Genomic DNA, 144,179 nt, shown 5'->3' on the forward strand with positions numbered 1-144,179 from the left:
CTCCAAGACTGCTGTCTAGTCATATACACAGGGACTTGTTATCTCTCAGTTCAGAACAGCATTCACTCTTTGTTAAAGGTACAATACAGACCTTCAAATTCATTACACAGGCCAGGGTCAGACAGCACCTTCCAAATCCACGGCCACTTCCATCTCGAAGGACAAGGGGCAGCAGGTACATGGGAACAGCACCCCTTGCAAGTTCCCCTCTAAGCCATTCCCCATCCTGACTTAGAAATATCTCACCATTCCTTCAGTGTCACTAGGTCAGAATCCAGGAATTCCCTCCCTCAGGGCATTGTCAATCTATATACAGCACACGGACTGCAGCGATTCAAGGTGGCAGCTTACCCCCACCTTCTCAAGGTGGTATCTGGGGATGAGTAATATATACTGGCCACATCCCGAATACCTCACATCCTGAAAAATAATTGTTAAAAATGCTTCTGTAACCTGAGATTGAATTGTGGATGTGACCCTCTGCAGTGATTGTAATAAGGTCAGGTCAGGTGGAGAACTTACAATATGAGATCCCTGACTGGGTCTGTTAATCTGGTCCAATCAGGGAGCCCACGCTGATAGATATAAACAGAAGTGTCAGATGTTCTGTTCATTGTGGGAGTTGGCTCTGAGTAAGCTGGTCAGGACTCTATTGCTGTGTATGTGTGAATGAAGGGTGGCTCACTGATGGGATACTGGCCTCAATGGAGTTACTTCACCCTCTCGCTGACATTGAGGACTGTTTGATTTGGAACGAAATTCCATGGGAATTTTCACATGGGAAGAAAAGGCAGCCATAGAGTTACGGGTTTAGATGGAGAGGAATTTGTTAAGGATGGTCAAGACAATTTTCTGATTCAGTATGTGGATGTACCAACGAGAGAAGGAGCAAAACTTGACCTACTCTTGGGAAATAAGGCAGGGCAGGTGACTGAGGTGTCAGTGGGGGAGCACTTTGGGGCCAGTGACCATAATTCTATTAGATTTAAAATAATGATGGAAAAGGGCAGACCAGATCTAAAAGTTGAAGTTCTAAATTGGAGAAAGGCCAATTTTGACAGTATTAGGCAAGAACTTTCGAAAGCTGATTGGGGGCAGATATTCGCAGGTAAAGGGACGGCTGGAAAATGGGAAGCCTTCAGAAATGAGATAACCAGAGTCCAGAGAAAGTATATTCCTGTCAGGGTGGAAGGGAAGGCTGGTAGGTATAGGGAATGCTGGATGACTAAAGAAATTGAGGGTTTGGTTAAGAAAAAGAAGGAAGCATATGTCAGGTATAGACAGGATAGATCGAGTGAATCCTTAGAAGAGTATAAAGGCAGTAGGAGTATACTGAAGAGGGAAATCAGGAGGGCAACAAGGGGACATGAGATAGTTTTGGCAAATAGAGTTAAGGAGAATCCAAAGGGTTTTTACAAATATATTAAGGACAAAAGGGTAACGAGGGAGAGAATAGGGCCCCTCAAAGATCAGCAAGGCAGCCTTTGTGTGGAGCCACAGGAAATGAGGGAGATACTAAATGAGTATTTTGCATCAGTGTGTGGGGAAATAGATGGTGACATCTTGAAAAATGTCCAGATTACAGAGGAGGAAGTGCTGGATGTCTTGAAACACATAAAAGTGGATAAATCCTCAGGACCTGATCAGGTGTACCCTAGAACTCTGTGGGAAGCCAGAGAAGTGATTGCTGGGTCCCTGAGATATTTGAGATTGCTGAGATATTTGTATCATCGATAGTCACAGGTGAGATGCCGGAAGACTGGAGGTTGGCAAACGTGGTGCCACTGTTTAAGAAGGGTGTGAAAGACAAGCCAGGGAACTATAGACCGGTGAGCCTGACCTCGGTGGTGGGCAAGTTGTTGGAGGGAATCCTGAGGGACAGGATGTACATGTATTTGGAAAGGCATGGACTGATTAGGGATAGTCAACATGGCTTTGTGCGTGGGAAATCATGTCTCTCAAACTTGATTGAGTTTTTTGAAGAAGTAACAAAGAGGATTGATGAGGGCAGAGTGGTAGATGTGATCTATATGGACTTCAGTAAGGCATTCGACAAGGTTCCCCATGGGAGACTGATTAGCAAGGTTAGATCTCATAGAATACAGGGAGAACTAGCCATTTGGATACAGAACTGGCTCAAAGGTAGAAGACAGAGGGTGGTGGTGGAGGGTTGTTTTTCAGACTGGAGGCCTGTGACCAGTGGAGTGTCACAAGGATCGGTGCTGGGCCCTCTACTTTTTGTCATTTACATAAATGATTTGGACGCGAGCATAAGAGGTATAGTTAGTAAGTTTGCAGATGACACCAAAATTGGTGGTGTAGTGGACAGCGAAGAAGGTTACCTCAGATTACAACAGAATTTTGATCAGATGGGCCAATGGGCTGAGGAGTGGCAGATGGAGTTTAATTCAGATAAATGTGAGGTGCTGCATTTTGGGAAATCAAATCTTAGCAGGACTTATACACTTAATGGTAAGGTCCTAGGGAATGTTGCTGAACAAAGAGACCTTGGAGTGCAGGTTCATAGCTCCTTGAAAGTGGAGTCGCAGGTTGATAGGATAGTGAAGAAGGTGTTTGGTATGCTTTCCTTTATTGGTCAGAGTATTGAGTACAGGAGTTGGGAGGTCATGTTGCGGCTGTACAGGACATTGGTTAGGCCACTGTTGGAATATTTCATGCAATTCTGGTCTCCTTCCTATTGGAAAGATGTTGTGAAACTTGAAAGGGTTCAGAAAAGATTTACAAGGATGTTGCCAGGGTTGGAGGGTTTGAGCTACAGGGAGAGGCTGAACAGGCTGGGGCTGTTTTCCTTGGAGCGTCGGAGGCTGAGGGGTGACCTTATAGAGGTTCATAAAATCATGAGGGGCATGGATAGGGTAAATAGGCAAAGTCTTTTCCCTGGGGTCGGGGAGTCCAGAACTAGAGGGCATAGGTTTAGGGTGAGAGGGGAAAGATATAAAACAGACCTAAGGGGCAACTTTTTCACTCAGAGGGTGGTACGTGTATGGAATGAGCTGCCAGAGGAAGTGGTGGAGGCTGGCACAATTGCAACATTTAAGAGGCATTTGGATGGGTATGTTATTGGGAAGGGTTTGGAGGGATATGGGCCAGGTGCTGGCAGGTGGGACTAGATTGGGTTGGGATATCTGGTCGGCATGGATGGGTTGGACCGAAGGGTCTGTTTCTGTGCTGTACATCTCTATGACTCTGACCTTGATTCTAATATCCTCAGACAATGAATTAACTTCCATTGATGGCTGATCAATCGCTGCCGTGACCTCTGCCCTTGCCCTAACCCCACCGACCTCGCTAAAACCTCCACGAATGCTGCCTGCTATGTCACCTCTGCTCCCCCATGAATTGCTGCCATGAACATCACTTCCTCTAATGATGCCACCAATGATCACATGACCACACCTACTCTAGAGACGGTCTCCACCCCCACTCCCAACTCCAGCCCTGTCAGGTATTCACCACACCCCCAGACCTCCCCCTCAGTCAGGATGAGCGATCAGTCTTTAGTAACGTTCTTACCTTCATCCCAGTACCCCTCCCCCACCCCGGGTCAATGAACACCCTACGTGTTGTGACATTGAAGTTGTCTTCTGCTGCCTCCATCTCGTGCCTACTTTCCTGTCGTGACTCACACTCACCCTCCGAAGACCCGTTCTCCCGCCTCCAACATACACCTCTGCCCCTCCCTCGACCTCTTTATCGCCAATTGCTGCTGTGGCATTGACCGCCTGAACCTTCCCACCCCTCTCCCCTACTTCAACCTCTCAGTATGCACTCCTCCAGTCCCTCTGCTCCAACCCAACCTCACCATTAAACCAGCTGACGAGAGGGACGCAGTGATACTGTAGCACACTGATCTCTACCTTGGTGAAGCCAGACGCCAACTCGCACACACCTCCTCCTACCACCCCCCTGACCACAACGCCACCTCCCATCATCATCTCCTACACCATCCTCATCCTCATCACCTCAGAGGATCTCCCATCCACAGCCTCGAACCTCCTCATTCCCCAGCCCTGCACCGCCAGATTCTCCCTCTCACCCAAAATCCACAAACTGGATTGTGCAGGTTGACTGATTGTCTCCAGCTGCTCCTGTCTCACAAAACTCATCTCCTCATATTTCAACTCCGTCCTGTCCCCCCTTGGTCCAGGACCTGCCCACAGACATTTGGGACACCCACCACCTTCTCCATAACGTTCGATTCCCTGACCCCTTACACCTCACTGTCATCATGGACATCAAGTCCCTATACACCTCCATCCCCCATGACCAAAATCTACAAGTCCTCTGTTTCTTCCTCTCCTGCCAAAACAACTAGTCCCCCTCCACTGACACTCTCAATCAATTGGTGGAACTGGGCCTCACCCTCAAAAACCTGTCTTTTGAATTGTCCCACTTCCTCCAAACCAAAAGGGTAGCCATGGGCACCCACATGGGCCCCAGCTATGCCTGCCTCTTTGTCAGCTAGGTGGAACAGTCTAGCTTCCACAGTTACACCGGCACCACCCCCCACCTTTTCCTCCGCTACATCAATGGCGCCGCCTCATGCTCCCACAAGCAGGTTGAACAGTTCTGGATGTAGGTTTGCTCGCTGAGATGGAAGGTTCATTTCCAGACGCTTCATCATCCTACCAGGTAACATCTTCAGTGGGCCTCAGGTGAAGCACTGCTGAAAATGCATGCTTTCTATTTATATCTTTGGGTTGGTGATGTCATTTCCTGTGGTGATGTTATTTCCTGTGGTGAAGTCACATCCAGTTCCTTTTCTCAGGGGGTGGTAGATGGGGTCCAACTCAATGTGTTTGTTGATAGAGTTCGGGTTGGAATGCCAAGCTTCTAGGAATTCTTGTGCGTGTCTCTGTTTGGCTTGTCCTAGGATGGATGTGTTGTCCCAGTCAAAGTGGTGTCCTCCTCATCTGTACGTAAGGATACTAGTGAGAGAGAGTCATGTTGTTCTGTGGCTAGTTGGTGTTCATGTATCCTGGTGGCTAGTTTTCTGCCTGTTTGTCCAATGTAGTATTTATTACAGTCCTTGCACAGTATTTTGTAAATGACATTAGTTTTGCTTGTTGTCTGTATAGGGTCTTTCAAGTTGATTAGCTGCTGTTTCAGTGTGCTGGCGGGTTCGTGGGCTATCATGATGCCAAAGGGTTCATCAACTTCAGCAACACATTCCACCCGACTTTAAATTCACCCGGATCATCTCAGACACCTCCCTCTCCTTCCTGGAACTCTCCATCTCCACCAACAGTGACCGACTCAACACTTAGATCAACTTCAAACCCAACGACTCCCACAGCTACCTGGACTAGACCTCCTCCCACCCTCCCTCCTGTAAAAACGCCACTCCTTATTCCCAATGTCTCCACCTCTGCTGTATCTGCTCCCGGGAAGAGCAATTCCACCATAGAACATCCCAGATGGCCTCCTTGTTCAAGGACTGCAAATTCCCCTCCCACATGGTCGACGATGCCCTCCAGAACATCTCCTCCACTTCCTGCACCTCCGCCCTCGAACCTCACCCCTCCAATCGCAACAAGGTCAGATCACCCCTGGTCTTCACCTTCCACCCCACCAAACTCCGCATACATCACATCATTTCCACCACCTACAAACAGACCACACCACCAGAGATATATTTCCCTCCCCACCCCTATCCACATTCCGCAGAGACCATTCCCTGAGTGACTCCCTTGCTAGGTCCATAGCCCCCACCAGCCCACCCTCCATTCCTGACACCTTCCCCTGCCACCGCAAAACCTGCGCCCACACCTCCCCGCTCACCTCCGTCCAAGGCCCCAAGGATCCTTCCACAACTGAGAGATTTTCCTGTACTTCCACCCATCTCATCTACTGTGTCCGTTGCTCTTGATGTGGTCTCCTCTACATCGGGGAGACAGAATGCCAACTCGCGGAACGTTCAGGGAACGTCTCTGGAACACACGCGCTAACCAACCCTATCGCCCTGTGACTGCAAACTAACTCCCCCAAGTCCTGGGCCTCCTCCACCACCAAACTCTTGCCACCCGACGCCTGGAGGAAGAATTCCTCATCTTCCACCTTGGGATCTGCCAAGCACACAGGATTAATGTAGATTTCACGTTTCCTCACCCTCCCTCCAACCACCTTATCCAACATTCCAACTCGGCACTGCCCTCTTGAACTTTCCCATCTGTCCATCTGCCTTCACTCCTATCTGCTCCACCCTCTGCTCTGACCTGTCACCATCACACCCCCCCACCTCCACCCACCTACCTTCCCCCAAGCCCCCCTCATCCCCCTATTAATCTCTCAGTCCCTTACCAATAGAAGAGGGAAACCCTCTAATGACACAGTTAGTATCCATGGAGACTGACATCAATCACAGTCAATGTGCAAACAGCTTCAGTTAACCCTTTCACTACAATCCTCATAAGTCACAACAATACTTGGTCTGATTGGGATGTTGACATTGCTATTGGGCTAATAGCATCCTCTCCAATTGTAAAGTTAGAGGTGAGGCAGAGGGATGATGCTTTCTGTTCACGAGCTCGATGATCCTACAATGTTGTGGCAGGGTCAGAATTGCTGGGCTCCCAAGGCCGGCTGTGTCTGATAACCAGGCCTGCTGCATCCTTTCGCTTTATTTATTTATGTTTAACTTTGACATTTATCTTACCATCATTTAACGGCTTAGGTGGGGTTAGGCATTTTTGAGAGGCTCCTACAGTGTCATAAACAGTGTAGCTAGAGTCCATTCCTTGTGGTCCTTGTAGCTGCAGCCTGGTTCTGTGGAGTGACGGTCAAGCTGTCACAGAAGCAGGATTCTTCGTTTTACCTTTTCCCAGTTATTGCTGGGGTATCAGCGGGATTGGAAGGCTGTAAATCTCTCCCAGCTGCTACACTCTCTCTCTCAGATTTTTTCTCAGAATTGTCTTTTGATGTGCTTTCCTCCTGGATTGGAGAACTGCATGTGAGACAATCTGTTTCCTGAATTTGTTTTTTGACAACTGTGTGTTTATAGGATGTTACCTGATGAGGAGCTTATGCCCGAAACGTCGATTCTCCTGCTCCTCAGATGCTGCCTGGCCTGCTGCACTTTTCCAGCACCAACTCTTCAACTCTGATCTCCAGCATCTGCAGTCCTCACTTCCTCCTCAGATTAGGTTGAGACTCTGCCCTCTGTACAGGAATCAATGATGTGGCCTTTACGTGGTGGGAATGTTTCCAAGACAGGTTTGTTCATTGGAATAGACCCCTACTCCTGAAAACTTTACCCATACTGGCCTGTATCAAGCTTCATCTTGATCCCACCCCCTCACTAATAGCTTTATCTTCTATAAATGTCCTCTTTCCTTCCTTGTTTGTTTGTCTTATCAATGTTTTCTCTGCCTCAAAAGAATTATTTTGCCTTTTCAGTGAGCTGTGGGCATTGTTGGGTATGGCAGCATTTACTGCACGTTCCGTAATGGCCTGGAGAGGGTTAACGTGTTAAAGGTGCTCTCTCAGTCTCACGTGGATCAGAAAGCTCGAGTTGATGAACAAAGATCCAATAATTTAACTTCAAAGTAATATCAGATCAATACTTCAGGTGGGAGAAAATGGCAGGGCTTTGGAGAAAGGGCAGGGGGGAGTGTGACTATTCGGAGAGCTTTTCAAAGAAGCAACAATGGGTCAATTGGCCTCCCCCTGGGCTGAATGATTTTGTTACAGTTCAAATTCCAGGCCTGTAGCTTTAAGATACGAGAGAGGCATCTTAAGGGACATTAAGATAAGCGCAGGGATATGGATTAAGACCCGGCAGAAGGTATGTGTTTCATTTCAAGACATATTCAGCACAACATTGTGGGCTGAAGGGCCTGTTCCTGTGTTGTACTGTTCTGTGTTCTCTGTTCTAAGACAGTTACACGATTAGTACAATGTGATGTTTAACTTTGTTCCTTTAGTTTTCCAGTTGATATTAAGAAGGACTTTAATGTTAACTATTGCCTGATTTATTTGCTTTTCTACTCTTTCTATGAAGGTAATGCTTAACTTTTTTAACTTTGTCCCTAAGTTTTTTATAACATTAGATGGCGCCATGTGGTGACGTTAGACACTTTTCACTATACTCCTGTAATCATGACAATAAAATCTAAATCTGCAATCTATATAGAAATGTTCTGGTATAATGATCAGCACATTGCCTTCAGGCACTCTCTCTGTCTAATGGGGGATGTGTACAAACAGTTATTGGGCCAAACAAAATTGGAGTGATATTGAAAAAATGTCACGTTTTGGAGACAGGAAGGGAACGTACTGTAGCCAATTTGCAAACAACACGAAAATAGGTGGAAAGGCAAGTTACAACCAGGATATAAATTGCTAAAAATATTCACAGGCTAAATGTAAGGGGTGAACATATTGGCAAAAGGAGTATAGAATAATAGAATCACTACAGTGTGGCAGTAGGCCATTCGGCCCATCGAGTCCACACCACCCCTCCGAGCAGAATCCCATCCAGACCCACTTTCTTAACCTAACCCTTGCATTTCCCACAGCCAATCCACCCTGACCTGCACATCTTTGAACTGTAGGAGGAAACTAGAGCACCAGGAGGAAACCCACACAGACATGGGGAGAACGTGCAAACTCCACACACAGTTCCACCAGGGTTGAATTAGACTCAGGTCCCTGGTGCTGAGGGGCAGCAGTTTTAGACACTGTGAGACCCCCAAATAGACATATAACGTGGGAAACTATGGAGTTGTTCAGCTTGGAAGGGAATCAAAAGACCAGAGTATTATTTAAACAGAAAAAGACCACAGAAAGCCGCAGCACAGCAGGATTTGGAGTGACGTGTGCATGAAACACAGAAAGTTAGCACATGGCGGCAGCAGGGAATCAGCAAAGGGTCATGGAACGTTGACCCTTATTTCAGGAGGTTTGGAATATGAGTAGAGGCTGCAGAAGGAGCTGGGGAGACAATACCTGGAATACTGTAAGCAGTTGTGGTCCCCTTATTCAAGGAAAGATTTCATTGGAGGCAGATCAGAAAAATGTTCATTCAGATGATCCCTGGTATGGAGGGATTGTCTTAGGGGCAAAGTCACTGAGTCATGGAAATGTACAACACAGAAACAGACCCTTTGGTCCAACACGTCCATGCCAACCAGATACCCTAACCTAATCTAGTCCCATTTGCCAGCACTTGACCCATATCCCCCTAAACGGCACAGTGGTTCAGTGGTTAGCACTGCTGCCTCACAGCACCAGGTACCAGGTTTGATTCCAGCCTTGGACAACTATTTGTGTGGAGTTTGCACGTTCTCCCCCTGTCTGCGTGGGTTTCCTCCCACAGTCCAAAGATGTGCAGGTCAGGTGAATTGGCCATGCTAAATTGCCCCTAGTGTTAGGTGCATTAGTCAGAGGGAAATGGGTCTGGGTGGGTTACTCTTCAGAGGGTAGTTATTGACTTGCTAGGCAAAAGAGCTTGTTTCCACACTGTAGGGAATCCAATCTAATCTAAACCCTTCCTATTCACATACCCATCCAGATGCCTTTTAAATGTTATGACTGTATTAGTCTCCACCACTTCCTCTGGCAGCTCATTCCATACACGTCCCACCCTCTGTGTGAAATAATTGACCCTCAGATCTCTTTTATATCTTTCCCCCTCACCCTAAACCAATGGGACTAGATGAATTTAGGATATCTGGTCAGCATGGAAGAGTTGGACCGAAGGGTCTGTTTCTGTGCTGTACCTGTTTATGACTATAACATAGTACTGCTCCACCAACCTTCGAATCCAACGTGTCATTCTCCGACATTTCCGTCACCTACAATCAGACCCCACCACCCAAAAGATATTTCCTTCCCATTCCGTCAGCTTTCCGTGAGGAACGTTCACTCTGTGACTCCCTTGGCAGCTCTACACCCCCACCAACGTGTCCACTCCACCCAGTACCTTTCGCTGTGACCACAGGAGGTGCAGCACCTGCCCCCACACCTCAGCCCAAGACCCCAAACAATCCTTCCAGATCCAACAGAGAGTCACCTGCCCATCATCCAACCTCATCTATTATACCCGTTGCTCCCGATGTGGTCTCCTCTATATTGGGGAGACCAAATGCAGGCTCGGGGGGACTGGTTCATGGAGTATCTGTGCTCCACACTCATTAACCAACCCGACCTTACAGTTGCCATCCATTTTAATTCCCTTTGCCACTCCCCCAGTGACATGTCCATCCTTGGCCTCCTCCACTGTCAGACTGAGACCAAACTAGAGGAACACCACCTGATATTTCCCCCGGGAAGTGTACAGCCCAGTGGCCTCAACATCCACTTCACCAGCTTCAAAGTCCCTCCTCCCCCAGCCTTAACCCATGTGCAGCCCTCCCTGTCCCTCCTCACCTCCCTGACCTGCCCAGGTTCCTACTCACCTAGCTGCTCCACCCTTCCCACTGACCAATCACAAGAACCCCCTGTTTTCATCCACCAATCACCATCCCAACCAACCTTCCCAGCCACACCCCCTCCCCCTATATACCTCTGGGCTTCCCTGCCCCTCCCCAGTCCTGACGAAACATTGATGTTCCTGCTGTTTGGATGCTGTCTGACCTGCTGTGCTTTTCCAGCTTCACATCTATCGACTCTAACATAGAACCTCATGGCATTTTTAGTTTTCTATCAGCTAATTTTGTATTTAAGAATTGTTGTAGCCCACCCTTTAGCCCCAGAAAGGCTTCTGTCTTACCATATCCCATCCATTTCTAACGTTATACAGGCCTGTCACGTTACTCTGCCTTACTCTGATGAATGAAGAGGGATTTTAACCTTTTCCCAAATTCTTCTCCCAGGGAGTAATGTTACCTCCCCACCCTGTACCAAGCCTGTAACATGAACTGTGTCACATGTGAAAGGAGCAAACGTTCAGAGGCATTGCGAACTTGAGTTAAAAGTCTTTATTTTTGAAACAAGTACAGGACAGAGAACTGCGAAGCCAGATCTTTCAATCCTTCTGACCCCTCCACACTCTGTCTTTTGTTAAGATGCTCAATCAGCTCTCTCTCAAGGTGTTGACCCACCACAACAAGGAAAACAATTAATACAAGTTCCCGAAAACATCAGGATATCAAATAGCTTAAGGTGAGGCAGGAATATAAAACACCTAATTAAAAAGTGATCCTTGCAATTAGAAGGTAGTTTAAGATTAAATTCAGCCAAGTCATGCTGATGTGACACTGATTTTGAAACTACACGCCTATTGCACCAACCCTACCAGAGACAGGAGTGAAAACTGGCCCCAGAAATGACTAAGACTGCTCTGTGTGGACACAATACACCCCCAAATGTACTTGGTACAGGATAGTGTTTGAGCAGTGATTGGGAACATTTAGCTGTTCTCCACTCTCCTGACTGGAGTTGCTCCAGCACACACTGCTTTTATTTTGGACTAACAGCAGCTTATCTACTGCCTCTTGCTTTCAGACTTAAATGAACTCTCCTCGGATCATGTCTCTATTGATTACCGTGTGAGACAACAAAGCCAATTCAAGTTAAACAGCTCCATTTTGGAAATCCACCACAAATACTGCCGTCGCTGCTCGCTGTTCACAACCAACAGAGAGAGAAAACAGAACTTAACCAAGAGACTCAGGGATTGATCCTTAAACCTGGTGGATACACCCAAAAATAAAGGCTTCATGAAGAATGAGTGTTCAGGATTAATCCATTGGTTCATTCGGGTCACAGCGTGTCTCACAGACAATCAACATCCTCCTTAGTAAAACTCATCATAAGACCAACTCTCCCATATGGCGTCCATGACCTCTGACCTGGGGCATGACCCAAGATGAGCTGTGAATCTTGGTCAGGAATGGGTCAGTTAGATCCAGATTGGTCCCATTGGAGTGGTTGTTATATTAGCTCCCCTTGTGTCTCCCGTGAAGTGAAATTCCATTGCTGTTTTGGACTTTCAGATAAAGGGGAGGTCGCCAGTTCATGGTGTTCCCCTTGTGCACCAAGCATGACACGGGAGTGTGTCCAGCCCACCCAATCCAATCAAGGAGCAGAAATACACAAGGGAGCTGTGCTCCATACAACCCCAATGGGAGTCGGTAACTGGGAGGCTTCACATTAGGGTACCGACAGACTGACCCACTGCTCTTGTGAATTACAGAAGGTTAACTGCATTCGTTTTGTGTCTATCTTGTGTTCGGAGTACCGCCCCAGTCAGAAGGTTGGCTGTTAATGTCACTCAGTGGAACAATTGGAATATCAGCAGCTTCTCACCCCTCACCCAGGCACACCACCAGGAATGCCTACAGCCACTCTGACAGGAACGCCGCCAGGAACACCGACAGGCGCTCCGCCAGGAACACCGACAGGCGCTCCGACAGGAACACCGACAGGCGCTCCGACAGGAACACCGACAGGCGCTCCGACAGGAACACCGACAGGCGCTCCGACAGGAACACCGCCAGGAATGCTGCCAGGAACACCGACAGGCACTCTGATAGGCGCACTGACTGGTATGCCAACAGGCACTCCGACAGGAACACCTACAGGCACTCCGACAGGCACGCTGCTGGTTCTCCGGGCTCAGGATCAGAAATCTTGGCTCTAATCCTCTGGCACTGAGGCCTGTTGTCTTGCTCCCACCCCTTTGTTGAGGATTGCCAGTGTCTGAACTCCTCGCTTTTAACCCAAGTCGGAATCATTGCTTAAAACTGGTAACTTTGGACAGTACCGGCGAAAATCCTCAACGACAATTAATATTTAATTCTGCAATTTCCTTGGTCCTGATGTAGAATATTAAGGTAAAGTCCAACATGAGATTGTTCACAGAGGGAACCATCCCCTCAACGAGGATCACAGCACATTGCTCCTGTTGCAGATACAGACCATGAGGAAATCAGACAGTTCCAATTACTTCATCCTAACTTCGAGATTATTGCATTGTTAACATTATAGAGAATCATCTTAGATGGTTTTCTTGATCATATCCATCCCTTCCCTCCCATTCATTATCCCTTCACCTAACGACGTGTTTGATTGGTTCCAGGGCAGATCATTTACTTTATTGATTTGCATTGCACCCTCCCCCCCTCCTCCCTTGCTGAAATATCGAGATGTACACTATGTATGTACGTTCCTATTGCTATCACTTTTGATAACCTGACAGGTTTGTCCCTGTGCACTCCCGCAGTGCATGGAGTTATGGACAGACTCGGATGGTTAGGAGTACTGTTGGGTGAATTCCTGGTAGAATTTCTTCAGCTTGCTTAGAAGCACCTTCAGCTTCTCAGTCTTGGGTAGGATGGTCATCCTGTGAAGGAGCAGAAATACAGCAAAGGACAAAGAGAATTAAAACCAAAGGGAATACTCCAGCGAAACACCCAAACCCAACCATCTCCACCACAATCATAGCATTACAGTGTTCACCCTTCCACATCCTCAGCCCACTGCCCCTTTTCCCTATCTGCCTGTACAAACGCCAGAGTGCGGTTCCCTGATAATCCACTCGCATTGCTGCACGATCAGTGACAGTGCTTTCAACTGCCTGGCTCGGAGCTCTGCAAACTCTCTGACCCTCTTTCTTCCTCAACCATACTCCTCAAAGTCTACCTCAAGAAAGAAGGCCTTTGGCCATTGGTATAAATACATATATCGTTTTGCTTTCTCATGACTTACAGTCATTGTGTTACAGAGATGTACAGCATGGAAACAGACCCTTCGGTCCAACCCGTCCATGCCGACCAGATATCCCAACCCAATCTAGTCCCACCTGCCAGCACCCGGCCCATATCCCTCCAAACCCTTCCTATTCATATACTCATCCAAATGCCTTTTAAATGTTGCAATTGTACCAGCCTCCACCACATCCTCTGGCAGCTCATTCCATACATGTACCACCCTCTGGGTGCCCCTTAGGTCTCTTTTATACCTTTCCCCTCTCACCCTAAACCTATGCCCTCTAGTTCTGGACTCGCCCACCTCAGGGAAAAGACCTTGTCTATTTACCCTATCCATGGCCCTCATAATTATGTAAACCACTATAAAGGTCCCCCCTCAGCCTCCAACGCTCCAGGGAAAACAGCCCCAGCCTGTTTTGCCTCTCCCTATAGCTCAAATCCTCCAACCCTGGCAACATCCTTGTCAATCTTTTCTGAACCCTTTCAAGTTTCACAACATCCTTGGACATCTCATTATATTGCAGGTGTTGCAAAGGTTGTTGTTGAAATATTGTACTTGCTTTCAATTTTGCTATTTCTAAACTTGATCTAACTCTGGATTGCTGGTAATACTAATGTCCCAGCCACTCCCCATCCTGACTTGGGAAATATATCGCCACTCCTTCACTGTCGCTGGGTCAGAATCCAGGAATTCCCTCCCTCAGGGCATTGTGGGTCAACCCACAGCACATGGACTGCAGCGGTTCAGGAAGGCAGCTCACCCCCACCTTCTCATGGGGCAACTAGGGACAGGCAATAAATGCTGGGCCCAGCCAGTGATGTCATGGCCTGTGGATGAATGAATGAAAGAGGGTCGGTTGCTGTAACTCAGACAGAAGTCTGAGTGAAGCTAGCTCTCTCGTCAAGGAGATTGTTGGATTCACACAATGAAGTTACATTGTATTCTCCACATTGTCAGTCAAAGCCAAATCCTTGATTAAATAATAAACTAACTAGCTTCCAAAACAGCACCCAGTGAACCTCACCAGAGCTCCTGACATCATTGCAAAGCCTTCCTTACTCTCGCACTGTGTCCTTGAAGTAGACAGGAATATAACTGATCCTTCTGTACTGTTTGCTCAGCCTGTTTACTTCACCAACAAGGACACACCAGTTCCTCAAATAGGAACATTTACCCACTCCCTCACTGTTTCAAACAGATCCTGATTTTTTTTTAACTTTTATAAGAGGAGAACCTCACACATAAAATCATTGGACCATAAGAACCAGGAGGAGGCCATTCGGCCCCACCAACATGTTCCGCCATTTGACAGGCTCATGGCTGATCCCACAATCCTCACGTCCCCTTTCCTGCCCTTTCTTCTCGATTCCCCGACTGATCGCGAATCTCTCGGTCTCAGCCTGAAATATCCACATGGACTCTGCCCCCACTGCTCCCTGTGACGAGGAGTTCTGAGAGAAGGGATTCCCTCCCCACCTCAGCCTCCAGTTGGTGCCCCTTTATTCTGAGCTAGTGCCCTCTGGCCCTAGACTCTCCAATAAGGGGAGGCACCCTCTCAGTATTGACCCTGTCAAGCCCCTCAAGAATTGGACATGTTTCAATGAGATCACCTCTCATTCTTCTCCAGTGAGCAGAGTCCCAACCTGTTTAACCTTCACTGATAAGACACCCACCCACCCCCCCCTCCCCCACTCCACCCCACCATCCTAGGGACCACCCAAGTGAACCTCCTCCTCTGAAACAACATCTCTACTTTAATAAGGGGAACAAACTGCCCGGTGGGTGTGCTCTCCCCAGCTCCTTGTACAGCTGCAGTAAGACCGCCCTAGTTTTATACTCTGACCCCTTTGAAAAAAGGGCCAACATTTTGTTACCCTTCCTGATTACCTGCTGCCCATGTGCTAGCTTTCTGTGTTCCAAGTCTCCCCCCAAGTCTTTGTGCGTTGCAGCTTTCTGCAATTCTTCTCCATTTCAATAATGGAGAAGATAAGCCCTGAAGGGCTTTTGCCCGAAACGTCAATTTCGCTGCTCGCTGGATGCTGCCTGAACTGCTGTGCTCTTCCAGCACCACTAATCCAGTTACTGAGTCTTCACCCAAGTCATCAATATAGATTGCATACAGCCAAGGTTCCAGCACCAATCACTGCAGCACCCACTGGGGCACAGCCTCACAGTCTGAAAATAACCCATTTATTCCCAGCAACCCTCAAACTGGGCAAATCGTTTACCCTTATTCCCACCGGCCCTGAAACGAGTAAGTGGCGATCAAAGACGTTTTCACACTCTTGTCCAACAGGCTAAGGGTGAGGGGATTGGGTGTTAAACAGACAGATTTCAAGCAGCTGTGCAAGGAGTGCAGTGAGTGGGGGGGCCAAAGGAGGTCAGGTGTCACATCCAGACACTTGGCCCCAGTCAGTCAAACCCAGACGGGTCAAAGGTCAGACAGAAAGGACCTCATCACTCTGTTCTTGTAATGCAGAAGGAATTTAAATTTAACAGTGACAGGCATGTTCATGGGATTTGAATACAGGAAATCAACGGTCAAGTCAAACATTCATCCACGTGCCACTGACGAACAGCAGAAAACAGACCACGAGAAAGAGAGGAGAGCACAGCTCTCTGCTCAGATTCACAAATTTCTGGCTTCAATCCCAACTTCACAGCCACGTGCAGGTAATTCAGACTAACACCCCAGTGCACTGCCAAGGGAGTGGGCACTGTCAGAGGGTCAGTGCTGAGGGAGTGGGCACTGTCAGAGGGTCAGTGCTGAGGGAGTGCCGCACTGTCGGAGGGTCAGTGCTGAGGGAGTGGGCACTGTCGGAGGGTCAGTGCTGAGGGAGTGCCGCACTGTCGGAGGGTCAGTGCTGAGGGAGTGCCGCACTGTCGGAGGGTCAGTGCTGAGGGAGTGCCGCACTGTCGGAGGGTCAGTGCTGAGGGAGTGCCGCACTGTCGGAGGGTCAGTGCTGAGGGAGTGGGCACTGTCGGAGGGTCAGTGCTGAGGGAGTGGGCACTGTCGGAGGGTCAGTGCTGAGGGAGTGGGCACTGTCGGAGGGTCAGTGCTGAGGGAGTGGGCACTGTCGGAGGGTCAGTGCTGAGGGAGTGGGCACTGTCGGAGGGTCAGTGCTGAGGGAGTGGGCACTGTCGGAGGGTCAGTGCTGAGGGAGTGCTGCACTGTTGGACGTTTCAGCCTTAGGTGAGCTAAGCTATGATTTGAGCTCTCAGATCGATATGAAGCTTCCCATAGTTACTGTTTGGAAGAAAAGTATGGAGTATGTTCCCTTGTGCCCTGAGGCCTCTCCTTTAATAATCACCGAAACTGCCGATAGGTGCCGCCTGTGGGAGCTTGCTGTGCATAAATTACTTGCCCCAATTCCAGCCATGACTACATTACAGAGGTCTGTTACATTCCTAACTTATGATAGGTGCTATAGAAATGTAAATTCTCTCTCCATGTACCTGAAATGGTGAGTGCCTTCTTTCTGTCCAAAGCCACTCCCTGGAACCACACAGATGCCAGTCTCCTCCAGCAGTTTCATACAGAAGAACATGTCTGGGGTCTGCCCTGCAGCCTGGTGGGGAAGGACACTGGGGTTACTGTATGTTCATTACAGGGTTCGGGTACCTCATCCAGGGACCCCGCTCACTGGCTTACGGGATCCACTGAGGTCCGATTCCATCTGGACAGTTTGAGAATCTGAACTCTGTTAAAATAATCAGGATATAAAACACTAGTGTCATTCAACGTGATCTTTAGCTGACATAGAACTCCAAAATGATCTTTTGCTTAGAACGTTACCGGTCTTACCCAGTCTGACCTGGGTCAGACTGCGGACATGCAGAAAGGTGATCAGCTGTTTTGTGCCCTGTGAAATAAGCCAGCAATCCACTCAGTCAGCTCTGTCACAACTAATCGTTGTGATGGCTTTACCCTCATTGCTTTGTTTATGGCCTTGAATTTGAAGGGTTGTGGATTGTCTAGAAGGTGACCTGATTGAAGTCTTCAAGATATTAACAGGAAAGGACAGGGTAGAGATAGTTCATCTTTATCCTCTGGTTGGGGATTCTAGAACAGGATGTGAGAATTAGGGACAGTCTGTTCAGGAGAGATGTTGGGAAGCACTTGTACACACACAGGTTGGGACAGGTTTAGAACTCTCTTCATGGACTTCAATAAGGCGTTCAGCAAGGTTCCCCATGGGAGACTGGTTAGCAAGGTTAGATATCACGGAATACAGGGAGAACGAGTCATTTGGATACAGAACTGGCTCAAAGGTAAAAGACAGAGGGTGGTGGTGGAGGGTTGTTTTTCAGACTGGACGCCTGTGACCAGTGGAGTGCGACAAGGATCGGTGCTGGGTCCACTATTTTCCATCATTTATACAAATGATTTGGATGTGAACATAGGAGTTATAGTTAGTAAGTTTGCAGATGACACCAAAATTGGAGGTGTAGTGAACAGTGAAGAGGGTTACCTCAGATTACAACAGGATCTGGACCAGATGGGCCAATGGGCTGAGGGGTGGCAGATTGAGTTTAATTCAGATAAATGCGGGGTGCTGCATTTTGGGAAATCAAATCTTAGCAGGACTTATACACCTAATGGTAAGGTCCTAGGGAATGTTGCTGAACAAAGAGACCTTGGAGTGCAGGTTCATAGCTCCTTGAAAGTGGAGTCGCAGGTGGATAGGATAGTGAAAAAGGCGTTTGGTATGCTTTCCTTTATCGGTCAGAGTATTGAGTACAGGAGTTGGGAGGTCATGTTGCGGCTGTACAGGACATTGGTTAGGCCACTGTTGGAATATTGTGTGCAATTCTGGTCTCCTTCCTATCGGAAAGATGTTGTGAAACTTGAAAGGGTTCAGAAAAGATTTACAAGGATGTTGCCAGGGTTGGAGGATCGGAGCTACAGGGAGAGGCTGAACGGGCTGGGGCTGTTTTCCCTGGAGCGTCAGAGGCTGAGGGGTGACCTTATAGAGTTTTACAAAATTATGAGGGGCATGGACAGGATAAATAGGCAAAGTGAGTGATTAGTATTTGGAACACACGTCCTGAGAGTGTGTTGGAGACAGGTCCAACTGAATGGGACTGGTATCTGCACCGATATGGGGAGGAGGGAGGAACAGCATGAAATGAGGAGCTCCTTCAGAGAGCTTCCAGGCTGTACGTCCTCCTTCTGTCCTGTAACCTATCGCTGGTGCGTTCCAGTTCCAGGATGGACTATTCAGCAATGAGAGCAGCACTGTTCAGTGATAAGTTCAGGTTACAGTTCCTTAAAGAAAAGACAACAAATTTGGAACCAATCATTTCATACTGCCATGATTTAGAAACACATCTACTCAGATCGAATGCAGACATTTACAGCATGGTCATAGAGTCATAGAGATGTACAGCATGGAAACAGACCCTTTGGTCCAACCCGTCCATGCCGACCAGATATCCCAACCCAATCTAGTCCCACCTGCCAGCACCCAGCCCATATCCCTCCAAACCCTTCCTATTCATATACCCATCCAAATGCCTTTTAAATGTTGCAATTGTACCAGACTCCACCACATCCTCTGGCAGCTCATTCCATACACGTACCACCCTCTGTGTAAAACAGTTGACCCTTAGGTCTCTTTTATATCTTTCCCCTCTCACCCTAAACCTATGCCCCTCTAGTTCTGGACTCCCCCCACCCAAGGGAAAAGTCTTTGTCTATTTATCCTATCCATGCCCCTCATCAGCCTCTCCCTATAGCTCAAATCCTCCAACCCTGGCAACATCCCTGTAAATCTTTTCTGAACCCTTTCAAGTTTCACAACATCTTTCCAATAGGAAGGAGGCCAGAATTGCACGCAATATTCCAACAGTAGCCTAACCAATGTCCTGTACAGCCGCAACATGACCTCCCAACTCCTGTACTCAATACTCTGACCAATAAAGGAGAGCATACCAAACACCTTCTTCACTATCCTATCGACCTGTGACTCCACTTTCAAGGAGCTATGAACCTGCACTCCAAGGTCTCTTTGTTCAGCAACACTCCCCAGGACCTTACCATTAAGTGTATAAGTCCTGATAAGATTTGCCTTTCCAAAAAATGCAGCACCTCACATTTATCTGAATTAAACTCCCTCTGCCACTTCTCATAACATGGAATGCAATATTTCACACAATTCGAGGCTGCTATCAGGGTTGGGTTAGATTTCAGGAGTTTACCTCAGCTGCCTCAATGGCTTTGGGTGGGATAGCAATCCTGGGAAATGAGTACATTGCTCCTTGCACCGGGTTACACCGGATTCCTGGAGTCTCATTGAATATCTCCTCCGTCAGACGCGCCCTCTCTGCCAAACAGTTCAGCACATTTCGCTTCTCCTGCACACAGAGAAAGGAAGAAACGGAATATCCTCAACATTCCCGTCTCACTGACTGAGAACACATTGGGAATAATAGGACCAACGTTAGATACAGAGTAAAGCTCCCTCTACACTGTCACCCATCAAACACTCCCAGGACAGGGTCAGCACGGGGTTAGATACAGAGTAAAGCTCCCTCTACACTGTCCCCCATCAAATATTCCCAGGGCAGGGACAGCATGGGGTTAGATACAGAGTAAAGCTCCCTCTACACTGACCCCCAGTTGAACACTCCCAGTACAGGGACAGCACGGGGTTAGATACAGAGTAAAGCTGCCTCTACACTGTCCCCCCATCAAACACTCCCAGGACTGGGACAGCACGGGGTTAGATACAGAGTAAAGCTCCCTCTACACTGTCCCCATCAAACCCTCCCAGGACAGGGACAGTACAGGGTTAGATACAGAGTAAAGCTGCCTCTACACTGTCCCCATCAAACCCTCCCAGGACAGGGACAGCACGGGGTTAGATACAGAGTAAAGCTCCCTCTACACTGTCCCCATCAAACCCTCCCAGGACAGGGACAGTACAGGGTTAGATACAGAGTAAAGCTCCCTCTACACTGTCCCCATCAAACCCTCCCAGGACAGGGACAGCACGGGGTTAGATACAGAGTAAAGCTCCCTCTACACTGTCCCCATCAAACACTCCCAGGACAGGGACAGCACAGGGGTTAGATACAGTGTAAAGCTCTCTCTACACTGTCCCCATCAAACCCTCCGAGCTTTCGCATCGGTTATAAATTGAAGAAATAGCGGTGAGCCGCTGATGTTGATAATAATTTAGGAGAATGTTATTGTGATTCCACTTACATTATCATTTGGACTTTTAGACTAGATTTAGACTAGATTTCCCTACAGTGTGGAAACAGGCCCTTCGGCCCAACAAGTCCACACCGACCCTACGAAGAGTAACCCACCCAGACCCATTCCCCCCTGACTAATTCACCTAACACTACGGGCAATTTAGCATGGCCAATCCACCTGACCTGCACATCTTTGGACTGTGGGAGGAAACCCACGCAGACACGGGGAGAACGTGCAAACTCCACACAGACAGTCACCCGAGGCTGGAATCGAACCTGGGACCCTGGCGCTGTGAGGCAGCAGTGCTAACCACTGAGCCACTTAATTTGAAATTCTAATGGAAACAAAGATGGCAGGAGCTGGAGTAGGCCGTTTGGCTCCTCAAGCCTGCTCTACTATTTACTAATGATCATGGCCGATCATCCAACCCAGTATCTTATCCCTCCTGCACACAGACAGTTTGATCCCTTTAGTCTGGAGAACATTCGGGTTTGACGAGGCTCCTGATCCCAGCCCCAACACCCAGGAAGATAAGATGCTGTTGAAAAGTCACTCACTTTCATGAACCTCTCATATGAGGGTTCTTTGGGCCGAGGAGGGTCTGTGATCACTCCAAGCACTGCCTGCCCCGACACTGGGGGGCAGAGACGGACAGAGACCAGTTTGATCAACTGCATCCTGACCTCTGGATCCAGGTTGACGAGTTCCATGTAGCCCCCCCGGTAACCACACCTACAGAGAGAAAGGAAAACAAACACTAACATTAGGAACATAGGGATGGAGGCAGGCCATCCAGCCTGTCCAGTCTCTTCTACCATTCAATAAGATCAGGGCTGATCTGTGGCCTAACTCCAAACATCTGCCTTTGGCCCATAACCCTTAATACTTCTGCTTAACAAAAATGTGTCCCTCTCAGGATTAAAATTAACAACTGATCCAGTACCTATGACCATTTGTGGAAGAGAGTTCCAAACCTCTCCCACCCTTTGTGTGTGGAAGTGCTTCCTAACATCTCTGCTGAACGGTCTGGCCCCTAATTCTCGGATTCTGTGACCTAGTTCCAGAATCCGCAACCAGTCAAAATCGTTTATCTTTATCTACTCTGTCTTTTCCCATTAATACCTTGAAGATTTCGATAAAATCACACCTTGACCGTCTACATTCTAGAGACAACAGGGGCCTAAGTTGTATAATCTCTCCTCATAACTTAGCCCCTGAAAACCAGGTGTCATTCCTGTAAACTGACTCTGACCTCCCTTCCAAGACCATTCCAGGCTTCCGAAGGTGGTAGTGACCAGGTCTGCTGCAGAGGAAAGTGGGCTCGAACCAAGGGTTCGGTATATCAGCAGCATAACCGCTGTTTTCTTTGTACTCCAGTGATCTAGATAGAAAGGCCATCATTCCATTAACTCTCTGGATTATTTTCTACACCTGACTGTGACAGTTTAAAGATCGAAGCACCTAAACCCCCAAGTCTCTCTGGGCATCCACTATATTTAACTTCATACCATCTGGAAGTTTTTAAAAAATTCATTCACAGGATGAGGGAGTCACTAGCTTGGCATCATGGATTGCTTGTCCCTAATTACCCAGAGGGCACCCACATTGCTGTGGGTTTGGAGTCACATGTAGGCCAGACCGGGTAAGGATGGCAGATTCCTTCCCTCAAGGATGTCAGTGACCCAGATGGGGTTTCCGACAATCGACAATGGATCCATGGCCATCATTAGACTCTTTAATTCCAGATTTTTATTGAACTCGAATTCCACCATCTGCCATGGCAGCACTCAAACTGGGCTCTCTGGAACATTAGGAGATAGTGAGGACTGCAGATGGTGGAGATTAGAGTCAAGAGTGTGGTGCTGGAAAAGCACAGCAGGTCAGGCAGCATCCGAGAAGCAGGAGAATTGACATTTATCAGTCATTTCCTGATTCATTAAGTCTCGTTCATAAAGTCAGGAGGTATGGGATACAGGGAGATTTGGCTATGTGAATTCAGAATTGGCTGGCTGACAGAAGGCAGAGAGTGGTTGTAGATGGAAAGTATTCTGCCTGGAGGTCAGTGTTGAGTGGGGTCCCACAGGGCTCTGTTCTTGGGCCTCTGCTCTTTGTAGTTTTTATAAATGACTTGGATGAGGAGGTTGGGGGGTGGGTTAGTAAATTTGCCGATGACACAAAGGTTGGAGGTGCCATTGATAGTATCGAGGGCTACTGCAGGCTGCAGTGCGACATAGACAGGATGCAGAGCTGGGCTGAGAAATGGCAGATGGAGTTCAACCTGGATAAATGTGAAGTGATGCATTTTGGAAGGTCAAACACGAATGCTGAATATAGGATTAAAGACAGGATTCTTGGCAGTGTGGAGGAACAGAGGGATCTGGGTGTGCAAGCACATAGATCCCTCAAAGTTGCCATCCAAGTGGATAGGGTTGCATATGGTGTTTTGGCTTTCATTAACAGGGGGATCGAGTTTAAGAGCCACGAGGGTTTGCTGCAGCTCTACAAGTCCCTGGTGAGACCACACTTGGAATATTGTGTCCCGTTCTGGTTGCCCTACTATAGGAAAGATACAGAGTCCTTGGAGAGGGTGCAAAGAAGGTTTACCAGGATGTTGCCTGAACTGGAGGGCTTGCCTTATGAAGAAAGGTTGAATAAGCTCAGACTTTTCTGTCTGGAGAGAAGGAGGAAGAGAGGAGACCTGATAGAGGTATACAAGGTAATGAGAGGAATAGATAGAGTCAATAGTCAGAGACTTTTCCCCAGGGCAGGATGGATTGGTACGAGGGGTCATAGTTTGAAGATATTAGGAGGAAGGTATAAAGGAGATGACAGAGGTAGGTTCTTTACACAGAGAGTTGTGAATGCATGGAATGTGTTACCAGCGGTGGTGGTGGAAACAGAGTCATTGGGGACATTTAAGTGACTGCTGGACAGACAGGCACATGGATAACAGTGAGTTGAGGGGCGCGTAGGTTAGGTTATTATATTTTAGATTAGGATTAAACCTTGGTACAAAATTGTGGGCCGAAGGGCCTGTTCTGTGCTGTACGTTTCTATGTTCTGTGTTTGACTCTCACCTCCCTAGAACATTACCTGGGTCTCTGGATAAACCATTAAGCCATTATGTGACCTTTCTCAGTCCAATATGGATAAACTCACATTTGCTTCCATTGAACTCCATCTGCTGCAGTTTTGCCCATTCACTCAATCTCTCAATATCCCTTCGAAATTGTATGCTGTCATCTACATTGTCTTTAATGTTACCCAACTTTGTGTCATCAGCAACTTCAGATACATAACCTACTACTCTTCTGAAATAAAAAAAAAGCTTCCTCGACTTTCCGAACTGAAAATAAAATCCGTATTCCTCTGGGAAACAAAAATAAATAAACAAACAAAACATGGCTCTCCCTTGACTCTATTCCCAGGGGCAGGGGCCTTACTGTTAAATAAACCTTCCTTGACTCATTAAAACACAAGGGAAATGGAAAAATAAATCCCCTCTGCTCTGTCCCCATCCTGATGGTCCTGAGACAGGGTTAACAAGGGTTTCAAATCCAAAGATAAATTCCTCTAATCATTTCAACTAAAAATAGTATTCCCCTCACACTGACCCCATGAAGCACATCTGGGACAGGGACAGTCCAGGGGTGAGACAAGCCCCCCCCCGCTACTCCCCCCACCCCTGACCTTCCAAATGGTCCAAATCAATACCCAAGGCCCGCTTCTGGCCAGAAAACCGACAACAAACACAAAGTTAAAACATCAAACGGGAACTTCATTAAACTAGAATATCATTGTCCAAACTGATAATGCCCTCCAGCCCCCCACTGGTCACGAGAGGTCTCTTGGAGCACTGTGTTCTCCTTCTCTTGGGATATCCGAGCAGGGATGTAACCGGGAAAGAGGGGCATTCCGGGCTCCACGACTACCTGGTGAGAGATGCACTAAAGCTTGGACAGTGGGGAAACAGCAGCGCCTCAGGTCCTTCTGTCGAAGTTTAAGGGAAGTCTGTTCAGTTATCAGACCCTCGCATTGCCTTAATGTATAAAAACACTCTCCTCCGTGAATGAGAATTGCCTTGGGACATCTGTGGGGAACTTCAAATCCCAGTGTTTGTTTTCCTGTACAGACTGTACACAATTGTTACAATACCGGTGAGTGATGACAAAGATATTTTTAATTAAAGTTTATTTTTGCAATAGAATAAAGCTCTGGGTGAAGGGAAGGATGGATGGGTTACCAGAGAGCAGGCAATTGTCCCATTCACTGAAGGTGCCTCACCCTTACCCTTCCATTCCCCTCCCTGGCCCAGTGACCCAACTTTATTCCATACACCTCACCCAATCCACCCAACGTTCACACTCCTGCGTCACTCAGTGTACTCACTCTCCCATATAACCCTTGGAGATGGAGTGGAACGAAGCCAATTCAACGGTGTTGGAATACTCAGGACCCATCTCAAACAAAACCTTCTTAAAGGAATGGAACTGACAGCCCTCAGCGTAGACATTGTCCTGATAGACCTGTTGAAAGAAAAGGTAACAGGTTCGGAATCGGAATACGTCTGCTGCTCACTATACTAATACACACACACCAGCACACGGCAATTCTCTCATCATAAAAACCCATAAGACCATAAGACATAGGAGTGGAAGTAAGGCCATTCGGCCCATTGAGTCCACTCCGCCATTCAATCATGGCTGATGGGCATTTCAACTCCACTTACCCGCATTCTCCCCGTAGCCCTTAATTCCCCGAGCCAACAAGAATCTATCAATCTATCAACCCACTTTAATTCTTGCCCACATCCCTCATCCGTTTCTTTACAGAGTATCCCTCAGGAAGCCAACTACCACTCCAAAACCACCCACCCCCCAAAGCACTCTCCCCCTCCCCCCAAAGCACCGTCTCTCCAAAATCTTCCCCCTCCCCCCAAAATACCCCCTCCGCCTGAAGTCCTCCCCATCCCCCTTCCCCCCCAAACCACCCTCCCCACCCCCTCCCCCTTTGGTGAAGTTCTGCAGTGCATCTTTCTAAGTGTACAGAGGAGGCCCTTTGGCCCATCGAGTTGGCACTGAGAAATCGACTGAATTAAATCTCACTTCTCTGGGCTAGAACGATGAACAGTCCAGCACATGAACAGGCCCTTCAGCTCTCCTAGCCTGTCTCGACACAAGACACCTTCCTAAACGAAACCCTTTTGCCTCTACTCAGTCCATATCCCTCTATTCCCTGCCTTGTAATGTCTCTGTCGAGATGCCTCTTAAACATTGCTATTGTATCTGTCTCCAGCACACTCCAGGCACTTCCCACCCTCTGTGTGTGTAAAAGGCCCTGCCTCTCACATTGCCTTTAAACTTACCCCCTTTTACCTTAAACCTGTGTCCCCTCATCGTTGACATTTCTACCCTGGGAGATAGACTCCAACATTAACATACAGATGGATCTGGGTGTGCAGGTCAACAGGTCCCTACAAGTGACAACACAGGTGGCCAAGGTGATGAAGGCGGCACAGGGCATGCTTGTCTTCATCAGGTGGAGCAGGGACTACAAGACTTGGCAAACCATGCTACAGTGATATAAAACTCTTGTTAGGCTGCATTCGGACTATTGTGTGCAGTTATGGTCGCCACACTACCAGAAGGACATGGAAGCTTTGGAGAGAGTGCAGAGAAGGTTCACCAGGATGTTGCCTGGTCTTGAGGGCATTGGCTATGAAGAAAGGTTAAAAAGACTAGGATTGTTTTCACCGGAAAGACAGTGGCTGAGAGGAGACCTGATAGAGGTCTAACATTTATGAGAGGAGAAAGTGAGGACTGCAGATGCTGGAGATCAGAGCTGAAAATGTGTTGCTGGAAAAGCGCCGCAGGTCAGGCAGCATCCAAGGAGCAGGAGAATCGACGTTTCGGGCATGAGCCCTTCTTCAGGAATGAGGAAAGTGTGCCCAGCAGGCTAAGGTAAAAGGTAGGGAGGAGGGATTGGGGGAGGGGCGTTGGAAATGCAATAGGTGGAAGGAGGTCAAGGTGAGGGTGATAGGCCGGAGTGGGGTGGGGGCGGAGAGGTCAGGAAGAAGATTGCAGGTTAGGAAGGCGGTGCTGAGTTCGAGGGATTTGACTGGGACAAGGTGGGGGGGAGGGGAAATGAGGAAACTGCAGAAATCTGAGTTCATCCCTTGTGGTTGGAGGGTTCCCAGGCGGAAGATGAGGCGCTCTTCCTCCAACCGTCGTGATGCTATGGTCTGGCGATGGAGGAGTCCAAGGACCTGAACGTCCTTGGTAGAGTGGGAGGGGGAGTTAAAGTGTTCAGTCATGGGGCGGTTGGGTTGGTTGGTCCGGGTGTCCCAGAGGTGTTCTCTGAAACGTTCTGCAAGTAGGCGGCCTGTCTCCCTAATATAGAGGAGGCCACATCGGGTGCAACGGATGCAGTAAATGATGTGTATGGAGGTGCAGGTGAATTTGTGGCGGATATGGAAGGATCCATTGGGGCCTTGGACGAAAGTGACGAGGGAGGTGTGGGCGCAAATTTTGCATTTCTTGCGGTTGCAGGGGAAGGTGCCGGGAGTGGAGGTTGGGTTGGTGGGGGGGGGGGTGTGGACCTGACGAGGGAGTCACGGAGGGAGTGGTCTTTTCGGAACGATGATAGGGGAGTGGAGGGAAATATATCCCTGGTGGTGGGGTCCATTTGGAGGTGGCGGAAATGACGGCGGATGATACGCTGTACATGGAGGTTGGTGGGGTGGTAGGTGAGGACCAGTGGGGTTCTGTCCTGGTGGCGATTGGAGGGGCGGGGCTCAAGGGCGGAGGAGCGGGAAGTGGAGGAGATGGAGTGGAGGGCGTCATCGATCACGTCTGGGGGGAAATTGCGGTCCTTGAAGAAGGAGGCCATCTGGGTTGTTCGGTATTGGAATTGGTCCTCCTGGGAGCAGATGCGGCGGAGACGAAGGAATTGGGAATATGGGATGGCGTTTTTACAGGGGACAGGGTGGGAGGAGGTGTAGTCTAGGTAGCTGTGGGAGTCGGTCGGTTTATAATAAATGTCCGTGTTGATTCAGTTGCCTGAGATAGAAATGGAAAGCTGAAAATATGTTGCTGGAAAAGCGCAGCAGGTCAGGCAGCGTCCAAGGAGCAGGAGAATCGATGTTTTGGGCATAAGCCCTTCTTCAGGAATCCTGAAGAAGGGCTGATGCCCGAAATGTCGATTCTCCTGCTCCTTGGATGCTGCCTGATCTGCTGCGCTTTTCCAGCAACACATTTTCAGCTCTGATCTCCAGCATCTGCAGTCCTCACTTTCTCCTCTATAGAAATGGAGAGGTCTAGGAGGGGGAGGGAGGAGTCTGAGACGGTCCAGGTAAATTTGAGGTCGGGTGGAAGATGTTGGTAAAGTGGATGAACTGTTCAACCTCCTCGTGGGAGCACGAGGCAGCGCCGATACAGTCATCGATGTAGTGGAGGAAAAGGTGGGGGGTGGTGCCAGTGTAGCTGCGGAAGATGGACTGTTCCACATATCCTACGAAGAGGCAGGCATAACTGGGGCCCATGCGGGTGCCCATGGCTACTCCTTTGGTTTGGAGGAAGTGGGAGGATTGGAAAGAGAAGTTGTTCAGAGTGAGGACCAGTTCAGTCAGTCGAAGGAGGGTGTCAGTGGAAGGGTACGGGTTGGTACGGCGGGAAAGGAAGAGTCCTTCGTGATGGGGGATGGAGGTGTACAGGGACTGGATGTCCATGGTGAAGATAAGGCGTTGGGAACTGGGGAAACGAAAATCATGGAGGAGGTGGAGAGCGTGGGTGGTGTCCCGAACGTAGGTGGGGAGTTCTTGGACTAAGGGGGAAAGGATTGTGTCAAGGTATGTAGAGATGAGTTCGGTGGGGCAGGAGCAGGCTGAGACAATGGGTCAGCCGGGGCAGTCGGGTTTGTGGATTTTGGGCAGGAGGTAGAAACGGGCAGTGCGGGGTTGTGGGACTATGAGGCTTATGAGAGGGAGAGATAGGGCGGATAGTCAGATGCTTTTTCCCAGGGTTGACGTTTCAATTACACAGGGTCACAGGTCCAAGGTGTGTGGGGGGGGGTGGAGTTTAAGGGAGATGCACAAGGGAAGACTTTCATGCAGAGAGTGGGAGGAGGCTGGAACACACAGCCAGAAGAGGTGGTGGAAGCAGGCACGCTGGGGACATTGAAGAGGCATCTGGATGGTTACAGGAACAGGGAGGGAATAGAGGGATACGGACTGAATAAAGGCAGAAGGTTTGTTTTTCAGTTCAGTTCGAGCATGATAATCAGCACAGGCTTAGAGGGCCGAAGGGCCTGTTCCTGGGCTGTACTTCTGTTTGCTCTTTTCTCCATTCTATCCACGCCTCTCCCAATTTTGTAAACTTCTGTTAGGTCACCCCTCATCCTTCGACGTTCAAGTGAAAAAGAAACCACATTTGTCCAATCTCCCCTCATAACCAACACCCTCCAAATCAGGCAACACCCTGGTAAACCTTTTCTGTACCCTCTCCAAAGCCTCCACCTCCTTCAGGTAGTGTGGTGACCCAACACCGTACACAATATTCCAAATGCGGCCTAACTAAATGTGGCCAATACAGGTAGTCCCATATTTTGAGTGTTCTGCTACTTCAAGTGCTCACCCAGGTATTTTTTTAAAAAGATTGTGAAGTTTCTCACCTGACCGACCCTCCCAGGCAGTGCATTCGAGACCCTTACCCCTTTTGGGTACAAAAAACCATAATAAACATGGCAGTAAATGGTTGGTACACGCTGCTGCGACTGAGGGTGTGGAGGGAGTGGGTGTTTGTGGATCGGTGAGCTGTCTCCTCCTGGATGGTATTCAGCTTCTTGATTGTTGTAGGAGCTGTCCCCACAGGAGGACCGTTTTGCTGCTGTTGATGGCCCACAGTGCCTCATGGATGCCCAGTCTTGAGTTGCTAGATCTGTTCAATATCTGTCCCACTTAGCACGGTGATAGTGTCACACAACACGATGGAGGGTATTCTCAATGTAAAGGCAGCACTGTCCCTACAAGGACTGTGTGGTGGTCAAACTTACCATTTGCAGATGACACCAAAATTGATAGTGTAGTGGACAGCGAAGGTGGTTGCAATGGGACCTTGGTCAGATGGACAAATGGGCCGCAGAGTGTCAGATGGAGCTTTAATTTAGATAAATGTGAGGTGATGCATTTTGGAAAGGCAAATCTTAGCAGGACTTATACACTTAATGGTAAGGTCCTAGGGAGTGTTGCTGAACAAAGAGACCTTGGAGTGCAGGTTCATAGCTCCTTGAAAGTGGAGTCGTAGGTAGATAGGATAGTGAAGAAGGTGTTTGGTATGCTTTCCTTTATCGGTCAGAGTATTGAGTACAGGAGTTGGGAGGTCATGTTGCGGCTCTACAGGACATTGGTTAGGCCACTGTTGGAATATTGCATGTAATTCTGGTCTCCTTCCTATCGGAAAGATGTTGTGAAACTTGGGAGGGTTCAGAAAAGATTTACAAGGATGTTGCCAGGGTTGGAGGATTTGAGCTACAGGGAGAGGCTGAATAGGCTGGGGCTGTTTTCCCTGGAGCGTCGGAGGCTGAGGGGTGACCTTATAGAGGTTTATAAAATCATGAGGGTCATGGATGGGGTAAATAGACAAAGTCTTTTCCCTGGGGTCGGGGAGTCCAGAACTAGAGGGGCATAGGTTTAGGGTGAGAGGGGAAAGATATAAAAGAGACCTAAGGGGCAACCTTTTCACACAGAGGGTGGTACGTGTATGGAATGAGCTGCCAGAGGAAGTGGTGGAGACTGGTACAATTACAACATTTAAGAGGCATTTGAATGGGTTTATGAATAGGAAGGGTTTGGAGGGATATGGGCCGGGTGCTGGCAGGTGGGACTAGATTAGGTTAGGATATCTGGGTCAGCATGGAGGAGTTGGACCGAAGGGTCTGCTTCCGTGCTACTACATCCCTATGACTCTATGACAGACGTACCTGCAGCTGGCAGCCTGGTAAGGATGAGACTAAGTATGTTTTTGCCACTTGTTGGTTACCTCACCACTGCCACAGACAAGCAGCTATGTCTTTTAGGACCTGACCAACTCAATCAGTAGTGTTCCTGCTAATCCCCTCTTGGTAATAGTCATTAAAAATCCCCCAGCTTTAATTACAAGGTGAAGTTGGACAAGCTGGAGTTCCTGGCGTGGTCAACGTTACTAGACTCAGTGTTAGTCAGGGGTGGAGAAGCCTAACTCATCACTGAACCCTCTCCAGCAGGTTCTCAAGAACATACCCAGAATTCCCAAAGATCCAGGGGCTAGTATATTGCCATTCACTCCACCCAGAATTCCCAGAGCTCCAGGGGCTAGTATATGGCCATTCACTCCACCCAGAATTCCCAAAGATCCAGGGGCTAGTATATGGCCATTCACTCCACCCAGAATTCCCAGAACTCCAGGGGCTAGTATATGGCCATTCACTCCACCCAGAATTCCCAAAGATCCAGGGGCTAGTATATGGCCATTCACTCCACCCAGAATTCCCAGAGCTCCAGGGGCTAGTATATGGCCATTCTCTGAGCACAGTTACCCAATAGCAGCGACTTGCAGGAAATTACCTCGTCTGCCATCAGGAAAAGACCCTCTTCAGCAGCGAATCGAATCACATCTTCTATAACCTGCCGGCTCTGGACCTGGCCTATAGGAAAAGAACAAAGAATGGATGAGTTAACAGGAGGAGGAGGAGGTGGGGAGGAGGAATCCCCTCCCCCCCCGTTTCCCCCCCTGACCCCTTCACTGACCCAACACCCCTCCCTGTCCCTGAGGCCCCACCTTTAAACCTCTCCCCAACTTGAACCCCAAATCCCTCCTCCCCTTTCTCAACCCAAACCCACCCCATGAGATGAACCTCCTTGACCCTGAACTCCACCCCTAACCCCTGACCTGAATTTTCTGTCCCCATCCCAGATTGAAGTTGGGGGATTGTTTCCCACGGAGGGCTGTCAAGGCTGGGCCCTTCAGTTATGTTCCAGGCTGAGGCAGACGGAGTTTTCATCAGGAAGTGGACTGAGGGTTACGGGGGAAAACGCAGGGAACGTTGGGTCGAGGGCTAGCAGATCAGCCCTGAAGGGCAGAACAGACCTGATGTGCTGAATAACCTACCTCTGCTCCTTGTAGTCTTCAAGAGAGACCTTGATCCAGACTCCCAGCCGAATGAGGAGATCATGCCCTGACCAACCCACATCCCAATCACAGCAACAGGAATGACCACTTGCTGACTGCCCCTAACTCCCCACAACCCGTCCTGCCTGGCTGTGCCTTTATTTACCTGTGGGGTTTCCAGGGTTAATAGCACAAAGTACTTTTGGGGTGCAGTAGCTCCTGGCTTCATTGAGTGCCTTTCGGAGCTCCTCGATGTTCAGTGCCCAGCAGTTCTCCTCATCGAGGTAGTAATTGACCTGGACTCCATTCAGCTCTGCAATCGCTGCGGAATAGAGCGGGTATTGTGGGATGGGGATCATTACTCCAGTCCTTGACCTCCCCTCGCCAGATATCAGGAGTTTCAGAGTGGTCTGTGAAGAGAGAAATGTTACAAATGCTGGGCTTTCAAAAGTAGTTGATTCAAGTAGGAATGGAATACTCTGAAAGAGGGTTTGGGATCTGCCTGGAGACAAGCCCATGTAATGTTCCCGTACACGTACCACCCTCTGTGTGAAAATGTTGCCCCTTAGGTCTCTTGTATACCTTTCCCCTCTCACCCTAAACCTATGCCCTCTAGATCTGGACTCCCCCACTCCAGGGAAAAGACTTTGTCTATTTATCCTATCCATGCTCCTCATGATTTTATAAACCTCTATAAGGTCACCCCTCAGCCTCCAACGCTCCAGGGAAAACGTCCCCAGCCTGTTCAGCCTCTCCCTCTCAACATCTGTCCAATAGGAAGGAGACCAGAATTGCACGCAATATTCCAACAATGGCCTAACCAATGTCCTGTACAGCCACAACATGACCTCCCAACTCCTGTACTCAATACTCTGACCAATAAAGGAAAGCATACCAAATGCCGCCTTCACTATCCTATCTACCTGCGACTCCACTTTCAAGGAGCTATGATTACACTCAGGAGGTTAAATAAAAGGCAATTTGTTTAAGACGCTAAGATTCACTCTGACCAGGACAGTGATCATGTGATATCTGGGAGAAAATTTGTCAACCATGATCTCAGTGAACGATGGATGAATAGATTCACACAGGGGCCCTTTGACCCATCCAGTCTGCACCAACGTAACCTCCATTAAAAATGCACTAATCCCAATTTCCTGTAGTTGATCCACTTCCTTGAATGTTACGATATTTGAAGCTCATCCAAAATTTCTTTTCAAAGTTGTAAGACTTCCGGCTTCCACGACCTTCCCAGGCTGTGCATTTCATTAGGCTGGAGGGGCTGAATGGCCTACTGTTCCAATGTTCTTCCATCCTATTCAGAAGATGAGTGATCCGTGAAGAATGTGTGCAGTATATACAGGTGTGGTTTCCACGCTGTAAGCTTTAGGGGAAGCCGTGTTCCAGTGGCTTTGTGTTTGAGGTGCCCACAAAGTAATGCTTGGTCAATGTTGGAGTGTGTTTACTACAGTCACTCTTCAAACTGGATTAGCTTGTCTTCTTCGTTGTTTGTATTAAGCATGGAGGAATTCACCTCCTTTTACAACACATCAATCTCCAAAAGGACAATGACAAATTGGGAATTCCTGCAGGATATAAATCCAGTGACAGGGAACCAGTACAATGGAATTTGCCAAAATTGAAAAAGAAAATTCACAACTAATCAACCTCGAACAGATAGACAAACAGAGAGAGAGAGAGTGTGCACATCAGACAGGGAGACAGTGTAAGAGAGAGAGAGAGAGGGAGAGAGAGAGAGAGAGAGAGAGAGAGAGAGAGAGAGAGAGAGAGAGGGAGAGAGAGAGAGAGACAGACAGACAGAGACAGAGGGCGAGACAGGGAGACGGGGAGGGGCGAGACGGGGAGACAGTGAGAGAGACAGGGAGACAGTGAGAGAGAGAGAGACAGACAGACAGACAGACAGACAGAGAGACAGAGGGCGAGATAGGGAGATGGGGAGGGGCGAGACGGGGAGAAAGTGAGAGAAAGACAGACAGACAGAGTGAGATAGGGAGACAGTGAGAGAGAGATAGACAGAGAGCGAGATAGGGAGATGGGGAGGGGTGAGACAGGGAGACAGTGTGATAGAGAGAGAGAGCGCGAGAGAGAGAGAGAGAGAGAGCGAGCGCGAGAGAGAGCGCGAGAGAGTGAGAGAGAGCACGAGAGAGTGAGAGAGAGCACGAGAGAGAGCGCGAAATAGGGAGACGGAGAGAGGCGAGACGGGGAGACAATGAGAGAGAGAGAGACAGACAGACAGACAGAGAGAGACAGAGGGCGAGAAAGGGAGACAGTGAGAGAGAGAGAGAGAGAGAGAGAGAGAGAGAGAGAGAGAGAGAGAGAGAGAGAGACACACACACAGACAGACAGAGAGACAGAGGGCGAGATAGGGAGAAGGGGAGGGGCGAGACAGGGAGTGAGATGGGGAGACAGAGGGCGAGACGGGGAGCGAGACAGAGATAGAGAGGGCGAGACGTGGCGGGGGGGGGCACGATATGGGGAGACAGGGAGACAGGACGACAGGACCTGCGTGCAGATGTCTTGCAGTTGACTGGGATTAGATAGAAATGGGTAGCAGAGGAACTGGGAATAAAACCAAAAATAAAGCAGACAGCATTGGAGCAATCCCTCAATACCTAAAACACAAGGGAGACAAACCATGATGATGATAATAACACTCAAACTGAAATAACTGCAATTTAGCTGCAAACAAAACAGCTGGAAATGAAGAAACTATATTTTAAAAATGTAACAGAAAGAGAGAGTAAGAGGCGAAATTTGAACTTGTATTCTAAAGTGCAAGGGAAAGAAAATCTTCAAGCTGCAGGGGATTAGAGAGAAAAAAGCAGAAGATAGAACAAGGGAAAAATAGCAAAAACATTAATTTCAAAAAGAGAGAGAGACTGGAATGAAAAACTGAGAAAGGAAGTATAAAACTGGACTGTTGACGTAAACATTTGGCAGGAACAGTGGCTGATGATTCAGATTTAATTCCCAGTTTTGCTTTGTGATGAAATCTTCACCAACGTCTAAAAGAAGAGAGGAAGGGTGGAATTGCGAAACTATAATAAACCTGAAAACTATAATAAAGCTGCAATGGCCAGAGGAGAGCTACACTTCCTCCTGAGAAAAATCTTAGTCTCACACCAACCTTATTCCAAAGCAGCTCAATGCAGAAGGCCCTCAGAATTTTACTCAACTCTGTGGGAAGATGACACTGTGAACAAGATGATTAAAGGGTTAAAGCTGCTTGTCCCAATGCAGGTTTATGGAGCGGACAGCAGAGACTTAAGGAAGAGATAGATCCTTGTGCAATTTGCAAGGTAAAGGAAATGACATGTAAGTGGCACAGCTGGTTTTTCACAGATTATAAGAAACAGGTGCAGGAGTCAGTAACTCCAAAGCTGGTAGATACCGGAAATAGAGGAAATATAGAAATAAAGGCCCCACTTTGATTATCTGTAATACTGACCCCCCGACAGTGCGGCACTCCTCTCAGCACTGATTCTCCGACAGTGTGGCGTTCCCTCAGCACTGACCCTACGACAGTGTGGCGTTCCCTCAGCACTGACCCTCCGACAGTGTGCCCCCTCCCTTAGCACTGACCCTACGACAGTGTGGCATTCCCTCAGCACTGACCCTCCGACAGTGCCCACTCCCTCAGCACTGACCCTCCGACAGTGTGGCGCTCCCTCAGCACTGACCCTCCGACAGTGCCCACTCCCTCAGCACTGACCCTCCGACAGTGTGGCGCTCCCTCAGCACTGACCCTCCAACAGTGATCCCTCCCTCAGCACTGACCCTCCGACAGTGCAGCACTCCCTCAGCACTGACCCTCCGACAGTGCAGCACTCCCTCAGCACTGACTGACAGTTCTGAGGAAGGGTCACTGGACTGAAAACTTTAACTTTGATTTCTCTTAACAGATGCTGCCAGACTCGCTGAGCTTTTCCAGCAATTTCTCTTGCTGTTCCATATGGATGACTCTGGATGAAGATTGTTGAGAATACTTCACCCTTATCTTTTGCACTGATGTGCTGGCCTCTTCGATCATTAAGGATGGGGATATTTGTGCAGCCTCTCCCTCCAGTGAATTGTTTAATTGTCCATCACCATTCCCAGGACTGTAGAGGTTCAATGTGACCTTTGGATGTTTCACTGCAGATCGAGAGGGAGAGGGAGAGCAGACAGACAGTGCGATGTACAGAAAGAGAGAGTGCATTAAAAGAGAAGGGAGACAGAGAGAGAGGACAGTACTATCATTGTTTGAATGCATTCAAATCTCAGTTGATAGTCGTGGAGTCTTGCTGCCAACATATGAACAATGACTCCTGTGTTTTCATAACCTTGAGTAGCAATGGATTCTTGGCAGATTCTGACCAACTCCAGGAAGCTCGCAGGAACACCTGAGCTTTCCATGTATCTGCATCGTGGCCCAGATGGAGTTAACTCTTTCACAACACAGCATCACTAATTCATTGGGAGCTACACAATGTGTCTGGAGCACATCTGCACCAAATCTGATGTTTTCTCACAATGCAATTAATTTCAGTCAAATAGCAAACAGAGAACAAAGAAAATGAAGTATTCCCAATGTAACACTAAACAACAGGACTTGAACCACAGGAATGATTGGACTGGGAACTAACTGAAGGGTTCAGTGTGGTTTATATTCAGAATAACAGTTACCCGGGAGGGAGGTACAGACTGGAATCTACCCTGAACGTCTATCAGGGTAACAGAACAGAGTGCAGAATACATTGTTACAGCCACAGAGAACGTGCAGAGATAGATCAGAATTAATATTTGAGATGTCCAATCAAAAGTCTGATAACAGCACAGAAAATACTGTTCTTGAATCTATTCGTATGTGTATTCAAACTTTTGCATGTGCTGCCTGATGGAAGAGATTATAACCAGGATGGGAGGGTCTATGATGATGATGGCTGCTTTCCTGAGGCAGTGGGAAGGATAGGCTGAGGCAACGGATGGAAAGCTGGTTATCCTGATGGACTGGGCTGGGTTCACACCTCTCTGGTTTGTCGTGGTCTTGGGAAGTTGCCATACCATCCTGTGATTCATCTGGTATGGATCCTTTCTATGGTGCATCTGTTAAAAATGGGTCCGAGCCCCTGTGGATATGTCGAGTTCCCTCTGCCTCCTAAGGGAGTAGAGGTGTTGTGCTTTCTTGTGGGTGGGCCAGGACAGGCTGTTGGTGATGGTCACTCCCAGGAACTTGATGCTCATGACCATCTCCACCTCAGCCCCATTGATCCAGGCAGGGGGCGTGTCCTCCACTCCACTTCCTGAACTCAGTGACCAGCTCCTTCCTTTTGCTGACATTGATGGAGAGAGTTTTTATCTTTACACAATGCTGCTAATCACTCCACCTCCTTCCTGTACTCCATGTCATTGTTGTTTCCATGTCAGTAACATCGTTAGCAAACTTGTAAATGGAGTCGGTGTGGGATTTGACCACGTGGTTATGTGTGCATCAGGTGTACAGCAGGGGGCTGAGTACATACTCTCTTGGGCACCGCTGTTGAGGATTATCATGGAGGAGGTGTTGTCCCCTATCCTCACTGATGGCGGTCGATGGGTCAGGATCCATTTCCAGAAGGGGGGGGGGGAGCTGAGACCGAGGTCTCAGAGTTTGGGGGTGAGTTTGTTTGGAATGATGGTTTTGAAGGTGGAGCTGTAGTCAATAAACAGGAGCTTGATGTAGGTATCCTTGTTGTCCAGGTATGAGTATAGGGTCAGGGAGATGGCATCTGCTGTGGACCTGTTGCAACGATAAGTGAATTGCAAAGGATCAACGCAGGTTGGGAGGCTGGAGATGATGTGAGCCATGACCAAACTCTCAAAGCACTTCATAGTGACATAACGATAGAGGTCAGAACCACCAGGCACGTTGCACGTTTTTTGCCTTTGACACTGGGATGATGGTAGTTTCCTTGGAGCAGGTGGGAACGTCAGATCAGAGGAAGACGAGGTTAAAGATGTCAGTGAATACTCCCACTGGCTGGTCCATGCAGGACCTGAGTATACGGCCAGAGTCTCCATCTGGGCCTGTCCCTCTCTGTGGGTTCACCCTCAGGAAGGCCGATCTAACCCCTGCAGCAGTGACTGTGGATCCAGGGCACCTGGGGCTGTTGGGGCAGGTGACATCATTTCACCGAGCTTCTGTTCAAAGTGAGCACAGAATGGAATGGTCTCATTGGGGAGGGATGTACCATCGAGCTCATCAGGGGAGGAGGGAGATGTACCATTGAGCTCATTGGGGGAGGAGGGAGATGTACCATTGAGCTCATCAGGGGAGGAGGGAGATGTACCATTGAGCTCATCAGGGAGGAGGGAGGTGTACCATTGAGCTCATTGGGGAGGGATGTACCATCGAGCTCATCAGGGGAGGAGGGAATGTACCATTGAGCTCATCATGGAACACATCCATCCTGGGACAGGCTAAACAGAGACATGCACAGGAATTCCTCAAGAATTCAAACCCAAACTCCATCAATAAACACATCAATTTGGACCCCATTTACCATCCTCTGAGAAAAAGAACCGGAAGTGATGCCACCCACCGTAACAGACCAAGATACATAAACAGAAAGTGGTACAGAATACCAGCGCTTCACCAGAGGCTCACTGATGACGTTCCCTCGTACAGTGACAGAACATCAGAGAACAAATCTACCAGCTCAGCAAGCAAACCTACAACTTAAGGGGGATAAGATTGAATTGACATTGAAGCTTTATTGATGACTGGTTCACCACTGGTTTGAAGAATATGTTTGCTGTAAATACCTTGTTAGTTTAGAATCTATTGAGAAACCTGGTCACACTCCCATCTCTTCACCAGAGACTCTCTCTGATGATGTTACCTCGTCATGGTGATGAATTGTCTGAAAACAAACCTTCCAGCTCAGCGAGCTAACTTACATACTTATCACCCTGAGCTACAAATCTTCTCAAAAATTCCTGACACACTCTTCTATTCTACTGAACAGCAATAAGAGATAAACGTTGATCATTCTTGGTGAGTGAACAAGATTGTTGCATATTTGGTATGGCTCAACCGGTGATGGGATTGGATTCCCATTTGTCACCGTTCCTTCACTGTCACTGGGTCAGAATCCTGGAATTCCCTCCCTCAGGGCATTGCGGATCAACCCACAGCACACGGACTGCAGCGGTTCAGGAAGGCAGCTCACCCCCACCTTCTCAAGGGGACAATGAGGGAGGGTCAACAGATGTTGGCCAGCCAGTGATGTCCAAAACCCATCAGTGAATAAAACAAAATCCAGTGTCTCCAACCGTCTCTTAATATCGCGTGTAGTGAACAGAATTGGCTGGAGACTGGTATCTGTGACGCTGGGATCACTGGAGGAGGCCGAGATAGATCATCCACTCGACACTTCTGACTGAAGATTGCTGTGAAAACTTCAACTTTGTCCTTTAACCCTGATGTGTTGGGCTCTTCCATCATTGAGGGTGGGGAGTCTCCTTCTTCAGTGAGTTGGTTAATTGTCCATCACCATTCACGACTGGATGTGGAAGGACTTCAGAGATTAGATCTGATCCGTTGTTTGTGGGATTATTTAGCTCTGTCTATCTCTTGCTATGCTGTTTGACATGTAAGTAATCCTGTTTGGTATCTTCACCAGGCTGACACCTCATCTCCAGGTCTCCCTGGCACTGTTCCTGGCATGCCCACCAGCAGTTGATTGGCAATAATCACCACTGGGGTAGCTTTTGAATTTCGGGCTTTGTTCAAGTTTCACCATCTGCCACGAGAGGATCCAAACCCACATCCCCAGTATATTTCTGAACAAGAATTGAGAACTAACTTTATTTCTCTACCAACAGATGCTGCAGGCCTGCTGAGTTTCTCCAGCATTTTCTGCTTTAATACCCCAGAATTCTGGATTACACTGGCCCAGTGACCATACCAGTGCAGCACCTCTCCAAGTTTGTCAACTGTTAACTATACTCACTGCAGTAGCAGGGTCAGCAGTATTCACAGCACCAGCAGAACTCACCGCATGTCAGCAGTTGTCAAGGTGTGACACACTGCTGAGCGTCACCCACAGGAGCAGACGGTGCTTTGGTGCAGTTTACAGTCGTGGGATTTTAGACGATCAATTCCACGTTGAACCCTTACTGGCAAATTGCCCGGGAAGTACTGAAAACTTTCAAGGGAGGACTGTGTAACTTGCTCGAGGCAAGACGTGGACACAGTCATGAACACAATCAGCTCAGGCACAGCCCTTCATTCAATCTTGCAGCTTTCTCACTGCAACAGATTGTATGCAAAGTCCATCAGAGGAGGAAATGTTGAAAACATAAAACATTCTGGATGTCATACAATGACTCTGCAAACAGATACCATTCTCCCCAGTGACTTATTGTGTGTTAACCCTCTCCAACTCAACACTGCCCTCAAAAATAACCACTTCCCAACTTCCCATTGACAGCTTATTCCCCTCCTCCTTCCCCATTATACTCTGTGGGGACATGGTGTTACTCCCCCAGAGAGTCAGAGCTTCAATATTCAAAACAATGACCGAGAGCAACTCTCCCTCTGGGTCCTAAAGGTGAGGGGTGGGGGCTTTGGGGTGACACTGAGTGGGAGGGCTACCGGGCAATCTAAGGTGCCACCTGCTCAGAGAGTGGGTACACAGTATTGAAGGAGAGAGTGCCTGTAGATATAGACCATCTGGTCACGATTACATTCCCGACATTACAGGAGGAGCTACCTTCCCGAGGTATTTCTATGAGCCCGTGAAGATCATCAGGAGATGTTAATGACGCTGTACTCACCACGATGGCGTCGCTGGCTCCAGTCGAGAGGAAGATGTTGTTCGGATCAGCAGGGATTCCTCCATCTCGAGTCTCTATGTATTTAGCCACAGTCTGTCGAACACACTCCAGGCCCTGACTGGCCGTGTAGGCACCTGGGTGAAGACATTGAGAATGTTCAGTCGGGCTGTGATCAGCTCCCAGACTATAGCACGGTGATTACAGGATCCCGATCCCACTCCTGTATTGGTGTCTTGGAAGCTGAGGTACACTATTCTCTAACGATGTCTTGTTATTAGATCTCTGGTAGCACATTGGGTAGTGTCTGTGCCTCTGAGTAAGAGGCTCTAGATTCAAGTCCCATCTTGGGGCTCAGTGGCTGAGCAAGGGGTGTCAATAACACCAGCCGAAAAGGGTGACGCTGGAAAAGCAACTGGTCAGGCAACATCTGAGGAGCAGGAGAGTCGACATTCTGGGCATAAGCCCTTCATCAGGAATGTGGAGGGAGAAGAGGGATGAGAGATAAATAGGTGGGTGGGGTGGGGTTAGGGGGAAGGGAGTCGGGAAGGCAAGAGGTAGGTCGGGGTGGGGTTAATGGTGATAGGTCAGTGGGGAGATTGCAGTGGATAGGTGGGAAGGAAGATGGACAGACAGGACAGGTCATGAGGGCAGTGCCGAGTCAGAGGGTTGGATCTCGGATGAGGTGGGGAGAGGGGAGATTTGAAGTCAATGTTAATGCCGTGTGGTTGGAGGGTCTCAAAGCGGAAGATGAGGCGGTTTTCCTCCAGTTGACAGGTGGCTTGGATGTGGTAGTGGAGGCGGCTCAGGACTTGTCTGTCCTCGGGGGCATGGGAGGGGCAGTTGAAGTGGTGAGCCACAGGGCGGTGGGGTTGGTTGGTGTGTATTCCAAGAATGTTCCCTGCAATGCTCCAGGGAATGCCCTGTCTCCCCGGTGTTGAGGAGACCACATACAGAACAACAGACACAGGAGATGAGGTGGGTGTGCACCAATTCATCCCAACGGTGGGCGGTGGGACTTTTGCCTGGCCACGTGATGGAAGCAAAGCTTTACACATTCTCCCCGTGTCTGCGTGGGTTTCCTCCAGGTGCTCCGGTTCCCTCCCACAATCCAAAGAAAATGTGCAAGTTAGGTGAAATGGCCATGCTAAATTGCCCATAGTGTTAGGTGAAGGGGTAAATGGAGGGGAATGGGTGTGAGTGGGTTGCGCTTTGACGGGTCTGTGTGGACTTGTTGGGCCGAAGGGCCTGTTTCCACACTGTAAGTAATCTATAATAATCTAATCAAAGCTGGAATCTTATCCATCTCCATACTGATGATAACAGGTTTGGAGTGTACCCATTGCCAGAGCAACCCACTCTGCTTCGGGGCATGGGTTTAGTTGGCTGTAAAGCTGGCCTGGATCAGACTCGGATTCAGACAGGGTTCGATCCCCATTTTGGCCCCAGTTGGGTTTGGGGTGGGCCTGGTACAGGTTGTCGTGCTGTGGGTACAGGTTGTCGTGCTGTGGGTACAGGTTGTCATGCCGTGGGTACAGGTTGCCGTGCTGTGGGTACAGGTTAATGATGTCGAATAGTTTGACATCGTATCCCTACAAACCCCATCCTTCCTGAAGGTTTCTGAATTCTCAATGCTCCAGCTCAAGGTCCACTGTCCCTTGTGCCTTGCAGCCCATCGACCCTGCCACCATTTAATGACGTGTCGGTCAGAACAGAGCCGTTTGGTTCCTCAAGCCTGTGATGGCTCTTTGAAAGAATGTATTTTGTTTGCCCAATTCTCCTCTCAGAGTCATACAGCATGGAAACAGATCCTTCGCTCCAACTCTTCCATGCCGACCAGATATCCCAACCCAACCCAGATATCCCAACCCAACCCACCTGCCAGAACCTGGCCCATATCCCTCCAAACCCTTCCTATTCATATACCCATCCAAATGTCTCTTAAATGTTGCAATTGTACCAGCCTCCACCACTTCCTCTGGCAGCTCATTCCATACACGTACCATCCTCTGCATGAAAAAGTTGCCCTTTACGTTTCTCACTATAAACCTATACCCTCTAGTTCTGGACTCCCCCACCCCAGGGAAAAGACTTTGTCTATTTATCCTATCCATGCCCCTCATAATTTTGTAAACCTCTATAAGGTCACCCCTCAGCCTCCGAAGCTCCAGGGAAAACAGGCCCAGCCTGTTCAGCCTCTCCCTGTAGCTCAAATCCTCCAACCCTGGCAACATCCTTGTAAACCTTTGCTGAACCCTCTCAAATTTCACAACATCTTTCCAATAGGAAGGAGACCAGAAGTGCACGCAATATTCCAACAGTGGGCTAACCAATGTCCTGTACAGCCGCAACATGACCTCCCAACTCCTGTACTCAGTACTCTGACCAATAAAGGAAAGCATACCAAACACCTTCTTCACTATCCTATCTACCTACGACTCCACTTTCAAGGAGCTATGAACCTGCACTCCAAGGTCTCTTTGTTCAGCCACACTCCATAGGACCTTACCATTAAGTGTATAAGTCCTGCTAAGATTTGCTTTCCCAAAATTCAGCACCTCGCATTTATCTGAATTAAACTCCATCTGCCACTTCTCAGCCCATTGGCCCATCTGGTCCAGATCCTGTTGTAATCTGAGGCAACCCTCTTCGCTGTCCACTACACCTCCAATTTTGGTGTCATCTGCAAACTTACTAACTATACCTCTTATGCTCACATCCAAATCATTTATGTAAATGACAAAAAATATGGACCCATCACCAATCCTTGTGGCACTCCACTGTTCACAGGGCTCCAGTCTGAAAAACAACCCTCCACCACCACCCTCGGTCTTCTACCTTTGAGCCAGTTCTGTACCCAAATGGCTAGTTCTCCCTGTATTCCATGAGATCTAACCTTGCTAATCAGTCTCCCATGGGGAACCTTGTCGAATGTCTTACTGAACTCCATATAGTTGATATCTACTGCTCTGCCCTCATCAATCCTCTTTGTTACTTCTTCAAAATATTCAATCAAATTTGTGAGACATGATTTCCCGCGCACAAAGCCATGTTGACTATCCCTAATCAGTCCTTGCCTTTCCAAATACATGTACATCCTGTCCCTCAGGATTCCCTCCAACAACTTGCCCACCACCGAGGTCAGGCTCACCGGTCTATAGTTCCCTGACTGAAGGGAACTCTGAACTCTGAAGATGGACGAGGGAGATCCAGTGGATGTAGTGTACCTAGGCATTCAGAAAGCTTTTGATAAAGTCCCCCATAGGAGGTTAGTGAGCAAAATTAGGGTGCATGGTACTGGGGGCAAAGTACTAACTTGGATTGAACGTTGGTTGGCTGATAGGAAACAAAGAGTAGTGATAAACGGCTCCATTTCGGAATGGCAGGCAGTGACCAGTGGGGTACCGCAGGGATCAGTACTGGGACCGCAGCTTTTTACAATATATATTAATGATATAGAAGATGGTATTAGTAATAACATTAGCAAATTTGCTGATGATACTAAGCTGGGTGGCAGGGTGAAATGTGAGGAGGATGTTAGGAGATTACAGGGTGACCTGGACAGGTTAGGTGAGTGGTCAGATGCATGGCAGATGCAGTTTAATGTGGATAAATGTATGGTTATCCACTTTGGTGGCAAGAACAAGAAGGCAGATTACTACCTAAATGGAGTCAAGTTAGATAAAGGGGCAGTACAAAGAGATCTGGGTGTTCTTGTACACCAGTCAATGAAGGTAAGCATGCAGGTACAGCAGATAGTGAAGAAGGCTAATAGCATGCTGGCCTTCATAACAAGAGGGATTGAGTATAGAAGCAAAGAGGTTCTTCTGCAGCTGTACAGGGCCCTAGTGCAGTTCTGGTTCCAAATTTGAGGAAAGACATTCTGGCTATTGAGGGAGTGCAGCGTAGGTTCACGAGGTCAATTCCTGGAATGGCGGGACTACCTTACACTGAAAGACTGGAGCGACTGGGCTTGTATACCCTTGAGTTTAGAAGACTGAGAGGGAATCTGATTGAGACATATAAGATTATTAAAGGATTGGACACTCTGGAGGCAGGAAACATGTTTCCGTTGATGGGTGAGTGCCGAACCAGAGGACACAGCTTAAAAATACGGGGTAGACCATTTAGGACAGAGATGAGGAGAAACGTCTTCACCCAGAGAGTGGTGGCTGTGTGGAAGGTCTGCCCCAGAGGGCAGTGGAGGCCCAGTCTCTGGATTCATTTAAGAAAGAGTTGGATAGAGCTCTCAAGGATAGTGGAATCAAGGGTTATGGAGATAAGGAAGGAACAGGATACTGATTAAGGATGATCAGCCATGATCATGTTGAATGATGGTGCAGGCTCGAAGGGCAGAATGGCCTACTCCTTCAGCTATTGTCTATTGACTTGTCCTTACCGCCCTTCTTAAACAGTGGCACCACGTTAGCCAACCTTCAGTCTTCCGGCACCTCACCTGTGACTATCGATGATACAAATACCTCAGTAAGAGGCCCAGCATTCACTTCCCTAGCTTCCCATAGGGTAGAAGGGTACACCTGACTAGGTCCTGGGGACTTATTCATGTTTATGTGTTTCAAGACATCCAGCACTTCCTCCTCTGTAATATGGACATTTTTCAAGATGTCACCATCTATTTCCCCACATTATATATCTTCCATATCCTTTTATGCAGTAAATATTGACAAGAAAGTTTTCAATGCTGAGGTTGTACAAGACATTGGTTTAGTATCTCTCCCACCTCCTGTGGCTCCACACAAAGGCAGCCTTGCTGATCTTTGAGGGGCCCGATTCTCTCCCTCGTTACCATTTGTCCTTAAGGTATTTATAAAAACCCTTTGGAGTCAATGCTGAATATAATCCCAAACTAAACTGGTTCCAGCAGCCTGCTCCTGGCCCAAATCCCTCCAAATCGTTCCTATTCATGGACTCATCCAAATATCATTTTAACTCTAATTGTAACAACATCCACCACTTCCTCAGGAAGGTCATTCCACATGCAGACCACCCTCTGTGTAAAAGATTTGTCCCTCATGCATTTTTAAAATCTCTCTCCTCTCAGCTTAAAACTATACCCCCCAGTCTTGAAACTCCCCTAGGGAAAAGACAACTCCCATTAACTGACCCATACCCTTTGTGATTTTATAAACTTCTGTAAGGCCTCCTCTCAACCTCCTACATCCCAGCCCATCCGACCTCTCCTTATAACTCAAACCCTCCATTTCCAGCAAGGTCATGGGAAATCTATCCTGAACCCAATCCAGTTCAATAATGTCCTTACTCTAACAGGATGACCAAAATTGGACACAGTATTCCAGAACAGGTCTCACCAATGTCTTGTACAACCTCAGCATTGAAAACTTTCTTGTGAAACTACTCCTTCCAAAAAGTGTACCACCTCACACTTTTCAGGGTTAAATTCTATCTGCCACTTATCTGCCCCTTTGACCATTCCTTTTATAGCTTCTTGTGGCCCAAGATACCGAAACGCATTGTTAACCACCTGACCAAACTTTGGGTTATCCATAATCTTACTAATCCAATCCCTGACAGAGTCATCTATATCATTTATATAAGTGATGAATAACAGGGGACCCAGCACAGATCCCTATGTCACGCCACTGGACACCAGTTTCCAGTCACTAAAGCTGCCTTCTGTCAACACTCTCTCGGTCTCCTACAACTGAGCCAATTTTGAATCCACTTTATCTAATGACCCTGTATCCCGTGTGCATTGGCCTTCTTGATAAGTCTCATAGGGGGACCTCGCCAAAGACTTTTAACGACAAGACTGTCATCTATACACCTAGTCACCTCCTCAAAAACTTCAATCAGATTTGTTAGTCATGACCTCCCTCTGAACATCCCTGATCAAGCCTTGCCTCTCTAAGTGAAGGGAGATGTTCTCTTTCAGAATTTTCTCCAATAGTTTCCCTACCACTGATTGAGACTCACTGGTCTATAGTTCTCAGGCTTCTGGCTATAACCCCTCTTAAATATCAGAACCACATTAGCTGTTCTCTAGTCCTCTGGCACCTCCCCCATGATCAGCAAGGATTGGTGTCCCTGCAATCTCCTCCCTTGCCTCCCACAGCAGCCTGGGACACAATTCATCTAGACTTGGAAAGTTGCCCAATTTTAAGGCTGCCAACACCTCACCCTTCCCCGTATCAATTTACTGATGAACCTCACCGTCTCTCCCCTGGGCAACATACCGTCATCCTGATCCTGTTGGGTGAAGGCCAATGGGAAGAACTGGTTCAACACTCTACCAATGTCCTCTGGCTCCACCCATAGCTGTGCCCTTGGTCCCTAATGATCCCTGCTCTTTCCCTGGTTATCCAGTCCCCATTGATATACTTACAGAATATCTTGGAAGTTTTCCTACTTTTACCAGCCCAGAGTTTTCTCATATCCCCGCTTTGCTTTCTTATGCTTTTTAAAAAATCCTGTGACAGGATGAGGGCGTCACCAGTGAGGCAGCATTTATTGCCCAGAGGGCAGTTGGGAGTCAACCAATGAAGAGCTTATGCTCGAAACGTCGATTCTCCTGCTCCTCGGATGCTGTGCTTTTCCAGCACCACACTTTTCCACTCTGATCTCCACCCTTACTTTCTCCCACATTGCTCTGGGTCTGGAGTCACATGTAGGCCAGACCAGGTAAGGACGCTAGATTCCTTCCCTAAAGGACATTAGTGACCAGATTAGCAATGGATTTATAGTAGTAATTATAAATTCCAGATTTTTATTGAAGTTGAATTCCACCGTCAGGGGTGGGAATTCAAACCCGGGTCCCTGGAACATTACCTGGGTTTCTGGATTAACAGTCCAGTGGTAATACCACTAGGCCATCCATAAGACCATAAGACATGGGAGTGGAAGTAAGGCCATTCGGCCCATTGAGTCCACTCCGCCATTCAATCATGGCTGATGGGCATTTCAACTCCACTTACCCTCATTCTCCCCGTAGCCCTTAATTCCTTGTGACATCAAGAATCTATCAATCTCTGCCTTGAAGACATTTAGCGTCCCAGCCTCCACTGCACTCTGTGGCAATGAATTCCACAGGCCCACCACTCTCTGGCTGAAGAAATGTCTCCGCATTTTTGTTCTGAATTGACCCCCTCTCATTCTAAGGCTGTGCCCACGGGTCCTAGTCTCCCCGTCTAACGGAAACAATTTCCTAGCGTCCGCCCTCTCCATCATCTCTGCTATTCATTCTGTACTCCACTAATGCCTCTGCTATTTGCTCCTCTTGTACCTGCTAAAGTGTCTCTTTTCCTTCTCATTATATTCTGACTATCATTGGGCTCGTTACTCCTTCTGATCACCCGAAGAGGGAGAAAGCTGAGTTTGCTGATTCCCTCCCCATATCCTTTTTGAAAGCCTCCCACTGCCCTTCTGTCGACTTCCCCGCTAGCAGCTGTTCTCAGGCTGCCTTGTTTTACTAAAATCTGCTCTCCCCACTCCAAAACCTGGCTTTGCCCCGTCCATTTCTTTGTCCATAAGAAGTTTAAATTGTACCGTGTTGCCATCACTATCACTAAAATGCTCCCCCCCCTCCTCCTCAACTGTGCGGTTCAGTTTCATTCCCAGAGTGAGGTCCAAACCATCTCTGTCCCTTGTTGGACCCTGCACATATCGCCCTGAAATGTTCTCCTGTACACATTTCTGTGATATCCAGGCCCTAAACACTTTGACTATCTGCTTGCCCTGCCTCTCAGACTGCACATTCCAGATCACAACAATTTCAAATCTAAACAAACCTTTCCCCTCGTCATCGCTGGCTCTTTTCCTAATTATCAAGCCGCCTGCTACTGATGACAGCTTTTCCCATTATAATCTATCCAATCCCTTCGCCATTTCAAAGATTTCTGTTCAAGTTTCTCTTAACTTTCTCGGGTTCACGAGGAACTATCTTAGCTTCTCTCACCTCACTCAGCATTTTCAACAAAGGTTAATCCCTTTTTGGTACCTCCCCATGCTATGCCCGAACGACTCCTGCTCCAGGGTGTAGGAGTCACTGACGCTTACAAATCAGGGCTTATCTTTCTCTTCCTAGTTCGGGAATAATTGATACAGGTCGACTGATTGTTGATTTGTCTCAGAGTACAAGAGATGTAGGTAAGTGGAAGGATAACTCCAGCTTGAGAAAGCTTTCTCAACACTGCCACAAAGCTACCTCAGAATGACTACTTCTCTGTATAAGAGGGGTCGGGGCTGGTGGACATAGTAAAGAGGTAAACAGAGAACAGAAGAGAGAGAAAGGGAGCACGGAAGATAAGAATAGGCTGAAAGGAAGAAGGAGACGAGATGAGACAGGTTGGGAGAGGAAGTGGGTGCAAGGACGATGAGGGAGAGAGAGCAAGAGAAAAAAAAACACAGGTCAGAAGGAAGAGGAGGAATGGTAGTGGCAGGGAAATGGGGATAGTGTGTAAATGCAGATGGGAGAAGAAGAACTGAAACAGAGTGACAAAGTTGAAAAGCAGCAGGGGAGCTTACAGAAGAGAGCGAGAAGAGAGAGAGAGAGACAGAAGAGAAAGAGAGACAGAGAGAGAGACAGAGAGAGTGTGAGAGACATAGACAGAGAGAGAGACATAGACAGAGAGAGAGACATAGACAGAGAGAGAGACATAGACAGAGAGAGGGAGAGAGAGACAGAGTGAGAGAGACAGAGACAGAGTGAGAGAGACAGAGACAGAGTGAGAGAGACAGAGACACAGAGAGAGAGAGACAGAGACACAGAGAGAGTGAGAGAGAGACAAAGACAGAGGGAGACAGAGAGACAGAGACAGAGAGAGAGAGAGCGAGGCAGAGAGAGAGAGAGAGAGAGAGAGAGAGAGAGAGAGAGAGAGAGTGTTGAGAAGGGAATGAGGGACAGAGGTAGATTGTAAATGTGTTAACAACGGAACAGCATCACCTCATTTCATACTTTTTATACTCCCATTGATATTAGCAGCTCCATGTTTCAGGTAAAATATTTCCGAGCCCTCCTCTAGATTTGAACAAGCAAGAAGGGAAGGCAATGGCCTAGTGGTATTATCACAGGACTGTCAATCTATACCCAGATAATGTTCTGGGGGTGGGCTTGAAACCTGCCAGAGCAGATAATGGAATTTGAATTTAATTTTAAAAATCTGGAATGAAGAATCTAATGGTAAACCATGAATCTATTGTCAATTGTTGGAAACACCCATCAGGGTCCTTTAGGGAAGGAAACTTCCATCCTCACCTGGTCTGGCCTACACATGACTCTAGACCCACAGCAATGTGGGTGACTCTTAGCTGCCCTCTGGGCAATTAGGGACGGGCAATAAATACTGGCCTAGCCAGTGACACCCTCATCCTGTGAATGAATAGAAAGAAAAGGTGGCCTTTGTGCCAGCTTCAAAAGTATCTCTGATTCCATGCAGTTCCATTGTTGGCTTTTAGTGAAGAGGAGAATGTGAGAGAAAGTCATTGAAAAATCAAGCTTACCAATAGAGTTTCCTCCACATGCATCTAAAATTCTCTTTGCTCTGCTTTTGGCATCTTCAGGCACACTGTGGTCACAGAGAAGGCTTGGATTTGTACAGATAGTGAGAACCTGGGAGACAGGAGACCTGCTTAATGCATCAACCAGGACAACAATAACACGCATTTACCGAAAACAAAATGCTGCAGATGCTGGAAATCTGAAATAAAAACACAAAGCTCGCTATGTAGTGAGCAGGTCTGGCAGCATCTGCGGAGAGAGATACTGAGTAAGTGTTTCTGGACAATGACCTTACACCTGAACTCAAAAATTAGAAATAGGTTGATTTTGCTAAAATAACAGAAGCAGCTTTACCTCCTGAACCAATCGAGTCAAGAATGAGAGAATCAGATGTGGAGAATGGACCACTGGTTTACCCAGCATGGGAACAGCTTGCTGATTGGATGGGCCTTTATTAACATGGAGATGTAGCAGGGACAGTTAACTGACATCTGGAGTTCTCAGACCAGGCGGTTGCTATAGGAATGCAGCAGAGATCGATAGCTTTCATGATTGCTATTTTTGTGTCATGCTTGTGAAATTCCTTTACCCCCACGGCCCTGTGTTAATAAACTAGCCTCACACAGAGCCTGACAAAAACTTTAAACTGGTTTTGTCCTCGTAATTCTTAGCACTGTCTAGATTTCTGAATGAATGATTTCCAAAGTCAGAGACACAATTTACTTTCTTTGGAAGTAGAAACCAGGATGGAAGTCGGGCAACTGTTATGGTGCTAAAATACCAGAAGAGGATTGCAATTTGGAAAGATCAAGTGGCATACCCTTTTTTGAACTGGATAAGTGGGATGTTGCATGGTTGCTGGCTGGATCTGCATTTATTTCCCCATCTCTAATTGGCGTTAGCTGTAGACTCTTTCACTAATGAGTGTGCGGGGCAGCAGGTCAGTGAGATGCTGCCATACGACAGCCCTCAGATTGGTCATGCCACCATTTGTTACAGACTGGTGATAGGACTGGAGCCAGAGGGAGGTTGTGGCTGGGTGGTATTATCGCTGGACTGTTAACCCAGAGACTCAGGGAACCTCCTGGGGTCAGGGGTTTGAATCCCACCATGGCAGTTGCTGGAATTTGAATTCAATAAAAATCTGAAATTAAGAAACTAATGATGGCCATGTCAATTATGGAAAAACCCATCTGGGTCACTAATGTCCTTTAAAGGAAGGAAACTTCCCTGGTCTGGCCTACATGTGACTCCAGACCCACAGCAATGTGGGTAACTCTGAACTGCCCTCTGGGTAATTAGGGATGGGCAATAAATGCTGCCTAGCCAGCAACGTCCTCATCCCATGAATAAATTTTTAAAAATTCCAGAGCCAGCAAATAGTAAACATATTTCTCCCTTCTCTGGAGGGGAGTGAGAAGACCAAAAATTAGCAAAAGATTTAAAAAATGAATTCTAATTCCAGAAAATTGTAGTAGTGAAACTTGGGAGCCCTTTTCTTTTCTCAGCCAATGTTCACGTTAAGTGCATTCTAATAAATGGTTATTTTCTGTTCATGATGAAATGTGTTGTCCTGGATCATGGTCAGTGAGACAAATTGATCATCTCAGATAAAATAAAGAACAGTGGATGGTGGAACTCTGAAAACAGAAACAGAAATTGCTGGAGAAACTCAGCAGGTCTGGCAGCATCTGTGGAGAGAGAAACAGAGTTAACGTTTCAAGTCCAGCGACCCTTCTTCAGAACTGACAGCAATTAGAAAACAAAGGTATTTCCTCTGATAGCAGGGCAGGGGAGTGTGGGAGTGTGGGAAGGTGAGTGAGCAGATAGTTGGAGGTAGAGCCCAAACTGAGTGAGGTGAGTGAGAGAGACAGAGAGAGAGAGAGAGAGAGAGAGAGAGAGAGAGAGAGAGAGGGGGGGGGAGGGAAACACAGAGAGAGAGAGAGAGAGAGAGACATAGGGAGAGAGAGAGACAGAGAGAGAGAGACAGAGAGAGAGAGAGAGAGACAGAGAGAGAGAGAGAGAGAGAGAGAGACATAGGGGGAGAGAGAGACAGAGAGACAGAGAGAGAGAGAGAGAGAGAGAGACAGAGAGAGACACAGAGAGAGAGAGACACACACAGAGACACAGAGAGAGAGAGAGAGACAGAGAGAGAGAGACAGAGAGAGAGACACAAAGAGAGAGAGACACACAGAGACACAGAGAGAGAGAGAGACAGACACAAAGAGAGAGAGACACACAGAGAGAGAGAGAGAGACAGAGAGAGAGAGAGAGAGAGAGAGAGAGAGAGAGAGAGACACACACAGAGAGTGAGAGACAGAGAGAGAGAGAGACACAGAGAGTGAGAGAGAGAGAGAGAGACACAGAGAGAGAGAGAGAGACAGAGAGAGAGAGAGAGAGAGAGAGAGAGAGAGAGAGAGAGAGAGAGAGAGAGAGAGAGAGATTGTGACAGAGCAAGGAAAGAAGGCGGACAAAGGGATTATTGACTACAGACCAGGGGAAGGGGATAGCTGGGCTTTAACAGCAATGTTGGGTTGGCACCTGAGAGACCAATTGGTTACGTGGAAGTGAAAGGTCCCACCAACATCATCAGATTGAACAGAGTGAGAATTGGTTAGTGCTGGCTCAGAGATACCGTTGATTATACAGAATTGGACAGGAAAGTAAACCAACTGTGGAAACTGCAGAGCTTCTAAGTTCTGTGTGTTAACTTTTTTCTCCTGCTCTTAAATACCAGCCACTGTCTGCCCCTTAACCCAGCTTCCAGCCACCTATGAAAGATAACATACCTGTCGGATGAAGGTGATTGGCTTCTGTCCCATGGCATGTGCATCTCCGATATTCGCTTTGATAACCTCAGAGAAGGGTTTGCTCACACCCTGTGGGGGAGGACAGAGAAACAGTCTGAGTGAGTGAGTGAGTGAGTGAGTGAGAGAGAGAGAGATAGAGAATAGGAGAAAGAATGAGAGGTTGAGTGAGATTGCAATCAGAAAATCTTACTGTGCCTCCGATTCCCTTCCAATGTATTGTACATTCATGGTACCATCAACCAAGAGTTGGCTAGTCCTCTCATAGTGCAATAGTATGTTGCAGCCATTAACTCAGCTCCTGACTCCCCAGGGCCTGAGAAAGCAACACTTCAGGAAATGTACAATGGAGAATTCTACATCAATGTTTAAAATGGTGTTGTTGCACATGCAACACTGGAAACAAGAGGCAATGAAGGCGGCAAAGGATTACACAATTTGCTTGTGAATTTTCCATTTTTATTTTCATTACAAATTGTTTTGCGATTTAAAAGAGACTAAGTGAAGAGGGATGTCCCCGTCATTACTTTCTGCTGCGATGTGAATCCCAGGGTTTGTGCATGCCAGCAGCTTTTGGAAGCAGAAACCATTCATTGGATAGCAATCACTGTAGGTGCAGCTTCCCAGTGGCTCTGCAGCTCAGGGGGAAACACTGGTCTTCCTGAACCACTCCACTCCATCTGCTGTGGGTTGACATCCCTGAGGGATTCCAGGATTCTGACCTAGCTACAGGGAAGGAACTGGGTGGTGTGTGGTTCAGAGGGTGGTGTTCCCAAGTATCTGCTGCCCTTGTCCTTCTAGATGGAAGGGGTCGTGGGTTTGGAAGATGCTGTCTGAGGATCTTTGGTGAGTTTCTGCAGTGCACCTTGTAGATGGTACACACTGCTGCTACTGAGCATCGGTGGGGGAGGGAGGGGATGCAGCTGCTTTGGCCTGGACGTTCATACAGTCAGAGATGTACAACACAGAAACAGACCCTTCGGTCCAACCTGTCCATGCCGACCAGATATCCCAACCCAATCTAGTCCCACCTGCCAGCACCCAGCCCATATCCCTCCAAACCCTTCCTATTCATATACCCATCCAAATGCCTTTTAAATGTTGCAATTGTACCAGCCTCCACCACTTCCTCTGGCAGCTCATTCCATACACGTATCACCCTCTGAGTGAAAATGTTGCCCTGTAGGTCTCTTTTATATCTTTCCCCTCTCACCCTAAACCTATGCCCTCTAGTTCTGGACTCCCCCCAACTTGGATATAACCTTAAGAGGTACAGTTAGCAAGTTTGCAAATGACACCAAAATTGGAGGTGTAGTGGACAACAAAGAGGGTTACCTCAGATTACAACAGATCTGGACCAGATGGGCCAATGGGCTGAGAAGTGTCAGATGGAGTTTAATTTAAATAAATGCGAGGTGCTGTATTTTGGGAAAGCAAATCTTAGCAGGACTTATACACTTAATGGTAAGGTCCTATGGAGTGTTGCTGAACAGAGAGACCTTGGAGTGCAAGTTCATAGCTCCTTGAAAGTGGAGTCACAGGTAGATAGGATAGTGAAGAAGGCGTTTGGTATGCTTTCCTTTATTGGTCATAGTATCGTGTACAGGAGTTGGGAGATCATGTTGCGGCTGTACAGGACATTGGTTAGGCCACTGTTGGAATATTGCATGCAATTCTGGTCTCCGTCCTATCGGAAAGATGTTGTGAAACTTGAAAGGGTTCAGAAAAGATTTACAAGGATGTTGCCAGGGTTGGAGGTTTTGAGCTACAGGGAGAGGCTGAACAGGCTGGGGCTGTTTTCCCTGGAGTGTCGGAGACTGAGGGGTGACCTTATAGAGGTCTATAAACTCATGAGGGGCATGGATAGGATAAATCATTTATATAAATGACAACAAGTAGAGGACCCAGCACCGATCATTGTGGCACTCCACTGGTCACAGGCCTCCAGACTGAAAAACAACCCTCCACCACCACCCTCTGTCTTCTACCTTTGAACCAGTTTTGTATCCAAATGACTAGTTGTGTCAAGCTTCTTGTGTTGTTGGAGCTGGCCCTATCCAGGCAACTGGGGAGTATTCCATCACACTCCTGACTTGTACCTTGTGTTACGAAGTCAAAAGTGTGTATATTCACTTTTAGAGAGTGTGTTCTGAATATTGAAGTAAACTTGACGTGCAGGCTCAGCTGCTGAAATGGAAAGGCTGTTCCAAAATAGGTACGTGTAACAATTGGCTGTTAAATAGATAGGTGAAAGTGCAGACTGCACATGCTGGAGATCAGAGTCAAGATTAGAGTGGTGCTGGAAAAGCACAGCAGGTCTGGTAGCATCAGGCAGGAATGAGCATTCCTGGTGAAGGACTTTTGCCTGGAACATCAATTTTTCTGCTCCTCGGATGCTGCCTGCCCTGCTGTGCTTTTCCAGCACCACTCTAATCTTGACTGTTAAATGGATACCTGAGGTTTGGTTGCTGTTTTGACAACAACTCCAATTTAACCAAATACCTTAGAGTATGCCCAGGATACTAAAACCCAATTGAGTTTGAAATTATTGTTTTGACAACATTGGACCAATGAGGTAAAAACAATGACTGCAAATGCTGGAAACCAGATTCTGGATTAGTAGTGCTGGAAGAGCACAGCAGTTCAGGCAGCATCCAAGTAGCTTCGAAATCGATGTTTCGGGCAAAAGCACAGCAGGTCTGGTAGCATCAGGCAGGAATGAGCATTCCTGATGAAGGGCTTTTGCCCGAAACGTTGATTTCGAAGCTACTGGGATGCTGCCTGAACTGTTGTGCTCTTCCAGCACCACTAATCCAGAACATTGGACCAATGACAGGAAACCATGTTGGGGGGTATAAAAAACAGGAGCATTTTGAAAATTGGATAGAACAACTGCCGTTGAACCAGAGAGCTAACTGCCCATCTAAAATCTTGCTCTCAAAGAAATTAGAAGGAACTGTATATTAAAATGAATCTTTTCCTGTGAAACATACTGGCAGGAAAAAGAAAGAAGGTGGCTCAGAGGGACCAACAGATTGATGACAGCGGAGAAGACAGAGACTGTGTGGACTTGAGATTAAGTTAATATAATGTTTAATAAGTGTGTTATTGGAACATCATGTTAATAGGATTATGTTCAGTTAGGGGAAAGAATGTTCAGTTTGTTAATAGTTTTGTTTCATGTTCCGATAGGGAAATAAATTGTGATTTATCTCTTTCATTCCCTCTCACTTCTATCAGATTACAAGGCAAGGCCAGCTTTTCTGGGTGTTTGGTTTTAATTAGCCGAGAGATTTGACCTCCGTCTCGTAACATTTGTAGATGGTGGACAGGCTCTGGGAAGTCAGGAGGTGAGTCAATTGCTGAACTATTCACAGTGTCTGACCCGCTCTTGTACTCACTTTACTCTCCTGGCTAGTCTAGTTTCTGAGACACCCTCCAGGGAATTCTCCTACTGTCTCCTACAAACCTACCCTCAGTGGTCAGTGAACACACGGGGATTCCTATGGTTCCACGTGCTGCAAGATTGGTCTGATCAGAATCTCTAAACTAAGGCCCAGGTCGTTTGTTCTCTCTGTGATTTGATGCTGAAAGCCACCCTTGGGATCATGGCTATTCCGATTGGAGTATTCCTCATGGACACTGCACAGACTCATGGAAGCCCCTAAGTGGTCACACCTCCTTTCTGAAAAGGACCCAATCTAGTTCAAAATAAGATAGTGCTGGAAATGTGAAACAAAACAAAATTCTGGAGAAACTCAGGAGATCTGGGGAGAAAACCAGGGTTTAAAGTTTTCAAGTCCAGTGACCCTTCTTGTGTTTGGAAGGTCACTGACCTTGAAATGTTAACTTTGTCTCTCCTGTCACAAATACTGCCAGCTCTGATAGTCTCCCCAGAACTTTGCTTTTCTCTTGTTCCAACCTATGTCAGCTTACCCTGGAGGTTATAGGCCCAAATAACATAACGAGATACAAAATGAAGCAGAACAAGATAGCGAACAAAAACACATCCCTCCCTGATGCGGTCAATGCTTTTTATGCTCGGGTTGAGCAGAATGCCAGCTGTCCTGTGTCACCCAACTCAACAGCCCCAGATGCCCCTGTTTCCTCCAACGCTGCTGCAGATGTCAGATTGGTCTCCCTGAGAGTCAACCCAAGGGAAGTGACAGAGTCCCCGGCCATGCACTGAGATCCTGTAAGGACCTGTTGGCGGAGGTACTCACTGACATCATCAACCGCTCCCTCCTCCAAGCTGAAATCCCCCACCTGCTTCAAGAAGGCCACCATCATCTCAGTCCCAGACAAAGAACATGCAACGTGCATTAATGACTGCCACCCGGTGGATCTGACCTCTGTAACCAGGAAGTGCTTCGAGAGGCTGGTCATGGCCCACATCAACTCAAGCCTCCCAGCCTGCCTCGATCCGCTGTAATTTGCCTACCTGCATAACAGGTCCAAAACAGATACCATTTCCTTGGCCCTGCACTCATTCCTGGATCATCAGACCCCTGCTCATTGACTACAGCTCCACCTTCAACACCATTACCCCCTCCAGACTGATCTCAAAACTCTGCGACCTTGGTCTCAGCTCCACCCTCTACAACTGGATCCTCAGCTTCCTGACCGACTGCAATTGGTGAAGATAGACAACAGGATCTCCCCCACAATGACCCTCAACACTACAGCCCCCCAAGGATGGATTCTGAGCCCCTTACTGTACTCCCTGTACACCCACAATGCGTGGCTAAATCCCAAACAAACACCACCTCCAAGTTCACTAATGATATCACCATGGTAGGATAGATATCTAACAATGACGACTCAGAATACAGAAAGGAGATCCAGGGCTTGGTGACGCGGTGCAACAGGAACTACCCGTCTCTCACCGTCGGCAAAACTAAAGAACTGATCATTGACTTCAGGATGAAATGAGGACATACCTCCATCTACATCAACGGAGCGGAGGTTGAGAGGGTGGAGAGGGTCAAGTCCCTCAGAGTGACGGTAACTGACAACCCGACCTGGTCTTCCCACGTAGATGTGACGGTCAAGAAGGTACAACAACACCTCTTCCTCCTCGGGCAGCTCAGGAAATTCAGCGTGTCCACAAGGACCCTCACCAACCTCTCCAGGTACACCATTGAGAGCAGACTGTCCAGGTGGATAACAGCCTGGTACGGTAACTGCTCTGCCCAGGACTGTAAGAAACTAGAGAAGGTGGTGTGCACAGCCCAGACCATCACAGAGGCCAACCTTCCATCCATGGACTTCATTTACACGGCTCACTGCCACGGAAAGGCTACCAACATCATCAAAGACCCATCCCACCCTGGTAATGATCTCCTACACCCTCTTCCATCAGGCAGAAGGTACAGAAACCTGAACACACGCACCAACAGGTTCAGGAACAGCTTCTTCCTGGACTCTCTAGTCACCAATACTGACCTAGATAACATGGTCTCGCCTAGTGCACACCCTGTGCATTGTAACAGTATACCTCTGTCTCAGTCTCTGATCCATCCAGCCTTGTTTACTATGATCTGCCTGTACTGCTCACAAACAAAGCTCTTCACTGTATCTCGGTACACGTGACAATAAATCAATCAATTGATCGTAAACCTTTCATAGAGTCATCGAGATGTTCAGCTCGGAAACAGACCCTTTGGTCCAACTTGTCCATGCCGACCAGATATCCTAACCCAATCTAGTCCCACCTACAGCACTTGGCCCATATCCCTCCAAACCCTTCCTATTCATATACCCATCCAGCTGCCTTTTAAATGTTGTAATTGTACCAGCCTCCACCACATCCTCTGGCAGCTCATTCCACACACATACCACCCTCTGTGTGAAAAAGTTGCCCCTTAGGTCCCTTTTATATCTTTCCCCTCTCCCCCTAAACCTATGCCCTCTAGTTCTGGTCTCCCCCACCCCAGGGAAAAGACTTTGCCTATTCACCCTATCCATGCCCCTCATAATTTTATAAACCTCTATAAGGTCACCCCTCAGCCTCCGACGGTCCAGGGAAAACAGCCCCAGAGTATTCAGCCTCTCCCTGTAGCTCAAATCCACCAATCCTGGCAACATCCTTGTAAATCATTCAGCAACAGGTATAGCTTCTTCCCTCCATCCTAACGTCCGAAGTGGGGATGTTCGCTGACGATTGTACAACGTTCAGCACCATTCATGACTCCTCAGGTACAATATTCAAATGCACTGTGATCTGGATAATTTCCAGGCTTGGGCTGACAAGTGGCAAGAAACATTCCCACCACACAAATGCCAGATAATGACCACCTTCAAAAAGAGACAATCTAACCAACACCCCTTGGCATTCAATGATGTTACTATTAACATCCTGGGGATTACCATTGGCCAGAAATTTCAACATAAACGCAGTGGCTACAAGAGCAGGCCAAAGGCTAGGGATCCTGCGGTGAGTAACCCACCTCCTGACTCCCCAAAGCCTGTCCACCATCTAAAAGGCACAAGTCAGTTGCCTGGACGGGGGCAACTCCAACAACACTCAAGAAGCTCAACACCATCCAGAACAAAGCAGCCGCTTGATTGGCACCACATCCACAAGCAACCCCTCCCTCTCCCGCCGATGCTCGGTAGCAGCAGTGTGTACTACCCACAAGATGCACTGCAGAAATCCTCAGACAGCATCTTCTAAACCCACCGCCACTTCCATTTAGAAGGACAAGGGCAGCAGATACATGGGAACACCACCCCCTGCAAATTCCCTTCTGAGCCACTCCCCATCCTGACTTGGAAATATATTCCCATTCCTTCAGTGTCACTGGGTCAGAATCCTGGAATTCCCTCCCTCAGGGCATTGTGGGTCAACCCACAGCACATGGACTGCAGTGGTTCAGGAAGGCAGCTCACCCCCACCTTCTCAAGGGGGCAACTAGGGACGGGCAACAAAAACTGGGCCCAGCTAGTGACACCCAGCTCCCACAATTTAATAAGAAAACCTGCTAATCATCATTAATTGGTGCTTTCTCTATAGCCATGAGTTTGATTGGAAGTGATGTTGCCGATCAGTACTCTCCTTTCATGCAGAATAAAAGTGGATTTTCCCATGGAATTAATGTGCTTGCAAATATGTACTCTTTACGAGTCAAGATAAAAAAAAAACTGCAAAAAAATGTATCTCTTTTCATCAAAGTAAATTTGTTCTGACTCTGATCTAATTGTTAGTTTTTACTGGGCAGTAGTTCAGGGAGCTATGAGAGACTGACCAGGAAGACGAACCATGTCTAAGAGTCTTTTGGCAAGACCAAGGCCACAATCAACAAGCATTTCATCATTCTGTTCCAACTCAAGGATTGGTCAGTTTCGACTCCTCGTCCATTTAGTGCAAACGACAGGATTACTGAATTCCTGTAGCACTGAGCGAAATAGTAACTGGTGGACACGTATGTTAAAACACAACAACACACAAGGAACAGTGAGGGGTCACATAGAGGAGGCTGTCTATCTAACCCTGTGCTGTCCCTGTCCTGGGAGTGTTTGATGGGGGGACAGTGTAGAGGGAGCTTTACTCTGTATCTAACCCCATGCTGTCCCTGTCCTGGGAGTGTTTGATGGGGGACAGTGTAGAGAGAACTTTACTCTGTATTTAACCCAGTGCTGTCCCTGTCCTGGGAGTGTTTGATGGGGGGACAGTGTAGAGAGAACTTTACTCTGTATTTAACCCAGTGCTGTCCCTGTCCTGGGAGTGTTTGATGGGCGACAGTGTAGAGAGAACTTTACTCTGTATCTAACCCTCTGGCGTACTGGTTTGAGAGTTTTACTGTGCCTTAATTGTCTGTTATTAAAGTAGGGAGTGCTGAAGCTGAGCTGACAGTGAGGCCACATTGAAAATCCTACTCAAACATCCCCTGTCTTGCTCTCAATAATTTCAAGCATTGAAACGGACATTAATCCAGTGTTTCAGTCAGCGTGTGTGGTAACTGCATTTACTGATGGATAGTCCACTCTTACAGAAACTGTATATACCTGTCCACCTCGTTACCACAGAGACATTAAAATTCAGTCGTGTCAGTCAGCCAGCACAGGATAGGCAGCACATGCTGGCTTCAGTCAGCCACGGTCTAGGTTCAGTTCCTGGTTAGAGGCAGCTCACTCACATATGCCCTCAATAAGCAGTAATTCATGACGCTTTATTGGCAATGTCTGCAACATTCCTCAACCCCAGCACGGGGAACTATGACTGCACTATCTACTGCGTACAGGAACATGTCCTGAGTTATAGACAACACCTTTGGAAGTCGAAAGCTAACAGAGAGGCTGCAGGATACTGAACGCTCATTAGCACGGAGAACGAGGCACCTACACAAGAGGTGAGCTAACAGCCACTACCTGACTCAGTGTTACACTGACATCACAGCGAGTTGTACATTAACATTATCCTGGAACATTCCCCCCCTCTCTCTCTCTCTCACACACACACTCTCAGTACAGGAATCCTGCCAAGTCATTAACACATTGACAACCTGGTTTTGAGTGAGCTCTGATTGCAATAAACAAAGCATTGCCACAACAACTGATGGCATTTAGAGTCAACCAGACCAACAACAAACCAGAGATCAGCCTGCAGGGAAACAGTGGGGCTAATTCACACAGCACAGAGAAAGCCCTTTAGCCCATCAAATCCGCACTGACATAATTATCACATAAGGCTCACTAATCCTGATTCCATGCACTTGTCCCATATCCTTGGATGTTATGATATTTCAATCGCTAATGAAAATATTTGTTAAAGGCTGTACTGTTTCCAGCCTCCAATACCTTCCCAGGCAGTCGATTGGGATATCACTTTATCACAGTCCGTATGGAATAACAGGGCTGAATAGTCTCCTTTAGTAATGTATAATTCTAAGACAGAGAAAACCTAGAGGACAGGCTGAGAGGAAACAATAACTCATCTTTAAATGATTTTTGACTTTATTTGTGAGCTAACACATGGTGACCATGCAGCACCGTGTTCAGACAGGCCCAGGAGACTGGGACTGAATGCAACAAGATTCAATCCAGAATGTGTGTAAGGGGACAGGAGCTGAGCGGGCTGGGGGAGGGGGGGTTCAGAAGCATGGTGATTACTGAGGATCTGTAGATATGACCATACACGCACACACACAGACACACACACACGCACACACGAGTCCTGGAACCTGTAGCTATTTAACTGCAGTAATGATGTGGTTCCTTTGTCCTGGATGATATTTCTCCCCCGTCCAACATCACCACAGTGGATTAGCTGTTCAGTGTTGTGGGATCTTGCTGTGTGCAAATTAGCTGTCCTATTCCCTACATTCCAATAGTGAATAAACTTCAAGGGGCAACACTTAAAAGGCATTTGGACAAATACTGGATAGGAAAGGGTTAGAAGGATATGGGCCAAGAGCAGGGAAATGGGGTTAGTGCGGACGGACATTTTGGTCAACATGGACCAGTTTGGGCCTAAGGGCCTGTCTCTGTGCTGAAGGGCTCTATGACTCTATGACTTCAAACAGTATCTTATTGGCTGCAGAATGGTTTCCAATGTCCTGAGGAGCTGAAAGATCTCAATAAAGTTCTTTGATTCTGAAAGATTTACACTTTCATTACAGCCGTGATTAGGGATTTGTTCATCCAGAGTTTCTGTGGCTGTAGATGTGACTGCAGGATGGTAAGTTGCCTCTCTGGTGACAGGGTCAGGGCCGGCTGCAGGACACTCTCCTGTGGGAGACAAGGTCATTTGGAGGTCATGGTCCACATCAGTACCAACGTCGATAAGAGGAGTTGGGAGCTAGGTAGAAAGTTAGCAAGCAAGCCCACAAATGTAGTAATTGCCAGATTACACCCAGTGACGCAAGTGAGTACAGAAAGAGCAGCATAAGGCAGAGGAACAGTAGAGCTGTAAGGAGGGCTTTAAAACCTCAGGACCCTGAGACTGGCACCTTACAAGCCAGACAGGTTACACCTGAACAGAACTGGGACTGGGGTCAATAGACAATAGACAATAGGTGCAGGAGTAGGCCATTCTGCCCTTCGAGCCTGCACCACCATTCAATATGATCATGGCTGATCATCCTCAATCAGTATCCTGTTCCTGCCTTATCTCCATAACCCTTGATTCCACTATCCTTGAGAGCTCTATCCAACTCTTTCTTAAATGAATCCAGAGACTGGGCCTCCACTGCCCTCTGGGGCAAAGCATTCCACACAGTCACCACTCTCTGGGTGAAGATGTTTCTCCTCATCTCGGTCCTAAATGGTCTACCCCGTATTTTTAAGCTGTGTCCTCTGGTTCGGCACTCACCCATCAGCGGAAACATGTTTCCTGCCTCCAGAGTGTCCAATCCTTTAATAATCTGATACATCTCAATCAGATTCCCTCTCAATCTTCTAAACTCAAGGGTATACAAGCCCAGTCGCTCCAGTCTTTCAGTGTAAGGTAATCCCGCCATTCCAGGAATTGACCTCGTGAACCTACGCTGCACTCCCTCAATAGCCAGAATGTCTTTCCTCAAATTTGGGGACCAGAACTACACACAGTACTCCAGGTGTGGTCTCACCAGGGCCCTGAACAGCTGCAGAAGAACCTCTTTGCTTCTATACTCAATCCCTCTTGTTATGAAGGCCAGCATGCTATTAGCTTTCTTCACTACCTGCTGTACCTGCATGCTTACCTTCATTGACTGGTGTACAAGAACACCCAGATCTCTCTGTACTGCCCCTTTACCTAAATTGATTCCATTTAGGTAGTAATCTGCCTTCCTGTTCTTGCCACCAAAGTGGATAACCATACATTTATCCACATTAAACTGCATTTGCCATGCATCTGACCACTCACCTAACCTGTCCAGGTCACCCTGTAATCTCCTAACATCCTCCTCACATTTCACCCTGCCACCCAGCTTAGTATCATCAGCAAATTTGCTAATGTTATTACTAATACCATCGTCTATATCATTAACATATATTGTAAAAAACTGCAGTCCCAGCACTGATCCCTGCAGTACCCCACTGGTCACTGCCTGCCATTCCGAAAGGGAGCCGTTTATCACTAGTCTTTGTTTCGTGTCAGAGTCTCTTGGGGTATTTGTCTCATACTATTGCAGAGAGTTTAAAATAACTGAGCAAGGTCTTAAGAATCAGGGCAAGATATTAAACAGGGTGCACAAAATACAGGGAGATGCAGGCAGCTGAAGGATAGAGAACTAATTAATAAGTGGAGTTAGAGAAAGGGAGAGGGTAATAAAGTGTCAATCCAGGTTCTACTGCCTGTGTGTAAATATACAGAATGCAGTAAATAAAGTTGGGGAGTTACAGGCACAGATTTCCTTGGGGAAACATGATGTTGTGGTGATAACACACTTGGCAGAAGGAACAGCAAGTCTGGGTATGAAACATTCCTGATTACAAGGCTTTCAGGAAAGGAAGATGGACAGCAGTAAGTTGAGGGGTGTGTAAGTTAGGGTGATCTTAGATCAAGATAAACGCTTGGCACAACATTGTGGGCCGAAGGGCCAGTACTGTGCTGTACTGTTCTACGTTCTATGGTCTTGGTTAACAGAGAAACAGGATATTTCAGAATGTCCAAGGACGGAATCCTTTTGACTTGAGCTAAGGAACAAAAAGGTGCAATGACATTGCTCATTGTCGTCTCTAGATTAGTGGAAAAGATGTAAGAAACTAATCTGCAAGGAAACTTCAGAGAGGTGCAAGCATTATAGGATAATTATAAAGGGCTTCAATTTCCCAAAAATATATATTGGGATAGTGGTAGGGATAGTGGGATTATGAATTATGTCTCCTAAGTCCCCTTGTGCTTCAGATTGCCAAAACCTTTTCCCATCCAGAAAATTAGGAGAAAGTGAGGACTGCAGATGCTGGAGATCAGAGCTGAAAAATGTGTTGCTGGAAAAGCGCAGCAGGTCAGGCAGCATCCAAGGAGCAGGAGAATCGACGTTTCGGGCAAAAGGGCTTATGCCCGAAGCGTTGATTCTCCTGCTCCTTTGATGCTGCCTGACCTGCTGCGCTTTTCCAGCAACACATTTTTAACCACCCAAAAAATTGTCTTCACCTCTATTCTTCCAACCAAAGTGCATAACCTCACATTTTGCCACTTCTTTGTCCAGTTTCTGAGCATGTCCAAGAACCAGATTTACAGTGGTGTGCTAAAGAAGCAAGGATGATGTGAGAGGAACCTTTTTCATGGAGTAGTCAGGGTCAGGGTCTGGTAACCTGATGGATACAGCTTCAGATGAGGCATTCGGGAGGGGCATTGGATGGTTATTTGGATAGAAATGGTGTGTGGGGGTAAAGTTAGGAGATTTGCGCCAAATTAAAATGTTCAGAAAGCTGGTACACATGCTGGGTGGAATGAGCTGTTTCTGTGCTGTAACAATTCTGTGATTCACTGATGAAACCAGCCACAGCTGAACAACGAGCTAAAGCAGAGCATCGGGGCAGAGGCACTGTCACACTCCTCACCCCTGAACCCTGTCCCACTGACAACAGGACACAGCGTTGGGGATTAGAAAAAACAATATTGACAACAAATACTTAGTGCACCTGCTCAAAGTTTGTCAGCACAAGCAGGAAGCAATGTCAGCGCAATCGCAGATTGAGGAAGCGAACTTTGCAAAGCAGTAGAATGCTGAGGCAGAGTCAAGCTGTTGATTCCACGGCAACCACCATCGACAAGGAGCCGCAAGGCTTGGCACTGAATGGCAGGGGTCAGTGCCTGAGCCAGGGGTGACATGACACTGTGCGGGGAAGCTCCCTTGCCCACTGTGCTAGCTGGTCACCCTGAGATGGGGCCTATTGTTTGTAAGGAGCGTGAGGAAAGGGACTTTGATTACTTTTTCTCGTTCACGCTTTGAGGGGAATGAACATTCCCTTTTTACAAACAGCTCTAACCTGCATGTCTGCGTGGAGACTCAACCCAACCCTTGTAACCCTTGCCCAGACGAGATGGTAAAGAGTAGCAGCAGAAACTTTTGTGACTGATCTAACAGCCAGGGGACGTCAGTCCACATCCCACTCCCGAAGAGCATGTTGTTGGAAAAGCACAGCCGGTCGAGCAGCATCTGAGGAGCAGGAGAGCTGATGTTTCAAGCATAAGAAGCACGGTGGCTCAGTGGTTAGCACTGCTGCCTCACAGCGCCAGGGACCCAGGTTCAATTCCAGCCTCGGGCCACTGTCTGTGTGGAGTTTGCACATCCTCCCCATGTCTGTGTGGGTTTGCCCCAGTTTCCTCCCACAGTCCAAAGATATGCAGGTCAGGTGAATTGGCCATGCTAAATTGCCCATAGAGTTAGATGCATTAGTCAGGGGTAAATGGGTCTGGGTGGGTTACTCTTCAGAGGGTCGGTGTGGACTAGGTGGGCTGAAGGGCCTGTTTCCACACTGTAGGGAATCTAATCTAATTAGGAATGAGGCTTGTGGTCCAAGAGAGCTGCGAGATAAAATGGGAGGAGGGTGTGGCTGGGGGGAAGGTAGCTGGGAAGGCGATAGGTAGATTGAGGGTGGAGCAGATAGGTGGGAAGGAAGATGGACAGGTAAGAGAGGTCATGAGGGTGGTGCCGCGTTGGAAGGTTGGATCTGGGATAAGGTGGGGGTGGAAAATGAAGCAACTGGTGAAATCCACATTGATGCTGTGTGGTTGGAGGGTCCCAGAGCAGAAGATGAGGCATTCTCCCTCCAGGCATCGGGTGGCGAGAGTTTTGTCTTTGACTCTGACCTTCTGCATCTGCAGTCCTCCCTTTCTCCACACATCCCACTCTGCCAATCTCAGATCAGCTGGAAATGAGAGACTGAAGTCAGCAATGGGATTACCAAAAAAACCCAACTGTGCCTTCGATGAGCTGGGAGGCAGGATGAGGAATGAATCCAAGTCCCTGAGATGGTGCTGGAGCTGGAGGGGGGAGGGAAGGTAGCACCAGTCAAGGTAGGGAAGAATTAGAAGGCGAGTCACAATTTTTTGTGGGTGGGGAAATTGGCCAGGGTGGCGTTAATAGTGAGTTTATTCACCATGAGTGTATCGCAGAATGACTGACAGAACCCTCCCAGCACAGGAAGCAGATGTTCAACTCAGTGAGTCGGTCTTGATTTTCTAAGAAGCTGTATTAAAACATTCTTTACCCATGCGCACTACTTCATGTCATCCAAGGTTATAATTTATCTAGTGTTATGTAATGTTCCAATTTGCAGATGACTAATCTCCTCAAAAAGAACATGCAAACATGGGAAACAGGAGCAGGAATATGCCGATCTGCCCGAGTCTATCCCACAAGTCTATGTGATCATTGCTGATCTGCCCTCGTCCTCAATGCCTCATTCATGACAACCTCTCGTAGCCTACAACTCCTCAATATTTATGTAGTCTGTTTACCTCCTCTTCCAATACTTGCAATGATCTAGCCTCCACAACTCTCGGGGTGAGATCTAGGAACACAAGGAGGCCATTCTGTCACTCCACCATTGGTCGATATCCCTTAATATCTTTGCTTCTCAAAAACGTATCTACCTCAGATTTAAAATTAACAAATGATCCAGCATTCACTTCCTTCTGTGGAAGAGAGCTGTGAACCTCGCCCACCCAGTGAGTATCAAAGTGCTTCCTAACATCTCTCCTGAACAGATACTGGATTAGTGGTGCTGGAAGAGCACAGCAGTTTCGCTGCTCGTTGAATGCTGCCTGAACTGCTGTGCTCTTCCAGCACCACTAATCCAGTATTTGCTTTCCAGCATCTGCAGTCATTGTTTTTACCTCATCTCTCCTGAACGGTCTGTTCCTCTTTCTGAAATACTGCCCCGAGTTTTAGAACCTCCAATCCGCGGCAATTGTTTATCTTGACCTACTCTGTTTTTTTCCCTGTTAATATTTTGAAACTTTTGATCAGACCAACCCCCTCAAACCTTCTCAATGCTAGAGCACACAGGCCTAATTTGTATAATCTCTCATCATATCTCCATCCCCGAAGGCTGAGTTTCATTATTGTAAATGTGTTCCTTCTAAAGTCGTTCTATCCTTCCTAAAGTGAGATGCCTCAATCTGTTCACAGTACTCCAAGTGAGGTCTAACCAGGGTTTTATATAACTGCAGCATAACCTCTGCATCCTTGTACTCTCGTCCTCACGATTTTAAGGTCAGCATTCCATCTGCCACCTGGATTATTTTCTGCACTTATTTCTAACCTTTTAAATATCTGTCCACCTGAATTCCTAAGGTTCTTTGGACATCCACTGAATTTAACGTCACACCATCTAGAAGGTACCCTGGTCAATCCTGTTTCAGTACAAAATGGATAACCTCAGAATTGATTATACTGAACTTCATCTGCCGTGCTTTTTGCCCATTCGCATAGCCTATCAAAATCACTTTGTAATTTTATGTTATCATCCACATTGTCAACAGTGCCATCTTATTTTGTGTCATCTGCAAATTTAGATATCTGATTTTCCATGCCATTATCAAAGTTGTTAGTAAAGAATGTGAATAATTGAGGCTCTAACACTGATTCTTGTGGGATATTGTAGGATCCTTGTGGAACATACCAGTTGGAATATTCTGCCGATTTGAGAACCTACCCATTGTTCCTCCTTTCTGGAACCCCCGACTGAGTCAATTTCCCACCCATGTCAGTAATATGCCAGAATTCCAGACATTCAGCACCCTGTGGGAGAAAGAAATCCTCTTATGTCGCAGTATTAAATATGCGATCCCTTATTCTGTCCTAGTGTGAGACAGCCCCAACAATGAAAACCCCACCTCCTCAACATCTAATACATCAAGCCACCACAGAATCTTGTATGATCCTTCAATTAAAAGATTTCGAGAATTACAAACATAAATAAACAGGAATTATACCTCATGGACAACCTACAAGTCACAGACCAGTCACTTTAACTTCAGTGGTGGGGATACTTTCCGAAACAATTATTTAGGACAGAATTAACAGCTACATGGAAAAATGGTGGGTTAATTTGGAAGAGTCAGCATCGCTTTCATAGTCAAGGGCTTGAGTCAACTCAATTCACTCCACGTTATATCAAGAAACAACTAAAGGCACTGGATACTGCAAAGGCTACAGGCCCCAACAACATTCCGGCAATAACACTGAAGGCTTGAGCTCTCGAACTTGCCTCTCCCCTAGCCAAGCTGTTCCAATCCAGTTACTACACTGACATTTACCCGACAATGTGGAAAACTATCCAGGTATGCTGCATGGATAAAAAGCAGGACAAATCCAACTCAGCCAATTCCTGCCCATCAGTCTAATCTCGGTCAGGGATGGGAGGCATCATCAACGGTGCTCAGCAATAACCGGCCCCAGGATATCTCTGCAGGAGTTCCTTAGGATACTGCCCTACGCCCAATCATCTTCAACTGCTTCATCACTGACCTTGCCTCCATCATAAGGTCAGAAGTGATGATTGCACAACGTTTAGCACCATTCCTGACTCCACAGATACTGAAGCAGTCCATGTTCAAATGTGAGAGTGGTGCTGGAAAAGCACAGCAGGTCAGGCAACATCCGAGGAGCGGGAGAATCAATGTTTCGGGCATAAACCCTTCATCAGGAATGAGGCTTGTGGGTCGGGGTCTGAGAGATAAATGGGAGGGGGGTGGGGCCAAGGGAAAGGTAGCTGGGAATGTGATAGTTAGGTGAAGGTGGGGGTGGGGGGAGGGGGAGGTGATAGGTCAGAGAGGAGGGTGGAGCGGATAGATTGGAAAGACAATGGACAGGTCAAGAGGGTGGTGCTGAGTTGGAGAGTTGGGACTGGGATAGGTTGGGGGGGTGGGGGGGGGTGGAGGGGAAATGGGAAATTGGTGAAATCCACATTGATCCCGTGTGGATGCAGGGTCCCAAGACTGAAGATGAGCCATTCTTCCTCCACGCATCGGGTGGTAAGGGTTTGCCTTTGTGGAGTGGGAGTGGGAGTTGCCCTCCAGCGCATCACCTCCGCCTCTGCCCTTGAATCCCACCCTTCAAATCGCAACAAGGACAGAACTCCCCTGGTCGTCACCTTCCACCCCATCAACCTCCAGACACATCACATCACCTTCCACCATTTCTGCCACCTACAAACAGACCCCACCACTAGGGAAACGTTTCCCTCCCCACCCCTGTCTGCATTTCAGACGGACCATTCCCTCTGCGATTCCTTTGTCAGATCCACACTGCCCACCAGCCCACACCTGGCACCTTACCAACGCAAGAAGTGCAAAACCTGTGCCCGCAGATATGTGGGAACACCACCCCCTACAAGTTCCCCTCTGAGCTACTCACCATCCTGAGTTGGATATCTCACCGTTCCTTCAGTGTCACTGGGTCAAATCCTGGAATTCCCTCCCTAAGGGCATTGTGGGTCAACCCACAGCACATGGACTGCAGTGGTTCAAGAAGGCAGCTTACCCCCACCTTCTCAAGGGGGCAACTAGGGACGGGCAATAAATGCTGCCTAACCAGTGACATTCACATCTCACGAGTGAATTTTTAAAAATTAGTATGTATATGGAGTGGCAAGGTCACTCAGTGGTTAGCACTGCTACCTCACAGCGCCAGGGACCCGGTTCGATTCCCGCCTCAGGCGACTGACTGTGTGGAGTTTGCACATTCTCCCCGTGTCTGCGTGGGTTTCCTCCGGGTGCTCCGGTTTCCTCCCACAGTCCAAAGATGTGCAGGTTAGGTGGGTTGGCCATGCTAATTTGCCCGTAGTGTCTAGTGATGTGCAGGCGAGGAGGATTAGCCATGGGAATTGAAGGATTGTTGGGGTAGGGTTGGGGTCTGGGTGGGATGCTCTTCGGAGGGACAGTTTGGACTCAATGGGATGAATGTCCTGCTTCCACACTGTTGGGATTCTATGATTGCCCAGTAAACCACTGCAAGGACATTGGCACATTGCTGGGCATTGCCCAAGGAACACATTTTTTCACTTCATTCCCAGAATAAGGGCCAGCATTTATTGCCCCATCCCTAATTACCGAGAGGGCAGTTAGGAGTCACCCACATTGCTGTGGGTCTGGAGTCACATGTAGGCCAGACCAGGGAAGGACGCTAGTTTCCTTCCCTAAAGGTCATTAGTTTTTCCCCGACAATCGATAATGGATTCAAGATTATCATTCGATTCTTAATTCCAGATTTTTATTGAATTCAAACTCCACCATCTGCCATGGCAGGATTGGAACCCAGGTCCCCAGGACATTCCCTGGGTCTCTGGATTAACAGCCCAGCGATAATACCACTAGGTCATCACCCACCCCTGAGAGGCAAGATATTCATGGTGGTTGGTTGAGCCACTTTAGCTCACACTGTGATGGGTCCCACTGCTGTCACTGTACACCTGCTGTGGGAGGGAACGAATCATTACGCTGCTTTGATTTCGTCGTAGACAAATGTTTTGCCTTATTGTACGGAAAGGAACAGACATCACCGCCTTTACCAATACAGTTAAACCACAAACTCCATTGAATGTCAGACGTGTGCACTCCTCTTTCCAATCCAAACAGACTCTGGAATTGATCACTGCAACTCAAAGTGTTTTACAATTTCACTGTGCTCGACCCAGAACTAACTGAATGTTCAACCTGATCTCACCTCCCCCACTCATGATTGAACAAGGCGAAGGGGGTCATGTTCCCTCTTTATGGTCCTGACCCAGGTCAGAATGATAAACCAATATGCTTTGGAGGGGGTGAAGAACAAGACCATACATAAGACCATAAGGAGCAGAATTTAGGCCATTCAGCCCATCAAGTCCACTCCACCATTCAATAGTCACAAAGCTGGTCTCTTTTTTTCTAAAAGCTGTTCCTTTTCTCAAGGATACCGTGTCCTTGGGTTTTTTCAGTGGGATCATAAAACTCTCCCAGTTCTGATTAGACTGGTTTGGTACAGAGATTAAAGGGTAATGAGAGGCCTTTTTGTTTATATAGTATCAGATTAGATTAATTACTTACAGTGTGGAAACAGGCCCTTCGGCCCAACAAGTCCACACCGACCCGCCAAAGCCCCTTTACCTAACACTAAGGGCAATTTAGTATGGCCAATTCACCTGACCTGCACATCTTTGGACTGTGGGAGGAAACCAGAGCACCCGGAGGAAACCCACGCAGACACGGGGAGAACATGCAAACTCCACACAGTCAGTCGCCTGAGGCGGGAATTGAACCCGGGTCTCTGGCGCTGTGAGGCAGCAGTGCTAACCACTGTGCCACTGTGCCGCCCACAAAGAATCCCTACAGTATGGAAACAGGCCCTTCAGCCCAACAAGTCCACACCGACCCTCCGAAGCGTAACCCACCCAGACCCATTCTTCTACATTTAACCCTGACTAATGCACCTAACCTACACAACCCTAAACACTATGGGACAATTTAGCATGGCCAATCCACCCTAGCCTGCACATCCCTGGGCACTGTGGGACAATTTAGCATGGCCAATCCACCCTAGCCTGCACATCCCTGGGCACTGTGGGATAATTTAGCATGGCCAATCCACCCTAGCCTGCACATCCCTGGGCACTGTGGGACAATTTAGCATGGCCAATCCACCCTAGCCTGCACATCCCTGGGCACTGTGGGACAATTTAGCATGGCCAATCCACCCTAGCCTGCACATCCCTGGGCACTGTGGGATAATTTAGCAGGAACACTTCAACCCCAGGGCATCAATGTGGACTTCAACAGCTTCCTCATTTCCCCTTCCCCCACCTCATTCTAGTTTCAAACAACATCACTCCAGCTCATGCCTCCACCCCCATTCCCCCCACCATCACACCCACTCCAGGTACTGGCTCCGACCCCACTCCCAGCTCCACACCCACACCAGATCCCAGCTCCCGGCCCTGCCGAGTTTTCACCATTCCCCCAGACCTCCCACTCACTGAGGACGAACGATCAGTCCTCAGCAAAGGACTCACCTTCATCCCCCTCCGTCCACGCATCAATGAATTTAATACACGCCGTGACGTCGAACAATTCTTCCGTCGCCTCCGCCTCCGAGCTTACTTTCACAATCAGGACTCCCGCCCACCTTCCGAGGACCCCTTCGACCATCTCCAACACACTGCATCCACCTGGACACCCCGCGCTGGCCTATTACCTGCCCTCGACCTCTTCATTTCCAACTGCCGCCGGGACATTAACCGCCTCAACCTGTCGTCCCCCCTCCCCCACTCCAACCTCTCACCCTCACAACGCGCAGCCCTCCAATCCCTCTGCTCCAATCCCAACCTCACCATCAAGCCAGCGGATAAAGGGGGCGCAGTGGTAGTCTGGCGCACTGACCTGTACACCACTGAAGCCAAACGCCAACTCGAGGACACCTCTTCCTACTGCTCCCTCGACCATGACCCCACCCCCCATCACCAAACCATCATCTCCCAGACCTTACAGAACCTCATCACCTCAGGAGATCTCCCACCCACAGCTTCCAACCTCATAGTCCGGGAACCCCGCACTGCCCGGTTCTACCTCCTTCCCAAGATCCACAAGCCTGACCACCCTGGCCGACCCATTGTCTCAGCATGCTCCTGCCCCACTGAATTCATCTCTACCTACCTTGACACTGTCCTATCCCCCCTAGTCCAGGAACTCCCCACATACGTTCGAGACACCACCCACGCCCTCCACCTCCTCCAAGACTTCCGCTTCCCCGGCCCCCAACGCCTTATCTTCACCATGGATATCCAATCCCTCTACACCTCCATTCGCCATGACCAGGGCCTCCAAGCCCTCCGTTTTTTCCTCTCCAAACGTCCCCAACAGTACCCTTCCACTGACACTCTCATTCGTTTGGCCGAACTGGTCCTCACCCTTAACAATTTCTCCTTTGAATCCTCCCACTTCCTCCAGACCAAAGGCGTAGCCATGGGCACACGTATGGGCCCCAGCTATGCCTGTCTCTTTGTTGGCTATGTAGAACAGTTGATCTTCCGTAATTACACCGGCACCACTCCCCACCTCTTCCTCCGCTACATTGATGACTGCATTGGCGCCACCTCGTGCTCCCGCGAGGAGGTTGAGCAATTCATCAACTTCACCAACACATTCCACCCTGACCTTAAATTTACCTGGACTATCTCTGACACCTCGCTCCCCTTCCTGGACCTCACCATCTCCATTAGTGACGACCGACTCGACACTGACATTTTTTACAAACCCACTGACTCCCATAGCTACCTGGATTACACCTCTTCCCACCCTATCTCTTGCAAAAATGCCATCCCGTATTCCCAATTTCTCCGCCTCCGCCGTATCTGCTCCCAGGAGGACCAGTTCCACCATAGGACACACCAGATGGCCTCCTTCTTTAGAGACCGCAATTTCCCTTCCCACGTGGTTAAAGATGCCCTCCAACGCATTTGTCCACATCCCACACCTCCGCCCTCAGACCCCACCCCTCCAACCGTATCATGGACAGAACGCCCCTGGTGCTCACCTTCCACCCTACCAACCTTCGCATAAACCAAATCATCCACCGACATTTCCGCCACCTCCAAAAAGACCCCACCACCAGGGATATATTTCCCTCCCCACTCCTTTCCGCCTTCCGCAAAGACCGTTCCCTCCGTGACTACCTGGTCAGGTCCACACCCCCCTACGACCCACCCTCCCATTCTGGCACTTTCCCCTGTCACCGCAGGAACTGTAAAACCTGTGCCCACACCTCCTCCCTCACCTCTATCCAAGGCCCTAAAGGAGCCTTCCACATCCAAAGTTTCACCTGCACATCCACCAATATCATTTATTATATCCGTTGCTCCCGATGTGGTCTCCTCTACATTGGGGAGACTGGGCACCTCCTAGCAGAGCGCTTTAGGGAACATCTCCGAGATACCCGCACCAATCAACCAAACCGCCCCGTGGCCCAACATTTCAACTCCCCCTCCCACTCTGCCGAGGACATGGAGGTCCTGGGCCTCCTTCACCGCCGCTCCCTCACTACCAGACGCCTGGAGGAAGAACGCCTCATCTTCCGCCTCGGAACACTTCAACCCCAGGGCATCAATGTGGACTTCAACAGCTTCCTCATTTCCCCTTCCCCCACCTCATTCTAGTTTCAAACTTCCAGCTCACTTACTGTCTCCTTGACTTGTCCGACCTGCCTATCTTCTTTTCCACCTATCCACTCCACCCTCTCCTCCTTGACCTATCACCTTCATCTCCTCCCCCACTCACCCATTGTACTCTATGCTACTCTCTCCCCACCCCCACTCTCCTCTAGCTTATCTCTCCACGCTGCAGGCTCACTGCCTTTATTCCTGATGAAGGGCTTTTGCCCGAAACGTTGATTTTGCTGCTCGTTGGATGCTGCCTGAACTGCTGTGCTCTTCCAGCACCACTAATCCAGTAGATAATTTAGCATGGCCAATCCACCCTGAGACTTCAGGCCAAAATGGTCATGTTTTAGAAGTGACCTGTACAATGGAAGGGGAGTGGTCAGCTCTCTAGCTGAGCAGTTCAGTCCAGGACTGTTTGGGAGTTCAGCTGTGGACTGTGTGAACAGGCTCTCTCTCTCTCTCTCCTTTTGCCCTTCTAACTTCAACCTGTAAGCATTTGTTCCTTTTGTACTGTTCTTTAAGGGGGGTTTGTTTATTGGGACCATTGTGTATATTTGGAACAGCATAATTAAGTCTAATTTGGATAGACTGAGTTCTGTAGGGGTTCTTTATTCTGTTCTTTGTGTTCCATTGTGCAATTTGTGACTACATTTTTGTCTGTTTTAAAACCTGGCAATCAACCTTGTTAACTTACTCTGGGTAATTCTCACTGTACACTTACCGAAACAGATCGCAAAGTTAGGGTCTGGGCTGTCTGCTTAAGAATGTTTTGAGTGGTCTGGCCTAGTCCATAACACAATCATGGCTGACAACTTTCTCAACCCCACTGTCTTGCTTTCACCCTGTAACCTTTGATCCCCTTAGCAATCACAAACTTATCTATCTCTGTTTTAAATATATTCAATAACCTGGCCTCTACAGCCTTCTATGGCAATGAATTCCACAGATTCCCCACTCTCTGGCTAAAGAAGGTTCTCTTTATCTCTTTTCTTAAAGCTCTTCCCTTTACTCTGAGGCTGTGCCCTCAGGTTCCTGTTTCTCCTGCCACTTTCCCAAATTGTATTCCATCTGACACTTCTTTGCCCACTCTCCTGTCTAAATCTTTCTGCAGCCTCCCCACCTCCCCAATGCTACCTGTCCCTCTACCCATCTTTGTATCGTCTGTAAACTTAGCCAGAATGCCCTCAGTTCTTTCATTGAGATCATTAATGTATAAAGTGAAAGGTTGTGATCCCAACACTGAGCCTTGTGGAACACCACTTGTCGCCGGCTGCCTTCCTGAGAAGGACCCTTCCAACCCCACTCTCTGCTTCCTGCCAGAAGGCCAATCCTCTATCCACGCTCTCACACCAGGGGCCCTTACCTTACTCAGCAGCCTCCTGGGCGACACCCTGTCAAAGGCCTTCTTGAAGTGCAGGTAGACAACACCTTTTGGCTCTCCTTGGTCTAACATGCTCATTACTTCCTCCAAGATCTCTGGGGTGGAGTCCATCTGGTCCTAGTGAGTTATCCACCTTCAGATCATTCAGTTTTTTCTAGCACCTTCTTCTTGGTGATAGCCACCATACTCAGGTCTGACCCCTTCTCTCTTGAATCTTTGAGATATTTAATCTTCTTCCTCCTTATTTTGTTTTTTGTTGGTCTTTGTAAGCTTCCCAATCCTCTGGGTTCTCACTGCCCTACACCACATTATCTGCTTTCCCTTTTGTTTTGATGCTGACCCTGCCTTCCCTAGTCAGCCACGGTTGCCTCATCCTCCCTGTACCTTGATTCCTTTTCCTTGGGATGAATCCCTGCTCTATCTCCTGAATTACTCCCAGAAACTCCTGCCATTGCTGTTCCACTGTCTTTCCTGCTGGGCTCCTCTCCCAGTCAATTCTACCCAGCTCCTCCCTCATGCCTCTGGAGTTGTGTTTATTGAAGCTGCAATGGTACGTCTGGGTGAACATTGCCAGGCAGTCACAAGTAAAATTACCACTGGCAGCATGACCCCTTCTGCCAATTGTACCTCATCCACTTCAGACACACTTCTCCAACACGCAGTCCCCATGCTGGGTCATATGTGAGGAAGTCATTCTCTGCTATTCCTAACCCTATCAGCCACTCTGTCTTACACATATTCCTGTATAAAACACTTCATCAACACCCCCTTTATTCAGATACAATCAAACAAAGAATTGCAAATGCTCAAGATCTGAAATAAAAGCAGAGAGCATGGGAGAAACTCAGAAGAGGAGACACTGGACTTGAAATGTGAACTCATTTTCTCTGTCCACAGATGCTGCCAGACCTGCTGAGTTTTTCCAGTGCTCTCTGCTTTTAGTTCTCCTTTCATGCTTATCTTTCTTGTTGAGAACAAAGTGAACTCTTTTACTGAAAGCAGAAGTTGATATCTCTCAGGGAGTCAGGTTATAATCCAACAAGGATTAACCCAAAGGATTTTTACATCTCCCTCAGCGCTGTGTGGGCAAAGCTACCCTGAAGACTGTAGCCTGTTGGCCAGGAAACCCACGAGGAAGGGGACTGTGACACTACATGGTGACAAGAGGCTCTCTCTGCTTGGCAGGCAGTCAGCAACATTAAAATGGTCCGTTTTAAAGGAACACTCGTCATGGTCTCTTGTATCAGTCACTGGCATTCCCCTTGGAGATTGGTTTGGGAATGGAGTTCTGGTCCTTCTCTTGTTTTTCAGTGGAATCAGATCTGCGCATGCAGCCAAATATTTATACAGCACCTTTACATTACGAAACGTTTACAAGAACTTCACAGGAGCAAGTATAAAGTGAAATCTGACACCACCAAGGCACACAACATACTAGGGCAGATGGCCAAATACTTTGTTAAAGGACTAAGCTTTAAGAAGTTTTTGAAAGGAGGGAAGTGAGGTAGAGCTGGAGAGGGGCTGCAGTGGGATAGGCAGGGTGTGGGAGAAAACACTGGTTTAGGGAGAGGTTTTTAATAATTCATTCACAGGATGAGGGTGTCACTGGCCAGGCCAGCATTACTGCCCATCCCTAATTACCCCGAGGGCAGTTAAGAGTCAACCACATTGTTGTGGGTCTGGAGTCACATGGAGGTCAGTCTAGGTAGGGATGACAGCGTCCTTCCTCAACCTCAAAGGACATCAGTGAACCAGATGGGGTTTTCCTGACAATCAGGATTTTGAAAACACAATTTTAATGACCAATATTTGCTTGACTGGGAGCCAGTTGGAGGTTAGCAATTTCCTGACATTGTCACACTCTTAGTTTAATGATTATCAAATTCAAATTCCACCACTTGCCGAGGGGAATGCTATGGTGGGACTCAAACCCGAGACCCCAGAACATGGGGTCTCTGGATTAACACATCGTTCATAAGACTAAGAGGCCATCATTTAGTCAGAGCGTTGAATCCAGACAGTGGAAGAGAAACTCGTCAAAGGAGCAATTAAAATCAGAGGTACATCCGGCCAGAATTGGAGGGTGCAGATATCTTGGAGGTGGAGAGAGGCTGGACGAATTTCCAGAGATAGGGAAGGATGCAGGGTTTGAAGGGAGTTATCAGTTCAGCATTATCGAAGTGACTGGTGAAGTATGCTCAAGAGGTCTCTTCTTAAGGTTAAGTCAATGTTCATCTGTTCAAAATCTGTTATAATAAACTTATAATGATTTCACCAGAAACGGGGATGGGCAGCATTATAGAGATCATTTCCAACTTGTCCAAATTGATTATAATTCATGCTAACCACACTGCATCTGTAGACAACTCTTCACATACCATAAATCCCTTTGGGAAGTTCATGATGTAGTGGCAGTGTCACTAGACTAGACCCAAACTAATGCATGGAGGTCTCAGGTTCAAGTCACACCCCAGCACCACCTTAAAATAGTACTTTCAAACTCACAACCACTTCCACCTTGAAGGACAAGGGCAGCAGATACATGGGAATGCCACCCACTACAAGTTCCCCTCCGAGCCACTCAGCATCCTGACTTGGAAATATATCCCCATTCCTTCACTGTCACTGGGTCAGAATCCTGGAATTCCCTCCTTAATATCATTGTGGGTCAACCCACAGCACATGGACTGCATCGGTTCAAGAAGGCAGCTCACCCCCCACCTTCTCAAGGGGGCAACTAGGGACAGGGCAATAAATGCTGGACCCAGCCAGAGACACCCACAAACCATGAAAGAATTTTTAGAAATCCACTTGGTCTATATCAAAGCTCACATTACAGCAAATCCATGGCTTGTGTATTTAGTCCTTTGATCTCAATTCCTTAGTTAGCATCTCTGCAGTTTAGTCTGTGTACATGTGGAACATATGGAAACCAGAGTGTACAGAAAATACCACACATACACAACCTCCTCAGAATCCTTGCCAACATGCAATTCTTAGAATCTGTGGAGACATTGGGTCAGACCTATCGAGGAGTGGGAACTCTCTCAGGTTCTCACATTGGCCCCTCTTTTTTTAAACATAAGGAAGAGCTCAGTGTTTCTCGGAGGAAATTCCACTCAGGCCTCCCTCAGAAATCCAGTGCTGTACTTTCATTCTGACATTTCACACTCACACAGAGCTTTCAGGGGGTGGGGGAGGGCGGGGGTGGAGGGAAACCACATCCCCTTTTCCCCAGCAGTCAGCTGCTGTATTCTGACGTGTCCAAAATCTCAGGCAGTCACTTTAACAGCTGGCTGTTAAACATTAAATATGTCAAGTAAGTGTGAGGTTAGAGTGCTGGGAGAGTGGGGTACCAGTGGGAGGATGCCACAGAATGCTGTCAGGAGGGTGATGGGATACTCCCTACTTGCCCCTGGATGGTGGGCACCCTTGCAATGCTCGGGAAGCTCAACACCATCAGGACAAAACAGCTGCTCAACTGGCACCACATCCACAAACATCTACTCTCTCCATCACCCACATTCAGTAGCAGCAGTGTGTACCATTTACAAGATGCACGGTAGAAACTCACCAAAGATCCTCAGACAGCACCTTCCAAACTCACGACCACTTCCATCTCGAAGGACAAGGGCAGCAGATACATGGGAACACCAGCCCCTGCAAGCCACTCCCCATCCTGACTTGGAGATATATCACTGCTCCTTCACTATCACTGGGTCAGAATCCTGGAATTCCCTCCCTCAGGGCATCGTGGGTCTACCTACAGCACGTGGACTGCAGTGGATCAAGAAGGCAGCTCACCCCCACCTTCTCAAGGGGCAACTAGGGACAGGGCAGTAAACGCTGGGCCCAGACGGTGTCACCCATGTCCATTGAATGAATATTAATACAACAGGAGGGTGTCAGGTCAGATGCAAGATGACAAGAGTCCAGATAAATGAAGCAGTGTACAGGGTAGGTCGTAGTAAGTGGGATACAGGGTCAGGTGGGGAGGGGGGGGGGGAGAGGAATGGAGTCAGGCATGGAATGGGGTGGGAGAAAACAGAGTTAGGTGCAGAGTGGGGGGTGGAGCAGGGTCAGGCGTAGAGTGAGGGTAAAAATGGGGTGAGGTGGGGAGTGGGGGGGGGGGAATAGGGTTCTGGAAGATGGTGGAGACAGTTTCAACTGAGAGATTCAAGATGGCATTGGATGGTTATTTGGTGTGTAAGGGTTTAGCAAAAGGGCAGGTGATTGGCCCTAGAAGATTACTTGTTTGTGAGCCAGTATACATGTAATGTGCTGAATGGCCTTTTCCTGAGCCCTCACACGTCTGTCATTCTGTGTGCATGTGTATGCACTCACTCCTCCATGCATATACACACTGCTTGGCGTGTTTGAGTACACTGCTCTGTGTATGCGCACCACTGTATAAATTCAGTCTTTGCTCTGGGTACATGCAAACCACTCCATACACATTGATTGATTTATTTATTGTCATGTGTACCTAAGTACAGTGAAAAGTTTTGCTTGTCAGCAGTACAGGCAGATCATACTAAGCAAGGACATACAGACCATAGGGTGAAAAAAGCTTTCGGTGAATAAGGCATACAGGTCACACAGCACTGGATGTGTGCGAGACCGCTCCATGTATATGTACACGCACTACCCCGGGTGTATACACACTGCCCTGGGTATACACACACCACCCTGCATAAATACATCACCCTGGGTATACACGCACTGCCCTGCTTTTACACACCACCCTGTATATACATGCACTGCCCTGCAGAAACACACTGTCCCAGGTATATGCGCACTGCCCTGTGTATACACACCACCCTGCGTATACGCACACTGCCCCACATATACATGCACTACCCTGCGTATACACACTGCCCCACATATACATGCACTACCCTGCGTATACGCACACTGCCCCACATATACATGCACTACCCTGCGTATACGCACACTGCCCCACATATACATGCACTACCCTGCGTATACGCACACTGCCCCACATATACATGCACTACCCTGCGTATACGCACACTGCCCCACATATACATGCACTACCCTGCGTATACGCACACTGCCCCACATATACATGCACTACCCTGCGTATACGCACACTGCCCCACATATACATGCACTACCCTGCGTATACACACACTGCTCCACATATACATGCACCACCCTGCGTATACACACTGCCCCACATATACATGCACCACCCTGCGTATACACAGACTGCCCCACATATACATGCACCACCCTGCGTATACACAGACTGCCCCACATATACATGCACTACCCTGCGTATACACACTGCCCCACATATACACGCACTGTCCTGCATATACACACTGCCCTGTGTATACATGCACTGCCTGCATATACACACTGTCCTGTATATAGACGCACTGCCCTGGGTATACACACTGCCCTGGGTCAGTGTACTGTCCATACATGGAGGGTTGGGGAAGGGGGAGACAGAAGGGGCTCCTACCTGTTGCAGCTCTTTCTCGATCTCCATGGCCCGGAGCACAATGGGGCCCCTCACTGCATACTCCACCTTCTTGATCTGTTGGTTCATGGACTCGAGAGTGAGCACCTTGTTGGGGCCACGGGCCACTCCGTTCAGCTCCTCACTGGCCATGCTGTCCTTGTGAGAGGACTGCTCCCTGTGGAGAAGGAAGAGAGAGCTGAGCAGAGGGCTCCTCCTGGGAGTGAGCAGCCCTGGGAGCAGGCGAGAGCAGGGGGAGAGAGGGAGCATCGGAGCCAAGGGGGTGGGTGGGGGTGGTGAGAGAAACCTCAGTGAGTGCCCCGTGGCATCAGCTGGAGGAGGAGGAGAGAGTTCATGATTGATTCCAGAAAGTGCACTGACACTCCTGGGGGTGTGTGTGTGTGTGTTCAGGGATGTTGTTGGCAGTACACACGGACCTTGAACTAAGTCCAGAGTCTGAGGGATTTAAAAACAGGACACGTCAGAATATTGGGGGGGGAATGAGGAGACCAGGGGATGAACACGTCCCTGCAACTTCCCAACAAGGACAACTTTCCAGTTTGTAGCCAGTGTGTTCTGCTCTAGTCTGGGGGGTTTGGAGAGAGAGAGAGGGAGGGGAGGGGAGGTAGTTCAGACCAGGGCACCCACCTCTGGCTCCTTCACAGACCGGGACACACGAGCCGCTGGGAAACGAGTGCCTCTTCCTAAAACCAGCAGCGAACAGCTCAAACCGAACCACAACGCTGCACTTCGCAATTGGTTCGCAGTGGGACCTGATGGGTCTCTCTCTCTCTCACACACACACACAGACAGACAGGAGTCGATGAAATTTATCAGCAAGACAGGGAGAGCCAGCCCCTGGCTCTTGGCTCTTGGCTCTGACTCAGGTGAAAGTCACCTCCCGGAGTTGGGGAGGGCTGGGTTACAGACAAACCGGGACCGACCGGGACAACGTCAGCTCTTAAACGGGAAATGAGATCCCGAGAGAAGAGTGTGAGACAGCGGCCTGTCTGTGGGCTATACCCTGGTAACAACTCACCAGTGGGGGGGGGACTGGGGGAATCTGGTATTTATGACCCACCCTCCAGGATGGTAGTGTCGACTGAGGTGGCCGCTTTAACAGGATCACATGCCAGCACTGGGCTCTAGTACACGGTGCTGATATATCCTGACTTTTCCCATATCCCTGCACACTATTTCCATTCACATCATCCCATCCTTACCGTGCAGGAAGAAGCTGTTCAGACCATCAGACCACCTACATAACCCACAGAGGGTTCATATCCATAGCTAACCCACCGAGCCTGCACACCCCTGAACATGGCCAATCCACCTGAACCTGCATGTCTCTGGACTGTGGGAAGAAACCAGAGCACCTGGAGAAAACCCACACAGACAGTCGCCCGAGGCTGGAATCAAACCTGTGACCCTGGCGCTGTGAGGTGGCCGTGGTAACCACTAGAACATGGAACATTACAGCACAGTACAGGCCCTTCGGCCCTCGATGTTGCACCGACCTGTGAAACCGACCTGAAGCCCATCTAACCTACACTATTCCATTGTCATCCATATGCCTAGCCAATGACCATTTAAATGCCCTTAAAGTTGGCGAGTCTGCTACTGTTTCAGGCAGTGTGTTCCATGCCCCTGATACTCTCTGAGTAAAGAAACCATCTCTGACACCTGTCCTATATCTATCACCCCTCAATTTAACGCTACATTCCCCTCGTGTTAGCCATCACCATCTGAGGAAAAGGCTCTCCCTGTCCACCCGATCTAACCCTCTGATTATCTTATATGTCTCAATTAAGTCACCTCTCAATCTTCTTCTCTCCAACGAAAACAGCTTCAAGTCCCTCAACCTTTCCACATAAGACCTTCCCTCCATACCACGTAACATCCTGGTAAATCTCCTCTGCACCCTTTCCAAAGTTTCCACATCCTTCTTATAATGTGGTGACCAGAACTGTACACAGTACTCCAAGTGCAGCTGCACCAGAGTTTTGTACAGCTGGAATGTGATCTCATGGCTCTGAAATGCAATCCCGCTACCACTAAAAGCTATGCCTTCTTACAACCCTATCAACCTGGGTGGTAACATCCTAGTAATCTATGTACTTGGACACCAAGATCCCTTTGCTCATCCACACTGCCAAGAAGCTTACCATTAGCCCAGTACTCTGTATTCCTGTTGCTCCTTCCAAAGTGAATCACCTCACACTTTTCCGCATTAAACTCCATTTGCCACCTCTCAACCCAGATCTGCATCTTATCTGTGTTCCTCTGTAACCTGCAACATCCTTCAGCACTATCCACAGCTCCACCGACCTTAGTATCATCTGCAAATTTACGAGGTAAAAACAATGACTGCAGATGCTGGAAACCAGATTCTGGATTAGTGGTGCTGGAAGAGCGCAGCAGTTCAGGCAGCATCCAAGGAGCTTCTCCTTGTGCAGATGATTTATAAAAGTGACAATCAGCTACCCCATCCAATAACCATCCTGTACCCTCATGGATGCACCTGTTGGTGACCCTGCAGCCCTCCAAACTCAAGTTCAATCATTTTAAGGCCTGATCTCTCTCATGTCCTAGCCCCCTACCCTAAGCACTAAGCCTCGTTACCACACAGTTAGCCACTAACCATCTCCGTGAACAGTGACTGACCATCCCAGCTGGATCATTATTCATTCCTTTGTCTGTCCAACTGTTCTTCTCTCTCTTTAGGCTCTATCCTTATCTATTGTTTACTCCTCACCCCAACCTTACCTTCTGTATATAAATCTACATTTTCCTAGCTACCATCAGTTCTGAGGAAGGATCACCGGACCCTAAACATCTGATTTCTCTCCCCAGATGCTGCCAGACCTGCTGAGCTTTTGCAGCAATTTCTGGTTTTGTTTCTGATTTACAACATCCACAGCTCTTTTGGTTTTTAATCTCATGAGTGCCTCTATTGAACCTGCTTCCACCATATTTTAAGGCAGTGCACTCCAGACCCTAACTACTGACTGAGTGAAAAAGTTTTTTTTTCCACATATTGATTCCTGTGCCTTTTGTAAATCATTTTAAATCGATGACCCCTCTTGATCTTGTTGTTTGTCTGAGCAGGAGTAGCTCCCCCCATCTATTCTGTTCAGCCTCGCTCATGACTTTCGAAACATAGAAACTAGGAGCAGGAGGAGGCCATTCGGCCCTTCAAATCTGCTCCACCATTCAATACAGCCATGGCTGATCGTCCAACTCAGTCCCCTGCTCTCAATTTCTTCCCATGCCCTTTGAACCTTTTAGCCCAAAGAACTATATCTAACTTCTTTGTAAAAATATTCAATGTTTTGGCCTCAACAGTTTTCTGAGGCAGTGGATAGTTCTTTGGGACCTGGGCCTGTTTCCACACTGTAGGTAATCTAACCTAAACACATGAATATGAAAGGGATGCAGGGATTTGGACCAAGTGCAGGCAGAAGGGTTTAGTTTTATTTGGCATCATGTTTGGTACAGCATTGTGAGCCGAACAATTCTATGCTGTAAGACTCATCCCTGGGATGTCAGGACTGAGGTATGAAGAGAGACTGGATTGGTTAGGACTAAGTTCACTGATGTTTAGAAAAATAAGGGGAACCATATAGAAACCCATGAAATTCTAACAGGACTAGGCAGGGTAGATGCAAGAAGGGTGTTCCTGATGACCAGGGAGCTCAGATCAAGGGGTCACAGTTTAATGATAGGGGCAATTTGGGATGGGCAATACATACTGCCCTGGCCAACAAGACCCACAGCCCACGAATGAATACAAAATAACCAGGAATATTTAACACGCATCTTGCCCTCTCATCACCACAACAATGTAGTGCAATCAGCTCCTGTAATTCCCCACTTGTGTTTACAAATCTGTGCATTTAGGAACGAGATGAAGAGAAAACTCTTCCCTCAGAGAGTGGGGAGCCTGAAAACTTACTAACCTGCCCACCTACATTTTCATCCAAATAATGTGGTTGTGTCTGAACTGACCTCAGAGCAATTTGGGATGGGCAACACATACTGCCCTGGCCAACAAGACCCCCAGCCCGTGAATGAATACAAAATAACCAGGAATATTTAACACGCATCTTGCCGTCTCATCACCACAATAATGTAGTGCAATCAGCTCCTGCAATTCCCCACTTGTACTTACAAATCTCTGTGCTTTCACAGGCTTGCTCACAATGACTCTGATTTAACTTCATTTCATTCTTTCTGACGTTGACTTTGATTAACTTGTCATCTTACCGGCTTAATGAACAGATACACAAGTTCAGATCCCACCGCAACAGCTGAGGTCAACCACCTTGTCAGGTGTTACACACACATCAGGCTGGATAAAGATGGCAGATTTGAACTCATTTTTTCAGAGCATTAACTGAGTAATATGGGCATAATTTAACATCCCCAACCACCTCTAACAGTGTAATGCTCCCAAAACACTGACAGTGCCCACTCCCTCAGCACTGGCCCTCTGACAGTGCCCACTCCCTCAGCACTGACCCTCCGACAGTGCCCACTCCCTCAGCACTGACCCTCTGACAGTGCACACTCCCTCAGCACTGGCCCTCTGACAGTGCCCACTCCCTCAGCACTGACCCTCCGACAGTGCCCACTCCCTCAGCACTGACCCTCTGACAGTGCAGCACTCCCTCAGCACTGACCCTCCAACAGTGCGGCACTCCCTTAGCACTGACCCTCTGACAGTGCCCACTCCCTCAGCACTGACCCTCTGACAGTGCACACTCCCTCAGCACTGACCCTCTGACAGTGCGGCGCTCCCTCAGCACTGACCCTCTGATAGTGCACATTCCCTCAGCACTGACCCTCTGACAGTGCCCACTCCCTCAGCGCTGACCCTCCGACAGTGCGGCACTCCCTCAGCACTGACCCTCTGACAGTGCACACTCCCTCAGCACTGACCCTCTGACAGTGCCCACTCCCTCAGCGCTGACCCTCCGACAGTGCGGCACTCCCTCAGCACTGACCCTCTGACAGTGCGGCACTCCCTTAGCACTGAACCTCCGACAGTGCGGCACTCCCTCAGCACTGACCCTCTGACAGTGTGGCACTCTTTCAGCACTGACCCTCCGACAGTGCGGCACTCTTTCAGCACTGACCCTCTGACAGTGCACACTCCCTCAGCACTGACCCTCTGACAGTGCACACTCCCTCAGCACTGACCCTCTGACAGTGCAGCACTCCCTCAGCACTGACCCTCCGACAGTGCGGCGCTCCCTCAGCACTGACCCTCTGATAGTGCACATTCCCTCAGCACTGACCCTCCGACAGTGCGGCACTCCCTCAGCACTGACCCTCTGACAGTGTGGCACTCTTTCAGCACTGACCCTCCGACAGTGCGGCACTCTTTCAGCACTGACCCTCTGACAGTGCACACTCCCTCAGCACTGGCCCTCTGACAGTGCCCACTCCCTCAGCACTGACCCTCTCACAGTGCGGCACTCCCTCAGCACTGACCCTCTGACAGTGCACACTCCCTCAGCACTGACCCTCTGACAGTGCCCACTCCCTCAGCGCTGACCCTCCGACAGTGCGGCACTCCCTCAGCACTGACCCTCTGACAGTGCGGCACTCCCTTAGCACTGAACCTCCGACAGTGCGGCACTCCCTCAGCACTGACCCTCTGACAGTGTGGCACTCTTTCAGCACTGACCCTCTGACAGTGCACACTCCCTCAGCACTGACCCTCTGACAGTGTGGCACTCTTTCAGCACTGACCCTCCGACAGTGCGGCACTCTTTCAGCACTGACCCTCTGACAGTGCACACTCCCTCAGCACTGACCCTCCGACAGTGCGGCACTCCCTCAGCACTGACCCTCCCACAGTGCAGTACTCCCTCAGCACTGACCCTCTGACAGTGCGGCACTCCCTTAGCACTGAACCTCCGACAGTGCGGCACTCCCTCAGCACTGACCCTCCCACAGTGCAGTACTCCCTCAGCATTGACCCTCCGACAGTGCGGCACTCCCTTAGCACTGACCCTCCGACAGTGCAGCACTCCCTCAGCACTGACCCTCCGACAGTGCACACTCTCTCAGCACTGACCCTCCTACAGTGCGGCACTCCCTCAGCACTGACCCTCCGACAGTGCGGCACTCCCTCAGCACTGACCCTCCGACAGTGCGGCACTCTCTCAGCACTGACCCTCCGACAGTGCGGCACTCCCTCAGCACTGACCCTCCAACAGTGCCCACTCCCTCAGCACTGACCCTCCGACAGTGTAGTGGTCCCTTCGTCATCAGCCTGTCTGAAATCCAATTAGGGTTCAAAGACATCGCCCATTTAAAGATCATTGTTCGGTTTGAATCTGGATATGTTTTCCATTTACATAAAGAGCTTGTTGTTTTCAGATGCTGAGCCAGTGCCTGCCCCCTCCACAAACATCACTGGCTGTTCCTTCTTTGAAATCTTGAAAGCCCGCAGTGTTCATTCCCTAACTACAATTCCATTGATATTATCTTACACACAACATCTTGGCTACTTCCACATGTCCCCAATAAATCACCCTAGGGGTAGGAGAAGGCAATTCACCCTCTCCAGCCTGGTTGCCTGCCACTTAATTCAATCATGGCTGATCTGTGACCTACCATATATCTGCACCTCTTGTGCCTGCATCCCTTAATATCTTTGCTTGTCAAAACGTATCAAAACTTATCTCTCTTAGATTTAAAGCAAACAACTGATCCTGCACTCACTGATGTTTGTGAAAGAGAATTCCAACCCTCTCCCATCCTGTGTGATCAAAGTGCTTCCCTAACATTTCTCCTGAGTGGTCTGGTCCTCAATCTCAGACTATGGTCTTATTTGTAGAATCCCTAGCCCATGGAAATAGTTTACCTTTATCTACCCCGTCATTTCCTGTCACTATCTTGATGACCTCGATCAACTCACTCTTTAACGTTCTCAATTCCTAGGCCTAATTTTTAATACATCTCCACATAACTTAACCCTTGGAGTCCAAATATCACTGTTGTAAACCTATATTCTAAGATTAGATTAGATTACTTACAGTGTGGAAACAGGCCCTTCGGCCCAACAAGTCCACACCGACATGCCGAAGCGTAACCCACCCAAACCCATTCCCCTACATTTACCCCTTCATCTAACACTACGGGAAATTTAGCATGGCCATTTCGCCTAACCTGCACATCTTTGGACTGTGGGAGGAAACCGGAGCACCCGGAGGAAACCCACGCAGACACGGGGAGAATGTGCAAACTCCACACAGAGAGTCGCCTGAGGCAGGAATTGAACCCGGATCTCTGGTGCTGTGAGGCAGCAGTGCTAACCACTGTGCTACCGTGCCGCCCTATTCTGGTCCCTCCAAAGTCATTTTTTCTTTGTGTAGTGCCCAGACCTACTCACAGTACTTCACATGAGGTCTAACCAGGGTTCTGTATAAATGCAGCATAACCTCTGGATCCTTGTACTCCAGTCGGCAAGACAAAATGGCCACCATTCCATTAGCATTCTTCATTATTTTTGTGCGTTGGTTTGTAACTTTTTAAAGATCTTTGCACCTAAACCTCCTACTCTCACAGTTGCTAGTCTTTGGCCAATACAATTCACTCCCCGGGATATCAACAAACAGTTGGAGACACTGGATACTGCAAAGGCTATGGGCCCTGACAACATTCTGGCAATAGCACTGAAGACGTGTGCTCCAGAACTTGCCTACCCAAGCGGTTCCAGTACAGTTACTACACTGGCATCAACCCGACAATGTGGAAAATTGCCCAGGTATGTCCTTTACACAAAAAGCAGGACAAATCCAACCCGGCCAATTCCTGCCCCATCAGTCTCCCCTCGATCCTCAGTAAAGTGATGGACGGTGTCAGTAACAGAGCTACCAAGCAGCACCTGCTCAGCAATAACCTGCTCAGTGACCTGCCCAGTTTGGGTTCCCCCCAGGGTCACTCAGCTCCTGACCTCATTACAGCCTCAAACATGGACAAAAGAGCTGGATTCCAGGGGGGAGGGGAGAGGGACAGCCCTTAACATCAAGGCTGCATTCGACTGAGTGTGGCATCAAGGAGCCCTGGCAAAACTGAAATCAATGGGTATCGGGGGCAAACACTTCTCTGGTTGGAGTCAGACCTGGCATGTAGGAAGATGGTTGTTATTGTTGGAGATCAGTCATCTCAGCTCCAGGACATCTCTGCAGGAGTCCCTCAGGGTAGTGTCCTAGGTACAACCATCTTCAGCTACTTCATCAATGACCTTCTCTCCATCATAAGGGCAGCAGGGTGGCACAGTGGTTAGCCGGGTTCAATTCCCGCCTCAAGCGACTGCCTGTGTGGAGTTTGCACATTCTCCCCGTGTCTGCGTGAGTTTCCTCCGGGTGCTCCAGTTTCCTCCCACAATCCAAACATATGCAGGTTAGGTGAATTGGCCATGCTAAATTGCCTGTAGTGTTAGGGGCAGGGGTAAATGTAGGGGAATATGTCTGGGTGGGTTGCGCTTCGACGGGTCGGTGTGGACTTGTTGGGCAGAAGGGCCTGTTTCCACACTGTAGGGAATCTAATGATGTTGTGGCCATAACAGAGACATGGGTTTCTCAGGGGCAGGAATGGTTGCTGGATATTCCAGGGTTTAGAGCATTTAAAAAGAATAGGGAGGGGGGGAAAAGAGGAGGGGGTGTAGCACTACTAATCAGAGAGGGTATCACAGCTACAGAAGCTTCCATTGTCGAGGAAGATCTGCCTACCGAGTCAGTATGGGTGGAAATTAGGAACAGCAAGGGAGCAGTCACCTCATTAGGGGTTTACTACAGGCCCCTCAATAGCAGCAGGGAGATGGAAGAAAGCATAGGTTGGCAGATTTTGGAAAAGTGTGGACGTAGTAGGGTTGTTGTAATGGGTGACTTTAACCTTCCCAATATTGATTGGAACCTCCTTCGAGCAGAAGATTTAAATGGAGCTGTTTTTGTCAGGTGTGTTCAGGAGGGTTTCCTAACTCAGTACGTTGACAGGCCGACGAGGGGAGAGGCCATTCTAGACTTGGTGCTCGGCAATGAGCCGGGGCAGATATCAGATCTTGTGGTGGGAGAGCATTTTGGTGATAGTGACCACAACTGCCTCAGATTCTACATAGCTCTGGAGAAGGAGAGGATTAGGCAAAATGGGAGGATATTTAATTGGGGAAGAGGAAACTATGATGCGATTAGACATGGGTTAGGAAGCATGGATTGGGAGCAATTATTCCATGGTAAAGGCACTATAGACATGTGGAGACTGTTTAAGGAACAGTTGTTGCAAGTGATGAATAAATATGTCCCTCTGAGACAGGCAAGAAGTGGTAAGATAAAGGAACCTTGGATGACGAGAGCAGTGGAGCTTCTTGTCAAAAGGAAGAAGGCAGCTTACATAAGGTGGAGGAAGCTAGGGTCAAGCTCAGCTCTAGAGGATTACAGGCAGGCGAGGAAGGAGCTCAAAAATGGTCTGAGGAGAGCCAGGAGGGGGCACGAGAAAGGCTTGGCAGAACGGATTAGGGAGAACACAAAGGCATTTTACACTTAAGTGAGAAATAAGAGAATGGTCAAATAAAGAGTAGGCCTGATCAAGGATAGCATAGGGAATTTGTGTGTGGAGTCTGAGGAGGTAGGGGAAGCCCTAAATGAGTTTTTTGCTTCTGTCTTTATGAAAGAAATGAACTTTGTAGTGAATGAAACCTTTGAAGAGCAGCTGTGCGTGCTGGAATGGATAGAGATAGAGGAAGCTGATGTGCTGAAAATTTTGTCAAACATTAAGATTGACAAGTCGCCTGGCCTGGACTAGATTTGTCCTCGGCTGCTTTGGGAAACGAGAAATGCCATTGCTTCACCACTTGCGAAGATCTTTGCATCCTCGCTCTCCACTGGAGTCGTACCTGAGGACTGGAGAGAGGCAAATGTAATTCCTCTCTTCAAGAAAGGAAATAGGGAAATCCCCGGCAATTACAGACCAGTAAGTCTCACGTCTGTTGTCTGCAAGGTGTTAGAAAGGATTCTGAGGGATAGGATTTATGACCATCTGGAAGAGCCTTGATTAAATGCAGCCAACACGGCTTTGTGAGGGGCAGGTCATGCCTCACAAATCTTATCGAGTTCTTTGAGGATGTTACTAGACAAGTTGATGAGGGTCGAGCTGTGGATGTGGTATATATGGACTTCAGCAAGGCATTTGATAAGGTTCCCCATGGTAGGCTCTTTCAGAAGGTCAGGAGGAATGGGATTCAGGGGAACTTAGCTGCCTGGATACAGAATTGGCTGGCCAACAGAAGACAGCGAGTGGTAGTAGAAGGAAAGTATTCTGCCTGGAAGTCTGTGGTGAGTGGTGTTCCACAGGGCTCTGTCCTTGGGCCTCTACTGTTTGTAATTTTTATTAATGACTTGGATGAGGGGATTGAAGGATTGGTCAGCAAGTTTACAGACGACACAAAGGTTGGAGGTGTCGTTGACAGTATAGAGGGCTGTTGTAGGCTGCAGCGGGACATTGACAGGATGCAGAGATGGGCTGAGAGGTGGCAGATGGAGTTCAACCTGGATAAATGCGAGGTGATGCATTTTGGAAGGTCGAATTTAAAAGCTAAGTACAGGATTAAGGATAGGATTCTTGGCAGTGTGGAGGAACAGAGGGATCTTGGTGTGCAGGGTACACAGATCCCTTAAAATGGCCACCCAAGTGGACAGGGTTGTTAAGAAAGCATAGGGTGTTTTGGCTTTCATTAACAGGGGGATTAAGTTTCAGAGTCGTGAGATCTTGTTGCAGGTCTATAAAACTTTGGTTAGACCGCACTTGGAATACTGCGTCCAGTTCTGGTCGTCCTATTATAGGAAAGATGTGGATGCTTTGGAGAGGGTTCAGAGGAGGTTTACCAGGATGCTGCCTGGACTGAAGGGCTTATCTTATGAAGAGAGGTTGACTGAGCTCAGACTTTTTTCATTGGAGAAAAGGAGGAGGAGAGGGGACGTAATTGAGTTATACAAGATAATGAGAGGCATAGATAGAGTCGATAGCCAGAGACTATTTCCCAGGGCAGAAATGGCTAACACGAGGGGTCATAGTTTTAAGCTGGTTGGAGGAAAGTATAGAGGGGATGTCAGAGGCGGGTTCTTTACACAGAGTTGTGAGAGCATGGAATGCGTTGCCAGCAGTAGTTGTGGAAGCAGGGTCATTGGGGACATTTAAGAGACTCCTGGACACGCATATGGTCACAGACATTTGAGGGTGCATACATGAGGATCAGTGGTCGGCACAACACCGTGGGCTGAAGGGCCTGTTCTGTGCTGTGCTGTTCTATGTTCTATGTTCTATGTAGAAGTGGGGAAGTTAACTGATGACTGAGCAATGTTTAGCATCATTCATGGTGCCTCAGATACTGTAGCGGTCCATGCCCAAATGAAACAGGATCTGGACAATATTCAAGTTTGGGTTGAAAAGTGGCAAGTAACACTTACACGACATAAATGCCAGGCAACGGCCAACTCTCACAAGAGACAACCTAACCAGCTCCCCTTGATGTTCGAGGGCCTGACCATTATTGAATTCCCCACCATCAACAATTGACCAGAAACTGAAATGGACTCGTCACATTGGTCCGAGCCACATAAATCTGACATCAGTTGTCGGTAAACTCATGGATAAAATTCTGAAGGAGAGAATTAATCTCCATTTAGAGAAGCAAAGTTCAATTAGAAACAGTCAGCATGGGCTTGTCAGAGGGAGATCATGTGTAAGAAATCCGTTTGAATTTTTTGAAGAGGTGACCAAGTGTGTAGATGAGGGTATCACAGCCAATGCTGAATCATAGACTCACAGAGTCACAGAAACAGGCCCTTCAGCCCACCATGTCTATGCTGACCGACAAACACCAAACTGCACTAATCCCATTTACATTGCTGACCATGCCCTGGCATTTTAAGTGCTCGTCCATTTTAATACAAGTTAAAGGTTGTGAGAGTACCTGCCTTTCAGATAGCATGTTCCATACATCCACCCACCACTGTGTGTGAAAGTACATTTCCTCAGATCTCATTTCAACTATTTACTCCTTCACCTTAAACAAATATGTGCTGACGATCCCTGATCAAGCCTGACTTTCTAGTGTTTTGATTAATCCTGTCCTTCAGAACTTTTTTCAACAATTTCCTGAACACTGACATCAGACTAACCGGTCTGTGATTATCTGGCCTATCCCTGCAGCTCTTCTTGTACAAAGGAACCACATTAGTCATCCTCCAGTCATCTGGCACTTCACCTGTTGCCAGCAAAGTCTTAGAAATCTCCACTGGGCCCCAGCAATCTCCTCCCTTGCCTCCCATAGCAGGCTGGGTTACATCTCATCAGGTCCTGGGGATTTACACCCCTTTACGCCCGTAAAACAGGTCATACCTCCTTCTTTTTAATCTTAAATTCTAGAACCTCACTACCGCAACTGAAATCACAGAGACAGGCCCTTCAGCCCAAACTGCTCCATACCGACCAAAATGACCACCCACACTAACCCCATTTCCCTGCACTTGCCCCACATCCTTCTAATCCTTTCCTATCTGTGTATTTGTCCAAATGCCTTTTAAATGTTGTTAATATACCCACCTCAGCCACTTCCACTGGCAGCTCATTCCATATGTGTACCACCCTCTGTGTAAAAAAGTTGCCCCTCAGGTTCCCTTTTATTCTTTCCCCTCTAACCTTAAACTGATGCCCTCTAGTCCTTGATTCCCCAACCCTGGGAAAAAGACTGAGTACATTCACCCTATCCATGCCTCTCATGATCTTATACACCTCTATAAGATCCCCCCCTCAGTCTCCTATGCTCTAAAGAGAAAAGTCCTAGCTTGTCCAACCTCGCCCTATAGCTCTAACCATCGAGTCCAGGCAACATCCTTGTAAATTTCTTCCGCACTCTTTCCAGTTTAATAACATCCTTCCTGTAGCAAGGTGACCAAAACTGAACACAATACTCCAAGTGCGGCCTCACCAACGTCCTGTATAACTGCAAACATAACTTCCCAACTTCTATACTCAGTGCCCTGACTGATGAAGGCCAGTGTGCCAAAGGTCTCCTTCACTAACCTGTCTACCTGGGACTCCACTTTCAGAAAACCATGCACCTGAACTCCAAGGTACCTCTGTTCCACTACACTCCTTAAGGCCCAAACATTCACCATGAAACTCCTGCCTTGATTTGACTTTCCAAAATACAAGACCTCACACTTATCTATTTAAAGTCCATTTTAATGTTGTGCCTTTATTTAAGAAGGCTTTTTGCAGCAGACTAGGAACTATGGACTGGTCAGCCTGACAATGAGCTGTAGGTAATTAGTTGTGGTAGATTCTGAGATATTGGATTCTCATTTGGAGAGGCAAGGACTAATTAGGGTTAGTTAGCATGGCTTTGTGTGTGGGAAATAGTCTCTCAAACTTGATTGAGCTTTTTTGAGGATGTAATCAAAAAGATTGAGGGCAGGATGATTGATGTTGTCTACATGGACTTCTGTATAGCCTTTTACAAGGATCCACGTGGTAGATTGAATAGTAAAGTCAGATCACATAGGAGTCAGGGAAAGCCTGTAGATTGGACACAAAATTGGCTCAATTGTAGGAGACAGAGGGTGGTGAGGAAGTGCTGTTTTTCCGACTAGAGGCCTGTGCCATGGTGTTCGGCAGGGATTGGTGATGGGTCCACTGTTTGTTTTATCATTTATACAAAACATTTGGATGAGAATTTAGGAGGAATGGTTAATAAATTTGCAGTGAAGATCATCAAAGATTACAGAGGGATCTTGAGCAAATGGGCCATTGAGCTGAGAAATGGCAAATGGACTTTAATTTGAATAAATGTGAGGTGTTGCATTTTGGTACAGCAAACAAGGGCAGGATCTATAGCATACAAGTAATGCTGGGGCCCTGGTAGCATTGTCAAATGGAGACACCCAGGGGTTCAAGACATAGTTCTTCGAAAATTGTGTTAAAGGGAGACAGGGTGGTTAAGATGACATTTATCATTGCTCAGACCTTTGAGTATAGGAGTTGGGATATCATGTTAAGGTTGTACAAGTTGCTGGTGAGGCTACATTTGGAGTATTTTGTGCAGTTCTGATTGCCCTCCTGTAGGAAGGATGTTAAATTAGATCTCGGTGTCCAAGTACGTCCATCCCTGAAAGTTGCTACACATGTTGATAGGCTTGTTAAGAAGGCATACAGTGTGTTAGCTTTTATTGGTAGAGGGATTGAGTTTCAGAGCCATGAGGTCATGCTGCAGCTGTACAAAACTCTGGCATTCCCGCACTTGGAATATTGCATACAGTTCTGGATCACCGCATTATAAGAAGCTTTGGAAAGGGTTCAGAGAAGATTTACGAGGATGTTGCCTGGTATGGAGGGAAGACTAAGGGATCTGAGGCTGTTTTCTTTACAGGCAAGAAGGGTGAGAGGTGACTTAATTGAGACGTATAAGATAATCAGAGGATTAGATAGGGTGGACAGTGAGAGGCTTTTTCCTCGGATGGTGATGGCTCACATGAGGGGCATAGCTTTAAATTGAGGGGTGATGGATATAGGACAGATGGCAGAGGGAGTTGCTTTACTCAGAGAGTATTAGGAGGCGTGGAATGCACTGCCTGCAACAGTTGTAAACTCACCAACTTTAAGGACATTTAAATGGTCTTTGGATGGACATATGGACAAGAATGGAATAGTGTAGGTTAGATGGGCTTCAGATTGGTTTCACAAGTCGGTGCAACATCGAGGGCTGAAGGGCCTGTACTGTGCTGGAATGTTCTATGTTCTATCAGGATTGATACTACCTGATCTGCAGTGCCTTTTCCAGCTCCACACTTTATTCACTCTGATCCACCTGACTGACCTTGTTACAATCACTATAACCACCACAGGATCTTTCTCACTAATGTAACTATCCTCAACTAATGCTTTTCTGAAGGATTATTTTATACCTATTGTGACAAAGTTTAAAAATATAAAATGATAATTTATGCACTGAATTGCTTTGTACCAATTGAACTGTAAGATATATTTGGTTTTGGAAAATCATATTTGATCAAAGGCGGTCAGCATGGCGTCGTGAGGGGCAGGTCATGTCTCACAAACGTTATTGAGCTCTTTGAGGATGTGACGAGACAGTTTGACGAAGGTCGAGCAGTGCATGTGGTTTCAGTAAAGTATTTGATAAGGTTCCCCACAGTAGGCTCATTCAGAAAGTTAGGAGGTATGGGATACAGGGAAATTTGGCTGTTTGGATACTAAATTGACTGGCTGAAAGAAGACAGCGAGTGGTAGAGGATGGAAAGTATTCCGCCTGGAGGTCAGTGACAGGGATATGTTCTTGCATCTCTGAAATAGAATTAGAATTGTTGTGGTTCTGTTCGCCGAGCTGGGAATTTGTCTTGCAATTTGTCTTGGAATTTGTCTTCTTGCGAACAGAACCACAACAACGAGCACCCGAGCTACAAATCTTCTCCCAAACTTTGAAGAATTAGAATTCCTACAACATGGAAACAGGCCCTTCGGCCCAACAAGTCCACACCACCCCTCCAAAGAATATCCCATCCAGACCCATTATCCTACTGCCAGCGGTGGGAGTAGAGTCAGAGACATTAGGGACATTTAAGTGACTGCTGGACATAGACGGCAGTAAATTGAGGGGTGTGTAGGTTAGGTTGATCTTAGATTAAGATAATGCTCGGCACAGCATTGTGGGCTGAAGAGCCTGTACTCTGCTGTATTGTTGTATGTTATATATCAATTTTCTTAAATTCTTATATGATAATATTATTCAAAATTACCCCTGACTAATGCAACTAACCTATACATCCCTCTACACTGTGGACAATTTAGCACGGCCAATTGACATAACCTGCACATCTTTTGGGCTGTGGGAGGAAACCGGAGCACCCAGAGGAAACCCTCACAGACTCGAAGAGAACATGCAAACTCCACGCAGACAGTTCGCCCGAGGTTGGAATCGAACCTGGGTCCCTGGTGTTATGAGGCAGCAGTGCTAACCACTGAATCACCATGCCGATCCTCCGCTTTTTGTAATTGTTATAAGTGACTTGGATGAAGAAGTGGAAGGTTGGGCTAGTAAGTGTGACGATGACGGTGGTGTTGTAGATAGTGTTGAGGGCCGTTGCAGACATTGACAGGACGCAGAGCTGGGCTGAGAAGTGAAAGATGAAGTTCAACCTGGATAAATGAGAAGTGATTCATTCTGGAAGGTCACATTTCACTGCTGAATACTGGATTAAAGACAGGATTCTTGGCAATGTGGAGGAACAGTGGGATCTTGGGGTCCACGTATATAGATTCCTTAAAGTTGCCACCCAAGTTGATAGGGTTGTTAAGAAGGCATATGGTGTTTTGGCTTTCATTAGTGGGGGATAGAGTTTAACAGCCGCGAAGTTTCACTGCAGCTCTATAAAACCCTGGTGAGACCACACTTGGAATATTGTGCCCAGTTCTGGTTGCCTCATTAGAGGAAGAAGATGCTTTAGAAAGGGTGCAGAGGAGGTTTACCAGGATGCTGCCTGGATTGGAGGGCTTATCTTATGAAGAGAGATTGAGAGTTCAGGCTTTTCACAGTGGAGAGAAGAAGGAAGTGAGGTGACTGGATAGAGGTGTACAAGGTGATGAGAGGCACAGAGAGAGGAGATAGCCAGAGACTTTTCCCCAGGGCAGAAATGGCTGTCACGAGGGGTCACAATTTGAAGGTGATTAGAGGAAGGTATAGGGGAGATGTCAGAGGTCATTTCTTTACTCAGAGAGTGGTGGGTATGTGGAATGCACTGCCAGCGGTGGTGGTAGAGTCAGAGACATTAGGGATGTTTAAGTGACTGCTGGACATAGACGGCAGTAAATTGAGGGGTGTGTAGGTTAGGTTGATCTTAGATTAAGATAATGCTCGGCACAGCATTGTGGGCTAAAGAGCCAGTACTCTGCTGTATTGTTGTATGTTATATATCAATTTTCTTAAATTCTTATGTGATAATATTATTCAAAATTAGCTTCATTACTTTTGAATATCAGAAATACAAATGATGAGCTGGATTTTTCAATGTACTCAAGTCTTATTTTTATATCCATTTATGAAACGTAACTATAATGTTCATGAATAGAAGTCTACATTTGATTCATGACGAGCAATTCAGTGAAAACGCGCAACATGTTTCTCTGACACTCGCCAAGCATTTCTGAGTTATATTGTTTTAATTCCATCTTATAACTGTCTATTTTCTTCAAGCACCATTTAATCAGAAAGTTTGGGTCATGGCCACATTGTCTCTATTTATAGCTCCATCTTTCCCTGCCCTTTTGACCTCCCAAAATGTATCTCCTCACGCTTGTCCAGATTAAACTAAATTAAGCTCAGAGACTCGGAATAGTTGTTATGGAGGATTTTAACTTCCCCAGAATTGACTGGGAATACTAGAGTTCAACTAGTTTAGATGGGTCAGTTTTTGTCCAATGTGCACAGGAGGGTTTTCTGACACAGTATGTAGACAGGCCAACAAGGGGCATATTGGATTTGGTACTGGGGAATGAACCAGGCGAGATGTTAGATTTGGAGGTAGGTGAGCACTTTGGTGATAGTGACAACAATTCGGTTATGTTTACAATAGCAATGGGCAGGGAAAGGTATATTCCACAGGGAAAGAGATATAACTGGGGTCAAGGCAATTATAGACAATAGACAATGGACAATAGACAATAGGTGGAGGAGTAGGCCATTCTGCCCTTCGAGCCTGCACCGCCATTCAATATGATCAAGGTTGATCATTCCTAATCAGTATCCTGTTCCTGCCTTGTCCCCATAACCCTGGATTCCACTACCTTTGAGAGCTCTATCCAACTCTTTCTTAAATGAATCCAGAGACTGGGCCTCCACTGCCTTCTGGGGCAGAGCATTCCACACAGCCACCACTCTCTGATGCAATTATGATGCATTTAGGCAAGATTTAGGATGCAGAGTTGTGGATAGTGCTGAAGGATGTTGTGGGTTACAGAAGGACATAGATACGATGCAGAGCTGGGCTGAGAGGTGGCAAATGGAGTTTAATGCGGAAAAGTGTGAGGTAGTTCACTTCGGAAGAAGTAACAGGAATACATAGTACAGGGCTAATGGTAAAATTCTTGGCAATGTGGATGAACAGAGGAATCTCGGTGTCCAGGTGCATAAATCTCTGAAAGCTGCCACCCAGGTGATAGGGTTATTAAGAAGACATATGGTGTGTTGGTGTTTATTGGCAGGGGATTGAGTTTCGGAGCCACGAGGTCATGCTTCAGCTGTACAAGACACTGGTAAGGCCACACCGAGAGGATTGCATACAGTTCTGGTCACCGCATTAGATTAGAATCCCTACAGTATGGAAACAGGCCCTTCGGCCCAACAAGTCCACACCCACCCTCCGAAGAGTAACCCACCCAGACCCATTCACCGTGCATTATAGGAAGGATGTGGAAGCTTTGTAAAGGGTTCAGAGGAGATTTACCAGGATGTTGCCTGGTATGGAGGGAAGGTCTTAAGAGGAAAGGCTGAGGGAACTGAGGCTGTTTTCTTTGGAAAGAAGGTTGAGAGGTGACTTAATTGAGACATTTAAGATAATTAGAGGGTTAGATTGGGTGGGCAGGGAGAGTCTTTTTCCTCGGATGGTGACGGCGAGCACGAGGGGGCATAGCTTTAAATTGAGGGGTGTTAGATTTATGACAAATATCAGAGGTAGTTTCCTTACTCAGAGTGTAGTAGGGGTGTGGAATGGCCTGCCTGCAACAGTAAGACTTGCTGACGTTGAGGGCATTTAAATGGTTATTGGATGGACATATGGATAATAAAGGAATGGTGTTGGTTAGACGGGCATCAGATTAATTTTACAGGTTGGCGCAACATCGAGGACTGAAGGGCCTGTACTGCGCTGTTCTATGTTCTAGTGAATCCTACAGTTGAGTACTTCATCTCCTGACTCCCCAAATCCTGTCTACCATCTAAAAGGCACACGTCAGGAGGGTGATGGAATACTCCCCACTTGCCCCTAGATGGGGGCAGCTCTGACAACACTCGGGAAGCTCGACACTATCAGGACAAAGCAGCCGCTTGATTGGCACCACATCCACAAACGTCTACTCCCTCCCCCGCCAACGCTCAGTAGTAACAGTGTGTGTTGTCTACAAGCTGCACTGCAGAAACTCACCAAAGATCCTCAGACGGCACCTTCCAAACCCACAACCACTTCCATCTAGAAGGACAAGGGCAGCAGATACATGGGAACACCACCCCCTGCAAGCTCCCCTCCGAGCCACTCACTATCCTGACTTGGGAATATATCGCTGTTCCTTCACTGTCACTTGGTCAAAATCTTGGAATTCCCTCTCTCATGGTGTTATGGGTTTACCCCACAGCATGTCAACTGTCCTCTCAGGGAGATATAAACGATCTCATGGCACTATTTTGACAGGGGGGTGAATTATCTGTCTTGTCCTGGTCACACTGCTTTTCATCATTTATATAAATGATTTGGATGTGAATATAGGAGTTATGGTTAGTAAGTTTGCAGATAACACCAAAATTGGAGGTGTAATGGACAGCAAAGAGAGTTACCTCAGATTACAACAGGAATTGGATAAGATGGGTCAATGGGCTGAGAAGTGGCAGATGGAGTTTAATTCAGATAAATGTGAGGTGCTGCATTTTGGGAAAGCAAATCTTAGCAGGGCTTATACACTTAATGGTAAGGTCCTAGGGAGTGTTGTGAACAAAGAGACCTTGGAGTATAGGTTCATAGCTCCTTGAAAGTGGAATCGCAGGTAGACAGGATAGTGAAGGCGGCATTTGGTATGCTTTCCTTTATTGGTCAGAGTATTGAGGACAGGAGTTGGGAGGTCATATTGCACTGTACAGGACATTGGTTAGGCTACTGTTGGAATATTGTGTGCAGTTCTGGTCTCCTTCCTATCAGAAAGATGTTGTGAAATTTGAGAGTGTTCAGCAAAGATTTACAAGGATGTTGCCAGGGTTGGAGTATTTGAGCTATAGGGAGAGGCTGAACAGGCTGGGGCTGTTTTCCCTGGAGCGTCGGAGGCTGAGGGTGATCTTATAAAGGTTTATAAAATCATAAGGGACATGAATAGGTTAAATAGACAAAGTTGTTTCCCTGGGGTTGGGGGGAGTCCAGACTTGAGGGCATTGGTTTAGGGTGAGAGGGGAAAGATTTAAAAGGGACCGAGGGGGCAACTTTTTCACACAGAGGGTGGTGCGTGTGTGGAATGAGCTGCCAGAGGATGTGGTGGAGGCTGGTACAATTGCAACTGGATGGGTATATCAATAGGAAGGGTTTGGAGGGGTAGGGGCCAAGTGCTGGTAGGTGGGGTCAGCATGGACCAGTTGGGCCGAAGGTTCTGTTTCCGTGCTGTACATCTCCATAGCAACATGTTTATCCGGTCATATCAGATTACTGATCGCAAATGAGTTGTTACTTGTTCCACGTTAGAAAAGGCCAGCCCGTCCCGCTACTATGATCACCTACAGTTCAGTAGCTAGAGGCTGGGATAGAATGAGCTGTTTCGGGGCCAGCAAGCACAGTGGGCCGAATGGCCTCACGTTGTGCTGCAAATATAGCTTCCTTCTGCTCAGACCCGTAGCCCAGAGAGGGGGGGGAGCTGGAGGTTGGAGCAGGGGTGAAGGGTAACAGCGGGCTTTCACTGACCTGTTCTGGCCCCACTCTGGACAGCGGAGGTCGGAGCGCAAAGGGCCCGGCGGGGATCCAGGGGCATTAGTGTCGGATCCGCTGGTGCCAGCTCCCCATTCACTTCAGCACAACCAGCAGCGCCCTCAGAGCCGCCCCACAGCGCGTCACAAACACCAAACACCCATGGGCTGGGCTGGACACTGCTGGGCTGGGCTGGACACTGCTGGGCTGGGCTGGGCTGGACACTGCTGGACTGGGCTGGACTGGACACTGCTGGGCTGGGCTGGACACTGCTGGGCTGGGCTGGGCTGGACACTGCTGGGCTGGGCTGGGCTGGGCTGGACACTGCTGGGCTGGGCTGGGCTGGACTGGACACTGCTGGGCTGGGCTGGACTGGGCTGGGCTGGACACTGCTGGGCTGGACAGGGCTGGGCTGGACACTGCTGGGCTGGGCTGGGCTGGGCTGGACACTGCTGGGCTGGGCTGGGCTGGGCTGGACACTGCTGGGCTGGACACTGCTGGGCTGGGCTGGACACTGCTGGGCTGGACTGGGCTGGGCTGGGCTGGACACTGCTGGGCTGGGCTGGGCTGGACACTGCTGGGCTGGGCTGGGCTGGGCTGGACACTGCTGGGCTGGGCTGGGCTGGACACTGCTGGGCTGGGCTGGACACTGCTGGGCTGGGCTGGGCTGGACACTGCTGGGCTGGGCTGGGCTGGGCTGGACACTGCTGGGCTGGGCTGGGCTGGACTGGACACTGCTGGGCTGGGCTGGACTGGGCTGGGCTGGACACTGCTGGGCTGGACAGGGCTGGGCTGGACACTGCTGGGCTGGGCTGGGCTGGACACTGCTGGGCTGGGCTGGGCTGGACACTGCTGGGCTGGACTGGGCTGGGCTGGACACTGCTGGGCTGGACTGGGCTGGACACTGCTGGGCTGGACTGGGCTGGACACTGCTGGACTGGGCTGGACTGGACACTGCTGGGCTGGGCTGGACAGGACTGGACAGTGCTGGGCTGGACTGGGCTGACCACCAAGTCACCAGCTCAGAGACAGACAGAGAGAAAGAGCTGGGCAAATGCAGAGACTTTGGGAGGGCGGGGGGTGTGGGCAGTGGGCTCCTGTTGGAAGAGTCTTTGGAGGGTGGGTTTCTGGTGAGAGGGGTCTCAGGGGGTGGTTTTCTGATGGGAGCGGTCTCAGGAGGTGGGTATCCGGTGGGAGGGGTCTCAGGGGGTGGTTTTCTGGTGGGAGGGGTCTCAGGAGGGTGGTTTTCTGGTGGGAGGGGTGTCAGGGAGTGGGTTTCTGGTGGGAGGGGTTTCAGGGAGTGGGTTTCTGGTGGGAGGGGTTTCAGGGGGTGGGTTTCTGGTGGGAGGGGTTTCAGGGGGTGGGTTTCTGGTGGGAGGGGTTTCAGGGAGTGGGTTTCTGCTGGGAAGGGTTTCAGGGGGTGGGTTTCTGGTGGGAGGGGTTTCAGGGGGTGGGTTTCTGGTGGGAGGGGTTTCAGGGGGTGGTTTTCTGGTGGGAGGGGTCTCAGGGGGTGGGTTTCTGGTGGGAGGGGTTTCAGGAGGGTGGGTTTCTGGTGGGAGGGGTCTCAGGGGGTGGTTTTCTGGTGGGAGGGGTTTCAGGGGGTGGGTTTCTGGTGGGAGAGGTTTCAGGAGGGTGGGCTTCTGGTGGGAGGGGAAGTGGGTCAGGGGAGTGGTGTCTGATGAGTGGGTTCCAGGGGATGGGGGAAGCTGAACAAGTGGAATCATGACTTAGTGCTGCATGAGAAGAGCTTACAGAACTAAATGCAACTTTTCAGAGTTTTGTGGGTTCTTGGTGCAGGCTTGAAAGAAAGTGATTGTTTTTTTTTAATCCAATATTTAGAACACTTGATGTTAGCTCAGTGCAAGTTTGAGAGCTGAAAAAAAACACAAGAAACTAAGAGGAGATGTCAGGGTAGACTACAAGGGAACAGCAACATTACAAAGTCACATTCAGGTCATTTAAAAAAAACACATTGGTAGGTTCTTGACAGGAGGATGATGAAATCACAAGTGACACTGAGCATTTGAAGAAGGTGGTAAATCACAAATGAACAAAAGTTGGATGAAAGAGGAAGGTTTTAAGGAGTGACTTAAAAGGATTGGAGATGCTAGACAGAGAGTAGCGAGGGAAGCAACCACGGAAGGTTCTGGGAGGGGCCAAACATTGAGTGTACGTTCTTCATTGATAAGGGGATCAAGGGTTATGGGGAAAAAGGCAGGAGGATGGGGTTTAGAAACATATCAGCCATGATGGAATGGTGGAACAGAATCGATGGACTGAATGGTCTGATTCTGTTCCGACATCTTCTGGACTTATTGATGCACTCACCATGACCAGGAAGCCATGATGTGGAGATGCTGGTGTTGGACTGGGGTGGGCAAACTTAAAAATCACACAACACCAGGTTATAGTCCAACAGATTTAATTGCTTCCAAATAAACTATAACCTGGTGTTGTGTGATTTTTAACCTTGACTGAGAAGGGGATTGCAAAGGACACAGTGTCAAAGATCATGCCAAAAATCCAAATGGTCTGTTGACTCATGGGTGCAAAGGTTTGGGACATATCGGAAGAGCTAGATAAACTTCTGGGAAGCGATAGTGAACAACTAGTTGTTGTGGTTCAATTGGGAACCAACATCAGGAGGGACTTAAAGAATCAGTTTCAGGGCTTGGGAGTAGGTTAAAGTTCAGGACCTCCATGAGAAGAATCTCAGAAATACTACCTGTGCCATGAGCTTCATTATTCAGATACATCAGGGAGTTAAACGTTCATCTTGAGGAGTGGTCTAAAGGGAAGGAGTTTAGAATTTTGAGACATTGAGATCACCTTTGAGAAAGAGGAAAGCTGTTCAGGAGAGATGGGTTTCATCTGAACAGAAATCAAACTACTCTCCTCGCTGAGAGAGTAAATACAGAGTGGGGGTCGATTTAAACTTGTGATACAGGGGTGGGGAGGTGCAATGTGACTACTGGGAGACACTGAGGTCTGCACGTGCTGGAGATCAGAGTTGGGTGTTGCTGGAAAAGCACAACAGGTCAGACAGCATCCGAGGAGTTGGAGAATCGATGTTTTGGACCGGAGCCCTTCATCATGTTGACTAGTGGGGCCGAGTTTTGGAAATACCAGAGACAGAAAAAGAAAGAAGATAGATAACAGGGTAAAGGAAGTGAGGGAAGGCTTGACTGTTGACAGTGAATAAAGAAATGGTTGCTTTCCGATGGACAAGAAAGAGATAAGACAGGGCTAAATTGTGTACTTAGTTTTCCATATCCGTGAGGGTTCTGTTCCTGAGGATTCCCAAAAATGATGAAATTCACGAGTGCAGAGTTTGTTAAAAATATGTTAAAATATTTAAAAATATTGTGGATATGCGATTTTTGCCTGCAGATGGTGATCTTTGTTACTTTTTTTGGTGAATTTGTGATTTGTGATTTTGCAGCTACAGAGGATTATGGAGGTTGAGTGTCAGTTCTCAGGTATCTCCTCCTATGGCCTCCTGGCCCATGACCCCATCATGGAACACTACGCCAACATTCACTAATCTAATTTCATCCAGCGATCTCCCCTCTGCCTCCTGGATCATCATCAGAGAGTCATACAGAATGGAAGCAGACCCTTCGGTCCTGCTAGTCCATGCTGACCTGTTCCCAAAGTAAGCTAAGCTAAGCCCATATCCCTCCAAATCTTTCCTATTTACGTAATTATCCAAATGTCATATAAACTTTATAACTGTACCTGCATTTACCACTTTCTCTGGCAGTTCCACAAAATGAAGGGTATGGAGGTTATCTGATCTTAGAATAGGATAAAAGGCTGGCACAACACCGAGGGCCAAAGGGTCTGTTCTGTGCTGGACTGTTCTATGTTCTATGTTCCAACCCCTGTAAAACAGTTGTCTCTCAAGTCCTTTTCCTTTCCGCTGAGAAATATGCCCCCGAGTTTTGAACTTCTCCAACTTTGGGAAAAGACCCTTGCTATGCACCTTATCCATGCCCCTCGTGATTTTATAAACCTCTATAAGGTCACCCCTCAGCCTCCTATCCTCCAGTGAGAAAATCCCAGCCTATTTTTATAATTCAAACCCTCCATTCCTGGCAACTTCCTGATCAATCTTTTCTGAACCCTCTTCAATTTAATAATATCCTTCCTAAAGCAGGGCGCCCAGAACTGTACATAATATTCCAGAACAGGCCTCACCAACATCCTGTACAACCTCAACATGAAGTCCCAACCCCTATACTCAAAGGACTGAGAAATGAAGGCAAGCATGCGAAACGTCTTCTTAACCACCCTGCCTATCTGTGATGCAACTTCCAAAGAATTATGTACCTGAACCCCTAGGTCTGTCTGTTCTACAACACTACCCAGGGCCCTACCATTAATTGTATAAGTCCTGCCCTTGTGTGTTTTACCAAAATGGAATACCTGACATTTATTCAAAGTAAACTCCATCTGCCACTCCTCAGCCCATTGACCCAATTGATCAAGATCCCTTTGTAATCTTCGATAACCTTCTTCACTGTCCACTGTATCAGTCTCCCAACCCATCACAGCTAATTTCTACCTCCTTCTCAAAGTCTACAAACATGATTGCTCAGGCAGACCTATTGTTTCTGTCTGCTCCTGCCCCACAGTAATCATCGCTACCAACCTCAAGTTGTGATTCGGAGATGCCGGTGTTGGACTGGGGTGTACAAAGTTAAAAAAAATCACACAACACCAGGTTCTCGTCCAACAGGTTTAATTGGAAACACACGAGCTTTCGGAGTGACTCTCCTTCATCAGGTAGTAGCTGTTGGACTATAATCTGGTGTTGTGTGATTTTTAACCTCAAGTTGATTTTTTATCCCCTTGTCCAGTCCCTTTCCACTTTTGCCTCTGATTCTTCTCACACTTTACCTCAGTTTCAGAATTTCCAGTTTGCGGGCTCCAGCCACCTTCTCTTTCCAATGAATGTGCAATCCCTTTACATACCCATCCCCTGTCAGGATGGTCTCAGGGCTCTGAGCTTCTTCAGACTCAACCTTTGGTGTGAGCACATCCCTGAAGCTCCTTTCGATAAAGTTTCCTGCCTCCTATATGCTCCTCAGTGGATCCACCTGCTGCTACAGCTAATCCACACAGTTTGTGAAGAGCTACAGGTGGACACCCTTTCTACAGACATCACCGTCAGGAACAGGTCACTGCTCCCTGATCTCCCACATCTCACAGGAGAAGCGTTCTACTCCACTCAGTGCCATTAGTATCCCTCTAGTAACTATCGGATTAAATAAAAGAAACAACTTTATCTTAAGGTGGCACGGTGGCTCAGTGGTTAGCACTGATACCTCATAGCACCAGGGACCTGTATTCGATTCCAGTCTCAGGTGACTGTCTGTGTGGAGTTTGCACATTCTCCCCGTGTCTGCGTGGGTTTCCTCCAGATGCTCCGGTTTCCTCCCACAGTCCAAAGATGTGCAGGTCAGGTGAATTGGCCATGCTAAATTGCCCATAGTGTAGGTTAGGTTTTAAATTACTAACAGTGTGGAATCAGGCCCTTTGGCCCAACAAGTCCACACCGACCCTCTGAAGAGCAGCCCACCCAGACACATTCCCCTACGTTTACCCCTTCACCTACCACTATGGGCAATTTAGCACGCCCAATTCACCTAACCTGATCATCTTTGGACTGTGGGAGGAAACCGGAGCACCCGGAGGAAACCCACGCAGACACGGGGAGAATGTGCAAACTCCACACAGTCAGTCGCCTGAGGCGGGAATTGAACCTGGGTCTCTGGCGCTGTGAGGCAGCAGTGCTAACCACTGTGCCACTGTGCCACAGTGCCGCCCACTAGTCAGGGGTAAATGTGGAGTAATAGGGTAGGGGAATGGGTCTGGGTGGGTTACTCTTTGGAGAGTTGGTGTGGGCTTGTTGGGCCGAAGGGCCTGTTTCCATACTGTGGGGATTCTATGATACGTAACACTGTTTACCCTCCTCAGTGAAGCCAACACTTCAACATGACTATTTCGGCTCTGCTGTTTGTAAGCTACAGCCAATCAGACCACTCTCTGTCTCTGTCTCTCTCTCTTATTTTTTCTGGTTTAATCCATCAAAGGTTTCTTAGAAACAAGAGTGACCCATTTCACTGAGGTCTGGTGAAAGATGACTTATTTTCTATACTTAAAATGTAGTCAGGTGAATTCAACACCCAAAACCAAATATCAAGGTTGATGCAGGATTCCCTCGAAGAGGTGGTTTTCAGCAGGCCAGTATGTCATCTGATCATAAGCAGGTTGGGTTTCTGTCCAGGGAACTCACAGAGGAGGATGCTTGGCCAGATCATGATATTGCAGTCTCTTGTCTCGAGGCTGAGCATTTTAGCTGCTGCTGTTTCTAGTGTTGTTTACAGTCTGATTTGTTTCTTCCTGGGTGTTTGGACAATATTTCTATTGCACACTTAGAAGGATTTGAAATTTGATCCCCGTTACTTCACTGTGGGAGATGTGGCCATTCACAGGTATTCTGGACAGCTGCCTTTGTTAAGGTTTGGGCTTGGAGACAGGGAGACCGGGAGTCCCAAGGTGATCCGTTTTGGGTATTCAACAAAAAAAATTGGGAGTATGACTTCCTTAAATTAATCTTGGTCTCAGTTTCCATTCAAGAAGTGGAGGTGCCCCTCACATGGTCACTCAATTAAGAATATTCTGGTGACTTGAGTTAGTCTTTGCAGACATTTCAGAAGTTCTCTGACCAACTGCAACCATCAGCCATTTAATGTTTATTTTTAAAAGGTAAGGAAGTTTCTGAAGGTTCTCCTGAAAGATGCACAGTCCAGTTTGGTTTGCAGTCCTTCATTGTAATCTGAGCTCCATGCTGTGTACCACCACGTGGGCAAACGTGAGCTCTGTCTCTACCAGCACAGGCACACCATATTTCAAAGTTTACCTGGAGAGCCAACTGCATTCATTCTTTTCCAACACCTTTACAAGGTGTTTCCTGGTGTGCTGGAAAATCTCAGCACTGCTTTTATTCCTGAAAATTCTGTACTGATATTAAAATCACATTTTAATTTTTTTCTGTTATTTTTGACTGAGGACTAAAATCACAAAATTACAGAATTGTTACAGCGCAGAAGGTCATTTGGTCTATCTTTCCTGTACTAGCTCATTAAACAAGTATCATTACTTAGGGCCAATCTCCTGCCATTTTCCCCACAGCATTTCCATCCAAATAACCATCCAATTCCCTCTTGGATGTTTCCATTGAACCTGCCTCCACCATCGTTCCAGGCTGTGCCTTCCAGACCCGAGTTACTCACTGTGTGTGAAGGTTCTTTCTCACATCACCCTTGGCTTGTTTGCAAATCATTTTAAATCTGTGCACTCGTGTTGTTGTTCCTTTTATAAAGGGGAACTGTTTCTCCCTGTCTGCTCTGTCCAGCCCTGCTCCTGATTTTGAAAACCTCTATCAGATCTCCCTCTCAGCCGCCCTCTCTCTGGGGAGAACAGTCCCAACACCTTCAAACCCCATCCCTGAAATTTCTCATTCCGGAAACCATTCCTGTAAATCACTTTCTGCACTCTCTCCAATGCATTCCCATCTTTCCTATAATGTGGGGCCCACACCCTGTACACAGTACTCCAGCTGAGGACCAACAAGGGTCCTGGACAAGTTCAACATCACCTCCCTGCTATTGTACTCTCTGCCTCAGTAATAAAGCCGAGGATGCTGCCTGCTTTATTAACTACTCTCTCCCCCCGGTCCTGCCACCTTCAGCGATCTGTGACGTATACTCCCCAGCTCCCTGTGCTCCTGCACCCCCTTTACAATTATACCCCCAACTTTATATTGTCTTTCAATGCTCTTCTGATCAAAGTGCAGCACCTCACACTGCTCTGCATTAAACCCCAGCTGCATCCTCCCATATAAAGTACTTTTATAAAGAGTGGAGGCTGAGAATATGGGAGAGTAGGAAGGCATATCAGGAGTGAGGGGCTCTTGCCCAAAACGTTGACTCTCCTGCTCCTCGGATGCTGCCTGACCCACAGCACCACATTCTCAACTCTCCAGCATAAAAGGGAGGATGTAATAAAAGACATGTTGATGCAAGGAAAGTTGTTGGCGAGGCAACGTAAGAAACAGAAGGTGGCACCAGAAGATTGAAATGAGAGAAGAATCATTGTCTAAAGTTAATGGAGTTTTTTTGAAGAGATAACAGAAAAGCCCAATGAGAGTAACACTTGGATTTCCAGCAAGTGTTGCATAGGGTGCCATACAACTGATTTGTTAAGAAAGTGATAGATCACAGTATAAAAGGGACAGTAGCAATGTGAATACAAAATTACCTTCTGAGAACCATCCGTGGGTGTGAATGGTATTTGCAGAAAATCACAGAAGCATAGAAACTAGGTGCAGGAGTAGGCCATTCGGCCCTTCGAGCCTGCCCCACTATTCAATAGGATCATGGCTGATCATGCAATCTCAGTATCCCATTCCCACCCTCTCCCCAACCCCCTTGACCTCTTCAGCCACAAGGACCACGTCCAGCTCCCCCTTCAATATTTCCAATGAACTGGCTCCAACTGCTTCCTGTGGGAGAGAATTCCACAGGTTCCCAACTCTGAGAGTGAAGAAATTCTTCCTCATCTTAGTCCTGAATGGATTATCCCTTATTCTTAGACTGTGACCCCTAGTTCCGGACCTCCCCAACATTGGGAACATTCTACCCGTATCTAGCCTATCCATTCTGGGAGAGGGGTGGGTCTGGGGAGAAGATAGCTAAGAGTACAATGGGTGGATGGGGATGGGAATAGAGGTGATAAGTCAGAGAGGAAGGTGAGTGGATAGGTGGGAAGGGAGATTGGCAGGTGGGACAGGTCATGAGGTGGGTGCTGAGCTGGCAGGTTGGAACTGGGGAAAGTTGGGAGGAGGGGAAATGAGGAAAGTGGTGAAGACCCCCTCACATTTATCTCTCCACCCAGGAGGCTCCTTGCCTTCAGTCCTGATGATGGGCTTTTGCCCGAAACGTCGATTTTCCTGCTCCTCGGATGCTGCCTGACCTGCTGTGCTTTTCCAGCGCCACTCTAATCTTGACTCTGATCTCCAGCATCTGCAGTACTCACTTTCGCCATCTCAGGAATCAATCTGGTGAACCCTCAGTGGACTCCCTCAGTAGCAAGAATGTCCTTCCTCAGACTAGGAGACTGAAACTGCACACAATACTCAAGGGGTGGCCTCACCACGACCCTGTGTAACTGCAGCAAGACATCCTTACTCCAATACTCCAATCCTCTCACTATGAAGGCCAGCATGCCATTAGCTTTCCTCACTGCCTGCTATATCTACATCTGGATTAGAGTGGTGCTGGAAAAGCACAGCAGGTCAGGCAGCATCCGTGGAGCTGGAAAATCGATGTTTTGGGCAAAAGCCCTTCATGCATACCAACCATCAGTGACTTTTCCACATGACACCCAGGTCTCGCTGTATCTCACCTTTTCCTAAACTGCCACCGTTCAGATCATAATCTGCCTTCCTGCTTTTGTGACCAAAGTGAATAACCTCACATTTATTCAGATGATATTGTATTTGCCAAGTATTCGCTCACTCAGCCAGTCTGTCCAAGTCACCCTGCAGCTTCCTAGCATCCTCCTCCTAGCACACACTGCCACCCAGCTTCGTGTCATCGACAAATGTGGAGATACTGCATTCAATTCCTTTATCCAAATGGTCAATGTATATTGTGAACAGCTGGGGTCCCAGCACTGAACCCTGCAGTACCCCACTCATCACTGCCTCCCACTCTGAAAAGGACCCGTTTATTCCAACTCCCTGATAACCAATTCACTATCCATGTCAATACATTACCTTTAAATCTCCTTACTAACCTCTTGTGTAGGACCAGATACACAACATCTATTGATTCACCCATGTTCACTCGACTGGTCACATCCTCAACAAATTCCAGAAGATCTGTTAAACATGATTTCCCTTTAGTGAATCCGTGCTGACTAGGACCGATTCTGTCACCACATTCCAAATACTCAGTTATTACAGCCTTAGTGATTGACTCCAGCATTTTCCCTGCCACCAATGTCAGACTAACCGGCCTATAATTCCCCATTTTCTCTTTCTGTCCTTTGGAAATACCCTCCCCAACAGCATTGTAGATTCACATCGCAGCACATGGATTGTAGCAGTTCAAGAAGGTTTTGTCAAGGGCAACTAGTGATGGAAATTAAATGCTGGCTCACTTAGCAATGCCCATGTGAACAGAAATAAAAGCAGAAGCCTTCAGATCTACAGGAGAGGAGTTTTTCTCTCACCCTCTCTTGCTTTCTCTCTCTCTCAAGTAAATTATCCAAAGCTCTGAAGAAATTTAGATTATTTATCCTCACCAGTTGCTGTAAATTGAAGCTTTTAACCAGTAACTAAGAGACTTTATAGTTCATGTACCGATCGCCCATGCCTCCTGTAAAGAAGTGGAAACACTGGGCAGAAAGCGATTGAGGAGCAAAAAGATCCTGTGAAGCCAAGAGGATCATTTCAGCAAATCCTGGAGATGGAGCCCATTGAGCTGACTTCACAGGTTTTCCCTCCATCTACAACACCAACCTTTTTTTTCCTGCCAGTCTGAATGTCTGTGTAGGTTTACTTTATAAAGAGGTGTGTGTTTTAAGGTTTGCAGGTTGATGGTTTATAATTGTTTACCTGTGTTAGAATATATTTGTCTGTAATAAATAGTAATTTTAGTGATTTTTGAAAAGATTTATGGCTCAGGTTGGTGATAAGTTGCTGAGCTGGAAGGTTTGTTTTCAGACGTTTCGTCACCATGACTAACCAACATCATCTCTGGTGAGGCGCTGGTGGTGTGTCCCACCTCTCTATTTATAGGGCTTGGTTTCCTCAGGTGGGTGATGACATTTCCGGTTCATTTTTTTCAAGGGAAGGTAGATAGGATCTAAATTGTGTTCATTGATGGAATTCCGGTTAGAATGCCAGGCCCCATCCTAGGTTGTGGTTTCATTAAATACAGAAACCTGGTCTAACTCCCTAGGGATGTGTGCTTGATGTTATGCCCCATTATTCTTGAATCATCACAAATGTGTTCATCAAACTATCCAAATTCCCACTTTATAACTGCTGGACACAAGTTCAAGAAAACATTCATGAAGTTTCTGTCCTCAACAAGAAAGGACTTGTCTATTGCAAACAGAATGTTTGTAACTGATAGAGAAGGAAGATGAATAACTCCTCATAACCTGCATACCAACCTTCATAGAACACAGAAACATACAGCACAGAACAGGCCCTTTGGCCCACGATGGTGTGCCGAGATTTAATCCTAATCTAAAATATAGTAATTTAACCTACACACCCCTCAACTCACTGCTCTCCATGTGGATGTCCAGCAGTCGCTTAAATGTCCCCAATGACTCAACTTCCACCACCACCGCTGGCAACGCATTCCATGCATTCACAACTCTCTGTGTAAAGAACCTACCTCTGATGTCTCCTTTATACCTTCCTCCTAAAATCTTCAAACTATGACCTCTCATACCAGTCAATCCTGCCCTGGGGAAAAGTCTCTGGCTATTGACTCTATCCATGCCTCTCAAAACCTTAAAAAGCACACAACACCAGGTTATAGTCCAACAGGTTTAATTGGAAGCACACTAGCTTTCCGAAAGCATCTCCAAATCATCTCAAAACCTTGTACACCTCAATCAGGTCTCCTCTCTTCCTCCTTCTCTCCAGAGAGAAAAGTCTGAGCTTATTCAACCTTTCTTCATAAGGCAAGCCCTCCAGTCCAGGCAGCATCCTGGTAAACCTTTGTTGCACCCTCTCCAAACCCTCTGTATCTTTCCTATAGTAGGGCGACCAGAACTGGACACAATATTCCAAGTGTGGTCTCACCAGGGAAATGTAGAGCTGCAGCAAAACCTCGCGGCTCTTAAACTCAACCCCCCTGTTAATGAAAGCCAAAACACCATATGCTTTCTTAACAACCCTATCCACTTGGGTGGCAACTTTGAGGGATCTATGTACTTGCACACCCAGATCCCTCTGTTCCTCCACACTGCCAAGAATCCTGTCTTTAATCCTATATTCAGCATTCGAGTTTGACCTTCCAAAATGCTTCACTTCACATTTATCCAGGTTGAACTCCATCTGCCATTTCTCAGCCCAGCTCTGCATCCTGTCTATGTTGCACTGCAGCCTGTAATAGCCCTCGATACTATCGATGACCCCTCCAACCTTTGTGTCATCGGCAAATTTACTAACCCACCCCTCAACCTCCTCATCCAAGTCATTTATAAAAACTACAAAGAGCAGAGGCCCAAGAACAGAGCCCTGTGGGAGCCCACTCAACACTGACCTCCAGGCAGAATACTTTCCATCTACAACCACTCTCTGCCTTCTGTCAGCCAGCCAATTCTGAATCCAGACAGCCAAATCTCCCTGTATCCCATACCTCCTGACTTTATGAATGACTGTTCGGTGACTGTTCCATCATGATACCCAGGTCTTTTTGCACCTCACCTTTCCCTATACTTACAAACAAACATACACACAGAGACAAAACACAAATATTATGGGTGGAGAAGGAACTTAAAAAGTCACTGAAGCATAATTCTGCCACTATAGAGTCATAGAGATGTACAACATGGAAACAGACCCTTCGGTCCAACCTGTCCATGCCGACCAGATATCCCAACCCAATCTAGTCCCACCTGCCAGCACCCGGCCCATATCCCTCCAAACCCTTCCTATTCATATACCCATCCAAATGCCTTTTAAATGCTGTAATATAACCAGCCTCCATCAATTCCTCTGGCAGCTCATTCCATACACGTACCACCCTCTGTGTGAAAAAGTTGCCTCTTAGGTCTCTTTTATATCTTTCCCCTCTCACCTTAAACCTATGCTCTATAGTTCTGGACTCCCCCACCCCAGGGAAAGACCTTGCCTATTTACACTATCCATACCCCTCATAATTTTATAAACCTCTGTAAGGTCACCCCTCAGCCTCCGACGCTCCAGGGAAAACAGCCCCAGCCTGTTCAGCCTCTCCCTATAGCTCAAATCCTCCAACCCTGGCAACATCCTTGTAAATCTTTTCTGAATCCTTTCAACTTTCACAACATAGTCCAGATTACAGTCCACCCCTGTTTCCTTTTACTCTTCGAGAAGGGTATGATGTTGTGAACACATTGATTCTCAATCATTCATTCACCCTTTTCATGTCTTTGGAGGGGTTTTTCCCTTTTGCTTTTCAAGAGTCACTATCAAAAAAGAGAGAGTGCACCTTGGAATGTTCTTTTATTTCTCCACTCACAAAGGCTGAGGGAGAAAAAGAGAGAAATGTTTTCCCCTTCAGGGTGGATGTTCGAAACACAAAGCTGTGGCTGCTCACCTCGGAACCAATCAAAAAGTTGTTACTATACTGTGTACACTCTCTCACACAGACACAGACACACACACACACACAGACACACACAGACACAGACACACACAGACACACACACACACTGACACACACACAGACACACACACACACAGACACACATACAGACACACACAGACACACACACAGACACACATACAGACACACACAGACACACACAGACACACACACACAGACACACATACAGACACACACACACACACACACAGACACACATACAGACACACACAGACACACACAGACACACACATACAGACACACACAGACACACACACAGACACACACACACAGACACACACACACACACGGACAGACACACACAGACACACATACAGACACACACACACACACACACACACACACACACAGATAAAAATCACACAACACCAGGTTATAGTCCAACAGGTTTAATTGGAAGCACTAGCTTTCAGAGCGACGCTCCTTCATCAGGGGGTAGCAATCACCTGATGAAGGAGCGTCGCTCCGAAAGCTAGTGTGCTTCCAATCAAACCTGTTGGACTATAACCTGGTGTTCTAGATTATTGGTGCTGATGAAGGGCTTTTGCCCGAAACGTCAATTTTACTGCTCCTCGGATGCTGCCTGAACTGCTGTGCTCTTCCAGCACCACAAATCCAGAATCTGGTTTCCAGCATCTGCAGCCGTTGTTTTTACCTATAACCTGGTGTTTTGTGATTTTTAACTTTGTACACCCCAGTCCAACACAAAGTTTATGATATAAAGACAATAAAACATAAAACATACATCCATTTATCTTCATTCATCCCTTGCACAATTCTGATATATTCTTCATCATCCCTCTTAATTTCTTAACATTTGCTATCATTTTCCCATACTGGATGATCCATCCATTATCACATCAATTTTACCAGCAATGGGAACATGCTTCACATTGAATGGTTACATCAGTAAACTCCAATTGAATGGTCTTGCATTTTGAGTTTTAAATAATTCAGTGAATACTAGTAGATTATGGTCAGTAAAGATTAATGTATTACTGAAACCCTGTCAGAAATTGCCTTCAAAATCTCAAAGAGTCAAAAATACTTCAAGGGCTCCTTTTCTACATAGAATACTTCCTCTAATATTGATTTAAAGTCTTAGGAAGTTACCGCCGCCCTTGTCTGTATTCCTGATATCAACTTGCAATAAGACTGCACCTTCCCCAAGTCACTAGTATCATTTATCATTGTAAAGTTTTAATAAAGAGAGGTTGAATTATTAGGACTGCCTTCGGCTTCTCAGAACTGCTTGGTTAGTTCAGATCGTTTCTGCCTGGTCCTGTAACAAATTTCAGATAAAACCCACACATTCCTAAAAATCTCAGCTTGTCCTGTTCAGTTTTAGGATTGGAGAATTTGATCAGAGCCTTTACTTTTGCCATTCTTGGCAATATTTGCCTCTACCCTGCGACGTGTCCCAGGTCAGTTCTCCTCAATTTGGCAGATTCACATTTTGGAGAGGTCTATTAATAGGTCACTGAACTAATACCTAAACAAGTCCTTTGATTGCCTTACACGCTGTTCCCATGTGCTACATCATTCAAATAAATACACAGTTAGGTATTTCAGTGACATAAGTGTTCAGAACGTAGCTACATCATTTTCTAACAGATTTTTTTTTTCCCAGGGTAGGTGAGTCCAAAGCTAGAGGGCATTGGCTTAAAGTGTGAGGGGAAAGATTTATAAGGGGCCTGAAGGGTAGTTTGTTTGCACAGAAGATGGTCTGTGTATGGAATGAGGTGCCAGAGAAAGTGATGGGAGTAACAGGATGGATATTTAAGGTAGGGTGATTGTAGTTTTCAGCTCTTTTTTCTCAGGTTGGTAAATGGAGTCCATATTGATGGAGTTCCAGTTGAATGCCAGGCATCTAGGAATTCCTCATGTATGTCCCTGTTCGGCCTGTCCCAGAATGGATGTGTTGTCCCAGTTGAAGTGGTGTTCTCCTTCGTCTGTGTGTGGGGCTGCTGGTGATGGTTGGTCGTGTCTTTTGGTGGCTAGTTGGTGCTTGTGTGTTCTGGTGGCTGGTTTTCTGCCTGTTAAAAATGGATAAATCCCCAGGACCTGATCACGTGTACCCCAGGACTCTGTGGGAAGCTAGGGAAGTGATTGCTGGGCCCCTTGCTGAGATATTTGTACCATCAATAGTCACAGGTGAGGTGCCAGAAGACTGGAGGTTGGCAAACGTGGTGCCACTGTTTAAGAAGGGTGGTAAGGACAAGCCAGGGAACTATAGACCAGTGAGCCTGACATCGGTGGTGGCATGTTGTTGGAGGGAATCCTGAGGGACAGGATGTACATGTGTTTGGAAAGGCAAGGACTGATTCGGGATAGCCAACATTGAATTGATTGAGTGTTTTGAAGAAGTAACAAAGAGGATTGATGAGGGCAGAGCCGTAGGTGTGATCTACATGCTCTTCAGTCAGGTGTTCGACAAGGTTCCCCATGGGAGATTGGTTAGCAAGGGGTGGCAGGGTGGCTCAGTGATTAGCACTGGTGCCTCACAGCGTCAGAGACCCGGGTTCAATTCCCGCCTCAGGCGACTGACTGTGTGGAGTTTGCACACTCTCCCCGTGTCTGCATGGGTTTCCTCCAGGTGCTCCGGTTTCCTCCCACAGTCCAAAGATATGCACGTTAGGGTGGATTGGCCACGCTAAATTGTTCCATTGTGTTCAGGGATGCACAGGTTAGGTGCATAAGTCAAGGGTAAATATTGGATAATAGGATAGGGAAATAGGTCTGGGTGGGTTACTCTTCGGAGGGTCGGGTGTGGACATGTTGGGCCAAAGGGCCTGTTTCCACACTGTAGGAATTCTAGGATATATGAATAGGAAGGGTTTAGAGAGGTATGGGCCAAATGCTGCCGAATAGGACTAGATCAGTTTAGGATGTTTGGTTGGCATGGACAAGTTGGATCGAAGGGTTTGTTTCTGAGCTGTACAGCTCTATGACTCTATGATGTGGCATCACCTGATGTTGACATAACTCCTTTGGTGCGACAAAGGCTGATATGTCTTTAGTATTTGATGTTAGTGATACCTACCAATACCCTTTTAACAGATCAGTGAAAGAAATGAGGCACAGCCAAGTCTATTGGTACAATCTTCTAACCAGGGAATTGGACAGGAATCTGTGTACGTGACTGCATTTACCATTCATCTGTGTAGAATTGAGTTGATCCATCTAGTTTAGGAAATACTCTAACTGCTTTCACCAGGTTCAATCCAGTAGTTTCTCATTGTGTGCATAACCTCTGTTTCCACCTGAGCTTGTTTTATTGGGTTTAACTGATAAGGATGTGATTTATCGATCCTGACACTTCTATGTTCACATCGTGTTAAACTAAGGTAGTACACCCAGATGCATCCTGCAGGTATCTGTGAGAGTTTGAGAGGCTGCTGGTACCTCTCCATAGCTCCCTATGTTTGTGGATGATAGGTGGGAAACTTCAGTTGTTTCATATCCACATTACTCACTATGTCCTGTAACTCTGATCAGATGGTATTTCTTCTGGTAGCCCGTAATGGGTAAAAATTTGAGTTAACTTCTACTCTGACTTTGCTGTAAAGTCCTTAAAGGAAAAGTTTCGGTCATTACCCATTGTGAGGATACACTACGTTTTCTATGTTCCAATGTCTCCTGCCATAGGAACCTAATGTTCTGCTTGTGTTATCTCCTTACCAAATCTGGGTGGGACCACCATCTGATCAACAATTGCCAAAAGAACAAAAAAGACCAAACAACAATACAGCACAGGAACAGGCCCTTCGGCCCTCCAAGCCTGCACTGTCACGTTTTGCCCTTCCACACTAAAACTGTCTTCACTTACAGGATCCGTATCCCTTTGTTCCCTTCCTATTCATGTATGAGTGCTGAAAATTCTGAAAAACATAAGGATAGATAAATCTCCTGGGCCAGATGGGATATACTAAGTTACTACAGGAAGTGAGGGAAGAGATTGCTGCACCTTTGGTGATGATTTTTGCATCCTCACTGTCCACTGGAACAGTGCCAGGTGATTGGAGGGTGGCAAATGTTATTTCCTTGTTCAAGAAAGGGAACAGGAATAATCCTGAGAATTACAGACCAGTCAGTCTTATGTCAGTGGTGGGCAAAGTATTGAAGAGGATTCTGAGAGACAGGATTGATGATTACTTAGAAAACTATAGTTTGATTAGAGATAGTCAGCATGGTTCTGTGAAGGGCAGGTCATGCCTCACAAACCTTATTGAATTCTTAGAGGATGTAACAAAACACATTGATAAGGGTAGAGCAGTGGATATGGTATACATGGATTTTAGCAAGGTGTTTGATAAGGTTCCCCATGGTAGGCTCATTCAGAAAGTAAGGAGATATGGGATACAGGGAAACCTGTCTGTCTGGATACAGAATCGGCTGGCCCATACAAGACAGAGGGTGGTGGTAGATGGAAAGTATTCAGTCTGGAGCTTGGTGACCAGTGGTGTTCCACAGGGATCTGTTCTGGGACCTCTGCTCTTTGTGATTTTTATAAATGATTTGGATGAGGAAGTGGAAGGGTGCGTTAGTAAGTTTGCCGATGGCATGGAAAGTTGGTGGACCTGTGGATACTGTGGAGAGCTGTTGTAGGTTGCAACAGGACAATGACAGGATGCCGAACTGGGCTGATAAGGGGCAGATGGAGTTCAACCTGGAAAAGTGTGAAGTCATTCACTTTGGAAGGTGGAATTTGAATGCAGAATCCAGGTTTAAAGGCAGGATCCTCGCAGTGTGGAGGAACAGAGGGAGCTTGGGGTCCATGTCTATAGATCCTTCGAAGTTGCCACCCAAGTTGATAGGGTTATTAAGAAGGTGTATGGTGTGTTGGCTTTCATTCGCAAGGGATTGAGTTTAAGAGCCGCTAGGTTTTGCTGCAACTGTATAAATTCCTAGTTGGACCATACTTGGAATATAGTGTTCCGTTCTGGTCACCTCTTTATAAGTAAGATGTGGAAGCTTTAGTGAGGGTGCCGAGGAGATGAGCCAGGATGCTGCCTGGACTGGAGGGTGTGTCTTATGGAGAAAGGTTGAGGGAGCAAGGGCTTTTCTCATTGGAACGAAGGAGGGTGAGAGGTAACTTGATAGAGGGGTATGAGATGATGCAAGGCATAGATACAGTGGATAGCCAAAGAAACTTTCCCAGGGTGGAAATGGCTATCACGAGGAGGTATCATTTTAAGGTGACTGGAGGAAGGTTTAGGGGAGATGTCCGAGGGAGGTTCTTTACACAGAGAGTGGTGGGTGGGTGGAATGCACAGCCAGCAGTGGGAGTAGAGTCAGATACATTAGGGGCATTTAAGCGACTCTTGGATAAGCCCATGGAACATAGTACAATGAGGGGTATGTAGGTTTGTCTGATCTTAGAGTACGATAAAATGCCATCACAACATGGAAGGCCAATTTATACAGTTGCAGCAAAACCTAGCGGCTCTTAAACTCAATCCCTTGCTAATGAAAGCCAACACACCATACACCTTCTTAATAACCCTATCAACTTGGGTGGCAACTTCGAAGGATCTATGGACATGAACCCCAAGCTCCCTCTGTTCCTACACACTGCAAGGATCCTGCCTTTAACCCTGTAGTCTGCACTCAAATTCCACCTTCCAAAGTGAATGACTTCACACTTTTCCAGGTTGAACTCCATCTGCCACTTATCAGCCTAGTTCTGCATCCTGTCATTGTCCTGTTCTATGTTCATGTATTTGTCCTGGTGTCTCTTGAATGCTGCTATAGTGTCTGCATCCACCCCCTCCTCTGGCAGCACGTTTCAGGCACTCACCACCCTTTGTGTGAACAACCTGCCTCACATATCTCTTTCAAACATCACCCCCTCGCACCTTGAACTTGTGTCCCCTAGTCATAGAGCCCCCCCCACCCCCACTTTGGGAAAAAGCCTCATACTTCCCACCATAACCATAACATTCATGCTCTTATAAACTTCCGTCAGGTTGCCCCTCAACCCCCTGCGTTCCACTGAAAACAAACCTAGTCTATCCAACCTTTCTTCATAGCTATTACCAAGCAATATCCTGGTAAATCTTTTCTATATCCACTCCAAAGCATCTACATCCTTCTCGAAGTGTGCAGAACTCTATGCAACATTCCAAGCATGGCCTGTAAAGTTGTATAAAGCTGCAGCATAACTTGTCTATCCTTATACTCAATGCCCCTTCCAATGAAGGCAAGCATGCCATAGGCACTGCCACCTCTAGTGATCTGTGGACCTATTTCCAGCTGTACTTGATGTTCCAAAATGCATCACCTCACTTTTATCCATATTAAACTCCATCTGCCATTTTCCTGCCCATGTCTCCAACTGAGCTATATCCTGCTGTATCCTCTGACAATCCTCCTCACTGTCTGCAACTCCACCAATCTTTGTATCATCCACAAACTTCCTAATTAGACCAGCTATATTTTCCTCCAAATCATTTATGTAAATCATGAATATTTATCATCTGCAGGTCTGTGAGGATGTCAGAGTTCTGCTTTTCTAACAATAACACTCTGAAACTCCTTCATTTGTGCTCACTTACTTCACTCGGGATCTACTTCCTGGCCTCAATTAATGGAAGACATAACAAACACCTCTTTCCAACTGTCTTCATTTGTGGGGTGTCAGTGTCCCTAATATTTGGTTGTGGTATAGCCTCTGCCGATAGACATTGTTCTGATCATTAAACATGATGGAAAATTACCTGAATTTCTCTCTGCAACTGTCGATATTTTTAGCCTCAGCTGGACTCTTTGTAATTATGTGAAAGCTTTCGCTCCTGCTTTATAATGGAACCATAGAATTCCTACAGTGCTAAAGAGGCTATTTGCCTGATCCTGACCCACATTAGCTCCATAACCCTGCATTTCCCATGACCAATCCACCCTGACCTGCACATCTTTGGACTGTGGGAGGAAACCGGAGCACCCGGAGGAAACCCACGCAGACACGAGGAGAATGTGCAAACTCCACACAGACAGTCACCCCAGGCTGGAATCAAACCTGGGACCCTGGTGCCGTGAGAACCACTGAGCCACAGTGTCACCCAGAAGTAAATCAACACCATCCAGGTAACTTATTAACTATTCTGACTATCACTGGTCCCAATAACACTCACACTCCATTTCTATAGTGGAACCAGGACACAGTCATTCATTTACCAACACTTTGGCTGTTAGTGAACTCTTTGAGGTTTTGCGTGGATGTGTGGTGAAATAGTGAGTGTACCTCTTTGGTAACTGCCAACTGCACATTCCCCAGACTCCTAAATCGTACATAGACAATCCCACTCTCTTCACCCCCAACCTCCTCAAAACACCTGCTAACTGACATGTTACCAATTCTGAAACCCCTAAAACCCCAGGGTCTGATACTCCCCAGATCCTGAGACCCATCACAACATCTCCCCAAGCCTACACCTGCTTTTCCTCATGTACACGATACACCCCGTGCTCCTCATCTGACTCAAACTTTACGTTGTCCACAGAACCCCTTACCATCCTTTACACCAGACCACCTTTCCCCCCCTCGTGTCTCTGTCTCTCCTCCTGGAGCTTATGTTCCCTACTCTCTGTCCAACCCAAGTGGACTCCGAGTGGCTGTGTTTGTGTAGGACATTCTCTGAAGCCACCTGTAGTTCATCACCACTTTCTCAAGGGCAGCTAGGGATGGGCAATAAATGCTGGCCTACCCAGCGATGCCCGCCTCCCGTGAGTGAATAGAGAAAAGAATACAGCAACTACTGTCCTGAGAAAGAGATTGTGGCTTCCTTTAGAACAAAGAAAATTTACCCTGTCTATACCCTTCATGATTTTGTAAACCTCAGTCAGGTTCTCCCCTCAATCTCCTTTTTTCTAATGAAAATAAACCTAACCTACTCAATCTCTCTTCATAGCTAGCACCTTCCATACCAGGCAACATCCTTGTAAACCTTCTCTGCACCTTTTCCAAAGTGTCCACATCCTTTTGGTAATGTGGCGACCAGAACTGTACACAGTATTCTAAATGTGGCCGAACCAACACTGTGTACAATTTTAACATGACCTGCCAGCTCTTATACTCAATACCCCGTCCGATGAAGACAAGCATACCATATACCTTCTTGACCACTCTATCCACCTGTGCAGCAACCTTCAGGGTACAATGGACCTGAACTCCCAGATCTCTCTGCTCATCAACTTTTCCCAAGAGTCTTCTGTTTACTGTATAATTCACTCTAGAATTAGACTTCCCAAAATGCATCACCTCACATTTGCCTGGATTGAACTCCATCTGCCACTTCTCCGCCCAACTCTCCAGTCTATCTATATTCTCCTGTATTCTCTGACAGTCCCCTATGCTTTCTGCTACTCCACCAATCCCCGTGCCATCTACAAACTTGCTGATCAGACCAACAATGCCCTCTTCCAGATCATCGATGTCTATCACAAACAACAGTGGCCCCAACACTGACCCCTGTGGGACACCACTGGTCACCTTTCTCCATTTGGAGAAACTTCCTTCAACTACTACTCTCTGTCTCCTGTTGCTCAACCAGTTCTTTACCCACCTCGCTAGAACATCCTGCACACCATGTGACTTCACTTTCTCTATTAGTTTACCAGTTTCTCAGACTGGTCTGTGTCATGAGGGATTGCTAGATTTAAAACAGTTGGAGCAAATTGCTGCAGATTCTAGAATTTGTACTGAAAATAATAAGTGCTGGAGATCACAGTGGGTCAGACAGCATCCAAGATACAGCTCGAATGAAGAGTCATCTAGACTCAAAACATTAATTTGTTCTCCCTCATTGGATGCTGCCTGACTCCCTGTGATCTCCAGCAATTGATGTTTTCAGTTCATGAAGGGGATTGTGAGGAGTTAATGGACTCTGTTGGGGATTGGATTTTTGGGATACAAGTCAAGAGCTGACAATTACCCTGATCCAAGCCACGCTGGCAACTGGTTCTGATCCAAATTGGATCTATCTGACAAAGGAAAAATTCAAAGAACATTAAAAGTCAAAATTGGTCTTTGTTGGAGAAAACTGCTCACCCTATTCAGCAAAGATGAATCAAGCTCTTACCCCAAGTTCAAAAAGTTTGTCCTCATAAAGGAGCTTCTTGCAGGTGGAGAAAGTGGACACGACTTTGGATTTTTAAATAAACTAAAAACAAATCATTGATTCAAGATTTTGTATGACTTGAAAATAATGTAAATAATAACGTAATAAAGCAAACTTTATTTTAACCGGCATCGTATGAACTCTTAATAAGCTAGAAAAATTTTGAAGTTAAAAATCACCCAACACCAGGTTAGAGTCCAACAGGGTATTTGGAAGCAGTAGCTTTCGGAGTGCTGCTCCTTCATCAGGGGGTTGTGTGTGGAGCTGCACTCCGAAAGCTAGTGCTTCCAAATAAACCTGTTGGACTATAACCAGGTGTTGTGTGATTTTTAACTTTGTCCACCCCAGTCCAACACCGGCATCTCCAAATCAGGAAAAATTATACACCTCAAATACCACAAATTTACTATATTATTCTGACCGAATAATATTAGTTTTTTACATTTATTTACTTCAATGTAAATATTCTTGTTATTCAAACAAATGGCCACACGAAATATCAACAGTTGATACAATTTCAAGTCAATTTCTTCGCAAATATGATGGTCTATCACGATATCTAACTGGTCAGTACAGGGTGAGAGTGAGAAGGCTACCTGCTGGTAAATTTTATTTAGGGCAAAGTTGTGTTATTATTTAAGTGATCTTTGTAGTAAATAAAGTATATAACAGTAATGTAGGAGAAAGTGAGGACGGCAGATGCTGGGGATCAGAGCTGAAAAATGTGTTGCTGGAAAAGCGCAGCAGGTCAGGCAGCATCAAACGATCAGGAGAATCGACGTTTCAGGCATAAGCCCTTCTTCAGGGCTCAGTGAGCAGGGTGAGGGGGGAGCAGCGAGGAGAGTGAGGGGGGAGCAGTGAGCAGGGTGAGGGGGGAGCAGTGAGCACGGCGAGGGGGGAGCAGTGAGCAGGGTGAGGGGGGAGCAGTGAGCAGGGTGAGGGGGGAGCAGTGAGCAGGGTGAGGGGGGAGCAGTGAGCAGGGTGAGGGGGGAGCAGTGAGCAGGGTGAGGGGGGAGCAGCGAGGAGAGTGAGGGGGGAGCAGTGACAGGGTGAGGGGGGAGCAGTGAGGAGGATGGGGGGAAGCAGTGAGGAGGGTGGGGGGGGAGCAGTGACAGGGTGAGGGGGGAGCAGTGAGGAGGATGGGGGGAAGCAGTGAGGAGGGTGAGGGGGGAGCAGTGAGGAGGTTGGGGGGGTGAAGTGAGGAGGGTGAGGGGGGAGCAGTGAGGAGGGTGAGGGGGGAGCAGTGAGGAGGGTGGGGGGGAAGCAGTGAGGAGGGTGGGGGGGAGCAGTGAGGAGGGTGAGGGGGGAGCAGTGAGGAGGGTGAGGGGGGAGCAGTGAGGAGGGTGAGGGGGGAGCAGTGAGGAGGGTGGGGGGGGGCAGTGAGGAGGGTGAGGGGGGAGCAGTGAGGAGGGTGAGGGGGGAGCAGTGAGGAGGGTGGGGGAGGAGCAGTGAGGAGGGTGAGGGGGGGAGCAGTGAGGGGGGTGGGGGGGAGCAGTGAGGAGGGTGGGGGGGAAGCAGTGAGGAGGGTGAGGGGGGAGCAGTGAGGAGGGTGGGGGGGGAGCAGTGAGGAGGTTGGGGGGGAGCAGTGAGGAGGGTGAGGGGGGAGCAGTGAGGGGGGTGGGGGGGAGCAGTGAGGAGGGTGGGGGGGAAGCAGTGAGGAGGGTGAGGGGGGAGCAGTGAGGAGGGTGGGGGGGAGCAGTGAGGAGGGTGAGGGAGGAGCAGTGAGGAGGGTGAGGGGGGGAGCAGTGAGGGGGGTGAGGAGGGAGCAGTGAGGAGGGTGGGGGGGGAGCAGTGAGGAGGTTGGGGGGGAGCAGTGAGGAGGGTGAGGGGGGAGCAGTGAGGAGGGTGGGGGGGGGAGCAGTGAGGAGGGTGAGGGGGGAGCAGTGAGGAGGGTGAGGGGGGAGCAGTGAGGAGGGTGGGGGGGGTGAAGTGAGGAGGGTGGGGGGGGAGCAGTGAGGAGGGTGGGGGGGGTGAAGTGAGGAGGGTGGGGGGGGGAGCAGTGAGGAGGGTGAGGAGGGGGATCAGTGAGGAGGGTGAGGGGGGGGGCAGTGAGGAGGGTGAGGGGGGGAGCAGTGAGGAGGGTGAGGGGGGAGCAGTGAGGAGGGTGGGGGAGGAGCAGTGAGGAGGGTGAGGGGGGGAGCAGTGAGGGGGGTGGGGGGGAGCAGTGAGGAGGGTGGGGGGGAAGCAGTGAGGAGGGTGAGGGGGGAGCAGTGAGGAGGGTGGGGGGGGGAGCAGTGAGGAGGTTGGGGGGGAGCAGTGAGGAGGGTGAGGGGGGAGCAGTGAGGGGGGTGGGGGGGAGCAGTGAGGAGGGTGGGGGGGAAGCAGTGAGGAGGGTGAGGGGGGAGCAGTGAGGAGGGTGGGGGGGAAGCAGTGAGGAGGGTGAGGGGGGAGCAGTGAGGAGGGTGAGGGGGGGAGCAGTGAGGGGGGTGAGGAGGGAGCAGTGAGGGGGGTGGGGGGGAGCAGTGAGGAGGGTGGGGGGGAAGCAGTGAGGAGGCTGAGGGGGGAGCAGTGAGGAGGGTGGGGGGGGAGCAGTGAGGAGGTTGGGGGGGAGCAGTGAGGAGGGTGAGGGGGGAGCAGTGAGGAGGGTGGGGGGGGAGCAGTGAGGAGGGTGAGGGAGGAGCAGTGAGGAGGGTGGGGGGAACGCAGTGAGGAGGGTGGGGGGGGAGCAGTGAGGAGGGTGGGGGGGGAGCAGTGAGAGGGTGAGGGGGGAGCAGTGAGGAGGGTGGGGGGGGGAGCAGTGAGAGGGTGAGGGGGGAGCAGTGAGGAGGGTGGGGGGGTGAAGTGAGGAGGGTGGGGGGGGAGCAGTGAGGAGGGTGGGGGGGAGCAGTGAGAGGGTGAGGGGGGAGCAGTGAGGAGGGTGAGGGGGGAGCAGTGAGGAGGGTGAGGGGGGAGTAGTGAGGAGGGTGAGGGGGGAGCAGTGAAGAGGGTGGGGGGGGAGCAGTGAGGAGGGTGGTGGGGAGGGGGTCCTGAAGAAGGGCTTATGCCCGAAATGTCTCCTGCTCCTTTGATGCTGCCTGACCTGCTGCGCTTTTCCAGCACCATATTTTTCAGCTCTAACAGTGATATGTCTATCTCCTGCATTAGATTTCTATTATTTAATTGTGTTTTACATTGTTGATGTGAACCTCGTGTTTATCTGGAATATTTAATCAATTGACACACTCCCAGTCCAATATTAAACATCACACAACACCAGGTTATAGTCCAACGGGTTTAATTGGAAGCACTAGCTTTCGGAGCGCTGCCCGTCCATCAGGGGTTAGTTGTGTGATTTTTAACTTTGTCCACCCCAGTCCAACACCACAATCTCCAAACCGTCCAAAATGGGCATGTTCACAGAAGGTGGATTGGAGTTCTCTGAGGAAACGGTGTCCAACACTGCCCTCTGGTGGGGTCACATTTCATATACATGTAATTAAACCAAACTTCACTGTGTTCGAACTGCGTTCTGCCAAGACATCACAACACAGACAGTGCAGCACTCCCGCAGTACTCACCCTCCGACAGTGCAGCACTCCTGCAGTACTCACCCTCCGACAGTGCAGCACTCCCGCAGTACTCACCCTCCGACAGTGCAGCACTCCCGCAGTACTCACCCTCCGACAGTGCAGCACTCCCGCAGTACTCACCCTCCGACAGTGCAGCACTCCCGCAGTACTCACCCTCCGACAGTGCAGCACTCCCGCAGTACTCACCCTCCGACAGTGCAGCAGTCCTGCAGTACTCACCCTCTGACAGTACAGCACTCCCGCAGTACTCACCCTCCGACAGTGCAGCACTCCCGCAGTACTCACCCTCCAATAGTGCAGCACTCCCGCAGTACTGACCCACCAAAAGTACAGCACTCCCGCAGTACTCACCCTCCGACAGTGCAGCACTCCTGCAGTACTCACACTCCGACAGTGCAGCACTCCCGCAGTACTCACCCTCCGACAGTGCAGCACTCCGCAGTACTCACCCTCCAATAGTACAGCACTCCCGCAGTACTCACCCTCCGACAGTGCAGCACTCCCGCAGTACTCACCCTCCAATAGTGCAGCACTCCCGCAGTACTCACCCTCCGACAGTGCAGCACTCCCGCAGTACTCACCCTCTGACAGTGCAGCACTCCCGCAGTACTCACCCTCCGACAGTGCAGCACTCCCGCAGTACTCACCCTCCAATAGTGCAGCACTCCCGCAGTACTCACCCTCCGACAGTGCAGCACTCCCGCAGTACTCACCCTCCGATAGTGCAGCACTCCCGCAGTACTCACCCTCCAATAGTGCAGCACTCCCGCAGTACTCACCCTCCGACAGTGCAGCACTCCCGCAGTACTCACCCTCCGACAGTGCAGCACTCCCGCAGTACTCACCCTCCGACAGTGCAGCACTCCTGCAGTACTCACCCTCCAATAGTGCAGCACTCCCGCAGTACTCACCCTCCGACAATGCAGCACTTCCGCAGTACTCACCCTCCGACAGTGCAGCACTCCCGCAGTACTCACCCTCCGACAGTGCAGCACTCCCGCAGTACTCACCCTCCGACAGTGCAGCACCCCCGCAGTACTCACCCTCCGACAGTGCAGCACTCCCGCAGTACTCACCCTCCGACAGTGCAGCACTCCCGCAGTTCTCACCCTCCAATAGTACAGCACTCCTGCAGTACTCACCCTCCAACAGTGCAGCACTCCTGCAGTACTGACCCTCCAATAGTACAGCACTCCCGCAGTACTCACCCTCCGACAGTGCAGCACTCCCGCAGTACTCACCCTCCAATAGTACAGCACTCCCGCAGTACTCACCCTCCGACAGTGCAGCACTCCTGCAGTACTCACCCTCCGACAGTGCAGCACTCCTGCAGTACTGACCCTCCAATAGTACAGCACTCCCGCAGTACTCACCCTCCAATAGTACAGCACTCCTGCAGTACTCACCCTCCGACAGTGCAGCACTCCTGCAGTACTGACCCTCCAATAGTACAGCACTCCCGCAGTACTCACCCTCCGACAGTGCAGCACTCCCGCAGTACTTACCCTCCAATAGTACAGCACTCCCACAGTACTCACCCTCCAATAGTACAGCACTCCCGCAGTACTCACCCTCCGACAGTGCAGCACTCCCGCAGTACTCACCCTCCAATAGTACAGCACTCCTGCAGTACTCACCCTCCAATAGTACACCACTCCCGCAGTACTCACCCTCCAATAGTACAGCACTCCCGCAGTACTCACCCTCCGACAGTGCAGCACTTCCGCAGCACTCACCCTCCGACAGTGCAGCACTCCCGCAGTACTCAACCTCCGACAGTGCAGCACTCCCGCAGTACTCACCCTCCGACAGTGCAGCACTCCCGCAGTACTCACCCTCCGACAGTGCAGCACTCCCGCAGTACTCACCCTCCGACAGTGCAGCACTCCCGCAGTACTCACCCTCCGACAGTGCAGCACTCCCGCAGTACTCACCCTCCGACAGTGCAGCACTCCCGCAGTACCCACCCTCCGACAGTGCAGCACTCTCTCAGTACTCAGAGAGGAGTGTGAGGTGGGGGAGCCGTGAAGAGGGTGAGGGGGGACCAGTGAGGAGAGTGAGGGGGTGCAGTGAGGAGGGAGGGGGGGAGCCGTAAAGAGGGTGAGGGGGGGAGCTGAGAAAACGGTGAGAGGGGGAGCAGTGAGGAGGGGGAGGGGGGAGCAGTGAGGAGGGTGAGAGGGGAGCAGTGAGGAGGGTGAGGAGGGGAGCAGTGAGGAGGGTGAGGAGGGGAGACGTGAGGAGGGTGAGGAGGGGGAGCAGTGAGGAGGGTGAGGGGGGAGCAGTGAAGAGGGTGAGGGGGGAGCAGTGAGGAGGGTGAGGGGGGAGCAGTGAAGAGGGTGAGGGGGGAGCAGTGAGGAGGGTGGGGGGAGCAGTGAGGAGGGTGAGGAGGGGGAGCAGTGAGGAGGGTGAGGGGGAGCAGTGAGGAGGGTGAGGAGGGGGAGAAGTGAGGAGGGTGAGGGGGGAGCAGTGAAGAGGGTGAGGGGGGAGCAGTGAAGAGGGTGAGGGGGGAGCAGTGTAGAGGGCGAGGGGGGAGCAGTGTAGAGGGCGAGGGGGGAGCAGTGAGGAGGGTGAGGGGGGAGCAGTGAGGAGGGTGAGGGGGGAGCAGTGAAGAGGGTGAGGGGGGAGCAGTGAGGAGGGTGAGGGGGGAGTAGTGAGGAGGGTGAGGGGGGAGCAGTGAAGAGGGTGGGGGGGGGAGCAGTGAGGAGGGTGAGGGGGGAGCAGTGAGGAGGGTGAGGGGGGAGCAGTGAGGAGGGTGGTGGGGAGGGGGTCCTGAAGAAGGGCTTATGCCCGAAATGTCTCCTGCTCCTTTGATGCTGCCTGACCTGCTGCGCTTTTCCAGCACCATATTTTTCAGCTCTAACAGTGATATGTCTATCTCCTGCATTAGATTTCTATTATTTAATTGTGTTTTACATTGTTGATGTGAACCTCGTGTTTATCTGGAATATTTAATCAATTGACACACTCCCAGTCCAATATTAAACATCACACAACACCAGGTTATAGTCCAACGGGTTTAATTGGAAGCACTAGCTTTCGGAGCGCTGCCCCTCCATCAGGTGTTAGTTGTGTGATTTTTAACTTTGTCCACCCCAGTCCAACACCACAATCTCCAAACCGTCCAAAATGGGCATGTTCACAGAAGGTGGATTGGAGTTCTCTGAGGAAACGGTGTCCAACACTGCCCTCTGGTGGGGTCACATTTCATATACATGTAACTAAACCAAACTTCACTGTGTTCGAACTGCGTTCTGCCAAGACATCACAACACAGACAGTGCAGCACTCCCGCAGTACTCACCCTCCGACAGTGCAGCACTCCCGCAGTACTCACCCTCCGACAGTGCAGCACTCCCGCAGTACTCACCCTCCGACAGTGCAGCACTCCCGCAGTACTCACCCTCCGACAGTGCAGCACTCCCGCAGTACTCACCCTCCGACAGTGCAGCACTCCTGCAGTACTCACCCTCCGACAGTGCAGCACTCCCGCAGTACCCACCCTCCGACAGTGCAGCACTCCCGCAGTACCCACCCTCCGACAGTGCAGCACTCCCGCAATACTCACCCTCCCATAGTACAGCACTCCCGCAGTACTCACCCTCCAATAGTACAGCACTCCCGCAGTACTCACCCTCCGACAGTGCAGCACTCCCGCAATACTCACCCTCCCATAGTACAGCACTCCCGCAGTACTCACCCTCCAATAGTACAGCACTCCCGCAGTACTCACCCTCCAACAGTACAGCACTCCCGCAGTACTCACCCTCCAACAGTACAGCACTCCCACAGTACTCACCGTCCGACAGTGCAGCACTCCCGCAGTACTCACCCTCCGACAGTGCAGCACTCTCTCAGTTCTCAGTGAGGAGTGTGAGGTGGGGGAGCCGTGAAGAGGATGAGGGGTGAGCAGTGAGGAGAGTGAGGGGATGCAGTGAGGAGGGTGAGGGGGGAGCAGTGAGGAGGGTGAGGGGCAGCAGGGTGGAGGCTGAGGGTGGAGCAGTGAGGAGGGAAAGGGGGGAGCAGTGAGGAGGGTGAGGGGGGAGCAGTGAGGGGGGGTGAGGGGGGAGCAGTGAGGAGAGTGAGGTGGGGGAGTCATGTGTAGGCTGGGGGGGAGCAGTGAGGAGTGTGGGGTGGGATTAGTGAGAATGGTGAGAGGGAGCAGTGAGGAGTGTGAGGGGGAGCAGGGAGGAGGGAGAGGGACCAGGGAGGAGGGTGAGGGGGGACAAGTGCTGAGCGTGAGGGGGGGGAGCAGTGAGGAGGGTGACGGAGGAGCACTGAGGAGGGTGAGGGGGGAGCGGTGAGGAGGGTGAGGGGGGAGCGGTGAGGAGGGTGAGGGGGGAGCGGTGAGGAGGGTGAGGGGGGAGCGGTGAGGAGGGTGAGGGGGGAGCAGTGAGGAAGGTGAGCGGGGAGCAGTGAGGAGGGTGAGGGGGATCAGGGAGGAGAGTGAGGGTGGAGCAGTGAGGAGGGTGAGGGGGGAGCAGTGAGGAGGGTGAGGGGGGAGCAGTGCGAAGGGTGAGGTGGGGGGGCAGTGGGGGGGCAGTGAGGGGGGTGAGGGAGGGTGCTGTGAGGAGAGTGAGGTGGGGGGAGTCGTGAGGAGGGTGGAGGGGAGCGGTGAGGAGGTTGAGGGGGGAGCGGTGAGGAGGGGAGCATTGAGGAGGGGGATGGGGCATTAAGAGGGTGAGGGGGCAGCAGTGAGGAGGGGGAGGGGGGGAGCAGTGAGGAGGGTGAGGAGGGGAGCAGTGAGGAGGGGGATGGGGGCAGTGAGGAGGGTGAGGGGGCAGCAGTCAGGAGGGTGAGGGGGAAGCAGTGCGGAGCGTGAGGGGGGTGAGGGGGGGAGCCGTGATGAGGATGGGGGGGTGAGCAGTGCGGAGGGTGAGGGGTGGGCAGTGAGGGGGAGCAGTGCAGAGGGTGAGGGAGGAGCAGTGAGGAGGGTGAGGGGGGAGGAGTGAGGAGGGTGAGGGGGAGGAGTGAGGAGGGGGAGGGGGGAGCAGTGAGGAGGGTGAGGGGGTAGGAGTGAGGAGGGTGAGGGGGGAGGAGTGAGGAGGGTGAGGGGGGAGCAGTGAGGAGGGTGAGGGGGGAGGAGTGAGGAGGGTGAGGGGGAGGAGTGAGGAGGGTGAGGGGGGAGCAGTGAGGAGGGAGCAGTGCGGAGGGGGAGGGGGGAGCAGTGAGGAGGGGGAGGGGGGAGCAGTGAGGAGGGTGAGGAGGGGGAGCAGTGAGGGGGGTGAGGAGGGGGAGCAGTGAGGGGGGTGAGGAGGGGAGCAGTGAGGGGGTGAGGGGGGGAGCAGTGGGGGGGGTGAGGAGGGGGAGCAGCGAGGGGGTGAGGAGGGGGAGCAGTGAGGGGGTGAGGGGGGGAGCAGTGGGGGGGGTGAGGAGGGGGAGCAGCGAGGGGGTGAGGAGGGGGAGCAGTGAGGGGGTTGAGGGGGGAGCAGTGAGGGGGGTGAGGAGGGGGAGCAGTGAGGGGGGTGAGGGGGGGAGCAGTGAGGGGGGTGAGGAGGGGGAGCAGTGAGGGGGGTGAGGGGGGGAGCAGTGAGGGGGGTGAGGAGGGAGCAGCGAGGGGGTGAGGAGGGGGAGCAGTGGGGGGGGTGAGGAGGGGGAGCAGTGAGGGGGGTGAGGAGGGGGATCAGTGAGGGGGGTGAGGAGGGGGAGCAGTGAGGAGGGTGAGGGGGGGGAGCAGTGAGGGGGGTGAGGAGGGAGCAGCGAGGGGGTGAGGAGGGGGAGCAGTGAGGGGGGTGAGGGGGGGAGCAGTGAGGGGGGTGAGGAGGGAGCAGCGAGGGGGTGAGGAGGGGGAGCAGTGAGGGGGTGAGGGGGGGAGCAGTGGGGGGGGTGAGGAGGGGGAGCAGTGAGGGGGGTGAGGGGGGGAGCAGTGAGGGGGTGAGGGGGGGAGCAGTGGGGGGGGTGAGGAGGGAGCAGCGAGGGGGTGAGGAGGGGGAGCAGTGAGGGGGGTGAGGAGGGGGAGCAGTGAGGGGGGTGAGGAGGGGGAGCAGTGAGGAGGGTGAGGGGGGATCAGTTCCGGAATGTGTTTTGGAGCAGCTGTGAGGTGGTTCGGAGCGGACTGGGATTTGGACTGGAGTGGTGATGGTTGTGGGACTGGGGGCTGCTGCAGATGGTCAGACCATGTGTACCACCTGAGCTGCTGCAATGGTTTATTTGAAACTTTTTTTACCCGTAATGTCAATCCTCGAACTCGGTCTTATTTCTAACTTATTTTTTAAACACTGTAAAGTGATGCAACTGTATTTCTTTTTGTCCTTCCTTTGTATCTAAGACCTGTACCTCGGTACTTGTACCTAAGATGACGCCATAACAGGTGACATAAAACGTTTCACTGTACTTCTGTACTTGAGTACACAGGACAAGGAAGGATATTCTCAGTCTAATTCTGAATCTGCCCACAGTGTTCCAGGTGTGGTCTGACCAAATGTCCTGTATAATTACATTAAGCCATCCCTGCTCCTGTATTGTAAAAGCTTAGAGTCATAGAGTTATACAGCATGGAAACAGACCCTTCGGTCCGACCCGTCCATGCAGAATATAATCCCAAACTAAACTAGTCCCACCTGCCTGCTCCTGGCCCAAATCCCCCCCAAACCTTCCCTATTCATGATCCATCGACATGTCTTTTTAAACATTGTAATTGTTCCTGCATCCACCTCCTCAGGAGGTTCATTCCACACTCAAACCACCCTTTGTAAAAATTTTGCCTCTTACATCTTTTTAAAATTTCTCTCCTCTCAGATTAAAAATGTGCCCCCTAGTTTTGAAATTCCCCATTTTAGGGAAAAGACAACTTCCTCAACTCTACCTTTACCTCTGATTGTTTTAGAAACTTGCTCTGAAATCCAACATACCACTTGCCTTCTCCACCACCTGCTGCACCCGAGTACTGGTTCACCATGACATCCCGGACCTGCCGCATCTCCCCCTCTCCCAATCTATCCCCATTCAGATAATAATCTGCATTCCTGTTTTTGCTCCTTTAGTGGATAATCTCATACTTATCCACATTCTACTGCGTCTGCCACACACTTACCCACTCACTCAGCCTGTCCAAATCACACTGAAGGATCTGTATATCCTACTCACGGTTCACCCACCCACCTAGATTCAGTGGATAAATATGAGAACTACATTTAGGTGACCAAACAGGTAGATGAGAGTAAACCGGTTGATGTGGTGTATTTGGATTTCAGCAAGGCGTTCGATAAGGTTCCCCACAGTAGGCTACTGGAAAGTGATAGGCCATTGGAAAGTTGCCTTCTGACAGTTCATTTCCAACAGTAGCTATAAGGCTCTGGGTCACTGAATATGTTCACTCCTCTTTCTGCCTGAAAGGTTCTACCAGATTCTGGGTTAGTGGTGCTGGAAGAGCACAGCAGTTCAGGCAGCATCCAAGGAGCTTCGAAATCGACGTTTCAGACAAAAGCCCTTCATCAGGAATAAAGGCAGTGAGCCTGAAGTGTGGAGAGATAAGCTAGAGGAGGGTGGGGGTGGGGAGAAAGTAGCATAGAGTACAATGGGTGAGTGGGGGAGGGGATGAAGGTGATAGGTCAGGGAGGAGAGAGTGGAGTGGATTAGGTGGAAAAGGAGATGGGCAGGTAGGACAAGTCCGGACAAGTTATGGGGACAGTTACTGAGCTGGAAGTTTGGAACTAGGGTGAGGTGGGGGAAGGGGAAATGAGGAAACTGTTGAAGTCCACATTGATGCCCTGGGGTTGAAATGTTCCGAGGCGGAAGATGAGGCGTTCTTCCTCCAGGCGTCTGGTGGTGAGGGAGCGGCGGTGAAGGAGGCCCAGGACCTCCATGTCCTCGGCAGAGTGGGAGGGGGAGTTGAAATGTTGGGCCACGGGGCGGTTTGGTTGATTGGTGCGGGTGTCCCGGAGATGTTCCCTAAAGCGCTCTGCTAGGAGGCGCCCAGTCTCCCCAATGTAGAGGAGACCACATCGGGAGCAACGGATACAATAAATGATATTAGTGGATGTGCAAGTAAAACTTTGATGGATGTGGAAGGCTCCTTTAGGGCCTTGGATAGAGGTGAGGGAGGAGGTGTGGGCACAGGTTTTACAGTTCCTGCGGTGGCAGGGGAAAGTGCCAGAATGGGAGGGTGAGTTGTTTGGGGGCGTGGACCTGACCAGGTAGTCACGGAGGGAACGGTCTTTGCGGAAGTTGGAAAGGGTTGAGGAGGGAAATATATCCCTGGTGGTGGGGTCTTTTTGGAGGTGGCGGAAATGTCGGCGGATGATTTGGTTTATGCGAAGGTTGGTAGGGTGTAAGGTGAGCACCAGGGGCGTTCTGTCCTTGTTGAAGACATGCCTGTGTCAAGGGGGTTGGACTGGACCAGGCAAATACCTCAATACACCATATTGTTTAGCCTGGGCAGATGTGGTGACTTGTGAATGTTAAGACTTGGAGGTGCCGGTGTTGGACTGGGATGTACAAAGTTATTGAGGTATACAAGATAATGAGAGGCATAGATAGAGTCGATAGCCAGAGACTATTTCCCAAGGCAGAAGTGACTAACACGAGGGGTCATAGTTTTAAGCTGGTTGGAGGAAAGGATAGAGGGGATGTCAGAGGCAAGTTCTTTACACAGAGAGTTGTGAGAACATGGAATGCGTTGCCAGCAGCAGTTGTGGAAGCGAGGTCATTGGGGACATTTAAGAGACTCCTGGACATACATATGGTCACAGAAATTTGAGGGTGTATACATGAGGATCAGTGGTCGGCACAACATCGTGGGCTGAAGGGCCTGTTCTGTGCTGTACTGTTCTATGTTCTATGTACAAAATGTGGAGAAATGGGATTGTGGGAGATATAGCAGTTTGGATCAGTAATTGGCTTGCTGAAAGAAGACAGAGGGTGGTGGTTGATGGGAAATGTTCATCCTGGAGTCCAGTTACTAGTGGCGTACCACAAGGGTCGGTGTTGGGTCCACTGCTGTTCGTCATTTTTATAAATGACCTGGATGAGGGCGTAGAAGGGTGGGTTAGTAAATTTGCAGATGACACAAGGTCAGTCGAGTTGTGGATAGTGACGAAGGATGTGGTAGGATACAGAGAGACATCGATAAGCTGCAGAGCTGGGCTGAGAGGTGGCAAAGGGAGTTTAATGTGGACAAGTGTGAGGTGATTCACTTTGGTCGGAGTAACTGGAATGCAAAGTACTGGGCTAATGGTAAGATTCTTGGTAGTGTAGACGAGCAGAGAGATCTCGGTGTCCATGTACACAGATCCTTGAAAGTTGCCACCCAGATTGACAGGGTTGTTAAGAAGGCATACAGTGTTTTAGCTTTTATTAATAGAGGGATCGAGTTCCAGAACCATGAGGTTATGCTACAACTGTACAAAACTCTGGTGCGGCCGCACTTAGAGTATTGTGTACAGTTCTGGTCACCGCATTATAGGAAGGATGTGGAAGCTTTGGAAAGGGTGCAGAGGAGATTTACTAGGATGTTGCCTGGTATGGAGGGAAGGTCTTATGAGGAAAGGCTGAGGGACTTGAGGCTGTTTTCGTTAGAGAGAAGAAGGTTGAGAGGTGACTTAATAGAGACATATAAGATCATCAGAGGGTTAGATAGGGTGGACAGGGAGAGCCTTTTTCCAAGTATGGTGACGGTGAGTACGAGGGGGCATAGCTTTAAATTGAGGGGTGATAGATATAGCAGAAAATGTGTTGCTGGAAAAGCGCAGCAGGTCAGGCAGCATCCAAGGAACAGGAGAATTGACGTTTCGGGCATCAGCCCTTCTTCAGGAATGAGGAAAGTGTGTCCAGCAGGTTAAGATAAAAGGTAGGGAGGAGGGACTTGGGGGAGGGGTGTTGGGAATGCGATAGGTGGAAGGAGGTCAAGGTGAGGGTGATAGGCCGGAGTGGGGGTGGGGGCGGAGAGGTCAGGAAGAAGATTGCAGGTTAGGAAGGCAGTGCTGAGTTCAAGGGATTTGACTGAGACAAGGTGAGGGGAGGGGAAATGAGGAAACTGGAGAAATCTGAGTTCATCCCTTGTGGTTGGAGGGTTCCTAAGCGGAAGATGAGGCGCTCTTCCTCCAGCTGTCGTGTTGCCACGGTCTGGCGATGGATGAGTCCAAGGACCTGCATGTCCTTGGTGGAGTGGGAGGGGGAGTTGAAGTGTTGAGCTACGGGGTGGTTGGGTTGGTTGGTCCGGGTGTCCCAGAGGTGTTCTCTGAAACGTTCCGCAAGTAGGCGGCCTGTCTCCCCAATATAGAGGAGGCCACGTCGGGTGCAGCGGATGCAATAGATGATGTGTGTGGAGGTGCAGGTGAATTTGTGGTGGATATGGAAGGATCCCTTGGGGCCTTGGAGGGAAGTGAGGGGGGAGGTGTGGGCGCAAGTTTTGCATTTCTTGCGGTTGCAGGGGAAGGTACCGGGAGTGGAGGTTGGGTTGGTGGGGGGTGTGGACCTGACAAGGGAGTCACGGAGGGAGTGGCCTTTTCGGAACGCTGATAGGGGAGTGGAGGGAAATATATCCTTGGTGGTGGGGTCCGTTTGGAGGTGGCGGAAATGATGGCGGATGATACGATGTATATGGAGGTTGTTGAGGTGGTAGGTGAGGACCAGTGGGGTTCTGTCCTGGTGGCGATTGGAGGGGCGGGGCTCAAGGGCGGAGGAGCGGGAAGTGGAAGAGATGTGGTGGAGAGCATCATCAATCACGTCTGGGGGGAAATTGTGGTCCTTGAAGAAGGAGGCCATCTGGGTTGTACGGTTTTGGAACTGGTCCTCCTGGGAGCAGATACGACGGAGACGAAGGAATTGGGAATATGGGATGGCATTTTTACAGGGGACAGGGTGGGAGGAGGTGTAGTCTAGGTAGCTGTGGGAGTCAGTCGGTTTATAATAAATGTCCGTGTTGATTCGGTCGCCCGAGATAGAAATGGAGCGGTCTAGGAAGGGGAGGGAGGAGTCTGAGACGGTCCAGGTGAATTTGAGGTCGGGGTGGAAGGTGTTGGTAAAGTGGATGAACTGTTCAACATGACAGATATAGGACAGATGTCAGAGGTAGTTTCTTTACTCAGAGTGTAGTAAGGGTATGGAATGCTTTGCCTGCAACGGTAGTAGATTCGTACATTTAAGTCGTCATTGGACAAGCATATGGACGTACGTGGAATTGTGTAGGTTAGATGGGCTTCAGATTAGTATGACAGGGCGGCACAACATCGAGGGCCAAAGAGCCTGTACTGCGCTGTAATGTTCTATGTTCTCTCAACGAAATCATTCATATATATAGTGAATAGCTAAGGTACAGAAGCCTGAACATACGCATCAGCCGGTTTCAAAACAGTTTTTACATTACTGTTGCTAGAAAACTGAATGGACTCACAAACTCTTAACATTCGCCTGTACCTGTGTTTTTGTTTTTGCTGCTGTTTCCCTATTATTTCCTTATCTATGCTACTTAACTCTGTGATCTGTCTGTATTGCTCGCAAGACAAAGCTTTTCACTGTGCCTCGGCACATGTGACAATAAATTCAATTCAATTCCAACACTGATTCCTGTGGTCCCTCACTGGTCACTAGCTGCTATTTGGAAGATTACCTTTTTATTCCTTCTGTTTCCTGTCTGCCAATCAATTTTCTATCGATCTCAATACACGATCTCCAATCCCGTACATTTTAGTTTTACATGTTAACCTCTTCTGTGGGATTTTGAATAAAGCCTTCTGAAAATCCAAGTAAACCACATCCACTGGCTCCACTGCATCAACTTTACTAGTTATATCCTTGAAGAATTCAAATAATGAGGGGTGATAGATTTAAGACAGATGTCAGAGGCAGGGTCTTTACTCAGAGAGTGGTGAGGGTGTGGAATGCCCCACCTGCCAAAGTAGTTAACTCAGCCACATTAGGGGCATTTAAACAATCCTTGGATAAGCACATGGGTGATGATGGGATAGTGTAGGGGGATGAGCTTAGATTAGTTCACAGGTCGGTGCAACACCGAGAGCTGAAAGGCCTGTTCTGCGTTGTAATGTTCTTTGTTCTATGTTCTATAAGTAGATTTGTCAATGCTGATTTCCCTTTTAGAAATCCATGCTGTCTCTGTCCAATCCTTTCACGGCTTTTCAAGTGTTCCGCTGTTATATCTTTTGTAAAGGGCTCTAGCATTATTCTTCCCAAGCTAACCAGGCTCTGGTCGCCCAATGGTAGTGTCCCTCCCTCTGAGCCAAGAGGCTTCACATCAGCTCCCACCTCCTCCAGGGGTATGTAATAACATCCCTGAACTAGTTGATCAGGAAAATGTCGAGCTTGTGTATACTTTGCTGTTCTCTCTCTGCCTCCCTTTTTAAATGGTGGGCTTTTGTTTTGTTGGAATGGTGTTGGTTTTTCAGATCTCCCCCCCTCTTCAGGAGTAAGCATTGGTGGGGTGGCCTACTTTCCAGGTGGTAGTGACTCTTCCCAGGAGCTCATCGACCACCTCATCATTACAGATTGCAAGCTGCAGCTGAGGATGGATAAGACAGCTCTTCTCATTATCCTGGACCCTGTTGTCCACCAACTTGTGGATCTCTGTGGTCAGGTACTTGATGGTCCAGACCCATTCAGCATAATGACCTGAGACGGCAGGCAGGAACTGGAGGCCAAAAAGGGAGGAACAGGTCTAGGCCCTAGCCCTACCTTTCACTCCAGGTTTACTGTAACCATCACTCTTTGATATTGTTGAGACTCACAAACCCACCAACAACTTCTGCTCCTCCCCAATCCATAGGAATTGTCCCAGAATCAATTGAATGTCAGGAGATGACCACCAATGCACTATTATTTCTAGAGTCACTTCCTTAAGTACACTCGATGATGGGGATTTATCTGCCTTTAATCCCATTAGTTTCCCCAACACCAGTTGGCCACTAATATTATTTTTTCACTTCCTTGTTCCTGTGGTCTGCCAGAATTTTGGGATGTTATTTTGTGTCCTCTTTAGTGAAGACAGAAACTGAACCATGTACTTAATTCAAACAAAAATGGAAATTGCTGGAGAAACTCAGCAGATCTGGCAGCATCTGTGGGAAGAGAGTCAATATTTCGAATCCTGAATTTCTTCATCAGAGCTCACATAATTAATTGGTCTGCCACATCTTTGTTCCAGATGATAACTTCCCCATTTCTGACTGTAGGGGACCTATATTCATTTTAATAATCATTTTTCCGATACAATACCAACAGGAGATTTTGCAATCTGTTTGTATGCTGGAAATGAAACTGTCTCCAATCCTCTGGTCTGTTGGGTTTTTTTTTTGGCCAATTTGTATAGCTCTTCCTTGGATTTAATAATATCCAGAACATCCATTGTGAGCCATGGGTTTACAGTGTTTCCTGTTTTATTTTTACACCAGATTAGAACAGTTCCTCCATCTGCTCTGGAACTGTTTGCCATTGTGTTTCTACCTTTTAGATAAAGGTCCCCATAGCCAAGTCACACCTTACGACATCCTTTATTTAGTTCAGGACCATAGACTCAGAAACAACGACATCACTCTCCATCTTAATGAAGAATTCTATGATATTATGGTCACTCTTCCTGAAGGGTGTAAGACAAAGAGGATTATGAATTATTCCTCATTTGTTAGACAATACCCATTCACGACCTTTTTTCCCAGATAGTTCCTCAACATATTGATTCATAAAACTATCCTGTGGACACTCACTCACACCATTTGCTTGCACTGATCCTTTGACAATGTGGTATTATATTGTCCTGACCCTCCAAGACCCTCCCTCAGCACTGACCCCCCAACAGTGCGGCACTCCCTCAGCACTGACCCCCCAACAGTGTGGCCCTCCCTCAGCACTGACCCCCCAACAGTGCGGTGCTCCCTCAGCACTGACCCTCCGAAAGTGCTCACTCGCACTGACTCTCCGATAATACAGCGTATCTTTAGCACTGACCCTCTGACAGTGTGGCACTTTCCCGGCACTGACCCTGCGACAGTGCGGTGCTCCCTCAGCACTGACCCTCTGACACTCCCTCAGCACTGACCCTCCGACATTCCCTCAGCACTGACCCTCCGACACTCCCTCAGCACTGACCCTCCGACATTCCCTCAGCACTGACCCTCCGACACTCCCTCAGCACTGACCCTCCCACAGTACGGCACTCCCTCAGCACTGACCCCCCAACAGTGCGGCACTCCCTCAGCACTGACCCCCCAACAGTGTGGCCCTCCCTCAGCACTGACCCCCCAACAGTGCGGTGCTCCCTCAGCACTGACCCTCCGAAAGTGCTCACTCGCACTGACTCTCCGATAATACAGCGTATCTTTAGCACTGACCCTCTGACAGTGTGGCACTTTCCCGGCACTGACCCTGCGACAGTGCGGTGCTCCCTCAGCACTGACCCTCTGACACTCCCTCAGCACTGACCCTCCGACATTCCCTCAGCACTGACCCTCTGACACTCCCTCAGCACTGACCCTCCGACATTCCCTCAGCACTGACCCTCCGACACTCCCTCAGTACTGACCCTCCCACAGTACGGCACTCCCTCAGCACTGACCCTCCGAAAGTGCTCACTTGCACTGACTCTCCGATAATACAGCGTATCTTTAGCACTGACCCTCCGACAGTGCGGCACTCCCTCAGCACTGACCCTCCGACACTCCCTCAGCACTGACCCTCCAACAGTGTGGCATTCCCTCAGCACTGACCCTCTCACAGTGCAGCGCTCCCTCAGCACTGACCCTCCGACAGTGCAGCACTCCCTCAGCACTGACCCTCTCACAGTGCAGCGCTCCCTCAGTACTGACCCTCTCACAGTGCAGCACTCCTTCAGCACTGACCCTCTCACAGTGCAGCACTCCTTCAGCACTGACCCTCTCACAGTGCAGCGCTCCCTCAGTACTGACCCTCTCACAGTGCAGCGCTCCCTCAGTACTGACCCTCCGACAGTGCAGCGCTCCCTCAGTACTGACCCTCCGACAGTGCGGTGCTCCTTCAGCACTGACCCTCTCACAGTGCAGCGCTCCCTCAGTACTGACCCTCTGACAGTGTAGCACTTCCTCAGTACTGACCCTCTCACAGTGCAGCACTCCTTCAGCACTGACCCTCTCACAGTGCAGCACTCCTTCAGCACTGACCCTCTCACAGTGCAGCGCTCCCTCAGTACTGACCCTCTCACAGTGCAGCGCTCCCTCAGTACTGACCCTCCGACAGTGCAGCGCTCCCTCAGTACTGACCCTCCGACAGTGCGGTGCTCCTTCAGCACTGACCCTCTCACAGTGCAGCGCTCCCTCAGTACTGACCCTCTGACAGTGTAGCACTTCCTCAGTACTGACCCTCTCACAGTGCAG

General features: G+C 48.6%; 1 protein-coding gene across 2 annotated transcripts; it reads right to left on the reverse strand.

Annotated features, from left to right (window-relative positions):
• Nucleotides 1-10,925: 10,925 nt before the first annotated feature.
• On the reverse strand, nt 10,926-82,925 carry LOC140480918 (alanine aminotransferase 2-like). Of its 2 annotated transcripts, XM_072576503.1 has the most exons (12): nt 82,704-82,925; nt 82,059-82,233; nt 53,101-53,190; nt 50,314-50,422; nt 40,840-40,973; nt 32,186-32,429; nt 31,476-31,555; nt 25,268-25,404; nt 21,436-21,610; nt 19,876-20,031; nt 17,131-17,243; nt 10,926-13,306 (listed from the first exon to the last, which is right to left on the reverse strand). In XM_072576503.1, exons 2-12 carry the CDS (start codon nt 82,206-82,208, stop codon nt 13,216-13,218), a joined length of 1,479 nt encoding a protein of 492 aa, XP_072432604.1. In that variant the 5' UTR covers nt 82,209-82,233; nt 82,704-82,925; the 3' UTR covers nt 10,926-13,215. The 2 variants fall into 2 exon arrangements, with proteins under 2 accessions (XP_072432604.1, XP_072432603.1); XM_072576502.1 differs by lacking the exon at nt 82,704-82,925 and having other exon boundaries at nt 82,059-82,441.
• Between the last annotated feature and the right edge of the window lie 61,254 nt (nt 82,926-144,179).

Source organism: Chiloscyllium punctatum, chromosome 8, assembly GCF_047496795.1.
Source record: "Chiloscyllium punctatum isolate Juve2018m chromosome 8, sChiPun1.3, whole genome shotgun sequence".
Classification (NCBI taxonomy): domain Eukaryota; kingdom Metazoa; phylum Chordata; class Chondrichthyes; order Orectolobiformes; family Hemiscylliidae; genus Chiloscyllium; species Chiloscyllium punctatum.

What these genes read in the sequence shown, in the direction of transcription:
- LOC140480918 (XM_072576502.1), bottom strand. Translation starts at nt 82,325, where the DNA reads ATGCTCCCTCTCTCCCCCTGCTCTCGCCTGCTCCCAGGGCTGCTCACT. An exon ending in GAGCCAGCGACGCCATCGTG is followed by an intron (nt 32,430 to 40,839) that starts GTGAGTACAGCG and finishes CTCTCTTCACAG; the next exon opens with ACCACTCTGAAACTCCTGAT. An exon ending in CATATGAGAGGTTCATGAAA is followed by an intron (nt 20,032 to 21,435) that starts GTGAGTGACTTT and finishes CTCTGTGTGCAG; the next exon opens with GAGAAGCGAAATGTGCTGAA.